General features: G+C 38.7%; 2 protein-coding genes across 2 annotated transcripts; one reads left to right on the forward strand and one right to left on the reverse strand.

Annotated features, from left to right (window-relative positions):
* Positions 1-14,688: 14,688 nt before the first annotated feature.
* RPAIN (RPA interacting protein) lies at positions 14,689-81,212 on the reverse strand. The gene is made up of 7 exons (XM_053707512.1): positions 80,949-81,212; positions 77,513-77,701; positions 74,103-74,175; positions 73,871-73,982; positions 73,717-73,780; positions 64,103-64,243; positions 14,689-14,841 (listed from the first exon to the last, which is right to left on the reverse strand). The coding sequence occupies exons 1-7, from the start codon at positions 81,018-81,020 to the stop codon at positions 14,812-14,814; spliced, it is 681 nt and encodes a 226-aa protein (XP_053563487.1). The 5' UTR covers positions 81,021-81,212; the 3' UTR covers positions 14,689-14,811.
* A 611-nt stretch (positions 81,213-81,823) lies between these two features.
* NUP88 (nucleoporin 88) lies at positions 81,824-116,634 on the forward strand. The gene is made up of 17 exons (XM_053707514.1): positions 81,824-82,134; positions 83,897-84,066; positions 84,452-84,577; positions 85,970-86,056; positions 90,424-90,594; positions 90,781-90,967; positions 91,318-91,462; positions 94,297-94,395; positions 94,940-95,030; positions 96,304-96,408; positions 96,877-97,020; positions 97,208-97,333; positions 97,481-97,546; positions 104,177-104,257; positions 104,792-104,918; positions 105,270-105,388; positions 116,215-116,634. The coding sequence occupies exons 1-17, from the start codon at positions 81,874-81,876 to the stop codon at positions 116,276-116,278; spliced, it is 2,169 nt and encodes a 722-aa protein (XP_053563489.1). The 5' UTR covers positions 81,824-81,873; the 3' UTR covers positions 116,279-116,634.
* The last annotated feature ends 27,545 nt before the right edge of the window (positions 116,635-144,179 follow it).

Here is a 144,179-nt window from a genome sequence, read left to right on the forward strand (position 1 = left end):
ACGTTACTGTCCTTTTAAAGTTTAAGCCATAACTCTTACTATATAGTCTGCAAAATGAGAAAATTTGCCAAACCAAGATAACAGAACACCTCTACACCTCAGCTTCTTTACTGAGGTGCCTACCTGACCTGCTACACCGGAGCTTTGCAATTCCCTCTAGACAAAACGATCCAGAACTCAGCAGGAGACAAAGCGAGCCGTTCGCCGGTCCTAGAAACGCATGCTTGCAGATAATCATGCGTTGCTAGACAGACCCAGAAAATTCTCTTCCTCTGCACACGGAAGTAAGGTAAAAAGTGGCGTGCAATACAGCTTGCTGCCTCACATAGCTCTGCCCATCGTGGGCATCCTTCAAATAATCTCCCGGTCTGCAAATTGTATTTAACCACCGGGAGTAGTGAAAGCACCAGAGAATAAAGATCTTCCTCTGCCCCAGTGCCTGCATAAAACGGCCGTCTTATAAGTCCCCTCCATTAGGGGAGTTTAAGTGTCCCTTTTATAATAAAGTGCCTTCATAATCACATTGTTCTGAAATAAAGTGCCCACTTTTTCTGAGTCTCTTTCCCAGAAATAAGTCAGCACTTACCTCACAAATCTGCCCGACAGCAAGGCAGCTCACCAGATTTGAGAGGTCCTCTCCTTCATAGACCTGTGGAGAAAAAGATAAAGACTGAGTAATCTTACTCAGGCTATCCTGATTAGGGCAGCATAAATTACATGGGAGGCACAATGAGAATTATCTCCCACAAGTTCCCAGTGCTCTAAAGCCACCACTGCCCTACTGAAGAGACTGATGTGGACTACGGCTACACCCTAGGACAAAGCAGCACAATCTTGCACTATTCAAAAAAAAAACTTGCTTAAAGAATCTTTTCTAACACCTAACTTTACCACTTCCTTGCTTTAACATAGGCAAAGAGAATGACTGGGGTGGGAGGGAAGGGAGGTGATATGCAACAGCTTTGCTGTGGTGCTCTTTGCCGCCTCCTGCTGGGCAGGAGTGATATTCCCAATAGTAATTAGATGATCCATGGACTCATCGTGTCATTAGAAAGAAACCAATTTAAAAACTTTAGTCAAACGTTATGAAGTAAAGCCGCTCATGTGACTTCAACTGCCGAGCTCAAATTACTGCTGCGACAGAAAGTCCCTAAAAATAGCTTCCTGGTACACTGAGTAACAGAAACAACCATTTTTTCAAACCGGACAGTTTCAAATGTTGCATCAGTTTATTTTAAAGCAAAAGGGAAATGAATAAGCTGCTGAAATGGAAAATTCAGACTTACTTTGTTTAAAACTTGTATTGTTTTATCAAGTAAAAAATGTGTCAGAAAATAAAGCCTAATAACATTTTACCTTCCTTTTAAAAGTTTAAATGTTAGTCACACATGCTACATTGCCTGCCTCACGCCCCAGTATAACCCATAGAACAGGATTATCTATGTCCCAATAAAAAAAAGCAGTGTCTTAATTTGTTAAGTGCATGGTCTCCCCAACTGGAAGAAAAAGCATTGCCTGCTCCGCTGTCTGGCATGCAGATAGTTACAAGGTATGAGAAGACAGTTCCTCACAGAGACCTTTGAAAAAGAAACAGCCAACACTGGCTTTCTAAACTAGGGCAGCAATTGTTAGGAACTTGTAAAGAGGTACTTACTGCGTTTTCCTAACTGCTTTAAAGCCCCCACTACCCGACTGCAAGGAATGAGGTGGAATACGGCTATACCCCAAAACTTGCTTGTAGATTAAAACAACATTTTTCTTCAGACACCTAAACTTCACCTCCATGCACTGAAGGTAAAAAAAAATAAAAAATAAATGACTGGGGGTTGTGGGTAAGGGAGTGATACTTGGCAGTTTAACTGTGGTGCTTTTTGCCGCCTCCTCCTGGTGGCCAGAAGTGATATTCCCAACAGTAATTACTCAAGCCGTGGACTCACTATATCACAAGAAATACACTTTTTACCTCTGATTATCTTGTATCCAAGCCTCTGTCAAAAAAACTGACATAAGGGGGCAGTTTGCAGACATGCATTTTAGTCTATCAGTGCTGGCTCTTAGGAACTCCATGTGCGTGAGCACAGTATTATCTATGACACATGAACCAACACCCTCTAGTGGTGAAAAATTGTCTAAATGCCCTGAGAGAAGAGGCAGCCTTCAAGGGCTTAGAAATTAGCATATGAACCTCCTAGGTTTAGCTTTCAACTAATACCAAGAGAACAAAGCAAAAATCCGTGATGAAAGTAAATTGGAAATTTTTTAAAAAATAAATGCTCTCTGAATAATGAACGTTTATTTTGGACTAGACAGTCCCTTTAAGAAAAATGAAATTTATGCTTACCTGATAAATTGATTTCTTCTACGATATGACGAGTCCACGGATTCATCCTTACTTGTGGGATATTATCCTCCAGCTAACAGGAAGTGGCAAAGAGCGCCACAGCAGAGCTGTCTATATAGCTCCTCCCTTGACTCCAACCCCCAGTCATTCAACCGAAGGTATAGAAAGAGAAAGGAAAAGCTAAAAGGTGCAGAGGTGACTGAAGTTTTAAAAAAAAAATAAATTCTGTCTTAAAATGACAGGGCGGGCCTTGGACTCATCGTATCGTAGAAGAAATCAATCAGGTAAGCATCAAATTTCCTTTTCTTCTACAAGATATGACGAGTCCACGGATTCATCCTTACTTGTGGGATACAATACCAAAGCAACAGGACACGGATGAACGGGAGGGACAAGACAGATACCTAAACGGAAGGCACCACTGCTTGAAGAACCTTTCTCCCAAAAACATAACTTATGCTTACCTGATAAATTTATTTCTCTTGTGGTGTATCCAGTCCACGGATCATCCATTACTTGTGGGATATTCTCCTTCCCAACAGGAAGCTGCAAGAGGATCACCCACAGCAGAGCTGTCTATATAGCTCCTCCCCTAACTGCCACTACCAGTCATTTGACCGAAGACAAGCAAGAGAAAGGAGAAACCATAGGGTGCAGTGGTGACTAGTTTAAAAATAAAAAAACCCTGCCTTAAAATGACAGGGCCGGGCCGTGGACTGGATACACCACAAGAGAAATACATTTATCAGGTAAGCATAAATTATGTTTTCTCTTGTAAGGTGTATCTAGTCCACGGATCATCCATTACTTGTGGGATACCAATACCAAAGCTATAGGACACGGATGAAGGGAGGGACAAGGCAGGCGCTTAAACGGAAGGCACCACTGCCTGCAAGACCTTTCTCCCAAAAATAGCCTCCGAAGAAGCAAAAGTATCAAATTTATAGAACTTTGAAAAAGTATGAAGCGAAGACCAAGTCGCCGCCTTACAAATCTGTTCAACAGAAGCCTCATTTTTAAAAGCCCATGTGGAAGCTACCGCTCTAGTAGAATGAGCTGTAATCCTTTCAGGAGGCTGCTGGCCAGCAGTCTCATAAGGTAAGCGTATTATACTCCTTAGCCAAAAAGAAAGAGAAGTTGCCGAAGCTTTTTGGCCTCTCCTCTGTCCAGAGTAGACAACAAACAATGCAGATGTTTGACGAAAATCTTTAGTAGCTTGTAAATAAAACTTTAAAGCACGAACCACGTCAAGATTGTGTAAAAGACGTTCCTTCTTTGAAGGAGGATTAGGACACAGTGACGGTACAAAAATCTCCTGATTGATATTTTTATTAGATACCACCTTAGGTAAAAAAAAAAACAGGTTTGATACGTAACACTACCTTATCTGCAAGAAAAATTAGATAAGGGGAATTACATTGTAAAGCAGATAACTCCGAAACTCTTCGAGCCGAGGAGATGGCTACTAAAAACAGAACTTTCCAGGATAAGAGCTTAATCCTATGGAATGCAAAGGTTCAAACGGAACCCCTTGAAGAACCTTAAGAACTAAATTTAAACTCCAAGGCAAAGCAACAGGTTTAAACATAGGCTTGATTCGGATTAAAGCTTGACAAAAAGACCAAACGTCTGGGACATCCGCCAGACGCTTATGTAGTAAAATTGACAAAGCAGAAATTTGTCCCTTTAAGGAACTAGCTGATAATCCCTTCTCCAATCCTTCTTGGAGAAAGGACAAAATCCTAGGAATCCTAACCCTACTCCATGAGTAGCCCTTGGATTTGCACCAATAAAGATATTTACGCCATATCTTATGGTAAACTTTTCTCGTGACAGGCTTGCGATCCTGAATCAAAGTATTAATGACCGACTCAGAGAATCCCCGCTAAGATAAAATCAAGCGTTCAACCTCCAGTCAGCTGCAGAGAATTTAGATTTGGATGTTGGAATGGACCTTGAATGAGAAGGTCCTGCCTCAATAGTAGCTTCCACGGAGGTAGAGACGACGACATGTCCACTAGATCCGCATACCAAGTCCTGCGTGGCCACGCAGGCGCTATTAGAATTACTGAAGCTCTCTCCTGTTTGATTCTTGCAATCACACGAGACAGGAGAGGAAATGGCGGAAACACATAAGCCAGGTTGAACGACCAAGGTACTGCTAGAGCATCTATCAGTACAGCCTGGGGATCCCATGACCTGGACCCGTAATGTGGAAGCTTGGCATTCTGTCGAGATGCCATTAGATACAATTCCGTAATGCCCCATTGTTGAATCAATGATGCAAACACCTCCAGATGGAGTTCCCACTCCCCCGGATGAAAAGTCTGACGACTTAGAAAATCTGCTTCCCATTTCTCTACTCCTGGGATATAGATTGCTGATAGATGGCAAGAGTGAGTCTCCGCCCATCGGATTATCCTTGATACCTCCATCATCGCTAGAGAACTCCTTGTTCCCTCCTGATGATCGATATATGCCACAGTCGAGATATTGTCCGACTGGAATCTTATGAATTTGGCCAGAGCCAACTGAGGCCATGCCTGAAGCGTGTTGAATATTGCTCTCAGTTCCAGAATATTGATTGGTAATTGAGACTCCATTGGAGTGCAAGTACCCTTAGCCTTCAGGGAATTCCAGACTGCACCCCAGCCCAAGAGGCTGGCGTCCGTTGTCACTATAACCCATGATGGCCTGTGGAAGCACATTCCCTGGGACAGATGATCCTGTGATAACCACCAAAGAAGAGAGTCTCTGGTCCCTTGATCCAGATTTATCTGAGGAGATAAATTCACATAATCCCCATTCCACTGCCTGAGCATGCACAGCTGCAGTGGCCTGAGATGAAAGCGAGCAAACTGGACGATGTCCATTGCTGCTACCATTAATCCAATGACTGATGGCCGAAGAATGGACTGAAGAGCTCGGCAAGTATTTAGAATCCTTGATTTTCTGACCTCTGTCAGAAATATTTTCATGTCTACCAAGTCTGAGTTCCCAAGAATGGAACTCTTGTTTGTGGAACAAGTGAACTCTTTTCTAAATTCACTTTCCAACCGTGAGTTCTAAGGAAAGACAACACAATGTCCGTGTGAGATTTGGTCAGATAAGTTGAGGCCTGGATCAAAATATCGTCCAGATAGGGTGCCACTGCTATACCCCGCGGCCTGAGAACCGCTAGAAGGGACCCTAGAACCTTTGTGAAGATTCTGGGAGCTGTGGCCAACCCGAAGGGAAGGGCCACGAACTGATAATGCTCGTCCAAAAAGGCAAACCTTAGAAACTGATGATGATCCTTGTGGGTAGGAATGTGAAGATACGCATCCTTTAGGTCCACGGTGGTCATGTATTGAAAAGGTTTGAATAAAACCCCTGTCCCTGCTTTGGAACTGGACAAATTACTCCCATGGTATAGAGGTCTTTTACAGTGTAAGAACGCCTCTCTTTTTGTCTGGTCTACAGACAAACGTGAAAGATAAAATCTCCCCCTTGGGAGAAATTCCTTGAATTCCAACTGATACCCCAGGGTCACAATTTCCAATGCCCAGGGATCCTGAACATCCCTTGCCCAAGCTTGAGCAAAGAGAAAGTCTGCCCCCTACTAGATCCTGTCCCGGATCGGGGGCTGCCCCTTCATGCTGTCTTGGTAGCAGCAGCGGGCTTCTTGGCTTGTTTACCCTTATTCCAGGCCTGGTTAGGTCTCCAGACAGACTTGGATTGAGCAAAATTCCCTTCCTGTTTAGTGGAGAAAGGGGAAGCCCTTTGAAATTTTGAAAGGAACGAAAATTATTTTGTTTACCCCTCATCTTAAGAGGTTTGTCTTAAAGTAGGGCGTGACCTTTACCTCCAGTAATGTCGGAAATGATTTCCTTCAATTCAGGGCCAAATAGGGTCTTACCCTTGAACAGAATAGCTAAAAGTTTAGATTTTGATACATCAGACCAAGATTTTAACCATAGCGCTCTGAGCGCCAAAATGGCAAATACCTGCATTTTTTGCCGCTAATTTAGCAATCTGAAAAGCAGCATCTGTGATAAAGGAATTAGCTAGCTATAGAGCTCTAATTCTGTCCAAAATCTCGCTAAGGGCGTCTCTACCTTCAGAGACTCCTCAAGGGCATCAAACCAGAAAGCCGCTGACGTAGTTACTGGAACAATGCAGGCAGTAGGCTGTAACAAGAAACCCTGGTGAATAAAAACTTTAGAAGACCCTCTAACTTTTTATCAATAGGGTCTTTGAAAGCACAACTGTCCTCAATAAGTATAGTTGTACGCTTAGCAAGAGTAAATATTGCTCCCGCCACCTTAGGGACCGTTTGCCAAGAGTCCCTGATGGTGTCTGATATAGGAAACATTTTCTTAAAATTAGGAGGGGGAGAGAACGGTATACCTGGTCTATCCCATTCCTTTTTAACAATTTCCGAAATTCTTTTGGTAACCGGAAAAACATCAGTGTAAGTAGGTACTTCTAGATATTTATCCATCTTACACAATTTTTCTGGAGGAATTGAAATAGGTTCACAATCATCCAGAGTCGCTATGACCTCCCTGAGCAACAGGCGGAGGCGTTCAAGCTTAAGTTTAAAGGATGTTAAGTCCGAATCTGTCTGAGGTAACAATCCCTGAATCTGAAAGTTCTCCCTCAGACAATAATTCCCTGACCCCCAATTCAGAGCACTGAGGGTACATTGGAAATGGCTAATAAAGCATCAGAGGGTTCAGTATTTACATTAATACCTGGCCTACTGCGTTTACCTTGCAAAACTGGCAGTTTAGATAATACCTCAGTGAGGGTAGTTGACATAATTGCAGCCATATCTTGCAGAGTAAAAGAATTAGACGCACTAGGTGTCGCTTGTGTGGGTGTTAAAGGTTGTGACACTTGGGGAGAATTGGATGGCATAACCTGATTCTCTTCAGACCGAGAATCATCCTTAGACACACTTTAATTTCCTAAAATATGTTCTTTACAGTGTAAGGCTCTATCAGTACAAGAGGTACACAATGTAAGTGGAGGTTCCACAATGGCTTCTAAACACATAGAGCAATGAGTTTCCTCAATGTCAGACATGTTAAACAAAGTAGTAATAACCACAGTAGTTGGTAAACAATTTATTTATTGAAAAAAACTATTTTGCAAAAAAACGAGTACTGTGCCTTTAAGAGATAAAAGCGCACAATTTTTCCCAAACACAACGTCTATAAAACGTTCAAAAAACATAATTTATGTAAGAACTTACCTGATAAATTCATTTCTTTCATATTAGCAAGAGTCCATGAGCTAGTGACGTATGGGATATACATTCCTACCAGGAGGGGCAAAGTTTCCCAACCCTCAAAATGCCTATAAATACACCCCTCACCACACCCACAAATCAGTTTAACGAATAGCCAAGAAGTGGGGAGATAAGAAAAAAGTGCGAAAGCATAAAAAATAAGGAATTGGAATAATTGTGCTTTATACAAAAAAATCATAACCACCACAAAAAGGGTGGGCCTCATGGACTCTTGCTAATATGAAAGAAATGAATTTATCAGGTAAGTTCTTACATAAATTATGTTTTCTTTCATGTAATTAGCAAGAGTCCATGAGCTAGTGACGTATGGGATAATGACTACCCAAGATGTGGATCTTCCACGCAAGAGTCACTAGAGAGGGAGGGATAAAATAAAGACAGCCAATTCCGCTGAAAATAATCCACACCCAAAACAAAGTTTAAATCTTATAATGAAAAAAAAACGAAATTATAAGCAGAAGAATCAAACTGAAACAGCTGCCTGAAGTACTTTTCTACCAAAAACTGCTTCAGAAGAAGAAAACATCAAAATGGTAGAATTTAGTAAAAGTATGCAAAGAAGACCAAGTTGCTGCTTTGCAAATCTGATCAACTGAAGCTTCATTCCTAAACGCCCAGGAAGTAGAAACTGACCTAGTAGAATGAGCTGTAATCCTTTGAGGCAGAGTTTTACCCGACTCGACATAAGCATGATGAATTAAAGATTTCAACCAAGATGCCAAAGAAATGGCAGAAGCCTTCTGACCTTTCCTAGAACCGGAAAAGATAACAAATAGACTAGAAGTCTTTCGGAAATTCTTAGTAGCTTCAACATAATATTTCAAAGCTCTAACTACATCCAAAGAATGCAATGATTTCTCCTTAGAATTCTTAGGATTAGGACATAATGAAGGAACCACAATTTCTCTACTAATGCTGTTAGAATTCACAACCTTAGGTAAAAATTTAAAAGTTCGCAACACCGCCTTATCCTGATGAAAAATCAGAAAAGGAGACTCACAAGAAAGAGCAGATAATTCAGAAACTCTTCTGGCAGAAGAGATGGCCAAAAGGAACAAAACTTTCCAAGAAAGTAATTTAATGTCCAAAGAATGCATAGGTTCAAACGGAGGAGCTTGAAGAGCCCCCAGAACCAAATTCAAACTCCAAGGAGGAGAAATTTACTTAATGACAGGCTTTATACGAACCAAAGCTTGTACAAAACAATGAATATCAGGAAGACCAGCAATCTTTCTGTGAAAAAGAACAGAAAGAGCAGAGATTTGTCCTTTCAAGGAACTTGCAGACAAACCATTATCCAAACCATCCTGAAGAAACTGTAAAATTCTCGGAATTCTAAAAGAATGCCAGGAAAAATGATGAGAAAGACACCAAGAAATATAAGTCTTCCAGACTCTATAATATATCTCTCTGGATACAGATTTACGAGCCTGTAACATAGTATTAATCACAGAGTCAGAGAAACCTCTTTGACTAAGAATCAAGCGTTCAATCTCCATACCTTTAAATTTAAGGATTTGAGATCCTGATGGAAAAAAGGACCTTGCGACAGAAGGTCTGGTCTTAACGGAAGAGTCCACGGTTGGCAAGAGGCCATCCGGACAAGATCCGCATACCAAAACCTGTGAGGCCATGCTGGAGCCACCAGCAGAACAAACGAGCATTCCTTAAGAATCTTGGAGATTACTCTTGGAAGAAGAACTAGAGGCGGAAAGATATAGGCAGGATGATACTTCCAAGGAAGTGATAATGCATCCACGGCTTCCGCTTGAGGATCCCTGGATCTGGACAGATACCTGGGAAGTTTCTTGTTTAGATGAGAAGCCATCAGATCTATTTCTGGAAGACCCCACATTTGAACAATCTGAAGAAATACCTCTGGGTGAAGAGACCATTTGCCCGGATGTAACGTTTGGCGACTGAGATAATCCGCTTCCCAATTGTCTATACCTGGGATATGAACCGCAGAAACTAGACAGGAGCTGGATTCCGCCCATACCAGAATTCGAGATACTTCTTTCATGGCCAGAGGACTGTGAGTCCCTCCTTGATGATTGATGTATGCCACAGTTGTGACATTGTCTGTCTGAAAACAAATGAACGATTCACTCTTTAGAAGAGGCCAAGACTGAAGAGCTCTGAAAATTGCACGGAGTTCCAAAATATTGATCGGTAATCTCACCTCCTGAGATTCCCAAACCCCTTGTGCTGTCAGAGACCCCCAAACAGCTCCCCAACCTGTCAGACTTGCATCTGTTGAAATTACAGTCCAGGTCGGAAGAACAAAAGAAGCCCCCTGAACTAAACGATGGTGATCTGTCCACCACGTCAGAGAGTGTCGTACAATCTGTTTTAAAGATATTAATTGAGATATCTTTGTGTAATCCCTGCACCACTAGTTCAGCATACAGAGCTGAAGAGTTCGCATGTGAAAATGAGCAAAGGGGATTGCATCCGATGCAGCAGTCATAAGACCTAGAATTTCCATGCATAAGGCTACCGAAGGGAATGATTGTGATTGAAGGATTCGACAAGCTGAGATCAATTTTAGACGTCTCTTGTCTGTCAGAGACAGAGTCATGGACACTGAATCTATCTGGAAACCTAAAAAGGTAACCCTTGTTTGAAGAATCTATGAACTTTTCAGTAAATTGATCCTCCAACCATGATCTTGAAGAAACACCACAAGTCGATTCGTATGAGATTCTGCTAAATGTGAAGACTGAGCAAGTACCAAGATATCGTCCAAATAAGGAAATACCACAATACCCTGTTCTCTGATTACAGACAGAAGGGCACCGAGAACCTTTGTAAAAATCCTTGGAGCTGTTGCTAGGCCAAACGGCAGAGCCACAAACTGGTAATGCTTGTCTAGGAAAGAGAATCTCAGAAACTGATAGTGATCTGGATGAATCGGAATATGCAGATATGCATCCTGTAAATCTATTGTGGACATATAATGCCCTTGCTGAACAAAAGGCAGAATAGTCCTTATAGTTACCATTTTGAATGTTGGTATCCTTACATAACGATTCAATATTTTTAGATCCAGAACGGGTCTGAAGGAATTCTCCTTCTTTGGTACAATGAAGAGATTTGAATAAAACCCCAGCCCCTGTTCCAGAACTGGAACTGGCATAATTACTCCAGCCAACTCTAGATCTGAAACACATTTCAGAAATGCTTGAGCCTTTGCTGGATTTACTGGGACACAGGAAAGAAAAAAAAAATCTCTTTGCAGGAGGCCTTATCTTGAAGCCAATTATGTACCCTTCTGAAACAATGTTTTGAATCCAAAGATTGTGAATTGAATTGATCCAAATTTGTTTGAATAAACGTAATCTGCCCCCTACCAGCTGAGCTGGAATGAGGGCCGCACCTTCATGTGGACTTGGGAGCTGGTTTTGGTTTTCTAAAAGGCTTGGACTTATTCCAGACTGGAGATGGTTTCCAAACTGATACCGCTCCTGAGGGCAAAGGATTAGGCTTTCGTTCCTTATTGTGACGAAAGGAACGAAAACGATTATTAGACCTAAATTTACCTTTAGATTTTTTATCCTGTGGTAAAAAAGTTCCTTTCCCTCCAGTAACAGTTGAGATAATAGAATCCAACTGAGAACCAAATAATTTATTACCCTGGAAAGAAAGGGAAAGCAAAGTTGACTTAGAAGACATATCAGCATTCCAAGTTTTAAGCCATAAAGCTCTTCTAGCTAAAATAGCTAGAGACATATACCTGACATCAACTCTAATGATATCAAAGATGGCATCACAAATAACGTTATTAGCATGTTGAAGAAGATTAACAATGCTATGAGAATTATGATCTGTTACCTGTTGCGCTAAAGCTTCTAACCAAAAAGTTGAAGCTGCAACAACATCCGCTAAAGATATAGCAGGTCTAAGAAGATTACCTGAACACAAGTAAGCTTTTCTTAGAAAGGATTCAATTTTCCTATCTAAAGGATCCTTAAAGGAAGTACCATCTGCCGTAGGAATAGTAGTACGCTTAGCAAGAGTAGAGACAGCCCCATCAACCTTAGGGATTGTGTCCCAAAATTCTAATCTGTCTGATGGCACAGGATATAATTGCTTAAAATGTTTAGAAGGAGTAAATGAATTACCCAAATTATTACATTCCCTGGAGATTACTTCAGAAATAGCATCAGGGACAGGAAAAACTTCTGGAATAACTACAGGAGATTTAAAAACCTTATTTAAACGTTTAGATTTAGTATCAAGAGGACCAGAATCCTCTATTTCTAAAGCAATTAAAACCTCTTTAAGTAAAGAACGAATAAATTCCATTTTTAATAAATATGAAGATTTATCAGCATCAACCTCTGAGACAGAATCCTCTGAACCAGAGGAACCACAATCAGAATGATGATCATTTAAAAATTCATCTGAAAAATGAGAAGTTTTAAAAAAGACCTTTCACGTTTACTAGAAGGGGGAATAACAGACATAGCCTTCTTAATAGATTTAGAAACAAAATCTCTTATGTTAACAGGAACACTCTGAGTATTAGATGTTGATGGAACCACAACAGGTAATGTAACATTACTAAAGGAAATATGTGCATTAACAAGTTTGTCATGACATTCATTACAAACAGCTGGAGGAACAGATACCATAAGTTTACAACAGATACACTTAACTTTGGTAGATCCAGCACCAGGCAGCGATTTTCCAGAAGTATCTTCTGACTCAGTGTCAATCTGGGACATCTTGCAATATGTAATAGAAAAAACATATAAAGCAAAATTGATCAAATTCCTTAAATGACAGTTTGAGGAATGGGAAAAAATGCCAGTGAACAAGCTTCTAGCAACCAGAAGCAATAAATAATGAGACTTAAATAATGTGGAGACAAAAGTGTCCCATATTGTTTAGCGCCAAAAAAAGACGCCCACATTATTTGGCGCAAAAAATGACGCCACATCGGGAACGCCGACACTTTTGGCGCAAAAAAACGTAAAAAATGACTCACCTTCCGGCGACACGTATGACGCCGGAAACAGAAAAAAAAAACTTTTTGCACCAAAAAAGTCCGCGCCAAGAATGACGCAATAAAATGAAGCATTTTCAGCCCCCGCGAGCCTAACAGCCCACAGGAAAAAAGTCAAATTTTAAGGTAAGAAAAAAATTGATTTATTCAAATGCATTATCCCAAATATGAAACAGACTGTCTGAAATAAGGAACGTTGAAGATCCTGAGTTAAGGCAAATAAATGTTTGAATACATATATTTAGAACTTTATACAAAAGTGCCCAACCATAGCTTAGAGTGTCACAGAAAATAAGACTTACTTACCTCAGAACACTCATCTACATGTAGTAGAAAGCCAAACCAGTACTGAAACGAGAATCAGTAGAGGTAATGGTATATAAGAGTATATCGTCGATCTGAAAAGGGAGGAAAGAGATGAATCTCTACGACCGATAACAGAGAACCTATGAAATAGACCCCGTAGAAGGAGATCATTGAATTCAAATAGGCAATACTCTCCTCACATCCCTCTGACATTCACTGCACGCTGAGAGGAAAACCTGGCTCCAACCTGCTGCGGCGCGCATATCAACGTAGAATCTAGCACAAACTTACTTCACCACCTCCATAGGAGGCAAAGTTTGTAAAACTGATTTGTGGGTGTGGTGAGGGGTGTATTTATAGGCATTTTGAGGTTTGGGAAACTTTGCCCCTCCTGGTAGGAATGTATATCCCATACGTCACTAGCTCATGGACTCTTGCTAATTACATGAAAGAAAACTAGGTATGGATATACAGAGATGCCAAAAATTATAGCATCCCACATGCAAGAGCAGAAATTTACCACCTACAGGAACATAAAGCAAAACAAAACTCAATTTGCTAAATAACGACCCCTGCACCTCGCCACAGCTCTGCTGTGGCGCCTACCTGCCCCCAGATAACTGCCAAATGACTCTACACCAATCCGGATAGTATAACACACAGATAGGGCCCAACCGGAGCTAATGTCTGCCTCCTTCAGAGTAAACTGCGCATCTGAGGCACGAAAATAGGCCCTGCCCATAATTGATGTCGCACTAGTTGATTAATCTACCGCATGGGAAGCTGTTACAAACAGCCATGTGGTCCCCAAACATATAAGCACAACATAAAGTCCTCTTTATCAATAAACTTATTTTATGCCATAATTTTGTAAAATACCCCAGTGTCAATATTAAATACTGCGTATCTAATTGATGCAATAATGTCAGTAAAACACCCAGTAGGACAGTAACACCCTTTTTTTTTTCATTTACAGGACTACTGCTTACCCTGTTCCCACTATAAGGAACCAAAACCAGCCAATTCTGATATACTAAGTTTCCTCAGAAGAAAAGGGCTGAAACATACCTCAAATGCTGCTTGCTGCATGAGACCGTCCTCCACACTGAAGAGTTTTCTCATATTACCTTCAGATCTGTGGGAACCATAGTTGACTGCTGCTAAGATCATCAATTTCAGGGGGAAATCTTCCATATCCTCCCTGAGACAAATAGTACTCACCGGTACCATTTAAAATAAAAAAACTTCTTGATTGAAGAAATTAAAATTATCATTTTATCACCACTATCACTTTACCCTTCCTATTACTAGCATAGGCAAAGAGAATGACTGGGGGTTGGAGTCAAGGGAGGAGCTATATAGACAGCTCTGCTGTGGTGCTTTTTGCCACTTCCTGTTAGCAGGAGGATAATATCCCACAAGGATGAATCCGTGGACTCGTATCTTGTAGAAGAAATTTACTTAATGATAAACCCAATTTGTTACCATTAATAGTGACAAAAAATTTAGTATAAATCTGGTGCAATACAATGCAATACATTCCCAGCTAAATTAGCACAGAAACGTTCCTTCATTGAAAATGATGAAAACTGGTACAGGTATACACAGTTTTGATGGCCTCATTTGTTTCATAATGTAGGTTGCTTGATTTAGGGCCAAACCAGAAAAAAAATGCATTGGGCATAAACCTTATTAATGCCTGCATATTCTAAATATTAAACGAGGTTCAGATAGTACAAGTTATAGGCTTTATTTAGACACTTCAAATATATAAAAAAAATATAAAATACATTTGTATATACAGAAAAAAAATCTTCAGAAACATTTGCGCAAATCTGCAGCCAATTTGATCCAGGTTCATATGACGACTGTCACAGTATCGCAGACCTAAAAAAAAAAAACATTTGTTAGTTTAGGGATCCAAAATTTGTCTATAAAAGGCTAACCAGCCACATTAGGGCCCTTCCATGTTCCCTACACCACTTCTACATCCAGTCTCATCTGGGGATACAATGTTTGCCCCAAGGAAAGCCTACGTCAGTTACATTCTATTAATAAAACTGTATAACCAGCAGTGTGTAAAGAAAACTTGTGTGTCCCTTTATTTGGAGATGTTGACACTTTACTAAAATGACTGAATTAAATACTTTGGTCTGTATTGCAGGCCATGCAAATAATACTTGTACAAAGAAGAAGCCACTTATAATCATTGTCTTGAAAAGGTTTTATATACCAGTGTTAACCATGTATTTGCTATTCTGGTTTAGATAAGGTAGGAGTGGTGATTTCTGCAACACATTTGCATTTTTAGTACACTTTTTAGTAACTGCGAGAACAGTATCTATGTCCCTCAACCTCCCCAGCCACTTTAGTTTTTAACCCTAAGACGCAGAGCTTGACAAAGAATGGGAGCGATCACTTAATTCTCTTGCCATCATTCAATATATTTGCTCTTATTCCTGAAATGTGGTTGGTGTCTATATTGCAGCAGACTCTACAGTATTAAAAATATGTTCTCCCCTGCCTAGAAAATATGTTTTCCCAAAGAACCACCTAACCTGTCCTAGGAACAATAAAACACATACTTCCGTATGGAAAACACTGTTCCCTAAATAACTTGCAACTCTCACATAGGATCAATGACCATTTCGTGTTCGCCTTTGGATGTGCATTATATGATTATGTTAGAGCAAAATAGATGCAGAAGGAAATAGTTAAAAATAATTTTAGCATAGTTTAAAAACACTCGACCACACTCCGATACAACCTATGTTATCTGAAGCATTTTGCACTTTATATCATGCTCTCTCAAAGATACTAAGTGACTTCTTACATCGTCGTATATAAAGCATTCAAAGAGGTGTCAAACTTAGCCAAGGGGTTGACACCTTTACACAGTTGCCGTTACAGAACCATGTCTGTGGGACTTCTAGACTGGAAATTATATATAACTTTTAATATCCAATTATTCCTTCTACCTGAACTTGTCATTTGTTACCATGTTTTCCAATGAATAGGAGATAACACGTTCCTATTTTTTGTTATACACCAAAAGTAATTTAACAGCTACTGAGTAGGTAGTTATTAAAAGGTATGTGCATTCGGATCCGTTGTGAGGATCTAATTGCGGAAGTAGGCAGCAACTCGTTCCCTTTGGATATTTTCCTAGCCGATTGTAAAAGATCCCCACTCTAAGATATGGATTTGCACAGATCTTAGAGTGGGGATCTTTTACAGGAATCAATTTGGCTATAAAAAAAATATCCAAAGGGAACAAGTGGCCATTTACCATTGCATATGCCTAGTAGTTATATGGGGTAATAATGAAGCTTGAATTTTTAGCTTAAAGGGATAATGAACCAAATTTTCTCTTTCATGGTTCAGATAGAGCATGCAATTTTAAGCACCTTTGTAATTCACACCTATTTTTTGTTCCTTTGGTATCTTTATTTGAAAAATAGGAATGTAAAGGTTAGGAGTCAGCCCATTGGATAGTGCTTGCTTATTGGTGTCTACATTTAGCCACCAATCAGCAAGCGCTACACTGGTGCTGAACCAAAAATGGGATGGCTCCTATAATTTATATTCCCATTTCAAATAAAGATAGCAAGAGAACAAAGAAATTAATAGGAGTAAGTTAGTTACTTAAAAGGGATAGGAAAGTCAAAATTAAACTTGCACGATTCAGATAGAGCATGTCATTTTAATACATTTAAATTCACTCAACTGTGCTTTGTTCTCTTCAAATCCCTTATTAAAAAAATGAATATGCACATATACACTAGCTGCTGCCAATTTGTGCCTGCACACATTTGTCTCTTGTGACTATTTGGCTAAATAGATATTTTCAGCTTCCTGTCAGTGCAATGCTGTCTCTTCAGCAATGGATAACAAGAGAATGAAGCAAATTTGATAATAGAAGAAAACTGGAAAGTTGTTTTAAAAAAAAAAAATAAAAAAAAAAAATGTATGCTCTATCTGAATCATTAAAAGGAGAAAAAGAAAATGTATGCTTACCTGATAAATTTGTTTTTTAGACACGATGAGTCCACGGATTTCATCCTTACTTGTGGGATTACGCCTCCTGGTCAGCAGGAGGAGGCAAAGAGCACCACAGCAGAGCTGTATATATAGCTCCTCCCTTCCCTCCCACTCCAGTCATTCGACCGAAGTTAGGAAGAGAAAGGAAAAGCCTAGGTGCAGAGGTGTCTGAAGTTTACAAAATAATAACCTGTCTCAGAACAGGGCTCATCGTGTCTAAAAAGAAACAAATTTATCAGGTAAGCATAAATTTTCTTTTCTTTTTAAAGACACAATGAGTCCACGGATTTCATCCTTACTTGTGGGATACAATACTAAAGCTAGAGTACACCAATGAAAAAGGGAGGGACAATACAGGGAACCGAAACAGAAGGCACCACTGCTTGAAGAACCTCCCAAAAACAGTCCCAGCCGAAGCAAAGGCATCAAATTAGTAAAATTTAGAAAAATTGTGAAGAGAACCAAGTTGCAGCCTTGCAAATCTGTTCAACAGAAGCATCATTTTCAAATGCCCATGAGAAAGCAACAGCGCTGGTGGAATGAACTTTAACCCTTTCAGGAGGAAGCTGGCCAGCAGTCTCACATGCAAAACGGATGACACTCTTCAGCCAAAAAGAAAGGGGTAGCCACAGCTTTCTGACCCTCACGTTGTCCAGAAAAAAATGACAGAGAAAACGATTGACGAAAGTCCTTAGTCACTTGCAAATAAAATTTTAAGGCACGGACTACATCCAAATCATGCAGAAGACGTTTCGTCTTAGGATTAGGACACAAGGAAGGAACAACAATCTCCTGATTAATGTTCTCGTCTGAAACATTAGGAAGAAAACCAAGTTTAGTACGAAAAAAACCACTTCATCCTAATGAAAAATAAAGTAAGGTGAATTATATTATAATGCCGAAAACTCAGACACTCTTTGAGCAGAAGCAATGGCAACAAGAAATAAAACTTTCGAAGATAACTTAATATCTATGGAATGCATAGGTTAAAATGGAACCCCTTGAAGATCTAATTCAAAATCCATGGAGGAGCAATTGGTTTAAACACAGGCCTGAAGCTAACCAGGGCCTGAAAAAGAGAAGAACATCATCTGGGATATCAGCCAGACGGCTTGTGTAACAAAACAGATAAGGCAGAGATCTGACCCTTCAGAGAACTTGCCGATAAACCCTCCTCCAATCCCTCTTGGAGAAAAGACAAAATTCCGGGAATTCTAACTCTACTCCGCAAGTAACCCTTGGACTCACACCAAGAAAGACATTTGCGCCATATCTTATGGTAAAGCTTTCTAGTTACAGGTACGTGCCTGAATGAAGGTCCCTAGGAATCAGAAAAACCTTGCTTGGATAGAATTAAGCGTTCAATCTCCAAGCAGTCAGCTTCAGAGAAGCTAGATTTGGGTGAAGGAAGGGCTCTTGAATGAGAGGGTCCTTCCTCAATGGAAGTTTCCAAGGTGGCAGGAAGGACATGTCCACTAGATCAGCATACTAAATCCTGCGAGGCCACGCAGGAGCAATGAGGATCACTGATGCCTTCACCTGTTTGATTCGAGCAACTACCCGAGGAAGAAGAACAGAGAAAATAGGTATGCAAGACTGAAAATCCAAGGGTCTGCCAGAACATGTATCAGTTCCGTCTGGGGGTCCCTAGACCTTGACCTGCATCTCAAGAGCTTGATAAGACGCCAAGAAATCCAATTCCAATTGGCTCCACTTGAAAACTATGTTTGAGAACACATACGGAGTTCCCACTCCCCCAGATGAAAAAAAAGTCTGCCTGCTCAGGAAAACCGCTTCCCAATGGACCACCCTGGGAAATGGATCGCCGAGAGATAAGAGTGGACTTCCGTCCCACTAGATTATTTTGACCACCTCCGTCATTGCTAAGAACTCCTCGTTCCTCCCTGATTGATGTAAGCCTGACGTTATGTTTTCCGACTGGAACCTGATAAACTGGACCGTGGCTAACTGAGGCCAGGCCAGGCCAGAAGAGCATTGTAGATCTCTCTCAGCTCTATAATTTTCAGACGGAGAACAGACTGACTGAGTGCAGACTCCGGATTCATCAGGGAGTCCCAGGCTGCTCCCCACCCCAAAAGGCTGGTGTCTGTTGTCACAATCACCCAAGATGGTCTGCGAAAACAGGTCTCCTGGGAAAGATGATCCCGAGACAACCACAATTGGAGAGCCTTGTCTCCTGATCCAGAAGTAATCAATGAGACAAAATCTACACAAACCCCATTCCATTGGCTGAGCAGGTTTAGCTGTAGAGGGCTGAGACCGAGCAAACAGGATGATGACCATTGCCGCCACCATCAGCCCGATTACCTCCATGCACTGAGCCACTGAAGGCAGAGAAGTGGACTGAAGGACTAGACAAGTTTCGATAATCTTTGATTTCCTAACTCAGTCAGAAAAATCTACATTGATACGGAATTTATTACGATTCCCAAGAAAGTTAACCTTGTGCTTGGGATTAAGGAACACTTTTCCAAATTCCCCTCCCACCTGTGAGATTGCGGAAAGGATAATACCATGTCCATGTGAAACTTGCTTACTGTAAGGATGATGCCCGGACTAGGATGTCGTCCAGATAGGGCGCCAATGCAATGCCCCGGAACCGAAGCACCGCCAACAGCGAACCCAGAACCTTTGTGAAAACTCAGAGCTGTGGCAAGACCGAAAGGAAGAGACCCGAACTGGAAGCGTTTTTCCAGAAAGGCAAACGCTAGAACTTAAAGATCCACGTGAATGGCACATGAAGGTACGTGTCCTTTAAAGTCACTGTTGCCTAATTGACCCTCTTGGATCAAGAGAAGAATGGAATGAATGGTTTCCATCTTGAAGGACAGTACACTAAGCATTTTGACTAGACTCTTGTGATCCAATAAGTGGTCTGAAGGTTTCCAACTTTTTTGGGAACCACAACCAGATTAGGATTAAAAAAAAAAACCTGCTTAGTGTAAGAACGCCTCTCCTTTGATCCACAGACAAACTTGAAAGCAGAAACCTGCCTCTGGTAGGAAAACTCTTGAGCTCGAACCAAACCATGAGCGAAGACGGAAAGTCAGCCCCCTACAAGACCCGATCCCGGATCTGGGGCATGTGTCATGCTGTGTTTTTTTTTTTGTTTGTTTTTTAATTCAGACAAGCCAGGGCCCAACAACATCTTCTGGTAAGGAATCACCAAAAACTTAGACTTAGAGCATATAACCATAGAACAAGGCTCTAACCATAAGGCACTATGAGCTGGAACAGAGCAACCTATGCTCCCAGTTTGATAACTTGAAGGGAAAAATTGAAATAAAGGCATTTAGCCATTTTGAAAGCTTTTATCCTGTCCTGGATTTTACTCAGGGAAAATTCTGACTTGGTAGCATCAGACAATGCATCAAACCAATATGCCGGCACACTAGTGACGGTCTCCAAGTACACAGCTGGTTGCCATAGTAAGCCCTGGTGTACATCCCACTTGTTATCTCTGTCCAACTATCCTGTAAGGGTATAGTAGTTAACTTAGTTAAGCTGAAACAACTCTGTCCCTCATTAGGGAATGTTTGTCCAGCCTTCTTAGCCGAGTCGGCTATGGGAAACAGTTTTGCAAATATAGGGAATGTCTTTACTGGACGTACTATGTTGGAATCGCCCAGGATAGCCAAAAGAACTCCCCAAAGTATCTTCCTCCTTCAGTAACATGTAGGAACCATTACGAATAGCAAATACTGAAAAAATTCCTCTAGCAAAGTTTTCTTCCCCAAAGTTTTTAAAAACAGACTGAGAAACCATGTCTTATTAGAAACCATCAACCTTAGTTGGATTTAAACTCTCAACCTTCTGGTTGCTAGGGCCTGTGCTAACCACACTAAAAATTCACACGCAAACTTACTGTCTCTTAACTGTTAAAACTGAAAAAGTTTACTTTCCTGAGCAGAAGAAATTTACATGCGTCTGCAATTATTACTTAATACATTTCCTTCAGAAAATGAACGCATAACAAATGTTCCTGTCTCTTAATTTTGAACAATAACTAGTTATTCTTTTGAATAGAAACAAACTTAGAATAACAAAAAGTTTATTGCAAGAACAGGAATATGTAAGAAATTTAGAGCATACAGAAACTGAAAACACCCTTTTGTTTGAAAACAACTGTGTTATTATGATTATAGAACCATCCTCAAACCTCAGAGAACCTAAGGAGACTTGACACCGTATTGCCCACAAAATAGAAAGCAAACATCTAGTATCCAGAAAAAAAAACTTCTAAAGACAGAGCAAGTCTCTCTGCTGCGTGTTTTTACAACAAATGCAGCAGAGAAAAAAGCCACTATAATTGTCCGATCCCAAGAGATATTAACAAAGACTCACCAAGATGCGTAGGATAGCTCCGCCCACCGTGGGCGTGAAGAAATAAATCTCCCGTGCGGCTATTAGTAATGCCGGGAGAATTATGGCTGCCATAATAAGCAAAACCTCCCATCCAGCTAGAAACACTGAATAAAGCCTTTATAGAGCACAGATGCCCCAACAATGGGGCGCAAAAATGCAGCGCGACAAAGCGCCGCCCATCGTGGGCCTAAGAAGCTAAACCTCCCGGGCAGTCAAATTATAACAAGTGGAGCCGCCGGGAGAACTAGCGCCCAACCTAATAAGGGATAAACAAGCCTTCAGTTATGTAATAAAACGTTCAGAGGAAAAATATCCATGATAACATCCTCCTTCTGCGACACCATACATGCAGTCGAACAAGGGAAGAAAAAAAAACTAACTCTCCAGACGGCTTGTTAGAATACACCAAAGCCGTTGACAGATGCTAGTATTAAATTAGAGCCACATCTCCTAGCCCTACAGTGCCTGCAATCACTGCCAAACATGACCTTTCACTTAGGGATAATGTTATACAAGTGTCCCCTAATAGAGAAGTGCCAATCATTCTGTGAGTGTCCCCAGAAAAAAAAAAAACAATCAGCACTTACCTTAAATTGCTGCCCGGCAGTAAGGCAGCCCACCCGGATTGCGAGGCTCTCAATTTCTCCTCCATTGGCCTGTGGAAAACAGAATTTATGTTTACCTGATAAATTTCTTTCTCCAACAGTGTGTCCAGTCCACGGCTTCATCCTTACTTGTGGGATATTCTCTTCCCCTACAGGAAATGGCAAAGAGAGCACCCAGCAAGAGCTGTCCATATAGCCCCCCCTCTGGCTCCGCCCCCCAGTCATTCGACCGACGGTTAGGAGAGAAATAGGAGAAATTATAGGGTGCCGTGGTGACTAGTGTATAAAGAAATTTTTCAAACCTGATTAAAAACCAGGGCGGGCCGTGGACCGGACACACCGTTGGAGAAAGAAATGTATCAGGTAAACATAAATTCGGTTTTCTCCAACATTGGTGTGTCCGGTCCACGGCTTCATCCTTACTTGTGGGAACCAATACCAAAGCTTTAGGACACTGATGAAGGGAGGGAGCAAACCAGGTTAAATAAACGGAAGGCACCACGGCTTGCAAAACCTTTCTCCCAAAAATAGCCTCCGAAGAAGCATAAGTATCGAATTTGTAAAATTTGGCAAAAGTATGCAGAGAAGACCAAGTCGCTGCCTTACAGATCTGATCAACAGAAGCCTCGTTCTTGAAGGCCCATGTGGAAGCCACAGCTCTAGTAGAATGAGCTGTAATTCGTTCAGGAGGCTGCCGTCCGGCAGTCTCATAAGCCAATCGGATGATGCTTTTCAGCCAAAAAGAAAGAGGTAGCAGTAGCTTTCTGCCCTCTCCTCTTACCAGAATACACAACAAACAAGGATGATGTCTGTCTGAAATCCTTTGTTGCTTCTAAATAGAACTTTAAAGCACGGACCACATCTAGATTGTGTAACAAACGTTCCTTCTTAGAAACTGGATTCGGACACAGAGAAGGAACAACAATTTCCTGGTTAATATACCTGTTAGAAACGACCTTTGGAAGAAAACAAGGCTTGGTACGTAAAACTACCTTATCTACATGAAAAATCAGATAGGGAGAAGAACACTGCAAAGCAGATAATTCAGAAACTCTTCTAGCAGAAGAAATAGCAACCAAAAACAGAACTTTCCAAGATAGTAACTTAATATCTATGGAATGCATGGGTTCAAAAGGAACCCCCTGAAGAACTGGAGTCATAGGTCTATAGACAGGCTTGATCCTGACTAACGCCTGTACAAACGCCTGTATATCTGGCACGGCTGCCAGACATTTGTGCAACAAAACCGACAGAGCAGATATCTGTCCTTTTAGAGAACTAGCTGACAAATCTTTATCCAAGCCCTCTTGTAGAAAGGAAAGTATCCTTGGAATTTTAATTTTACTCCAAGAGTATCCCTTGGATCTGCACCAACAGATATATTTTTGCCAAATCTTATGGTAAATTTTCCTAGTCACAGGCTTTCTGGCCTGAACCAGAGTATCTATAACCGAGTCAGAAAACCCACGCTTAGATAGAATCAAGCGTTCAATTTCCAAGCAGTCAGTTGAAGAGAGACTAGATTTGGATGTTCGAATGGACCTTGTACTAGAAGATCCTGCCTCAAAGGTATCTTCCATGGTGGAGCAGATGACATATTCACCAGGTCTGCATACCAAGTCCTGTGTGGCCACGCAGGGGCTATTAGAATCACCAAGGCCTGCTCCTGTTTGATCCTGGCTACAAGCCTGGGAAGGAGAAGGAACGGTGGAAACACATAAGCTAGGTTGAACGACCAAGGCGCCACTAATGCATCCACCAGTGTTGCCTTGGGATCCCTGGATCTGGACCCGTATCGAGGAACCTTGGCATTCTGGCGAGACGCCATCAGATCCATATCTGGAATGCCCCATAGATGAGTTAACTGGGCAAAAACCTCCGGATGGAGTTCCCACTCCCCCGGATGAAAAGTCTGACGACTCAAATAATCCGCCTCCCAGTTGTCCCACAGGACCCCTCACATGAAGCTGCATGCACTGCCATGGAAGTAAACTGCGCAATTGAGGCGCAAAAACGGGGCCTCCTTCCTCTGCATACCAGAGTGAAGGGGCCTTTCTGACTGAAATAGTAGTCTAACTAAATGCCAGGCGAATAAAAACGTTCCCAAAAGTGCTTTTAATTACACAAAACTCTAAAAGCCATCTAAATATGAAATAAATCAATCGATTTAGCCCACAATAGTGTCAACCAGTATAGAGCCCATTAATAAGCCTTAATCTGTTATGAGTCTAAGAAAATGGCTTACTTACCCCTTAATGCTAGAAGACTGTCAGTTTTCCCTTAACATGTCTTGTTAGAAATATGACTGATCATACCTGAAGCAGATAAGCCTGCAAACTGTTCCCCCCAACTGAAGTTCTCTGGTTTCAACAGCCCTGCGTGGGAACAGCAATAGATTTTAGTTACTACTGCTAAAATCATATTCCTCTTAAACAGAAATCTTCTTCATTTTCTGTTGTAGAGTAAATAGTACAAACCGGCACTATTTTAAAATAACAAACTCTTGATAGAAGAAATAAAAAACTACAACTAACACATACTCTTTACCATCCCCGTGGAGATGCTACTTGTTCAGAGCGGCAAAGAGAATGACTGGGGGGCGGAGCCAGAGGGGGGGCTATATGGACAGCTCTTGCTGGGTGCTCTCTTTGCCATTTCCTGTAGAGGAAGAGAATATCCCACAAGTAAGGATGAAGCCGTGGACCGGACACACCAATGTTGGAGAAACAAAGTACTGAGTATCTCTTCCCTCAGACTTTACCAGCAGAGCAGCATCAGTATGGGAGGCGCAGTGAGAATCATGCCCCACAAGTTCCCATTGCTTTAAAGCCACCAAATGCTCTACTGTAGAGACTGATCTGGTCTAGGCTACACCATAGAACAAAGTAGCCCTCACTGGCACTACTTTTAAAAATAATAAACTCTTGATTGAAGAATCTAACACCTCACTTTGCCAGTTCCTATCACTAATGTAGGCAAAGAGAATGACTGGAGTGGGAGGGAAGGGAGGAGCTATATATACAGCTCTGCTGTGGTGCTCTTTGCCTCCTCCTGCTGACCAGGAGGCGTAATCCCACAAGTAAGGATGAAATCCATGGACTCATCGTGCCTTAAAAAGAAAACAAAATGTATGCTTACCTGATACATTTTTCTCAGGATATGGAGTGTCCACGACATCATTGAATTACTAGTGGGAATATCACTTCTGGCCAGCAGGAGGAGGCAAAGAGCACCACAGCAAAGCTGTTAAGAGTCATTTCCCTACCCATAATCTCCAGTTATTCTCTTTGCCTCTGTCAATGGAGGAGGTAACGTTTGATGTCTGAAGAAATTAAATTATTTTTTCGGGTACTTTTCCCTGCAAGCAAGGATTTGGGTTTACCTGAACATAAAACAAAATCCAGTTCAGCCCTCCAAGTTGACAGCAGCCTGGGTGCAAGGATACAAATGCATACACAAACCAGAGATGCACTCACAGGTCTTTTTCACACCAAGTTTAATGGAACGTTTTCGGGGTTAACAACCCCTTCATCAGCATACAACAGTGCAATAAATGAACTCTTTTATAGTGTGTAATACAAACCAGTACACCAATCTAGTGCTCTCCAAAAAAGTGCCCCAATTATTACGAGTTTGGAACGCAAATTGCATTCCACAGTGAAAGCCGAAACCGGAAGTTCAACTACATCACTTCCGGTTTTCGCCAAAGGTGAAACTATGTAAATTGTATTAACATAAGCATGTTAAATATAAAGAAAAACATAACTTAAAGTGACACCATTCAATTAAATTATAACATATAAAGAATTGTCTGTGAGACCTAAGAAGTGTATCGCTGTCAACATAGTGTGTGTACAATTCTCACCATGGAAACAGTTACCATAGTGACCGTGATAAACATTGAGTAGGTGTGTATAAATACAAATTAAGTCAAATGCTTGTGCAGTTATGTTAAAGTGAATCACACAAGTTACAGACTTATGTACAAACATACGTGGATAGGATCAATAAAACAATGGTATGATTTCAAACATACTAATAATAGTTATGACTCTTCATAACTAATTGCAAAACTCAGATTGGGCTATATCAAAGTGCTGAAAAATGGCAACAAGGTAGCGCATAAAGAGAGAACAGAGAAGTGGATGTTACAGTCATATAACATCCACTTCTCTGTTCTCTCTTTATGCGCAACCTAGTTGCCATTTTTCAGCACTTTGATAAAGCCCAATCTGAGTTTTGCAATTAGTTATGAAGAGTCATAACTATTATTAGTATGTTTGAAATCATACCATTGTTTTATTGATCCTATCCACATATGTTTGTACTGAAGTCAGTAACTTGTGTGATTCACTTTAACATAACTGCACAAGCATTTGACTTCATTTGTTCAATGTCTAGCTACTATACAATCGTTTTAGAGACTTCTGGCAGCCAAATTGTAGCATTAAAAATTCTTAAAGTGAGTATTTCAAAAATGTCTACAATTGGGAATTTTTAATTTGGTATTATGGACATGAACCAATACTCTTTTTTTGACAAATGCTTGCTATGCCTAGATGCAAATATTTTTTTTTTTTTATGCAATTCTGTGCTACATGCTTAGCTAGAAAACAAATTAAATATAAATTGTTGCTCTCTGAGCCCAATGTCTGAGGATAAAGCTGTGGCATTGCCTGAACAGCATCATCCTGAAATGTCCCAAGCCTCTATGGCAGTGCTTTCCAAACCGTGTGTAGGTGTGTCCCTGCTTCAGCACAATTTTTTTTAATTTTATTTAAAATTTTAAATGTTTTTTTTGGTTTCCGACTTTCCATCTGCCTGCTATGCATATCACGTAGTTAACACGTGATTGATTACCTAGTTGTTCACAGATCTTAACCAATTGGCGCAGCTTACCAGGAACTGAAACTATTCGCATTGGCGGCACATTGGCTCCTGACTGCACGTGTAGTCTCCTCAATCGGTTTGTGACTGCACGCGTAGTCAGTGAGTGGGACAGCAGTGTGTTTGCAGCGCTGACAGTAGTCAGTCGGTCTCGCAGAGCTCTGAGGGCAGCTGCTTAAACACTGAGCAGAGGTCTGTTTTTTGCAGCTAGCTCCCAGTAGTGCATTTGTGTTCCTGCTCTTGATGTAGGGATAGGAAATGGAAGCTTAAAAATGCTTGATGATTAAATGTGAGTGTCTTTATCTAATATTCCACTAAATATTCAGAAACTGTTCATCCCATCAACCTCATAAATCCAATTAAAATAGTAAGTAGCTATTGGTGGTGTTAAACTTTAATTATTGCACATACATAATGTTACTTGTAAATAGATTTAGTTATTTATGCATGCGTCCGTATCTCTTAAAACAAGTTAGTTTAACCTCCTGTTTGCTAGTACAACTGAATTACTGTGTCGCAAAATGATCTAGGTCTAAAAAGTATGGAAAGCTCTGCTCTATGGTGTCACATACAGTGGCCTGTAGGAGTTTATTTGCCTGCAGATTTTGCTGCACAGGTATCTTCTGCGGCATTATCTGCTTTTCCTATGCTGGGAAAACGCAAGAGGAAAATTAGACAGATAGTAAGGTTTCTGTTCCACCTACTGCTACGCAGGTTGCCCTCCCTCATAAGTCTGATGACGAGGATACGCCGGTAGCTTCTGAGGGTGAAATATCAGATTCAGACAGTATTATTCCTTAATCGGATACTGAAGAAGTAAACTTCAGATTTAATCTTGAACACCTTCGTGTACTGTTAAAGGAGGTATTGGCTACTTTAGACGACTCCGATACTTCAGTTGTCAACCCTAAGAAGTCTAGTAAACTTAATAATATGATGTTCCTTCCTCTGTGGAAGTTTTTTCCTGTCCTAGACCATGTGACAGATTATTTCACTGGAATGGGAGAAGCTAGGTATTCCTTTCTCCCCGTCCCCCGTATTTAAAAAGATTAAGATTTTTCCTGTTGCTGACTCCATTAAAGATTTTTGGCCCATGGTGCCTAAAGTAGAAGGGGCTATTTCTACTCTGGCTAAGAACTAAGATCCCTATAGAGGATAACTGCTCCCTTAAGGATCCCTTGGACAAAAAGCTGGAAGCTTATTTGAAGATGTATGTTCAAAGTTTTCAATGGCAACCTGCAGTCTGTACTGCCATGGTAGCAAGTGCGGCATCTTATTGGTGAGACGCCTTGTCTGAATCCATTTTTAGTAGAGACTCAGTTGGAGGAGATCCAAGATAGGATTAAGGCTCTCAAACTAGTCAATTACGTTATTTCTGATGCCAACATGCAAGTTATTAGACTGGGAGCCAAGATGTCTGGCTTCACTGCCCTAGCCCACAGGACAATGTGGCTAAATTCATGGTCAGCTGATGTTACCTCTAAGTCCAAGCTTCTAGGGCTTCCTTACAAGGGGAAAACCTTATTCAGACATGGTCTGGCAGAAATAATTTCTTATATTATGGGTGGAAAAGGGTATTTTCTACCGCAAGACAAGAACAGACTCAAAGGACGTCAAAGTAATTTTAGTTCCTTTTTAAACTTCAAAAAGGTCAAGTATTCCTCTGCCAAGTAGGAGCAGTCAAAGTCTTCTTGGAAGCCCAATCAGTCTTGGAATAAGGGGAAGCAATCAAAGTAACCCTCAGCTGAGTCCAAGTCAGCATGAAGGGTCGGCCCCCGGTGCGGATCAAGGGGGGGCAGACTTTCCCTGTTTTGTCAAGCGTGGAGACGAGATGTCCCAGATCCTTGGGCTGTGGACATAGTATCTCAGGGTTACAAAATAGAATTAAAAAAAAAAAAAAAAAAAAACAACTTTCCCTCCCAGGGGCAGATTCCACCTCTCAAGATAATCTGCAGACCAGGTAAAGAGGCATTCTTGAACTGCATTCAGGACCTTTCCTCCCTGGGAGTGAGTTCCAGTAAGGGAACAGGGTCTAGGATTCTATTAAAATTTGTGGTTCCCAAAAAAAAAAAAAAAAAAGGAACTTTGACCATTTTAGACCTAAAGTGCCTCTACAAGTTTCTCTGGGCACCGTCCTTTAAAATGGAAACCTTTGTTCCATTCTTCCTTTGGTCCAAGAGGGTCAGTTCATGCGTACCATAGACCTGAAGGACATCTCTTTGGCTTTCAAAGATGAAGCTTCTGTGTAACAGCTTGCAAGGCTGCAACTTGGTCCTCTGCATACTTTTTCCAAATTTGATACTTCTGCCTCGGCTAAGGCCTCTTGTGAGAAAGGTTCTTCAAGCGTTGATGTCTTCTGTTTAGGTCTGTCTGTCTTGTTCTCCCTCCCTGTTCATTCTGTGTCCTCTAGCTTGGGTATTGGTTCCCACTAGTAATTGAATGACATGGTGGACTCTCCATATCATAGGAAAGAAAACAAAAAGTTACTTACCAGATTTCTTTTTTTCCAGATATGGAGAGTCCACGACCCTACCCTTTATTAAGAAAGTTATTTTTATACTGAACCTCAGGCACCTCTACACCTTTGTGTTATTCTTTTTCCATTTCCCTGTGGTGCTCTTTGCCTCCTCAGGAGTGATATTCCCACTAGTAATTGAATGATGTGGACTCTCCATATCCAGAGAGAAATTTATCAGGTAAGCATAAATTTTGTTTTTCCTCTTTAATGATTCAGATAGAGCATGCAATTTTAAAGGGATAGTAAACCCAAACAAATTTCTTTTACGATTCAAATAGAAAATACAAATTTTCAGTTTTCTTGTATTATCAATTTTTTATAGCCAAATTGATTCCTGTAAAAGATCCCCACTCTAAGATCTGTGCAAATCCATATCTTAGAGTGGGGATCTTTTACAATCGGCTAGGAAAATATCTAAAGGGAACGAGTTGCTGCCTACTTCCGCAATTACATCCTCACAACGGATCCGAATGCACATACCTTTTAATAACTACCTACTGGTGGCCAGGAGTGATATTCCCACTAGTAATTGGACGTTGTGAATTCTCCATATCTTAGAAAATAAGTGTTTAGTATCCCTTTAAGAGATACAACTTTATAGGAAAACTAAAAAGCCAACTGCAATCAAGCTATCCTAGACAATCTTAAAGGGACAGTCTACACCAGAATTTGTATTGTTTAAAAAGATACATAATCCCTTTATTACCCATTCCCCAGTTTTGCATAACCAACAGTTATATTTATATACTTTTTACTTCTCATTATCTTGTATCTAATCCTCTGCAAACTACCCCTTTATATCAGTTCTTTTGACAGACTTGCAGTTTAGCCAATCAATGCTGGCTCCCAGATAACACTGTGCTCATGCACGTGAAGTTATCTATATGAAACACATTCTGAAAAGAGGTGGCCTTCAAGGTCTAAGAAATTAGCATACGAACCTCCTAGGTTAAGGTTTCAACTAAGAATACCAAGAGAACAAAGCAAAATTGGTGATAAAAGTAAATTGGAAAATTGTTTAAAAACATCTGAATCATAAAAGTTTATTTTGAACTAGACTGTCCCTTTAATGTAAAATAATGGGGGGGGGGGGAGAATGTGTGTTGGGTGGGGACTTTCAATTACATCGCTTGTTAATTCCTAAAGATTATTTTGTATTAAAAAAAAAAAAAAAAAAAAAAAAAATTATTCAAAAGCAGTTTAACCTCCTGATTTCTTGGTACGAAAATAGATACCCAGAGGACAATATGCTCTCTTTAGATCTAGTGGAAAGATTGTTCCAAAGGGTATATGATGAAACCATGAAAATCGGCGCTCTAAACATTTGGATGAAATGAGTTGTCTGATAATCTTATTGCCTGTGTAATCTTTTCTATAGATTTTATTAGAGTGAAAAGAAATTGCCCAGAACTAGACATACGATAAACACTCTTCAGATCTAGTGGAAAGATTGTCCCAGACGGGATATGATGAGTCCATGAAAATCAGGAATCCTGAAACAAAGCTAGCCTAGGACACATGTAAAAATAAAAGGAAACTACATCAAGAGAAAAACATAATTTATGTAATAACTTACCTGATAAATTCATTTCTTTCATATTGGCAAGAGTCCATGAGCTAGTGACGTATGGGATATACAATCCTACCAGAAGGGGCAAAGTTTCCCAAACCTCAAAATGCCTATAAATACACCCCTCAACACACCCACAATTCAGTTTAACGAATAGCCAAGCAGTGGGGTGATAAAGAAAGGAGTAGAAAGCATCAAAGGAAATTTGGAAATAATTGTGCTTTATACAAAAAATTCTAACCACCATAAAAAAGGGTGGGCTCTTGCCAATATGAAAGAAATGAATTTACCAGGTAAGTTCTTACATAAATTAGGTTTTCTTTCATGTAATTGGCAAGAGTCCATGAGCTAGTGACGTATGGGATAGCAATACCCAAGATGTGGATCTCCACTCAAGAGTCACTAGAGAGAGGGAATAAAATAAAAACAGCCATTTTCCGCTGAAAAAATTAATCCACAACCCAAAAAAATAAGTTTATTTTCATAATTGAAAAAAAAAAAAAAATTAAATCAAAAGCAGAAGAATCAAACTGAAACAGCTGCCTTAACTTTTCTACCAAAAACTGCTTCCGATGAAGCAAATACATAAAAACGGTAGAATTTAGTAAATGTATGCAAAGAGGACCAAGTTGCTGCTTTGCAAATATGATCAACTGAAGCTTCATTCTTAAAAACCCACGAAGTGGAGAGTGATCAAGTAGAATGAGCTGTAATTCTGACCCGACTCCAAATAAGCTTGATGAATCAAAAGTTTCAGCCAAGAAGCCAAAGAAATAGCAGAAGCCTTCTGACCTTTCCTAGGACCAGAAAATAAAACAAATAGACTGGAAGTCTTCCTGAAATCTTTAGTAGCTTCCATATATTTCAAAGCTCTTACCACATCCAAAGAATGTAAGGATCTTTCCAAAGAATTCTTAGGATTAGGACATAAGGAAGGGACAACAATTTCTCTATTAATGTTGTTAGAATTCACAACCTTAGGTAAAAATTGAAAAGAATTCTGCAAAACTGCCTTATCCTGATGAAAAATCAGAAAAGGAGACTCACAAGAAAGAGCAGATAACTCAGAAACTCTTCTAGCAGAAGAGATGGCCAAAAGGAACAACACTTTCCAAGAAAGTAGTTAAATGTCCACATTATGCATAGGTTCAAATGGAGGAGCCTGTAAAGCCTTCAAAACCAAATTAAGACTCCAAGGAGGAGAAATTGATTTAATGACAGGCTTAATACGAACTCAAGCCTGTGCAAAACAGTGTATATCAGGAAGTATAGCGATCTTTCTGTGAAATAAAACAGAAAGAGCAGAGATTTGTCCTTTCAAGGAACTTACAGACAAACCCTTATCCAAACCATCCTGAAGAAACTAAAATTCTAGGAATTCTAAAAGAATGCCAGGAGAATTTATGAGAAGAACACCATGAAATGTAAGTCTTCCAAACTCTATAATAAATCTTTCTAGAGACAGATTTAGGAGCTTGTAACATAGTATTAATCACCGAGTCAGACAAACCTCTATGACTTAGTACTAAGCGTTCAATTTCCATACCTTCAAATTTAATGATTTGAGATCCTGATGGAAAAACGGACCTTGAGATAGGTCTGGCCATAACGGAAGTGGCCAAGGCGGGCAACTGGACATCCGAACCAGATCCGCATACAAAAACCTGTGTGGCCATGCTGGAGCCACCAGCAACACAAATGATTGTTCCATGATGATTTTGGAGATCACTCTTGGAAGAAGAACAACTAGAGGCGGGAAGATATAAGCAGGTTGATAAGACCAAGGAAGTGTCAGCGCATCCACTGCTTCCGCCTGAACATCCCTGGACCTGGACAGGTATCTGGGAAGTTTCTTGTTTAGATGAGAGGCCATGAGATCTCTCTCTGGAAGACCCCACATCTGAACAATCTGAGAAAATACATCTGGATGGAGAGACCACTCCCCTGGATGTAAAGTCTGGCGGCTGAGATAATCCGCCTCCCAATTGTCTACACCTGGGATATGCACCGCAGAGATTAGACAGGAGCTGGATTCCGCCCAAGCAAGTATCCAAGATACTTCTTTCATAGTTTGGGGACTGAGTCCCACCCTGATGATTGACATATGCCACTGTTGTGATATTGTCTGTCTGAAAACAAATTAATGGTTCTAGAGGCCAAAACTGAAGAGCTGAGAATTGCACAGAGTTCTAATATATTTATTGGTAATCTCGCCTCTTGAGATTTCCAAACCCCTTGTGCTGTCAGAGATTCCCAAACAGCTCCCCAACCTGAAAGACTCGCATCTGTTGTGATCAGTCCAGGTTGGCTGAACAAAAGAAGCCCCTTGAACTAAACGATGGTGATCTATCCACCACATCAGAGAGTGTCGAACATTGGATTTAAGGATATTAATTGTGATATCTTTGTATAATCCCTGCACCATTGGTTCAGCATACAAAGCTGTAGAGGTCTCATGTGAAAACGAGCAAAGGGGATCGCGTCTGATGCCGCAGTCATGAGACCTAAAACTTCCATGCACATAGCCACTGAAGGGAATGACTGAGACTGAAGGTGCCGGCAGGCTGCAACAAATTTTAAACGTCTCGTCTGTTAGACAGAGTCATGGACACTGAATCTATCTGGAAGCCTAAAAATGTGACCCTTGTCTGAGGAATCAAAAAATTTTGGTAAATTGATCCTCCAACCATGTTTCCGAAGAAACAACACTAGTTGATTCATGTGAGATTCTGCAGTATGTAAAGACTGAGCTAGTACCAAGGTATCGTCCAAATAAGGAAACACCGCAATACCATGTTCTCTGATTACAGAGAGTAGGGCACCCAGAACCTTTGAAAAGATTCTTGGAGCTGTTGCTAGGCCAAATGGAAGAGCAACAAATTGGTAATGCTTGTTTAGAAAAGAGAATCTCAGAAACTGATAATGTTCTTAATGAATCGGAATATGAAGGTATGCATCCTGCAAGTCTATTGTGGACATATAATGTCCTCACTGAACAAAAGGCAGAATAGTCCTTATAGTCACCATCTTGAAAGTTGGTACTCTTACATAATGAGTCAAAATTTTCAGATCCAGAACTGGTCTGAATAAATTTTCATTTTTTGGGACAACGAATAGATTTGAATAAAACCCCAAACCTTGTTCCTGAAGAGGAACTGGCATGATTACCCCTGAAGGCTCCAGGTCAAAACACACTTCAGGAAAACCTGAGCTTTTACTGGATTTACTGGGATACGCGAGAGAAAAAAAAAAAAAAATCATCTCACAGGAGGTCTTACTCTGAATCCTATTAGATACCCTTGAGACAATGCTCTGAATCCATTGATTTTGGACAGATTTTATCCAAATATCCTTGAAAAACCTTAATCTGCCCCCTACCAGCTGAGCTGGAATGAGGGCCGCATCTTCATGCGGACTTAGGGGCTGACTTTGGTTTCCTAAATGGCTTGGATTTATTCCAATTTGAGGAAGGCTTCCAATTGGAAGCAGATTCCTTGGAGGGAGGATTGAGGTTTTGTTCCTTATTCTGACGAAAGGAACGAAAACGGTTAGAAGCCTTAGATTTACCCTCTGAGTTTTCCTGCCTCAGGATAAAAAAACCTTTCCCCCAGTGACAGTTGAAATAGAATCCAACTGAGAACCAAATAAATTATTACCTTGAAAAGAAAGAGATAGTAATCTAGGTTTAGATGTCATATCAGCATTCCAAGATTTAAGCCACAAAGCTCTTCTAGCCAATATAGCTAAAGACATGGATCTAACATCAATTTTAATATCAAAAATGGCATCACAAATAAAATGATTAGCATATTGCAGTAAGTGAATAATGCTAGATAAGTCAGAATCAAATTCCTGTTGCGCTAAATTCTCCAACCAGAAAGTTGATGCAGCCGCAAAATCAGCCAAAGAAATTGCAGGTCTGAGAAGATGACCTGAATATAAATAGGCCTTCCTTAGATAAGATTCAAGCTTCCTATCTAAAGGATCCTTAAAGGAAGTACTATCTTCCATAGGAATAGTGGTACGTTTAGCAAGAGTAGAAATAGCCCCATCAACTTTGAGGATTTTTTTCCCAAAACTCTATAGATTTTGCTGGTAAAGAATATAATTTTTTAAACCTTGAAGGAGGAATAAAAGTACCTGGCTTATTCCATTCCTTAGAAATCATATCAGAAATAGCCTCAGGAAAAACCCCTGGAGAAACCACAGGTTTAAAAAACAGTATTTAAACGTTTATTAGACTGAACATCAAGAGGACTGGTTACCTCAATATCCAAGGTAAATTAACACTTCTTTTATTAAAGAATGCATATACTCTATTTGAAATAAATAAGTAGATTTGTCAGTGTCAATGTCTGAGGAAGGATCTTCCGTATCAGATAGATCCTCATCAGAAGAGGATAAATTATTATGTTGTTGGTCATTTGAAATTTCATCAACTAAAGGAGAAGCTTAAAAGACCTTTTACGTTTATTAGAAGGTGGAAATGCAAACAAAGCCTTCAGGATAGAATAAGAAACAAATTCTTTAAAATTTACAGGTATATCATACACATTAGAAGTTGAAGGAACTGCAACTGGCAATGTACTATTACTGATGGATACACTATCTGCATGTAAAAGTTTATCATGACAACTATTACAAATGACATTCGGCGAAATAATTTCTACAATTTTACAACAAATGCACTTAGCTTTGGTAGAACCGATGTCAGGCAGCAATGTTCCAGCAGAAATTTGAGAGGCAGGATCAGATTGAGACATCTTGCAAAACGTAAGAGAAAAAAAAAAACATATAAAGCAAAATTATCTATTTCCTTATAGGACAGTTTCAGGAATGGGAAAAAATGCAAATAGCATAGCCCTCTGATAGAGAAAAAAGCAAGAGGCAAACATCAATGGGGTATTGAAATAATGAAAAAGTTTGGCGCCAAGTATGACGCACAACGTAACAAACTTTTTTGGCTATTCACTATTGACGCAACCGTGTAAAAAATGACAAAGTTGCGTCAGACGTATTTTTTCGCGCCAAAAATATTTTCGCGCCAAGAATGACGCAATAAAGTTTAGCATTTGACGCACCCGCAGGCCTAATACCGCCCACAATTTGAAAGAAGTAGTCAATTGAAAAAAAGACTAAACCCCAGGTAAGAAATAAATTTTTTATATTCCCCAAATATGAAACTGACAGTCTGCAGAAGGAAATACATGAACCTGACTCATGGCAAATAGAAGTACAATACATATATTTAGAACTTTATATAATTTGCATAAAATGCCAAACCATAGCTGAGGTGTCTTAAGTAATAAAAAACATACTTGCCAAAAGACACCAATCCACATATAGCAGAGAGCCAAACCAGTAGTAAAACAGTTATCAGTAGAGGTAATGTTAAATAGAGAGTATATCGTCGATCTGAAAAAGGGAGGTAGGAGATTAATCTCTACGACCAATAACAGAGAACCTATGATATAGACCCCCGTTAGGGAAATCATCGTATTCAATAAGTGAAACTCCCTTCATGTCCATCTGACATTCGCTGTACTCTGAGAGGAATCGGGCTTCAACAATGCTGAGAAGCGCATCAACGTAGAAATCTTAGCACAAACTTACTTCACCAACTCCATAGGAGGCAAAGTTTGCAAAACTGAATTGTGGTTGTGGTGAGGGGTGTATTTCTAGGCATTTTGAGGTTTGGGAAACTTTGCCCCTCCTGGTAGGATTGTATATCCCATACGTCACTAGCTCATGGACTCTTGCCAATAACATGAAAGAAACTAGGATTTGTAATTTAGCACAAAATTTAGCAGAGAGATTAAAACCATAAAAACCCATAGAAGGTGATCTTGATACTGAAATTAGAGCCTACTTTGGAGAACATTTAGTCCCAATGGGGTAAATTTGTGGTTAAAAAAAAAAAAAAAAAAAAAAAAAAAAAAAAAAGAAAAAACCTCCTACAAAGTGGGGTAGGAATACATGTACAGTTTATAAATATATGCAACCTAACAGTTTCAGCTTAACAAAGGATGCATACAAAATTAGGTATAGAAGACTAGACTGCTTTTCCAGATATGTAGTATATCTAATTACCTGCAAAATTTGTGATAAACAGTACACATGATGTACCAGTAGGATGTTAAATATATTATAGAATATTTAAAGGGACAGTATACACCAATTCATATAACTGCATGTAATAGACACTACTATAAAGAAGAATATGCACAGATACTAAAATATCCAGTATAAAACCTTTAAAAAAATTACTATTTAGCTCCCAGTTTAGCACTGTTGAGTTTAGGCTGGACACCCACTGAAAGGGCTGGGAAAAACAAGCGCAGACCCGCTCCCCCCTCCCTACATATGAAAAGACAGCTAAACTGGAGCCAACAGGAGTCTGTAAACACGTGTATACATCTGACACTGTTGGGCTTGGTTAGGAGTCTGAAAATCATGGTTACAAAAACACTCCCAGATGGGCTATATAAGTGGATCTACAAAACATTTATGCAAAGAAAAACATAATTTATGCTTACCTGATAAATTCCTTTCTCCTGTAGTGTAGTCAGTCCACGGGTCATCCATTACTTATGGGATATTAACTCCTCCCCAACAGGAAGTGCAAGAGGATCACCCAAGCAGAGCTGCTATATAGCTCCTCCCCTCTACGTCACACCCAGTCATTCGACCGAAAACCAAACGAGAAAGGAGAAACTATAGGGTTTACTTATGGGATACCAATACCAAAGCTAAAGTACACGGATGACAGGAGGGACAGGCAGGATCTTTATACGGAAGGAACCACTGCCTGAAGAACCTTTCTCCCAAACACAGCCTCCGAAGAAGCAAAAACATAATTTATGCTTACCTGATAAATTTATTTCTCTTGTAGTGTATCCAGTCCACGGATCATCCATTACTTATGGGATATTAACTCCTCCCCAACAGGAAGTGCAAGAGGATTCACCCAGCAGAGCTGCTATATAGCTCCTCCCCTAACTGCCATTACCAGTCATTCGACCGAAAACATGCAGAGAAAGGAAAACCATAGGGTGCAGTGGTGACTGTAGTTTAATGGAAAAATTACCTGCCTTAAAGTGACAGGGCGGGCCGTGGACTGGATACACTACAAGAGAAATAAATTTATCAGGTAAGCATAAATTATGTTCTCTTGTTAAGTGTATCCAGTCCACGGATCATCCATATCTTATGGGATACCAATACCAAAGCTAAAGTACACGGATGACGGGAGGGACAGGCAGGCTCTTTATACGGAAGAAACAACTGCCTGAGAACCTTTCTCCCAAAAACAGCCTCCGAAGAAGCAAAAGTGTCAAATTTGTAAAATTTGGAAAAAGTATGAAGAGAAGACCAAGTTGCAGCCTTGCAAATCTGTTCAACAGAAGCCTCATTCTTAAAGGCCCAAGTGGAAGCCACAGCTCTAGTAGAATGTGCTGTAATTCTTTCAGGAGGCTGCTGTCCAGCAGTCTCATAGGCTAACCGTATTATGCTACGAAGCCAAAAGGAGAGAGAGGTAGCCGAAGCTTTTTGACCTCTCCTCTGACCAGAATAAACGACAAACAGGGAAGACGTTTGTCGAAAATCCTTAGTTGCCTGTAGATAAAATTTCAGGGCACGGACTACATCTAGATTGTGTAGCAGACGTTCCTTTTTCGAAGAAGGATTAGGACACAAAGATGGAACCACAATCTCTTGATTGATATTCCTGTTAGTGACCACCTTAGGTAGGAACCCAGGTTTAGTACGCAGAACTACCTTGTCTGAATGAAAAATCAGATAAGGAGAATCACAATGTAAGGCAGATAACTCAGACTCTTCGAGCCGAGGAAATCGCCATTAAAAACAGAACTTTCCAAGATAACAACTTGATATCAATGGAATGAAGGGGTTCAAACGGAACCCCCTGTAAAACATTAAGAACTAAGTTCAAACTCCATGGTGGAGCAACAGTTTTAAACACAGGCTTGATCCTAGCTAAAGCCTGACAAAAAGCTTGAACGTCCGGAACTTCTGACAGACGTTTGTGTAAAAGAATGGACAGAGCTGAAATCTGTCCCTTTAAGGAACTAGCGGATAAACCCTTTTCTAAACCTTCTTGTAGAAAAGACAATATCCTCGGAATCCTAACCTTACTCCATGAGTAACTCTTGGATTCGCACCAATATAAGTATTTGCGCCATATCTTATGGTAAATCTTTCTGGTAACAGGCTTCCTAGCCTGTATTAAGGTATCAATAACTGACTCAGAAAAACCACGTTTTGATAAAATCAAGCGTTCAATTTCCAAGCAGTCAGCTTCAGAGAAATTAGATTTTGATGTTTGAAGGGACCCTGGATCAGAAGGTCCTGTTTCAGAGGTAGCGACCAAGGTGGACAGGATGACATGTCCACTAGATCTGCATACCAAGTCCTGCGTGGCCATGCAGGTGCTATTAGAATCACTGATGCTCTCTCCTGTTTGATTCTGGCAATCAATCGAGGAAGCATCGGGAAGGGTGGAAACACATAAGCCATCCCGAAGGTCCAAGGTGCTGTCAAAGCATCTATCAGAACCGCTCCCGGATCCCTGGATCTGGACCCGTAACGAGGAAGCTTGGCGTTCTGTCGAGACGCCATGAGATCTATCTCTGGTTTGCCCGAACGTCGAAGTATTTGGGCAAAGACCTCCGGATGAAGTTCCCACTCCCCCCGGATGAAAAGTCTGACGACTTAAGAAATCCGCCTCCCAGTTCTCCACTCCCGGGATGTGGATTGCTGACAGGTGGCAAGAGTGAGACTCTGCCCAGCGAATTATCTTTGATACTTCCATCATTGCTAGGGAGCTTCTTGTCCCTCCCTGATGGTTGATGTAAGCTACAGTCGTGATGTTGTCCGACTGAAACCTGATGAACCCCCGAGTTGTTAACTGGGGCCAAGCCAGAAGGGCATTGAGAACTGCTCTCAATTCCAGAATGTTTATTGGTAGGAGACTCTCCTCCTGATTCCATTGTCCCTGAGCCTTCAGAGAATTCCAGACAGCGCCCCAACCTAGTAGGCTGGCGTCTTGTTACAATTGTCCAGTCCGGCCTGCTGAATGGCATCACCCTGGACAGATGTGGCCGAGAAAGCCACCATAGAAGAGAATTTCTGGTCTCTTGATCCAGATTCAGAGTAGGGGACAAGTCTGAGTAATACCCATTCCACTGACTTAGCATGCACAATTGCAGCGGTCTGAGATGTAGGCGTGCAAAGGGTACTATGTCCATTGCTGCTACCATTAAGCTGATCACCTCCATGCATTGAGCTACTGACGGGTGTTGAATGGAATGAAGGACACGGCATGCATTTTGAAGCTTTGTTAACCTGTCTTCTGTCAGGTAAATCTTCATTTCTACAGAATCTATCAGAGTCCCCAAGGGAACTCTTGTGAGTGGAAAGAGAGAACTCTTCTTTTCGTTCACCTTCCATCCATGCGACCTTAGAAATGCCAGTACTAACTCTGTATGAGACTTGGCAGTTTGAAAGCTTGAAGCTTGTATCAGAATGTCGTCTAGGTACGGAGCTACCGCAATTCCTCGCGGTCTTAGTACCGCCAGAAGAGCACCCAGAACCTTTGTGAAGATTCTCGGAGCCGTAGCCAATCCGAATGGAAGAGCTACAAACTGGTAATGCCTGTCTAGAAAGGCAAACCTTAGATACCGGTAATGATCTTTGTGAATCGGTATGTGAAGGTAAGCATCCTTTAAATCCACTGTGGTCATGTACTGACCCTTTTGGATCATGGGTAAAATTGTCCGAATAGTTTCCATTTTGAACGATGGAACTCTTAGGAATTTGTTTAGGATCTTTAAATCCAAGATTGGCCTGAAAGTTCCCTCTTTTTTGGGAACCACAAACAGATTTGAGTAAAACCCTTGTCCTTGTTCCGACCCCGGAACCGGATGGATCACTCCCATTAATAAAAGATCTTGTACGCAGCGTAGAAACGCCTCTTTCTTTATTTGGTTTGTTGACAACCTTGACAGATGAAATCTCCCTCTTGGGGGAGAGAATTTGAAGTCTAGAAGGTATCCCTGAAATATGATCTCTAACGCCCAGGGATCCTGGACATCTCTTGCCCAAGCCTGGGCGAAGAGAGAAAGTCTGCCCCCCACTAGATCCGTTCCCGGATCGGGGGCCCTCAATTCATGCTGTCTTAGGGGCAGCAGCAGGTTTCCTGGCCTGCTTGCCCTTGTTCCAGGACTGGTTAGGTCTCCAGCCTTGTCTGTAGCGAGCAACAGCTCCTTCCTGTTTTGGTGCAGAGGAAGTTGATGCTGCTCCTGCTTTGAAATTACGAAAGGAACGAAAATTAGACTGTCTAGCCTTAGGTTTGGCTCTGTCTTGAGGCAGGGCATGGCCTTTACCTCCTGTAATGTCAGCGATAATTTCTTTCAACCCGGGCCCGAATAAGGTCTGCCCTTTGAAAGGTATATTAAGCAATTTAGATTTAGAAGTAACGTCAGCTGACCAGGATTTTAGCCACAGTGCTCTGCGTGCCTGAATGGCGAATCCGGAATTCTTAGCCGTAAGTTTAGTTAAATGTACTACGGCATCTGAAATAAATGAGTTAGCTAACTTAAGGGCTTTAAGCTTGTGTGTAATCTCATCTAATGGAGCTGATTCAAGTGTCTCTTCCAGAGACTCAAACCAAAATGCTGCTGCAGCCGTGACAGGCGCAATGCATGCAAGAGGTTGCAATATAAAACCTTTTTGAACAAACATTTTCTTAAGGTAACCCTCTAACTTTTTATCCATTGGATCTGAAAAGGCACAGCTATCCTCCACCGGGATAGTGGTACGCTTAGCTAAAGTAGAAACTGCTCCCTCCACCTTAGGGACCGTTTGCCATAAGTCCCGTGTGGTGGCGTCTATTGGAAACATCTTTCTAAATATCGGAGGGGGTGAGAACGGCACACCGGGTCTATCCCACTCCTTAGTAACAATTTCAGTAAGTCTCTTAGGTATAGGAAAAACGTCAGTACTCGCCGGTACCGCAAAATATTTATCCAACCTACACATTTTCTCTGGTATTGCAACTGTGTTACAATCATTCAGAGCCGCTAACACCTCCCCTAGTAATACACGGAGGTTTTTCAGCTTAAATTTAAAATTTGAAATATCTGAATCCAGTTTGTTTGGATCAGAACCGTCACCCGCAGAATGAAGCTCTCCGTCCTCATGTTCTGCAAATTGTCACGCAGTGTCTGACATGGCCCTAATATTATCAGCGCACTCTGTTCTCACCCCAGAGTGATCACGCTTACCTCTTAGTTCTGGTAATTTAGCCAAAACTTCAGTCATAACAGTAGCCATATCCTGTAATGTGATTTGTAATGGCCGCCCAGATGTACTCGGCGCTACAATATCACGCACCTCCCGAGCGGGAGATGCAGGTACTGACACGTGAGGCGAGTTAGTCGGCATAACTCTCCCCTCGTTGTTTGGTGAAATATGTTCAATTTGTACAGATTGACTTTTATTTAAAGTAGCATCAATACAGTTAGTACATAAATTTCTATTGGGCTCCACTTTGGCTTTAGCACATATAGCACAGATATCTTCCTCTGAATCAGACATGTTTAACACACTAGCAAATAAACTAGCAACTTGGAAATACTTTTCAAGTAATTTACTATAATATGAAAACGTACTGTGCCTATAAGAAGCACAGAAAAAGTTATGACAGTTGAAAATTAATAAACTGAAAAGTTATAGCATCAAATCTTTGTAAAAAACACAATTTTAGCAAAGGATTGCTCCCATTAGCAAAGGATAACTAACCCTGATAGCAGAAAAAAAAAATACAGAAATAAACGTTTTTTTATCACAGTCAACTACAATCTCACAGCTCTGCTGTGAGTGATTACCTCACTCAAAACAAGTTTTGAAGACCCCTGAGTTCTGAACCGGATCATGCAGGGAAGACAAACTTCTGACTGAATTTTTTGATGCGTAGCAAAAGCACCTCTCCCCTTCACACATAACAGTGAGAGAGATCAGTAAACTGTCATAAATTAAATAAAACGACTGCCAAGTGGAAAAAAAATAGTGGCCAAAACATTTTTTCACCCAGTACCTCAGAAAATTAAACGATTTTACATGCCAGCAAAAAACGTTTAACATTAATAAATTGAGTGTTATTAAAAAGCCTGTTGCTAGTCCCTGCAAATTAGGCTAAAGTTTTATGCATACAGTATAATTCCAGTGAAGTGCCATTCCCCAGAATACTGAAGTGCAAAATATACATACATGACAGCCTGATACCAGTTGCTGCTACTGCATTTAAGGCTGAGTTTACATTATATCGGTATGGCAGAATTTTCTCATCAATTCCATTGTCAGAAAATAATACATACCTCTTTGCAGATTAATCTGCCCGCTGTCCCCTGATCTGAAGTTTACCTCTCCTCAGATGGCCGAGAAACAGCAATATGATCTTAACTACTCCGGCTAAAATCATAGAAAAACTCAGGTAGATTCTTCTTCAAATTCTACCAGAGAAGGAATAACACACTCCGGTGCTATTATAAAATAACAAACTTTTGATTGAAGGTATGTCCTTTAAATCCACTGTGGTCATGTATTGACCTCTTTGGATCATGGGTAAGATTGTCCGAATAGTTTCCATTTTGAACGATGGAACTCTTAGGAATTTGTTTAGGATCTTTAAATCCAATATTGGTCTGAAGGTTCCCTCTTTTTTGGGAACCACAAACAGATTTGAGTAAAACCCTTGTCCGTGTTCCGACCGCGGAACTGGGTGGATCACTCCCATTAGTAAAAGGTCTTGTACACAGCGTAGAAACGCCTCTTTCTTTATCTGGTTTGTTGACAACCTTGAAAGGTGAAATCTCCCTTGTGGAGGAGAAGCTTTGAAGTCCAGAAGATATCCCTGAGATATGATCTCCAACGCCCAGGGATCCTGGACATCTCTTGCCCAAGCCTGGGCGAAGAGAGAGTCTGCCCCCCACTAGATCCGTTTCCGGATCGGGGGCCCTCACTTCATGCTGTCTTAGGGGCAGCAGCAGGTTTTCTGGCCTGCTTGCCCTTGTTCCAGGTCTGGTTAGGTTTCCAGCCTTGTCTGTAGCGAGCAACAGCTCCTTCCTGTTTTGGAGCAGAGGAAGTTGATGCTGCTCCTGCCTTGAAGTTACAAAAGGCACGAAAATTAGACTGTCTAGCCCTAGGTTTGGCTCTGTCTTGAGGCAGGGCATGGCCTTTACCTCCCGTAATATCAGCGATAATTTCTTTCAAACCGGGCCCGAATAAAGTCTGCCCCTTGAAAGGTATGTTAAGTAATTTAGATTTAGAAGTTACATCAGCTGACCAGGATTTTAGCCACAGCGCTCTGCTTGCCTGAATGGCGAATCCGGAATTCTTAGCCGTAAGTTTAGTTAAATGTACTACGGCATCAGAAATAAATGAATTAGCTAGCTTAAGGGTTTTAAGCTTGTGTGTAATCTCATCTAATGGCGCTGAGTCAAGGGTCTCTTCCAGAGACTCAAACCAAAATGCTGCCGCAGCCGTGACAGGCGCAATGCATGCAAGGGGTTGCAATATAAAACCTTGTTGAACAAACATTTTCTTAAGGTAACCCTCTAACTTTTTATCCATTGGATCTGAAAAGGAACAACTATCCTCCACCAGGATAGTTGTACGCTTAGCTAAAGTAGAAACTGCTCCCTCCACCTTAGGGACCGTTTGCCATAAGTCCCGTGTGGTGGCGTCAATTGGAAACATTTTTCTGAATATAGGAGGGGGTGAGAAAGGCACACCGGGTCTATCCCACTCCTTAGTAACAATTTCAGTAAGTCTTAGGTATAGGAAAAACGTCAGTACTCGTCGGAACCGCAAAATATTTATCCAACCTACACATTTTCTCTGGGATTGCAACTGTGTTACAATCATTCAGAGCCGCTAACACCTCCCCTAGTAATACACAGAGGTTTTCCAGCTTAAACTTAAAATTTGAAATGTCTGAATCCAGTTTATTTGGATCAGATCCGTCACCCGCAGAATGAAGCTCTCCGTCCTCATGCTCTGCAAATTGTGACGCAGTATCAGACATGGCCCTAGCATTATCAGCGCACTCTGTTCTCACCCCAGAGTGATCTCGTTTACCCCTAAGTTCTGGCAATTTAGACAAAACTTCAGTCATAACATTAGCCATGTCTTGTAGAGTGATTTGTAATGGCCGCCCTGATGTACTTGGCGTTACAATATCACGCACCTCCTGAGCGGGAGATGCAGGTACTGACACGTGAGGCAAGTTAGTCGGCATAACTTCCCCCTCGTTGTCTGGTGAATGTTGCTTAACATGTACAGATTGACTTTTATTTAAAGTAGCATCAATGCAATTAGTACATAAATTTCTATTGGGCTCCACCTTGGCTTTTGAACATATTGCACAAAGAGATTCCTGTGTCAGACATGTTTAAACAAACTAGCAATTAGACTAGCAAGCTTGGAAATACTTTTCAACTAAATTTACAAGCAATATGCAAAACGTTACTGTGCCTTTAAGAAGCACACAAAAACTGTCACAGATGAATAACAATGAACCGGATTAGTTATAGAAACCAAATTTTCACAGTAAAAAGCATAAACTTAGCAAAGGATTGCACTCATTAGCAATGGATGATTAACCCTTAATATCAGAAAAAACGGATAACAATTGAAAATATAAGCGTTTTTATCACAGTCAAAGCACAGTCTCACAGGTCTGCTGTGAGTGATTACCTCCCTCAAAACTAGTTTTGAAGACCCCTGAGCTCTGTGGAGACGTCCTGGGTCATGCAGGGAGAAAAAGGCAGACTGACTGAATTTCTGATGCGTAGTAAAAGCGCCAAAATAGGCCCCTCCCACTCACAATACAACAGTGAGGGAAGCTCAGTAAACTGTTTTAATTTAAAACACACAGAGAGAAATGCACTCACAGGAACGAACAACCAGCTCAATACCATTGTTAGCCTGTTCTATGGCGATTTACCACCTGGGTGCAACTTCTTTTAGCCCAGCAATGCTTTTCACAGAGTAGAACTTTCCTGTAGTATATCAGTCTGATCCCGCCTATTACGGTCAGTCCAGCGCTGAAATACCAGGCAATTCCTCTCTGAACAAGGAACACAGCAACCCCAGACGATCGTTTCGGCCTTCATTGGGCCTCGTCAGTGAGGTGTAGCTATATTCCTCTAAGCACACTGAGCAAGTAGTCCACGTCTGGTTTCCCCTTTTTAATTTAAAACAAACGACAGCCATGTGGAAAATAACGCCCAAAACAATTTTTCACCAAGTACCTCAGATAATTAGTGAGAATAAATACCATGATATCACAAAAATGAAGCAAATGTGAAATAAATGTGATAAAATAATAAACAAAGGATGAAGACTAACAAAGTGTACTATAATATAAACTAAATACTCATAAAAAGTTCTTATAAGGATATGTGTGTGATTTTCGGAATCTTCAATCTTCTATTTTCTTTTGATCCTCATATAAAAAGAGAAAGAGATGCCACATAGCGTGATTCTGTGATTATTCAGAATGCAGAATGCGTGTTTACAAATGCTTACTCACATGAGATGGAGCTATAGCCTAGCTCAGGTTTATGCGCACACCCGATATTATACTGTTGGGTAAACAGTTGCTTGAACCGGATTTTAGTAAAAAAGATTTATTAAAATACAAGTGTAAAAAGAGTCACAAGAGCTGCAAGGAACACCAAATATACATAGGGTTGGCAATACAATTAAGTAATTGCTCGCATTGAGCTTATACACAGTACTAGAAACCTTGGTAAGGAGTGCAGAAACTTAACCACACAACCTTTCCATTCAGAGTCCAGCATATGTTGCTCTCCTTGCTGGTGTGCAGATTCTTGGAAAGACGCCAAGGGTAAGAAACAATGTATCCGACGTACGTTTCGCAAAGGAGCTTTTTCAAGGAATGGTGTGCGCATGTCTGAAAGTCTTATTTGAGTGTTTCTGATTTATTAAACCGGATATCCGGTATTGAGTCCTCCATTTTGAAAGTGGGCATATTTCTGGTTATTCCTTCTTATACTGCCGATAATTGTACACAGGAATCATAGGTACTATTTCTATATATATGAGTTAAGGGCAATAATGGTTTACATCAATTAACATTTATAAACGTCCTAATCATATTTTATTAAGACAATATTCGCTAGCAGGTCTAATACATAGCGTATAGTTATATGACATTTGAGGATTATTGTGTGGCACATCGGCTTAGATCACATTATTCATCACTTGTACTTTCATATTACTTATCCATAACAAGAATATACATGTTTAAACTAAACATCACAAGGAATTAACCTTTAAGAAATATCTACACAGTATATATATATATAGATTAAATTTCCCACAACTAGTACTATTTGGTAACCTACTCAGGCTGTATAAAACAGCATGTCCTCTTCAATCAGACACAGAGTTTTATCAGGATATCGATAATTTTTATATTATCTGATTTCACTATAAAGATATAAAATACTGAGGGAATTTTATAATAATGGGGGCTGAGTTATATTTTTATTTTTATAAGAAATGATGTAACTCAAAATCCTTGTTAAGGCCGTTCGGTATGAAACTATCCATAATATGGATCCATTTCATCTCAAGCCGACCCAATTGATTTTGTACATCACCTCCTCTCCAGCTATATTCTACCTTCCTAATACCAAGGAAGTCAAGGTCTTCTATTCTCCTATTGTGTATTCTATCGAAATGTGCTGATAATGAGTGTTTTTGGAGGCCTTTTTCTATGTTGTAAATATGCTCATTTAGTCTGATTTTCAGAAGCCTAGAGGTACGATCAATGTAAATTAAATTGCACGAGCATCTTAATAGATATATTACGTTCTTACTGTTACATGTGATGAACTGATTAATATCATAAGTCTTATTGCCATCAGCAGAGTGGAATATGTTACAAGCTCTTGGTCCCTTTTTCATTTTTTTGCAAGCATTACAAAACTGACACCTTCTGAAGCCTGCTTGTGGAGAGGATAACCAGTTAGTATTTGGGTTTATTCTTTCCACTTTTGTTATATTATGTGAAAGTTGTAATTTTAAATTAGGTACCTTTTTAAAGATTATATTTGGTTTATCCTCTATGATTTCCGACATACTTGGGTCTCTAAAGAGAATACCCCAATGTTTCTGTATAATGTCTCTGACTTCTTTACTCTGAGTACTATGTTGTAGAATAAGTCTACTTGCTGTTTTTGTGTTGTCTAATGCCGATATCCCTTTATCTCTTTGTTTGTAATGTAATAATTCTTTCCTATCTAGTTTTGCAACTTCCTCTATTTTTTCCTCTAGGAAGGCTTTAGGATAGTTTTTTTCTTTAAATCTATCTTTTAATACTTTCGCTTGAGTCTGAAAAACAGTTTCGTCTTTACAGTTGCGTCTCAGACGAACAAATTGCCCCTTTGGTATATTCTTTAACCAATGTTTCTGGTGACAGCTGTCAAGACTGATATAATTGTTCACATCGATACTTTTAAAAAATTTTTTTGTTTTCAGTGTATTGTCCTCTATGTAGATTTCCAAGTCGAGAAATTCTACCTTAGTATTACTATGGGTCCATGTTAATACTATGTTGAACTCATTGTTTGCCAGATATTTTTTAAAATCGTCCAACTGACATTCTGTTCCTGACCAGATCAGGAACAGGTCGTCTATGTAACGACGATAGGACACCAGATATTGCGCCCAGGGGGGAATTATAGATGTAGAAGTTTTCCCAATTAGCCATATATAAATTGGCGTAGCTGGGCGCAAATCTGGTGCCCATCGCCGTTCCACTAATCTGAAGATAATAGTCATTGTTAAACCAGAAAAAATTGGTCTCAAGAATAATCCTAATCCCCTCCAGAATGAAATGTAATTGTTTAGGGTCAAGGGTAGTGTCTTCTTCTAAGATGTTTTGTACTGATGTAATACCTAACTCTTTATCTATAATGGTGTAGAGAGATGTTACATCTCCAGTTACTAATAGCCAATCTTTATTCCATTTGATATATTCAAGATCATTTAATATACTAATCGTATCTTTTAAGTATGATTTTGTATTTTTGACATATGTTTGTAAAAACGTATCTATATAGGCTGATAAGTTGCTAGTATGTGAATTGACCCCAGACACGATCGGTCTCCCCGGGGGTTTTTTTTGATCTTTATGGATCTTGGGAAGTATATAGAAATTTGCAGTTTTAGGGAATTTATTATATATATATTGATATTCTTTCTTATTTAGAATGCTTTCTTTTAGCCCTTCATTTAAGTATTTTTCAATTCTTTTCTTGAAGGTGAATGTAGGATTAGAATCTAATTTTTTGTATGTGTTTGTATCGTTCAACTGTCTAAGACATTCCTCATTATATTTTTTTCTGTCCATAATGACTGTGCCCCCGCCCTTGTCGGCCGGCTTCACCACTATCTCATTGTTATTTTGTAATTCTTTTAATGCTACTTTTTCTTCCTTGGTTAAATTAGATGTATAGTTTGTTTTTAAATGTTTGATGTCCCTGTGTACTAATTCCAAGAAAGTTTCCATTGGGGCTGATTTGTATTGAGTGGGGTTAAACATAGATATGTTTTTAACTTCTGCATGTCTATATTTATTAGTTTCAGGGATTCTCTCTGTTATAAATGGACTGTTCAAAAAATACTTTTTAATACATAGGTTCCTTATAAATTTTTGTATTCCTATGTAAGTATCGAATTTATTAATCCTGTAGCTCGGGGCAAAGTTTAGTCCCCTATTCAGGACTGAAGTCTGCTTCTGTTAATGTTATTGTAGATAAATTAAAAATCCCTTTACCTGTTATCTCCTTATTTATACTTCCTGTAGTAGACTTTGGTTTACTGAATTTATTATTATTTGTCAGTGTTCTACCCTGTCCATATTTCTTCTCCTTTTGTTGAATAGGTCTGAATCTGTTAGATTGTACTTTCTTTTCCCTGCCTCTAAAAAAACCTCCTCATCTTCTTCTGAGTTATATCTATTAAGGGTGTCAAATCTGTTGTGTGTAGGGATGTCTTCCTGATAGTATACCCTCTGTTTTTTGAAGGGATTTCTGGGTTGTTGCCAGTCATAATCATCCTTCTTATATTGTTCTGTATGATAAAAATTCCCTTTATGTTGTATGTGGTTACCACCACCTGATTCATACTGGTAATCATTACCCTTATTACCCTGTCTTGGATCTCTCTCATTGTTGTATGAGTAGTAATTTTCTCTCTCCCTGTTTGCCAAAGTGTTCTGATAATATCTATTCCTATTACTATTATTGTACATCGCTCTATTGTTGTGTCTTGATCTGTTTTCATTATGTCGGCTGTCTATGTTAATTCTATTATTATCGTTAAAATTAATAGCTCGGGAGTTTCTGGTTTTAAAATTCCTTTCTTTCCTCTCTTTGTAATCATCATGAGATCTAAAGTATTTTTTTCTCTTGGTGTTTTTTATCTCTTTCTTCAGAGAGTCTAAGTTTTCAGCTATTTTCTGTGACAAATCTTCATAATTTTTATTGCTCATATGAGGAATAATTTTTTGTTCTAGCATATTAATTTCTTCATTTACTGCATCCAAAAGTTTCTTTCTTTCATTGATGATTAAGTTCATCAATTTCTTAGTACATTCTTCAAGAATGTGATTCCATTTAGTTATAAACATCAGATTGTCTTGTCCAAAGGTTGGATTTTTAAAAATCCTTAAGCCTCTAGGTGTAATTTGTTCTTTTAAATATTTTTCTAGAGTAACTATTTCTAGGTGGTATTTGATTTCTTTAGACATCTGTTTTTCTACTTCCAATAGATTTTCTAAGCTCTCATTAGTGGTGTCAGAGTTATCAAAGAAATCATCAGCACCTGATGTGGTTGTGCGTCTATTAAGAAATAGAGACATCTCTGGTCCTTATTTTATCTTAGATGCGAAATAAGTCTAGATCTAAAAAAATTAGCAAATATGATTATTTGCTAATATTCATAGAACTTTATCCTAATAAAATGCTTCTTAAATTTCAAACTTATCTAATCGTATTAGTATTTATTTCAGAGTTGGTGTATAAAAGACAACTTCAATTGTGTTAGTCTTCCTATCTATTCATATAGCTACGGGTGATAAATGTTATAAAAACAAATAATAAAATTTATAAATTAGTGGAAGGAATGATGATCTTGAATATATCAAATGGAATAAAGATTGGCTATTAGTAACTGGAGATGTAACATCTCTCTACACCATTATAGATAAAGAGTTAGGTATTACATCAGTACAAAACATCTTAGAAGAAGACACTACCCTTGACCCTAAACAATTACATTTCATTCTGGAGGGGATTAGGATTATTCTTGAGACCAATTTTTTCTGGTTTAACAATGACTATTATCTTCAGATTAGTGGAACGGCGATGGGCACCAGATTTGCGCCCAGCTACGCCAATTTATATATGGCTAATTGGGAAAACTTCTACATCTATAATTCCCCCCTGGGCGCAATATCTGGTGTCCTATCGTCGTTACATAGACGACCTGTTCCTGATCTGGTCAGGAACAGAATGTCAGTTGGACGATTTTAAAAAATATCTGGCAAACAATGAGTTCAACATAGTATTAACATGGACCCATAGTAATACTAAGGTAGAATTTCTCGACTTGGAAATCTACATAGAGGACAATACACTGAAAACAAAAAATTTTTTTAAAAGTATCGATGTGAACAATTATATCAGTCTTGACAGCTGTCACCAGAAACATTGGTTAAAGAATATACCAAAGGGGCAATTTGTTCGTCTGAGACGCAACTGTAAAGACGAAACTGTTTTTCAGACTCAAGCGAAAGTATTAAAAGATAGATTTAAAGAAAAAAACTATCCTAAAGCCTTCCTAGAGGAAAAAAATAGAGGAAGTTGCAAAACTAGATAGGAAAGAATTATTACATTACAAACAAAGAGATAAAGGGATATCGGCATTAGACAACACAAAAACAGCAAGTAGACTTATTCTACAACATAGTACTCAGAGTAAAGAAGTCAGAGACATTATACAGAAACATTGGGGTATTCTCTTTAGAGACCCAAGTATGTCGGAAATCATAGAGGATAAACCAAATATAATCTTTAAAAAGGTACCTAATTTAAAATTACAACTTTCACATAATATAACAAAAGTGGAAAGAATAAACCCAAATACTAACTGGTTATCCTCTCCACAAGCAGGCTTCAGAAGGTGTCAGTTTTGTAATGCTTGCAAAAAAATGAAAAAGGGACCAAGAGCTTGTAACATATTCCACTCTGCTGATGGCAATAAGACTTATGATATTAATCAGTTCATCACATGTAACAGTAAGAACGTAATATATCTATTAAGATGCTCGTGCAATTTAATTTACATTGGTCGTACCTCTAGGCTTCTGAAAATCAGACTAAATGAGCATATTTACAACATAGAAAAAGGCCTCCAAAAACACTCATTATCAGCACATTTCGATAGAATACACAATAGGAGAATAGAAGACCTTGACTTCCTTGGTATTAGGAAGGTAGAATATAGCTGGAGAGGAGGTGATGTACAAAATCAATTGGGTCGGCTTGAGATGAAATGGATCCATATTATGGATAGTTTCATACCGAACGGCCTTAACAAGGATTTTGAGTTACATCATTTCTTATAAAAATAAAAATATAACTCAGCCCCCATTATTATAAAATTCCCTCAGTATTTTATATCTTTATAGTGAAATCAGATAATATAAAAATTATCGATATCCTGATAAAACTCTGTGTCTGATTGAAGAGGACATGCTGTTTTATACAGCCTGAGTAGGTTACCAAATAGTACTAGTTGTGGGAAATTTAATCTATATATATACTGTGTAGATATTTCTTAAAGGTTAATTCCTTGTGATGTTTAGTTTAAACATGTATATTCTTGTTATGGATAAGTAATATGAAAGTACAAGTGATGAATAATGTGATCTAAGCCGATGTGCCACACAATAATCCTCAAATGTCATATAACTATACGCTATGTATTAGACCTGCTAGCGAATATTGTCTTAATAAAATATGATTAGGACGTTTATAAATGTTAATTGATGTAAACCATTATTGCCCTTAACTCATATATATAGAAATAGTACCTATGATTCCTGTGTACAATTATCGGCAGTATAAGAAGGAATAACCAGAAATATGCCCACTTTCAAAATGGAGGACTCAATACCGGATATCCGGTTTAATAAATCAGAAACACTCAAATAAGACTTTCAGACATGCGCACACCATTCCTTGAAAAAGCTCCTTTGCGAAACGTACGTCGGATACATTGTTTCTTACCCTTGGCGTCTTTCCAAGAATCTGCACACCAGCAAGGAGAGCAACATATGCTGGACTCTGAATGGAAAGGTTGTGTGGTTAAGTTTCTGCACTCCTTACCAAGGTTTCTAGTACTGTGTATAAGCTCAATGCGAGCAATTACTTAATTGTATTGCCAACCCTATGTATATTTGGTGTTCCTTGCAGCTCTTGTGACTCTTTTTACACTTGTATTTTAATAAATCTTTTTTACTAAAATCCGGTTCAAGCAACTGTTTACCCAACAGCATAATATCGGGTGTGCGCATAAACCTGAGCTAGGCTATAGCTCCATCTCATGTGAGTAAGCATTTGTAAACACGCATTCTGCATTCTGAATAATCACAGAATCACGCTATGTGGCATCTCTTTCTCTCTTTTTATATGAGGATCAAAAGAAAATAGAAGATTGAAGATTCCGAAAATCACACACATATCCTTATAAGAACTTTTTATGAGTATTTAGTTTATATTATAGTACACTTTGTTAGTCTTCATCCTTTGTTTATTATTTTATCACATTTATTTCACCTCAGATAATTAAACGATTTAACATGCCAGCAAACGTTTAAAATCTAATTTATGAAATGTCATTAAAAGCCTGCTGCTAGTCGCTCCCACTGCAAGTTAGGCTAAAAGTTATATGCATACAGTATTTTCCCAGTGAAGTGCCATACCCCAGAAATACTTAAGTGTAAACATACATACATATCAGCCTGATACCAGTTGCTACTACTGCATTTAAAGCTGTACTTACATTATATCGGTATTAGCAGTATTTTCTCAGTCAATTCCATTCCTTAGAAAATAATATACTGCAACATACCTCTTTGCAGGTGAACCTGCCCGCTGTCCCCTGATCTGAAGTTACCTTACTCCTCAGAATGGCAGAGAACAGCAAATGGATCTTAGTTACGTCCGCTAAGATCATACACAAAACTCAGGTAGATTCTTCTTCAAATTCTGCCTGAGAAGAAAACACACTCCGGTGCCGTTTAAAATAACAAACTTTTGATTGAAGATATAAAAACTAAGTTTAATCACCACAGTCCTCTCACACATCCTATCTATTAGTTGGGTGCAAGAGAATGACTGGGTGTGACGTAGAGGGGAGGAGCTATATAGCAGCTCTGCTTGGGTGATCCTCTTGCACTTCCTGTTGGGGAGGAGTTAATATCCCATAAGTAATGGATGACCCGTGGACTGACTACACTTAACACGTGAGATAAAGAGCTCTTTTCAAGCAATAGATTTCATACCTAAAAATATCAGAGGTGATTTTAATAGGTTTTTGAATAAGGAAGTTAAAAAAAAAAACAAACAAAAAAAAAAACAAATGTATGCTTACCTGATAAATTTCTTTCCAGATATTGAGAGTCCACAATGTCATCAATTACCAGTGATATCACTTCTGGCCATCAGGAGGAGGCAAAGCGCACCACAGCAAAACTTAAGTGTCGCTCCCCTACCTACAACCCCCAGTCATTCGACCGAAGGGTGCCTGAGGTTTAAGACAAAATAACTTAAATTTAAGGGAGGGGTCGCAGACTCCATCTCCAGAAAGAAAATTTAAGAAAGAATTTCAGGCAAGCATACATTTTGTTTTCTTTCCTAAGGATATGCAGAGGCCGCAACGTCATCAATTACTAGTGGGAACCAATACCCAAGCTAAAGGACACATGACTAGGGAGGGAGAACAAGACAGGCAGACCAAAACAAAAAGGCACCACCGCTTGAAGAACCTCTCAAAAGAAACCTCAGCCAAGGCAAAAGTATCAAATTTGAAAAAAAAAAGTATGCAGAGAGGTCTTGCAAATCTGTTCTACAGAAGCTTAATTTTTGAAAGCCCAAGAAGAGACAGCCCTTGTGGAACAAGCTAATTCTCTCAGGAGGCTGCTGGCAAGCAGTCTCATAAGCAAACCAAATAAAAACTTCTCAACCAAAGAGAGAAAGAAATAATCTCTTTCTGACCCTTAGGCTTTCCAGAGAAACAAACAGGGCAGAAGACTGGCGAATATCCTAAATTGCCTGAAGGTAGAATCTCAGATCAAGCACAACATCAAAGTTATGCAACAGATGTTCCTTAGGACAGAGAAGGAACCACAAATTCCTGATTACTATTTCTATCCGAAACAACTTTTGAAAGAAATCCCAACTTAGTACGAAGAACCTCCTTATCCGTATGAAAAATAAGGTAAGGCGAATCATACTGCAAAGCCAAGAGCTCTGAGACTCTCCTAGCAGAAGAGATAGCAACAAAAACAAAACCTTCCAAGATTATATTTATGGAATGCATTGGCTCAAAAGAGCCTGCTGCAAAACTTAAAAAGGTTAAAGGGACACTGAACCCAAATGTTCTCATCTGTGATTCAGAAAGAGCATTAGAGCATGCAATTTTAAGCAACTTTCTAATTTACTCCTATTATAAAAATATTTCTTCATTCTCTTGCTATCTTTACTTGAAAGGCATCTAAGCTAAGGAGCCAGACAATTTTTGTTTCAGACCCTGGACAGCAATTGTTTATTGGTGGGTGAATTTATCCACCAATCAGCAAGAACAACCCAGGTTCTTGCTGATTAGTGGATCGGTCCGGCATCTAAACTTACATTCTTGCTTTTCAAATAAAGATACCATGAGAATGAAGAAAATTTGATAATAGAAGTAAATTAGAAAGTGGTTTAAAATGGTATGTTATCCGAATCCCAAAAGAAAAAAAAAAAAAAAAAAATAGGTTCAGTGTCCCTTTAAGGCTCCAAGGAGGAGCAACAGGTTTAAACACAGGCCAGATTCTGACCAAAAGAATGAACATCTGGCACACCCCCAGATGCTAGAGTAACAAAATAGATAAAGCAGAAATCTGACCTTTGAGAGAACTGACTGAACCCTTTCTCTAGGCCTTCCTGGAGAAAAGACAAAATTCTAGGAATCCTGACCCTACTCCAAGAGAAGCCCTTATATTCACAGCAATAAAGGCATTAATGTCATACCTTATGGTAAATCTGAGATACAGACTTGCGAGCCTGGATCAGCTTCAGAGAAACGAAGTTAGGATGGATGAATGGACCCTAAAAACGAAGGTCCTTCCTCAGAGAAAGCCTCCAAGGTGACAAAGGACACCTTCACTAGGTCTGCATACCAGATCCTGCGAGGCCATGCAGGAGCCATTAGAAATACTGATGCTCTCTTCTATTTGATACGAGCAATGACTCGTGGAAGGAGTGCAGACTGAGGAAACCAGTATGCTAGACTGAAATTCCAAGGAACCACCAGATCATCTATCAGGGTGGCCTGCGGATCTTTTGACCTAGAACCGTACCTTGAAAGGTTAGCGATCTGCCAAGACGTGATCAGATCCAACTCTGGCACACCACATTTGAGGGTTAACCTGGAGAACACCTCTGGATGGAGAACCCACTCCCTGGGATAAAATGACCGTCTTGCTCAGGGAATCCTCTTCCCAGATGTCCAGTCCTGGAATGTGGAAGGCAGTAAGACAATAGAATGCCTCCACCCACTGAATAATCCAAACCACCTCCCTCATGGCTAAGGAACTCAGAGTTCCTACAGGGTAGTTGATATTGTCCGACAGGAACCTGATAAACTGCGCCAAGGACAATTGAGGCCAAGCCATCAGAGCATTGTAAAGCACTCTCCATTTAAGATGTTTATGGGGTAGAGCAGACTCCTCCCGAGTCCAAAGTCCCTGTGCCTTTAATGAGTCCTAGACTGCTCCCCAGCGGTGTAGGCTGGCATTCGTGATCACAATCACCCAGGAAGGTCTCCGGAAGCATGTGCCACAAGACAAGTGCCCACCACAGAAGAGAGTCTGTCGACTGATCTAGATCAATCCTGAGACAGATCCAAATGGTCCCAGTTCCATTGACTGAGCATGCATAATTACAGAGCTCTCAAATGAAATCGAGCAAAGTGAATGATGTCCAGGAAAGCGACCATCAGACCAATTACCTCCATACATTAAGCCACTGATGGCTGAACAGTAGACTGCAGAGAGGAAAGAATCTCGGATTTTCTGACCTGCCAGAAATATTTATAGATAGGGACTCTTATGGTCCCTAAAACAAAAAACATAATTTATGTAAGAACTTACCTGATAAGTACATTTCTTTCATATTGGCAAGAGTCCATGAGCTAGTGACATATGGGATATACAATCCTACCAGGAGGGGCAAAGTTTCCCAAACCTCAAAATGCTTATAAATACACCCCTCACCACACCCACAATTCAGTTTAACTAATAGCCAAGTAGTGGGGTGATAAAAGGAGTATAAAAAAAACCAAAAAACAAACCAAAAAACATACAGATAAAGGAACTAGAAATAATTGTGCTTTTATAAAAAAAAAAAAAAAAAAATTAACCCCTGAAAAAACGGTGGGTCTCATGGACTCTTGCCAATATTAAAGAAATTAATTTATCAGGTAAGTTTTTACATAAATTATGTTTTTTCATGTAATTGGCAAGAGTCCATGAGCTAGTGACGTATGGGATAGAAATTCCCAAGATGTGGAAGTCAACAGAAGTCACTAGAAAGGGAGGGATAAAATAAAAAGCCATTTTCAGCTGAAAAAAAATTAAATCCACAAAAAATAAGTTTCTCATAAATTGAACAAAAAAAAAAAAGTTAGAAGAATCAAACTGAAACAACTGCCTGAATAACTTTTCTACCAAAGACTGCTTCAGAAGAAGCAAATAAATCAAAATGGTCAAATTTTGTAAATGTATGCAAAGACCAAGTTGCTGCTTTGCAAATCTGATCATTAAAAAGCCCAAGAAGTGGAGACTGATCTAGTAGAATGAGCTGTGATCCTCTGATGTGGGGACTGTCCCGCCTCCAAATAAGCTTTATGAATTAAAAGCTTTAACCAAGATGCCAAAGAAAAGGCAGAAGCTTTCTGACCTTTCCTAGAACCAGAGAAGACAAATAGACTAGAAGTCTTCCCGAAATCTTTAGTAGCTTCAACATAATATTTCAAAGCTCTTACAACATTTAAAGATCTTTCAAGAGCATTCTTGGGATTACGACACAAGGAAGGAACATCAATTTCCCTACTAATGTTGCTAGAATTCACAATCTTAGGAAAAAATGTAAACTAAGTCCGCAAGACAGCCTTATCCTGATGGAAAATCAGAAAAGGAGACTCACTAGAGCAGGCAATTTGGGAACTCTTCTAGCTGAAGAGATAGCCAAAATAAACACTTTCCAAGAAAGTAGTTTAATATCCAAATAATGCATAGGCTCAAAAGGAGTAGCCTGGAAAGTCTTCAAAACCAAATTAAAACTCAGGAGAGATTTAATAAACAGGCTTGATACGAACCAAAGCCTGAACAAAAAAGTGAGTTTTAGGAAGCTTAGCAATCTTTCTACGAAATAAAACAGAAAGAGCAGAGATTTTTCCCTTCAAAGTACTTGCAGACAAACCTTTATTCAAACCATCCTGAAGAAACTAAAATTCTAGGAATTCTAAAAGAATGCCGGGAGAATTTGAGAACACCATGAAATATAGGTCTCCCAAACTCGATAAATCTTTCTTGAAACAGACTTATGAGCCTGTAGCATAGTATTAATCATTGAGTCAGAGAAACCTCTATGACTAAGCGTTCAATTTCCATAGCTTCAAATTTAACGATTTGAGATCCTGATGGAAAAACGGCCCTCGAGACAGAAGGTCTGGCCTTAGAGGAAGTGGCCAAGGCTGGCAACTGGACATCCGAACAAGATCCGCATACCAAAACCTGGTCTAGGGCTAACCTTTAGTGAGCTTTTTTTTTTTTTTTTGGGGGGGGGGGGTGTTTTTTAAATTGGGGTTCATTGGGCAATTTCAAAAAAAGCTGAATGCCCTTAGGCAATGGGTAGTTTAGGTTTATTAGTGTTATGTTTTTTTATTTTGGGGGGTTTGGTGGGTGGGGGGTCTTTGTTTATTTTTTAATGTAAAACCCGACTTATTTTGGGCAATGCGCTACAAAAAGCTATTTTAAGGGCTATTGGTAGTTTAGCATTAGATTCGGGGGGGGGGGGGTAATTTATAGGGGTATTAGTTTAGGTTTAATTTTATTGTTTTGGATAGGTTTTGTTTTTTTTAGCTTGGGGGTTGCATTTTTAATACATATATTGCCCTCTGGGCAGGCTTATCAACTAGTACCAATATAAATTGGATAAAGAAGCAATGCAATTGGTAGTCCAAACTAATTATAGATTAATTTTGTCTGTAGTTCCACAAGCTATAGGTAAGCTAGGGTGCATCCAATTGAAGTATTACAGATAAGGGGTTCACCAGCTGAATGTGAGTATTTAAGAGGTTTTTAAAAGTTTATATCTTTCTAAAATAAAAAAATGCATTTTGTATGTTTTGGAATATATCAGAATACTAACTGCATAGGACTATTCAATGCAACTAATAATGTTAGTTAACAAAAAAAGGTATCTTATCTCAAATATGGATTTATAGTTCAGTTCAAACCCACTGTCAATACTGAAGCTTGATTGATTAAAATATAATTGGGGGGCGGAGCCAGCTTGGGATCTGACTGGTCGCACTTTGCTTCAGCTCTGCTGATATTATCTATAAATCTATTCAAATTGACCGTCAGTCCATCAAAAATACGCTATAAAAGATAGTACTACACCTAAAGTGGAGGAGGAGGAGGAGGAGAACCTCTGGGACGGCAAATAGAAGCTGTAAAAGGAGTGAAAATACCTAAATATTGGATTACCCAACAAATCAGGCCCTCTGCAGACCAGCGTCTTCTCTCCCACGTGGAGAATTAGGAACATGGCCTCTAGTTGGGAACTTAACGTACAACATCTGCTGCATACACACATTCAGAGGCTGGAACATGAACTTACTCTGGCCTTCTCATCTGTCAGTGGCAACCTACCTTCCGGGGACAATCAACAACTATTGTCAGCACCCAAGCTCCCACAGCTCCGATCCATTGCACCTCAGGCTACCGCGGGCAGATCACTCCGCCAGACGCAGGCACTTGAAGCTTATGATCAGCCTAGTGTAGGTGCTCGCAGCTGCACTGCTAACTCAGATACCTCGGCCGATGCTTTGGACCTCCCTGGGAGGGAATTGAAAGAAGCGCAGAATACACAGCCATGGTCTAGCTGTATTGCGGTAGCCAAGATGCATTGTCGTTTACCAGATAGTGGCGCAGAATCGGAGGTATGTGCAAATCCACTTACACTGGAGCACGAAGGCACTTGTCAGTTTGTTTCTCCATATAGCCTGAGCGGGGATAATGTTGGAACTACTGCCGAGCCTTCCTACACAGCTACACTTCCTACAAAGTGGGTAAACGGTTTAGCGGACCTACAATATATACTAGCACAGCCTAAGAATTTCTGTGTTGGGCAAGGTGAGAATCCTCCTCCAAATAAAAAGATATCACCCTCTATTTTATGGCGCCTCAAACCACGCATTCTGGACAATCCGTTTTTACAGCAACACAGTTGGGGTGAGAGACTGTCAGAGACCCTAGTAATGAACTCAAATTAATATGAGAAGGGTTAGAACACTATTCCAATTTATTAAGATTTGGCATTTCTGATGCCCTTAAACTACCGTTGATGTGTAATGTTTTGACAACAGTTTTAATGTATGTTTATATAGTGGTTAAGCCTGCTATTCACTTCCAATCTCTTTCAGATTAACTTTGCCTTCAACTTGCATGAGGACTTTGCATAAAGCTTATTTACGTTTGTTCTTACTAGCACGTTATTTGCAAAAATATAAATGTTTACTCGTTTTTATTTAGCAGTGTTACATGAGACTAGGATACTAGACTCTTTATTTGTTCTTATCTTGGGATGTGTGTCTGCTGTAATGTGATTTGTTGAATGGCAGGCCTATTATACACAATATGCCACTTACATTGTTGGAACTTCCCTGTTAGATAACATGCTCACAGCTTTGATATCCATTTGAATTGCTTGATGATCCACTGTACATATATTTATGTAAATCTTAAGGGGCTTACAAAGTGTTGCTAGCTTGTCATTTTCTGTCACATTGCATAGCTCTTTTAGACCAGCAGCTAAGTATGCTGTCCTGCAGGCAGAGATAACCCAATATGGGAACATTTAAATAAATAAGCTAGGGACATGGAACAGTCTATTTTCTGGATCTATATAACACTTAATACAACTGATACGCCTGCCGATGGGCATAGGGCCCGTGCCCTGGGGCAGGATCTCATAATATAATAATGTCTTATACAAACTAACCCCGTAGGTCCAGCTATTTTCTATGTTGGCTGTCTTTTGTGTCCCTATATATATTCTTATTGAAGGCTGCTGCAAACGTTTAATTCCCTGTTTCTTCTAGCATTTGCACGGGGTTTCTTTCCTGGTAGCTTGTCTCCATTTATATGCATTACGGAATAATAGCTACCCATATGAGACACTCATTCTCACATCCCTACTAGCACCTAACAGGACCCAATTAGAGGCTTAATAATTTGAATATAGAGCTTCATCTCTCTAAAGTACAAGCGTGGCCAGCGGCCGAGGCTGCGCCCTTATATCTGTTAAGTCCCACCATATAGCTGTTATGTAATGCTTAACTGCTTTATCCTTTTTATAGTGCTACAGCTCCATTGTCATAATCTATATAGAGTGTGCCGTCTGTTCCCACACCAAACCCAACTAAAGGTCCCATATTATCCTAGGGACAGTCTCTCTCTACTATTGCAGTCCAATGCGCCACAGTGGATGTACCATCATGATATGAATGCAATATCGTGTGTTATGGCTTCAATTTAGCAATATTGTTCCATGTCTCAACCCTAGATTATGATACACTATGACACTCATCTCATAAATGCTTAGGCTGACGGAAAGCCATCTGCGGTCTTAAATTATTCATTTTCTATATATAATTATTGTGTATTACGCCTAGCAGGTTTATTAGAGCCGAGTAGTAATTTCGCTTATTGTATATTATATCCGTTTTCATCCTGTTCTATATGTATAGCCTAGTTTAAGATTGAGGCTCACAACCTTTACAGGTTAGGGTTATAGCAGGCTGGACCTGCATTCATTCTGCAAAATAAGGTTTTGCCTGGCATTACACTAGGAATTAGTCATCTCACACAGTCTGTCCACCCTAAGAGCATTCACCCTAGAATCCACAAGTGTCATGTCACACCGTAGTTAAATATATCCCTAGCTCACTCCAGCATACTCCAGCTATTACCCCTCCGAATATAATATACCTCCTTTGTCAGGAGGTTTACAGGTTAAATTTCACTGTTATTTCATGTTGAGTGGGTTGGCTCCATTGCGCCAGACAAACCACAGATCTTATATGTATAGATATAATCTGGAGATGTAAAACCATAGCTTTATAAACCACCTCCCCCCACACACACATTAATAATGTGTCACCTAGTTTAGGTGAACTGAAAACGCGGTTTCTCGTCTATACCGCACCCTAAATCCTTATAATTATTGCAACACACTATATTGGTAACCTTTTGTTCTTTTTTCAAGCTTCATAAGACTATTCAAAATTCCATATATTCAGAATTCAAGGTTTTAAGCATCCTATCCTAAACATTACATTAAAAGGTAAAAGAGGTTCTTCATGTAAGGCCCATGAGTGGCCCCCTCATATTAATGCTTACCTACCATGTACTAGGTTTAATGCACCTGTATGGCCCATGAGTGGCCATTCCAATTTTATTGTGTGTATACTGTTTGAACAGCATTTTATCACCGGTTTTGAGAATGTAATTGTCACTGACCCATATTGTGTTTCATCTGATGTGCTTGTTAACATACTCTGACAACGTATTTTATCTTATATTTGTAGTGACAATTACCTCATTGTTTGTTTTGAAAAGAACCTCAATAAAAAGAAAATTAAAAAATGATCTCTCTCTCTATATCTCTATATATATTATTGGGTCTGTGCTACTGAACGGATGTGCAATTTGAGCGCAGTTTTTTTAAAAAATATTCTTATACACAGTTATGCGTCTTAAGCTAAAATTGAAGCTGCGCTATTACCCTGTATAACTACCTACTCAGTAGCGGATTATCCAACAATGTAACTTTTAACAACAAATAGGAATATTTGTTATCTAGTATTCATAGGAAAACCTAGTACAGATGAGTACAGGTAAAAACCAGAGTGGTGATTGATCAGAAAAGTAATGTCATTTCTGGTCTAGAGGTCCCACACTTGGAATATTCATAATGGCAACTGTGTAAAGAAGGTGCATCAGCCACTTTGATTGGTTAATAGTTTGGCATCTGAATGCTTTATATACAATGATGTAAGACGTCACTATCAGATAAAATGCGATACAAGTCTGACGACATGTTGTATTTGAGTGTGGTCTGGTGTTTATAAACTATGCTACAATATTTCCTATTTTGCTCTGTAACTAAAAAATATAAAAATGCAAACCCACGGGCAACCAAGTGCTGATTGATCCTACGAGGGGTAGAACTTTCCAAGGAATACCTAACCCCTGCATTATGGCATTGCATATCTTTTAGTGAACACTAACCAATTGGCATATTTCATTGATACCATTTAAATGCTTGCTCTCAAATTTAAAATTACCCTCATGTATACACCTACACTAAGTTGTACATCATTGCAAACTAGTACAAAGTTTCTCTAACAATCTGACTCACTTGTGCAGTACTAGAATAGGACACATTGATCTCCAACATTGTTACTTACATGGCAACTCATGAAGAGACTGGCTACTCCCTCTGCTCCAATGGCAACAGAAAACACTGGATGTTGAGAGCAGTTAGCACCATGTGCTGTCAAGTTGATTTCCAATAAAGAATGCAGTTGCTCAGTGCTCATTCCTTGTGACTAAAATGAAAATCATCATTTAGTCACTTTAAAAAGTTGAGCAATTTACAGACAACGTATTCAAACCAGAGATAAGCCAGAGAACATGCAAACGTTTTGTTAGGCTTATAGTTCAAAAATTGAAAAAAATAAAAGTAAAGTTTTAGTTTCTATAAAGTAATAGGCACACACACACATATATATTCTCAATTTAAAGAGCCAGATTTTACTAGATGTAGATCTTTTGCCAACCTTAGAAGACAATATAAATTATCTAACTCTGACTTCTATGTGCATCTCCAAACGTTTCATTGGTTTCAGGGATTTTCTAAAAACCCCAATTGCACATGGATACATACAGGAATAAATTCTGGTTTAACTCTTTATAAGGCAGGTATTCACTCTTAAATATTGGTATAAAATGATAATTGCTCAGATTTATATTTACAAAAGTTAGTTACAAGATGGCAAGTGGAGTATAAAAAAGAAATGACTAGTAGTAGTAAAGTTGATAATGCTACATTAACAGCAAGCTGGAAAGAAAGCCACTGTAAGCGAATAGGGTTTATGTTACGCCGGCAACCTTAAATAAATGGTCCCATGCTATAGTTAAAGTGCCCTCGCTGCTCTAATCCCAATGCAGACCTAATCCATATGTTCTGGAGCTGTCCAAAAATTTTAGTCAAATTAATTTTCACTTCATATTTTGACTAAGTTAGAGAAACATTTTTTTGTTGTCTATTTTGACGCCATTAGATATGTTAATACACTATTCATCAATTCTATAATATTAGGTGGAAGGTATCAGATACCTTCCAATTGTAAGAAGAAAGAACCCACTATACATAACTTGATCAATTTAATGATAAAACCCAGCAGTAATGGAGCAGTTTAAAAGTATTAATGGGTCGGACCAGAGTATTAAAAATTATTGCAGTAAATGGCTCAGTTTCATTCAAACTTATGAGAATAGTACACCGGCCCAATTTCTGGCGCCCTTTATGACATGTAAATATGTAGAGGATATACTCCAGAGGGGGTCTATGTAAATGTATGCAAGTTGAGGGTGGGAGGGAAAGAAGAGAGCCCCTTTTTTTCTATCCATTTCTGGTTTCCAATAGTAGATGTAGACTTTCCTATAGGGATTTATTCAGCTTTTTGCTGCTTGTCACTATAAAGAGTGACACGCTTGGTAGCTTGTTTTCTGTTATTCTTTATTTTTAGGTTACAACAAATTAAGAGTAGGATTTAGTTATACTTTCTTTTTGTAATAGAAATAAAAAAAGACCATGATGTAGATAAGATAGGGGATACCAACTGGTTCTGATAACAAATATAATTCTCTTATCACTATAGAAAACTTAAATGATGGATAAAGTAGAATTTAAACCGGGGAAAGCGGCCAGATGACTTCCCTGGCAAGTATTACAAATTTAGAAACACTTATTCTCACCTGCTAGATTACGAGTTTTTGACGGTAAGGCTGTGCGGTGCTAACAAGCCTTTTTTTCTCACCGCTCCCTTAAGACAACGCTGGTATTACGAGTTTTCTGCAAGCCGGCGTTAGCCTCAGAAAAGTGAGCGTTGAGCAAAATTTAGCTCCACATCTCACTGTAATACCAGTGCTGCTTACTGTAGCGTTGATCTGGCTAAACGTGCTTGTGCACAAATTTCCCCATAGGAAACAATGGGGCTTAGCCGGCTGAAAAAAAAAAAAAAAAAAACAGCTGCAAAAAAGCAGCGTTCAGCTCCTAACGCAGCCTCATTGATTCCTATGGGGAAAGGAATTTTATGTCTACACCCAACACCCTAACATGAACCCAGAGTCTAAACACCCCTAATCTTACACTTAACCCCTAATCTGCCGCCCCTGACATAGTCGCCACCTACATTATATTATTAACCCCTAATCTGCGCTCCAGACGCCGCAGTCACCTACATGATCCCTATGAACCCCTATAATCTGCTGCCCCCAACATCGCCGACACCTACATTATATTTATTAACCGCTAATCTGCCCCGCAACCTAACTACACTTATTAACCCCTACTCTGCCGCCGGACACCGCCGCCACCTACATTATATGTATTAACCCCTAATCTGCCGCCCCCAACATCGCCAAACCCTACATTATATTTATTAACCCCCTAATCTACCCCCCAACGTGGCCGCAACTATATTAAATGTATTAACCCTTAAACTTAAGTCTAACCCCCCTAACTTAAATATAAATTTAAATACATCTAAATAAATTTACTATAATTAACTAAATTAATCCTATGTAAAACTAAAAACTTACCTCTAAAATAAACCATAAGCTAGCTACAATATAACTAAGTTACATTGTAGCTAGTTTAGGATTTATTTTTATTTTACAGGCAACTTTGTATTTATTTTAACTAGGTAGAATAGTTATTAAATAGTTATTAACTATTTACTAACTACCTAGTTAAAATAAATACAAATTTACCTGTAAAATAAACCCTAACCTAAGTTACAATTACACCTAACACTACCATTAAATAACTTACCTAAACTAACTACAATTAAATAAACTACGAGAAACCCCCCCCACTAAATTACAGAAAAAAAAAGAAATTACAATTTTTTAAAACTAATTACACCTAATATAATCCCCCCAATGAAATAAAAAAAGCCCCCAAAATAAAATTCCCTACCCTATACTAAATTATAAATAGCCCTTAAAAGGGCTTTTTGCGGGGCATTGCCCCAAAGTAATCAGCTCTTTTACCTGTAAAAAAATAAATAAATATACACCCCCCCCAAACATTAAAACCCACCCAATCCCCCTTAATAAAACCTAACACTACCCCTTGAAGATCACCCTACCTTGAGGCGTCTTCACCCAGCCAGGCACAAGTGGTCCTCCAGAGAGTCAGAAGTCTTCGTCCGATCCGGCCAGAAGAGGACATCCAGACGGCATCTTCTATCTTCTTCCATCCGGAGCAGGTCCATCTTGAAGACATCCGACGCAGAGCATCCTCTTCCATCCGACGGCAACTGAAGAATGAAGGTTCCTTTAAGTGACGTCATCCAAGGTGGCATCCCTTCAATTCCGATTGGCTGATGGGATTTTTCCTACCTTAGAATCCTATTGGCTGATGCAATCAGCCAATAGAATTGAAGTTCAATCCTATTGGCTGATCCAATCAGCCAATAGGATTGAGCTCGCATTCTATTGGCTATTCCAATCAGCCAATAGAATGCAAGCTCAATTCTATTGGCCGATTGCATCAGCCGATAGGATTTTTTCTACCTTAATTCCGATTGGCTGAGGGCTGATAGAAATCTTATCAGCCAATCGGAATTGAAGGGACGCCATCTTAGATGACGTCACTTAAAGGAACCTTCATTCTTCAGTCGCCGTCGGATGGAAGAGGATGCTCCACGTCGGATGTCTAAAATGGACCCGCTCCGGATGGAAGAAGATAGGAGTAGCCGTCTTGATGTCCTCTTCTGGCCAGATCGGATGAAGACTTCTGCCCCTCTGGAGGTCCACTTGTGCCCGGCTGGGTGAAGACGTCTCAAGGTAGGGTGATCTTCAAGGGGTTAAGTGTTAGGTTTTATTAAGGGGGGATTGGGTGGGTGGTATTGTATTTTATTTTTTATTATAGGTAAAAAAGCCGATTACTTTGGGGCAATGCCCTGCAAAAAGCCCTTTTGAGGGCTATTTGTAATTTAGTATAGGGAAAGGGAATTTTATTATTTTGGGGGGCTTTATTTTATTAGGGGGGATTAGATTAGGTGTAATTAGCTTTAAAAAAAAAAAAAATTGTAATTTTTTTTATTTTCTGTAATTTAGTGTTTGTTTTTTTCGTAATTTTATTTAATTTAATTGTAATGGTAGGTAGTTTAGGTAATTAATTTAATTATAGTGTAGTGTTAGGTGTAATTGTAACTTAGGTTAGGGTTTATTTTACAGGTAAATTTGTACTTATTTTAACTAGGTAGTTAGTTAACTATTTATTACTATTCTACCTAGTTAAAATACAAAGTTGCCTGTAAAATATAAACCCTAAGATAGCTACAATGTAACTATTAGTTATGGTTTATTTTACAGGTAAGTAGTTTAATAAGAATAATTTAGTTCGTTAATGATAGTAATTTTTTTTTTTTTTTTTTTTTAATTTAAGTTAGGGGGCTGTTAGGGTTAGACCTAGGTTTAGGGGCTAATAAATTTAATATAGTAGCGGCGACATTGGGGCGGCAGATTAGGGGTTAATAAATATAGGTAGGTGTCGGCGATGTTAGGGCAGGCAGATTAGGGGTTAATAAAATGTAACTAGTGTTTGCGAGGCGGGAGTGCGGCAGTTTAGGGGTTAAAGGGACACTAACCAAAATTTTTCTTTTGTGATTCAGATTAAGCATGAAATTTTAAGTAACTTTCTAATTTACTCCTATTATCAAATTTTCTTCATTCTCTTGGTATCTTTATTTGAAATGCAAGAATGTAAGTTTAGATGCCGGCCCATTTTTGGTGAACAACCTGGGTTGTCCTTGCTGATTGGTGGATAAATTCATCCACCAATAAAAAAGTGCTGTCCAGAGTACTGAAACCAAAAAAAAGCTTAGATGCCTTCTTTTTCAAATAATGATAGCAAGAGAACGAAGAAAAATTGAAAATAGGAGTAAATTAGAAAGTTGCTTAAAATTTCATGCTCAATCTGAATCACGAAAGAAAAATTTTGGTTACAGTGTCCCTTTAATATATTAAAGTGGCGGCGATGTCCGGTCAGCAGATTAGGGGTTAAACATTTGCAATGGGGGGGGGGGCGCGGCTTGGTTTAGGGGCTAAAAGGTAGTTTATGGGTGTTAGTGTAATTTGTACCACTTTTAGTTAAGAGTTTTATGGGCTTACGCCGGAACATAAAACTCTTAACTACTGACTTTTAAATGCGGTAGGAGTCTTGACAGGAGAGGGTCTACCGCTCACTTTTTCAAGCAATTGTAATACCGGCGTTAGGATACGGAATTGACGTAAAGGGATTTGCGGTATGCTAAAATCGCGAAAAAAAAAAAAAAAAAAAAAAAAGTAGTGAGCGGTACACCTGTACCTGCCAGACTCTTAATACCGGCGGGAGTTAAGAAGCAGCGTTTGGACCCCTCAACGCTGCTTTTTAAGGCTAATGCAAGACTCTTAATCTAGCCGTGTTTTTTTTTTTTTTTTACTATCATGGAGGGACACTCGATACCTCCTAGATTACTACAGGCCAAAATTGTGGTTATACCTAAACAAAACAAAGACCCTAAAAAATGTTCCAACTATCGCCCAATTTCGCTTATAAATCAAGATTTGAAAATGTTTACAAAAGGCTTGGCCAACAGACTTAAACATATGCTGCCTGGACTGATCCACATGGACCAGGTGGGTTTTATTAAAGATCGGGAGGCCCCTAATAATCTCAGACGCCTAGTAAACATAATTCACTTTCTGAATGAGAAGACGCCTTCTCTGCTCCTTTCGTTGGATGCAGAGAAGGCGTTTGGGGTTATATGACGTTGTTGAACCACATGAATTTTGGGGGCCCTTTTGTAGATGCTTTGAGAGCAATTTATTCATCTCCATCAGCCCAGGTATCTTCAAACGGTTACAGATCTCCTTTTGTTCCCAATATTAAATGGCATGAGGCAGGGGTTCCCACTGTCCGCTTTACTGTTCCCTCTTTGTATAGAACCCCTTACAGCACAAATTAGAGCACAAAGACATTCAGGGGGTTAGGATAAGAAACATTGAGTACAAATTGACTCTTTTGCGGACGATATCCTGCTCACTGTCACAAAACCGCTCTTGTCCCACCCCAATGTATACGATAGTCTAAATAAATTCTCAGCAATCTCAGGGTATCTGATTTAGACAAATATGAGATATTACCCATAGAGATCCCCCATAACCAAAAAGCTTATAGAAATAAACTTTGAACTACATCAAACCAAACAATCCCTCAAATACTTAGGAGTACATCTTACAACACAAACCCAATATCTATACATATTTAACTACACACCACTTTATAAAACAAAAATCCAGAAATGGAAGAGCTACAATTTTTCATGGTTAGGGAGAATGTCAGTCAAGATTAATATTTTTTCACCGTCTACTACATCTTTTAAGGGCTCTCCCGATCAAGCAGTCTTACAAAACAGAACTAATAGCATTTGTCAGGGGGAAAGGTGCAAGGAGAATATCCAAGAATATGATGACAGATATGGGAGGGCTGGGAATACCGAATTTGATTGTTTATTACAGGTCTGCAAGAATAGCTCAAGATATACTATTTGGCAAAACAGGGCAGAATGCTTTGTGGATAAAATCAGAGGCAGATTTGTAAGGCTGGGACACCCCTGATGCAATTATATGGGGAGACAAGCCTCCAACTAGAAAATCAAGGATGTATGAAACTCCTGTGACAGACTTCACCAGGCAACTCTGGTTAGAATTGGTAATAGCAAAGAAATTGTGGCCAACTAGGTCCACGCTGATGCCAATCAGATATTTACTGCAGGAGGATATCAGAAAAGATATAGGGAAATGGGAAAACAAAGGCCTGTATAGGGTAGCAGATATTCTCACACAAAATAAGATAAATGACATTCACCCAGATCCAAGAGAGTGTCACCTATTAAAGTACACTGGTATTTATACCTAATTACCTACAACTGTCCTCTTCCTTACACAAATTCCTCAAAACAAAATCAAAGGGATCTAGGTCCATCTTAGAGAACATCTGTGCTACACAAAATAGACCAAAACAAACCATTAGCAAACTACATGGCTAAACAAAAGCTAGGGGATACAACCAAAAGCTCTATAATGGTCAAATGGGAGGCAGAGTTGGAGTTCTCTATGGAAAAAGAAATATGGTATGATGTTTTTATGTCGGCCACTAAAGGTCTAATAAGTGCTAATTTAAGGGAAAACTTTTAAAACTATATTTATTTAGGTGGTACCTTATGCTTGTGAGAACGTCGCATATGACGCAAAATAAGTCTAAAAAGGTGTTAGAGGTTGCGGCCAAACAAGGACATACAGACACATGTGGTGGGACTGTAGGGAAGTTAAGATATGGGGGTCACTCTCTTCCATGACCAGTTATCTACTAGAACAAATACAACTTAACATTAGACAAGCCTTGCTTCATGACCGCCTTAAAGTGAATGTAAATTTTTCACTATTTAATTAAAACTACTTGCTCACAATATTGGATATAAGCAAACCGCAACAACATTTCTATATAAAGAATAATTATCTTTTAATTTTATTTTCTACTTAGCTCCGTTATAATCCTTTAACTCCTCCCAACCTTCTTCTTCCGGTATTTCATCCTATTTCTCCTGCATCATTACAATATTTGACACCCACTCGCTGACGTCTGTTACATTGCGCGTTCACGATCAGTGCTGACCTCTGCGCATGCGTTTAAATTTTTGCCGACAGAATGCGCATGCGTATATCAAAAACTAACGCTCTAAACCTCGGCACCTCGTTTCCCATTGCGCATGCGTTTACACTCCAAAACTATATTATAAACAAAGTATTCAATGAATCTTTCGATTCATTGAATACTTTGCGAGCGAGGAGCAGCTTTTATTTTGATATCAATAAGCATCAATCCGATATCGGCCTTATTTGTAAATATTGAATAAATGTTAGCATATCATTATTGCGCATGCGCGAATCGAGGACGAGCATTGAGTACGCTACGTCATGTAGTTCACGCATGCGCAGTTAGAGCGAACAACCAGCCTGACACCCCGGGGGTGAAAAAAATATTAACAGAGCGAAGTGTCAATCAATAGAGATATGTGGGACCAAAATGGCAGGCGGAGGAATCGGCGACAAGAATAAGAAGTAAAAATCTTTATATTCACTGTTAGAAAGTGATTTAAAAAAAGATGATGAATTAAACTAACCTTTATTTATGTAATTAAACACTTTGATGATTAGCTCTTCACTTGACTTTACATGCACTTTAAAGAGCTTAATAAACCCCTTAACACCTTTATTAAAATTGAACATGTTTAGCTAAATACTGGAAGGTGGGTGGTACCCCCTCATGGAATGAAATAAAGAACATCCAATTTACTAACACATCATGTATGAGGCTGCGGCCTGGTCAATGGCTACAAAAGAATCTAATTATTAGGTGTGGTATCATTGGAACCTTAGAAATGGAGTGAGTTACTCTAGTTAGACACATAGGTGGTGATTGAGGAACCTGAGAAACTAGCAGAGGGAGTAGATAGGTGGAGACTTCCAAAGTTCTCTGTATATTGATTCTATAACCTACTGAATCTTTGACAACCAAAGTTTGTTGGTTTATTTTGATTGCCTACAGTTACTATTATATAATCCTCTGGTTTCCCCCGTCCCTTGAGATGTGCCTTTATATAGTCATCCTTAATGATATGGACAATGTTGATTTGGACAGAATATTGTGCTTTGACATGAAGAAACAATGGTCAACGCTAAAAAGTATCTGGACATTATGCAACAAATATTCATTATGGACTCAAAAAGCGGAACTGGGGAGCCACGGAGCTATGGTGGACTTCTGTGTGGAGGTAGGGAACTCAGACTGTATAAAAGTGCTAAATAACCTGATACTTAGATCTAAATGTATGGAATTGCTAGATATGTTATATTGAAACCAAAATGTTTTAATAAAAATGATTTACACATACAATCAGGGTTTTAGATGCACAGCATTAGTTAAGGTACTGTAAACCCCCTTGCAATTGCAACATTTTTTGCAGTCTTCCAATAGATTAAACTAATCTGAGTCTGGACTTTAGAACAATTGTTTGCCAGTCAAACTCCAGCCATTAGTTTTGATATTAGGAAGAGCCAATCTGGACTCAAGTATGTAGCAACAGGGCATGCCAGTATAGTGTAAAATAGCCATTGTTTGGCTTCAGCAGAAAGGATAAGAAACCGCACACATTAAAAAAAGCTGCCATCCATAGAGGTTGTGTATTTCAAAGTGAAATACCCATGAATGCATTTAATTTTTTAAAAGCAGAATTTGTTCTTCCCCAATACATGTGTAATAGAAAAAATGCTTCTGGTAAAAGTTATCAAAATTGAAGTGATGTAGCATGAGGCATATGTACATAGGCTGTGTGCACAGTAAAATATATTATCTTCTCTGCTTAGCTAGCTGTGGCATGAATTCAGTGCTCATGCAAACTGGACCCCTGACAATATGCTCTGCGCAGGTGCAGTCTAAATGCCTGTGCACATTAAACTAAAAAACATATTTCAAAATGGAAATTAATATGAACGTATATCCGTTTGGAATAGTAAAATAACAGGGTTATTAACTTCAGCACCTCAAAACTGCAGGAAAAACCAATGGCAGAGTCCACTATAAATGCAAGATGAGTAGTGGAAAAGGCTTTGGGTAAAAAATAAAATCAGTACATATAAATTGATCCAGTTGCAAGCCATATTTTGACTATTAAAACGCACTAACCTTTGTATTAATGTAGACTCCACACTGGCATAGAATGAAGCAGCTTGTTACCGTTAGATAATTCCTGTAAGAGTTCAGACCATATATGACTTATGCTAAAAAGCCTGACATTCATAAGACAGTGGAAGTGTGAAGACGAGTGTGTAATACATACCTATTACATACAGGGCAAACAATCTGATTATCAGTACTGAGGCCCACTACAGAGTCTAAACATTCTTCCTCAAACTGGAGGACGTGTTCAATTTCCTCAATCATTGCTTGTTCTGCAAGAAACAATATGCCTAATTAGTTGTGCTTTGTGTGCAATATATTTTAATACTCTTCTTATGAGCTCTAGTAAAGAGGGCTTTTGGCATCACAATATGATTTAAAAGGTGATTTACCTTCTAATAGGAGTTCTTGCTTTATTTCTTCCATTACAGCCAGCTCATCAGGATCCTGAAATAGGCTTACAGCCTAAAAAAAAAAAAAAGTTTACACACCTGACATGTTCAGTTAAAGGGACAGTACACTGTAAAATTGTTTTCCCATTAATGTATTTTAAATGACTTGTTATACCAGCTGCAGAGTATAAAATATTTAAGAAATTCCATTTTCATGCTTATTTGTGTATATGAAGTAGCTGATTTTGTGCTTTGAAACCACAGCCTATTACAATGGGTTGAACTTAAAGGTGATATCAGATCTCATTATGTTATAACTTTGTGTACACAGACTTGCTTCCTTATCTTTTATTAGGCTGGAACACCAAAGCTCAATACATAGAGAGAACAATGGAAAATTATCATTACTTAACTATCCTGCATCCCACTGAGAGTAATCTCTTCTGCTGGCTGTGTATACTTAGGCTATTCAATAGCCTATACTCCAGTATTAATTTGTTCAGTATAAGTGGCGATACCACAGGCTAAATCAGCTATTTCAAATGCTGAAATAGGAGTAAAGGAGCTACTTGTAACCAATTTAATACACTCTAGCAGGTTAAAAGGATCATTGGGAATAATTTAAAGGGGAGAACATTTTTGGGTGAACTGTCCCTTTAAGAATGAGTAACATTTAATGCTTGAACATAAAAAGGGTTTTTAAATACAAACTACTCCCTATTTTTATTAATTTTTTTGTAAACAGTTGTGTATGTTAAGATACATTAAGGCTACATAGGAATGAGTTACATATTTTGTGGGTGTACCATATAGGCTGCAAAGAGGTTTTATCCACATTCACATATGAACTTTGACCAATATATAGTACCCATTCCTGCCTTTGGTTGATTAGGGAATTTTCAGTTAAACTGCCAGTGTCTGCCCACAATAAATGCCCCTGCCCCACTGAAGGTTTTCTTTAGCCTCTTTACCCTTAAGAGAAGATACTGTGTGAAGTGCAGATTATTAGCGCTAAGCAGCAGATAGGTACTGAGTACATCCCAGGGTTCCTAAATGATACACTAACAATCCTAAACACATTACAGCTTAGCCTAATAGTGATATATCTAGCAGGAAGGGACTGCTCATGGGAGATATTTATCTTCATTCCCTCACTTTTATCCCCAAGAGAAGCAGTGCATTCCTAATCAGCTAGTAGTGAGTATAAACCTAGTGCAAGCCTGTTATAAAATAAAAAAGTTTATTTCCAATATATAGATATTCCAAATAAGAAACCCAATTCCTTATCTTGTCTTAACTTCTATCATTTTTGGTCAATCCACATATTGCAATAACAGACAGACAATCTCACATTTAAGGAGAGAAGCATACAATAATCAGGCTTACAACAACATTTATTAGTTTTCTTTTTAAAGCTGAGATGTCTAGGTACTGCATTTTGTTTTACATTGAGTATTTCATGAAAATACAATAAATGCATAATATGTAATGTATATGGAAAAAAGCAACAAACATGTTTTGTTGCTATATGAGCCAAGCTTAAACAATAAAAAAAAAAACAAAAAAAAAACACACATCTTGTATGCTGCCAGACTCCACCCACTATTTGTCTTATTTGGTGGCACCAATCTGAGCTTGAGTCTCTAGACAAGGCTAGATAAAATCACGTTAGTTTAGTTTAAAGTACACTGTTTTGCAGCTATTGGTTAAAGTCAATTAGGGATAGATATGTAGCAAGATTAGCCTTGGGAAATCAGCAGGGTGCAATTCTAGTCTTTAGAATTACAAAGACCACAATTTTCCAAGCTCAATTACTCAAAATGGGACGATATAATTAAAGGGACATTAAACCCAAACAAAAAAAAAAAAAAGTTTCCAATTTACTTCTATTATCAAATTTGCTTTGTTCTCCTGTTCTTTGCTGAAGGGATACCTAGGTAGGTAGCATGCACATGCCTGAAGCACTACATGACAGGAAACCGTGCTGCCATCTAGTGATCCTGCTAATGTATAACATTGTTGCAAAACTGCTGCCATATAGTGCTGTAGACACTCATGAGCTTACATCCCAGCTTTTCAACAAAGTGTAACAAGAAAATGAAAATTTGATGAGAAGTAAATTGGAAAGTTGTTTAAAATTGTATGTTCTATCAGAATCACGAAGAAAAAAAATTGGGTTTATGTCCCTTTAAGTATATTGCAAAGTTTCATTACGCATAACTAAACATTTCATATAATCAACGTGTTTATCAATATTTAGTATTAAACTAGGCCTGGTAAATGCCACTAGTATTGATCAGTAGGAAATTGTGCTCTTTACTATATCCTAAGAGGTCTAGTAACCTTCTCCTGATTAGTTAACTATAGCAACATTGCTCCACCACTATAGAAAGTTAAAGGGATATTCCAGCCAAAATTGGAAACCACATGGGTACATTTCTGTATTGAACAGAAGCAATTTTGTAATATACATGCATTAGCAAAAATGCTTCTAATAAAAGCTATAGCTGTTTCAAAAGTGTGTTTAAGTATGCAACGTGCACCAGCATTTTAAACACAACACTTGTTCGGAGAGCCTAAGGTGCTTGTATCATATGGTAATGACTCAATTTGTTAATTGCTGACATGATACAAGCCTCACTGATGATCTGAGCAGCTGCATTAATTAAAATGTGGGTGCAGTGACAATATCTAGCAATGCTTAACATGCACATGCATAGCAAAATGCCAACATCAAAACAGTGATAACTCTTAATAGAAGCATTTTTGCCAATACATGTATATTGCAAATGTCCCTTTAAGTATTGAGTAATGCTTACATTAGATAGATTGTAAAGAATCAGTTTTAATGTACTATATATTTCCTATAGTTCAATGTCTTAAAGTGATGGTAAACTTAATCAATTGTAAATTACAAATATTGTGAATATAAACTAAATGATTAGCACTTTCTTCATGAAAAGCATTATAAACTCTAAATTTAAATAATTACTCCTGGGTTTTTTTTGTTTTTTTTATAGATTGTGCCATTTCTCCAACCATAAAGCATAGTCTGTCTGTTCAATAACAGTTTGGCCAGTAGCCAATCATATCTCTCCCATTGGCATCCAGCAAGTTAATAACACTGCTGGTTTTGATGCCAAAGGGGGCACAATACAATTAGCTACAGCCTGAACTGTCATTGAACACAGTCAAACTATGCCTTGCAGGCGGAGGAACAGCAATCTATAAAAACATTTAAGGGTAATTTAAATAATTTAGTGTTTACAATGCTTTTAATGAGTGAAAGTGCCCATCATTTACTTTGAGATTACAAATTAATATAAATCTACGAAGTTTCCCCATCACTTTAATCTAATCAATACATTCACAATATTATACAAATTAAAAAAAATAAAAAAATATGTTACCAGGGAAAACTTGTCCCTCTTCCAGAGAGATGGAAGACCTGTGTTCTCCGACTGCATTACTTTCCATTCTTCCTCCATGACTTCTTGTACCAGGAAAGAACCAGCAGCCCCAGAATGAAGCCTTTCCCCCACCTGCCGGAACTTGTCAAGGAGCTTAGAGCGGTTACCCTTCAGCCTTTCAACACATCTCTGTTCAGAGAAAATGTTAAAAAGTATTTTTATTTCTTACAAAGCATAAGAAAGAATCCCTTCTCTAGAGTGCTGCAAACTTTCCAAGCTCCATGAGCGGCCCCATATGTTATTGGAGGGAATTATACTTGCTATAAAAGAGGCTGTAACTTTACTTTATACTATAACATCTGTTCTAATTTTTTTTTATTGTTAAGATAACCTGACATTGTAAAAACTGGCAAAATGCAATTTGATGTACATGAGTATATTATTGTACGTGTTGAAAACCTCAAAAATGTATTTGGTATAAAAATAAAAAAATAAGTAAAAATAAATAAATCGGGGTGGCTCAATGTCCGGTTTATTTCACTATCCTATTACTAAAAACAGTTCCTTTAATAGCAGTATGGATTTTACTAATATTTGTACTCACGTTAGGGGGATTGCTTTACCATATACTGCCTTACTTTAGACAGCCATGCACCACCTCAATGTCAGACATCACAAGCAATGTCACTGGCCAGTGCGGTGTACACGCACTGAATGCTACAATATCAAGCACTGTTCTAATCCTACTTTATCTCATCTCTCTACAGGTATGATTCCAGTTTTCTTTCATCTCCCTGGCTGCTATACATGTCCCTTTAATCTGTGTTAACATACTCTGGTATGCATTTCTTCTGAGGTTTGTATTTTGGCTATTTGTAATTATCTTAGCAGATACTCTGTATAATCCTGTGCATCCTGCCATTTTCTCTCCCCCCCCTCTAGTGTGTGTGTGTGTGTGTGTGTGTGTGTGTGTGTGTGTGTGTGTGTGTGTGTGTGTGTGTGTGTCCCGGCTAGCTAACTAGGCTGCTCTGTAACCAGATTACAACTTAGATCTCACTGCTACAAACAGCAGACCACAGGCTCTCCTGAGCCCTGGGTCTCTGCTCAAAGTGACTGTTACAAATGGCAGAGTTACTAACTGGAATTAGAAACTGGAGGGGGAAACTGCAGTCACACTAACAGGTAAAACTTACTAACTACACACCTGCACAGTGATCTCCATCTCTTTTCTACTGTCTGCCCTTCTCCTAAAACTCACTGCATGTCCCTATAACAACCCCAACACTTTCCATACCTTACCCTCCCTTCTCTCATCCCCTATGGTGCCCTCTCATGAAGTACTGTCTCCTTAGAAACCCTTCCCCATTTAACTCTCCTGGGTCTAATCATACACTCTCCTACAAGTCTCACTCACCTGTCACTCACTGCTACTATGGCTTGCTGCTGGTGACGTCTCTCCTAAACCTGGCCCTGCATCAATCACCAGAATTTCACACTCTCGCTCAGTCTCCCACTGCAAAAACTCTAGGTCACACAATACCAACAATCTCCATTAACACAGCGCTTATCCCGTCTTTTCTTGTGCTCTCTGGAATGCACGCTCTGTCTAACAAACTTAGAACTGTTCACGACCCGTTTGTTTCCAACCTTTTTGCAGTTTCCAAATACACCTACTCTAATTCTGGGGGACTTCAACATCCCCATTGATAACCCATCTGCCTCTAAACTTCTCACTCACCAACTTCTTCGGCCTCTCATAAGCAACAATATTCCCTACCCACCACAATGGACACTATTGATCTGGTATTCTATCTGATGTTGCCCATTTCCCATCTCAGCCCACCATCTGCTCACCTTTAATCTTAATATACAGGCTAAACCTACTACTCCCCCTCGCACCTGTAGAAATCTGCACACTGTGGATGGATCCTCTCCAACCTTATTCAAAAACACTTCACCCACACTTCCACGATATCCTGCCCTGACCTTGCTACAACCCACTATAACAATACTCTCCTCTGCACTTGATACTCTCGCTCCTCCCCAACTTGCAAAGCCCCACGTCGTCAGCTCCAGCAAACATGCCACCTACAAAAATGCTCCCGCACTTCAGAACCAGATTTCATGCACTATAAGTTAATTCTTTAGTCTTACACCGCTGCCCTTCACTTAGCTAAGCAAGCCTACTTTTTATATCCACTTACTCCTCAAACCCTAAAAGATCTACCAAGGTGCTGAACTAAAAAAAATGAGCCGGCTCCTAACCTTTTATTACTGCTTTTTCAAATCAAGATAACATGAGAACAAAGAAAAAATGATAATAGGAGTAAATTAGAAAGTTGCTTAAAATTGCATGCTCTATCTGAATCATGAAAGAAAAAATGAGGGGTTAGTATCCCTTTAAAGTAACGTAAACTGGCTTAGTGTTTATATAATGCAAGAGAATCAGTAAGTCTGTTTTGCTCACTTAGAAGAGGGAGAATGCAGCATGGGACACACAGGTCAAATCAACTTTCCAATTTACCATTATTAACAAAATGTGCAGCCTTTATATTTAGTCACCAGTTCCTACTGAGCATGTGCAAGAGTTCACAATATACATATGCATTTGTGATTGGCTGGAAATATACATAACTTTGAAATTGCAAGGGCTACATAGAGAAATTCTAAGGGCTATTTTTTTATTGCAAACAATAAATTGCTGTTTTTAACAATACATTTCTTTTTAGGTTTATTTTAAAATAACATTTGTTTATACTAAATAAACACTACTATTCTAAAACTTTCTATAATTATCCTTTGTTCAAAATCATACCTAGGTAGTTTCAGGACTATGAGCTAGCTTGTGATTGGTGGCTACACACATGCTTATTGACACTGGCTCACCAGGTGCATGCATTCAGCTATGAGTCAGCAGAGAATTACTACTACTGCTCAAAAACCGGAACCCGAAACAGTTCTATGCAAGCACAAGTAAAAAGGATAAAATGCCCTAAGCTTACAGAATTTTCATTTTGCACTTCTTGGTCCCTTTAGTATAAGTGAATCCGCACAGCCCAAGCCCATAGCTAAAGATTCCAGTTTAGATTTAGCACACAGCCCCTGCATGAACGTTTGGGTTTTTACGTGCCCCTGCAAGCCTAACAGTAATTCTGGAAGTTTTAAGAATTCTACTTTATATCACTGGTAGCTCTGGATGGGAATATAAAAAATATACACACACAAAGCTGAATACACAGAAAAACGAGACTATACGAGTTCAGTTAGTTCTGTTAAACCAAGCAAAAGTGCATAACCCTATTAACTGCAGAGCAAGGATTTGGGTTTATCAACATGATTAATTTTACATGTTCTCTAGATGGGAAAAAAAAAGACAACAACAGTATTTGACGGATCCATGACAAACCAACTAATGTGATAATACTGATTATTGCACCTTTCTGTAAGTATCCTTCCAAGGAGGAGTAGTTCCCTTGTATAGAGCGCGATGTTTCATCGTCGCCTCCATTACTTGCTCTGTTCTGTTCGATCGCAGTGGAATATTTTTTTTTTTTTTTTTTTTACCAATCCACCCAACCAACTAGGGTATTTAAATATCACACCCACGTGATAGGGCGGCTTCTTGTGTCCCTGTGCTTGACGGTACATGTAGTTTTTTAATCTGTGCAACGAATATATTGCTAACTTGGACTGGCCAATAATGTGGATTTGCGTTTCCCTAGGCGTGCTTATTCTAAAGTAACAGCACACTCACAATAATGTTTTTACAGCAGAATACCCAAATAATCTCTGGATTTTTTTTTTAAAGCAAAACTCTGGTACTTTTTATTTTATGATCCACTATATCAAAAAAATAACATTCATGTTCTATGCAAATCATCGCTATTTAGCAGTAAAACTATCCACAAGAGTGAGAAACCTACGTTGCTACACGGACAAAGTCTGTGGCATTAACTACCTCCAATCTATGGGTACCTAGCTAAGCAGCAACAATCCCTATGGTTTTTATCATGATGTATATTACACACCATATTAGAACGTAATATGTAACATTGTAGCAGCTGGTTTACCCAAACGTTAGTAAAAAGATACTTTAGAGTGAATCAAATATCCACGTTTGAATGCCTGTTAACATTATTCTAATCTGTTGTTTAACCAATTGTCTGCTTTTCTGGTGACAAAGTTTATGATGGTTGCACAGCGACATTTGACAGGCAGTGGAGGATTCTGGGAAAAAACACTGAAACATGATGTCGTCACAAAGCCATGCCCATCACGATAGTGACACTGAAATGTGATTAGTCTATTGCGGCTAGTCCATTGACAATGACGTCAGTCAAGTTGGCCAGTCTGAGGGAAACATGGCGGGAATGGGCAGATTTGCTGACCGGTGGCAGAGTGGGCTTTCTGAGCATGCAGTGTTTGCTCGTCTCCGGAAGCGGTTGTGTGAAACTGAAGAGGGAAACGGGCGGGTTAGGAAACCCGAGTATGCGCGACAAGTGAGGAACTTATTGTGCTGTCTAGATGGAGACCTACTGCTGTGGGACTCAAAGGAATGCGGGTTCATCACACTAAGACTGCGGGACCTCGGTAACGAGACTCAGATCAGCGGGGGAGAGCAGGTGAGACTAAAATGACAGTACTTTGTATCACGAATATAAAGCAGGGCCATGTAACAATTATTTCTCTATAGGTCTAAAACAGACATCTACACTGAATTATGTACGAGTAAATATCAATAAGACAGTTGCAGATATGAGAAACTATTCTTCTTATCTTCAGATGTTACATGAATAATATAAGTCATACGGTGGTATTGTAACTATGTAGTGCACATCAGTGCATTGTGACGCTATGCAGTCCTAGTAAATATTCTACAAAAACCTGTAGGGAAATGCAGACTATGGCAGTCGTGTGAGTGAGTCTTGTTGAATAAAATGTGAAAACTGTTCACCTTTATTTTTACATGCAATTATTATAGAAAATGGTAAAAAAAATGTTGTTTATCTAATGATTGCCAACCTTTCGGACCTCAGGGACCACTAAACTCACAATTTTGAATCCTGTGGACCACTAACATGTTGCGTCTGTGTTTTTTTGTTTTTAAGGTACAAACCTCTAATGTATGTGTATGTGTGTATATATATATATATATATATATATATATATATATATATATATATATATATATATCATACCTAGTAAAACCATAGCTAAGCTTACATTATGTATATATATATTTACACATTTTTAAGAATTATTTTTTGGAATTAACTAACTGAATGACAGAACTGAGAGAATACTTACAAATGACAGATCAATGGTGAATGCCAACCTTTGAACTGGAAACAGAGAGGCAGAAAGTGGGGGGAAAATAATTATATTTAAAAGGACTACGAGACTTCCAAGTTACCTCCCCAGTTAGGAATTATTCAAAACTGCTTATGATCATGGACAGACATTGGAGTCCTAAATTAAGTTTATATCAGAAGCTCTCAAAATGGATGTGAGCTAACCACAACTGATGTTACTGGCAATTACTATAATACTGGTGGGATATGGCTGATCAATTACTGGAATTCTGGTTGAATGGCTTTGTGCGTGGAAAAATTATTAGAATGAAAAATAATTAATATTTAATAATAAAAAAAAAATGGAGGGGAGGAAGACAAACATTGATGTAAGTCCATCTGAAAGAATTAGGAAAACTACTACAAAGAGACGGGTAAAGGGAAGAAAATAAATGAAATATGAGGGGGGAAAAAAACTTTTTTTTATTTACTTTTAATTCAATTATTTCAAGCCAAGACTATACCAACCTCTGCTGGCTTTAGAATGGAAGCGTCTTCCTTTGAGCAGCGCACCAGGCGGGAGGAGGTAAAAATACAATCCGCAGTACTACGCAGCGTGCGTAGGGAGATTGTAATTTAATGCCTCAGTCGGTTTTCACTGATGTCCAGCCAGGCACTGTAGGGAGTTGCGGCGCGACGGGGGTGACACCATCAGAGGAGATTAATTCCTGCTTGATGGTGTCGTGGACCACCAGTGGTCCATGGACCACTGGTTGGCGACCGCTGTTCTGTCTAAATCACAAATAAAATTGTTGGCTTTCATATCCCTTTAAATATACACCCATTTTTATCTTTTTGATTTGATAATTATTAAACCAGCCTGTTTCCATACCTATTTTGTATTTTTAAATGATAGTGTCTTTGTTTGAGGACTGATGTAGTTTTTCTAAAATCTTTTTTACACTTTTGATGCGGTTCGTACAAATACTTTATCTCTTATTGGCACAAATTTGCTGCATGCTGTTATGTTTGTAAATAATTTAGCGTAAATGGCAGAAAACAAACATTTTAAAAATCCGTTTTATGATTTCAGAAACTTATGTGCATAAACCCTCCCCTCTTTGATGTCACTCAAGTCTTGCTGAGCCCCACAAAGCATCACATTGCACTGATTGGCAATAAAGGTCTGATGGTCTTGGAAGTTCCTAAGCGTTGGGGAAAGAACTCTGAATTTGAAGGTGGTGAAAAGACTGTGAACTGCAGGTGTGTTTTTAAGCTTATACGATGCAAATGAGTAAATTGCAGATCTGTTCATTATAAGCCAAATATTTCAGTGATCGGTTACATTCACAAACCTTTATTTAAGTAACAAATATGTTTTCTTTTTAATTATAGACAGGATTTTTACGAATCTGCATATTTGCTTGCCCTGGGTAAAATGCATCTGTTTATCTCCACCCCACACTCTTTTAAGGACATATGACGTCTCTAGCATTTAGATCATTGATTTAAATAGATTTAACATGGCAAAAAATAATGTTTGACTCATTTACTGAAGTGGAATAAACTTTTTTCAAATAGGTTTCATGATGCACACTCCAGGTTTCTGGATTAAGGGACTAATTTTGTACTTTTTATTTATGAACAGGACCATCTCAGTTGCTGAAAGGATTTTCACCAATTCTTCTTCCTTGATTCTGAAGCAGGCAATATGGCACCCAAGTGAGACACTTGAACCGCATCTGATTTTGCTAACATCTGATAATGCGTTAAGGTAAAACAGAAAAACATTGAGTTTCATTGTTTTTATTCTGTGTGTGTGTGTTTCATTTTTAAGTTGAGATTTTTTTTATTTCATTCTTTATCAGCTCTTTCAACTAATGAAATAAAGATAAAGGGGTTTGCAAACCATTAAGTACACTCCAGTAGTTAAATTAGACCATTGGGAACATATTAAATGGGAGTACAATGTCCACTGATAAGGGAGGATTGTTTGCCAGCTCAGATAATTTACAGAGCCCTCAGCTGACGTATTCCTTCCTCTTGCCTTGCTTGCTGTCCTTGTTTTCAGTGCCATGCTCAGCTTTAGAACACTGATCCATGCACAGGAATTTCTGTTCTATTGGTCACTGCTTTTTCAGTTGATGATGTAACTGATGGAAAGTCTGCAGTGCGCACTTTCTCAGCAGGTATAAGCTAAATTGGAGACAAACAGTTCAGTTTGGATGGCACTAAGCAGTATAAGAAAATACTCTAAGTGCAACCCTCTGGATGCAGACCCTGCCTGTTGTTTTTTTATATTTTAGTTTATTTTTTTTGTTACAAAGGACAGGTACAGCCAGTTGGAAGCTGTACCTCCCTCTCAATTGACCTAAGTTTAAGGCTTGCTCCTGCTGCAGTAATAATGTTGCTTGACCCATCAAACATTTTGCCTGGAATCTAATGCTGATCAGTGAGTATGTGTTTTGCAATGTAGTCTGTATGGTTTCTGATTGGCAGAAGCTGGAACAACAACATTGCAGGCAAGTGTGACTGTCATTTTATTCATCTGAACTGTGGCTTGAAAAAAAAAAAGTGTTTACTGTCCCTTAGGGTCATAGAAACCTTATTACAAGAGTTTCCTACAATCTTTCAATAAACTGTCTTTAATAGCAAAGTTAGCAGTGTTTTTGTGGTTCCTTAAAGGAATACTGAACCCAATTTTTTTTTTCTTTCATGATTCAGATAGTGCATGCAATTTTAAGCAACTTTCTAATGCACTCCTTTTATCCATTTTCTTGCTATCTTTATTTGAAAAAGCAGGAATGTAAGCTTACGAGTCGGACCATTTTTGGTTCAAAACCCTGGATAGCGCTTGCTAATTGGTGAATACCATTTAGCCACCAATCGGCAAGAACAACCTAGGTGCTGAACCAAAGATGGACCGGCTTGTAAGCTTACATTCCTGCTTTTTTAAATAAAGATAGCAAGAGAACGAAGAAAAATTGATAGTAGGAGTAAATTAAAAAGTTGCTTAAAATTGCATGCTCTCTTTCTCGGTGTCTCTCTTTCTCCATGTTGTAAGACCACTTGCAAAATTGAATGTTTGCGGGGATATGTGAAGTTGGATGTATTTTTAGAGTTCATTATAAATTGTTTTAATAACTTTCTATGTTTTGTATTTTAGAATATACAATCTCCAGGATCCTTTAACACCTGCAAAGTTTATCTTACTTTCTAACGGAGATGAAGAAACTACTATTCCTCATAATGGGTATGTAAAATGATATTCCATTGACATGAATTGAAATATGTACTCTTTGTATCTTCAGGTTATGTCTTTGCTTATATACAATAAGATTAAATTATATTCCATATCGGCTTGTGAAGCATGGCTAGGAAAATATTACAAAATACTTCTTGACTTTATCCCTGCTGTATTTATCACCTGGTGGTTCAGCTTTGCTTCTTTTAGATTAACAATGTCCCCACTGATTTTGCTTCCCTTTAAAGTACAGTGGATATAAAGTCTACACACCCCTATTAAAATGTCAGCTTTCTGTGATGTAAAAAAATGAGACAAAGATAAATAATTTCAGAACATTTTCCACCTTTAATGTGACCTATAAACCTATTCGGGTATGGGCTTTGGCTGGGCCATTCCAAAACGTTAATCTTCTTCTGGTGAAGCCATTCCTTTGCTGATTTGGATGTATGCTTTGGGTCGTTGTCATGCTGAAAGATGAAGTTCCTCTTCATGTTCAGCTTTCTAGCAGAAGCCTGAAGGTTTTGTGCCAATATTGACTGGTATTTGGAACTGTTCATTATTCCCTCTACCTTGAATAAGGCCCCAGTTCCAGCTGAAGAAAAACAGCCCCAAAGCATGATGCTGCCATTTCCATGTTTCACTGTGGGTATGGTGTTCTTTTGGTGATATGCAGTGTTGTTTTTGCGCCAAAAAGAAAAGGCTTCCGTCTTGCCGTCTACCCCAAAGCCCAAACATATGAAGAATACGGGAGCCTCCCAGACCAGTTTTCTTCTCGTCTTTTCATCAATTCTGGAGGGACATCCAGTTCTTGGTAATGTCATTGTTGTGCCATATGTTCTCCACTTGATGATGACTGTCTTCACTGTGTTCCATGGTATATCTAATGCCTTGGAAATTCTTTTGTACCCTTCTCCTGACTGATACCTTTTAACAATGAGATCCCTCTGATGCTTTAGAAGCTCTCTGCGGACCATGGCTTGTGTAGGACGCGACTAAGAAAATGTCAGGAAAGACCTACTAGAACAGCTGAACTTTATTCGGGGTTAATCAGAGGCACTTTAAATTATGGCAGGTGTGTGATGACTCTTATTTAACATGGTTTTGAATGTGATTGCTTAATTCTGAACACAACCACATTATTTTAGTTTTTTTGTTTACTTCCCTCCACCTTAAAGATTTCAGTTTGTTTTTCAATTGAGTTGTGTAGTTTATAGGTCACATTAAAGGTGGAAAAAGTTCTGAAATGATTTATCTTTGTCTAATTTTTTTACATCACAGAAACCTGACATTTTAACTTGGTTGCGTAGACTTTTTATATCTACTGTACATTCACAATAATAATAATTTTAAGGATAAGATTTGGTACTTTTATCTAATCTAATTCCACCCTTCTTCATGCTAAGATTTCTGGATGAGTTTTCTTGATCAGATCTTTCTAGGATATATATAAAAAAGTAATCTTACAAGCTAACTGATTAACCCCTTCACTGCCAGGAATTTTGCATAAGGTGCGTAGCTGCAATTTGCAGCATTTTAATTTCCAAAAAGCAATGGAAAAGCCATGCATGTCTATTTCTGAACAAAGGGGATCCCACAGAAGCTTTTAAAACCATTTGTCATATAACTGCAGAAGTTGTGTAAATAATTTCAGTGAGAAACTCAGTTTTCAAAAAAATTCACAATTTTTTTTATCTGATAGTAACTGGTGGTCAAATAGTGGCATCAAGTATAGCAAAATGGTCATATATCAATACCTTGGGATTTCTACTTTAAAAATATATTTTTTGTCAGTAAATCAAATATCTATTTAATCAGAGTGATAGCAAAAATTCACCAGTACTTTAGGCAAGTTTTTCTCTGACGTTTCTGGTAGGAATTAAAATTGCATGCCCTATCTGATGAAAGTTTAATTTTGAATAGACTGTCCCTTTTAAAGTGAGCCTGCAAGTGAGATTTTAGGACAGCATCAGGGCTTCTAGATTGATTCTCTGACACAATCCTGCTCTATACACGTAGGTCCTCCCTAAATGCAGGCACTAACCACACTGAGGTACCGGAATGCCTGCTTACAGGTATTGCTGTCCTGCCTTCTCACAAACCAATAAATAATGCACTTTGGTTTATAGTGTAGAATACAGAACAGGAGCTGCACATTTTTGCAGTAACTGTATTATTCTATTTTATTTATGAGTGTTTTTTATATTTGTTATGCAACTTCTTTTTTTTTTTTTAATTAAAATACTGCAAATATGTAAATTCTCAGCTTGCTGTTGTGCTAAACCAAAGTGTAAAGTACAGTTGTCAAAAGTCAGTAACATGACTGTTCTATGAAAGCTCACTGCTTCTGTCAAAGGATGCAACAATACACGCTCTTTAATATATGGGTATATTAATTTGCTACCAATATAATGTACAAAGTCAACAAATCAAACAAAAAGCTTGCATGCTAAAAAAGTAGGTATGGAAATACAAATAAAAAAAGATTCATAAGATGGTAATTTTTGATAAAACCATTAAAACAAACCAGACTGATATCCCTTTAGAAATAAAATAATAAAAACTCAATGTTGTGTATAATCCACAATATGGTTTCCAAAAAGTTAGGCCAACGCTGAGCTGTACAAAAGTGTATGATCCTATTTGGAAATGGTTAATGCACACTTAAAGGGACACTAAACCCCAAAATGTTCTTTTATGATTCAGATAGAGAATACAATTTTAAACAACATTCCAATTTACTTCTATTATCAAATTTGTGTCATTCTTTAGATATACTTTGTTAAAGAAATAGCAATGCACATGGGTGAGCCAATCACACAAGGTATCTATGTGCAGCAACCAATCAGCAACTACTGAGCCTATCTAGATATGCTTTTCAGGAAAGTATATCAAGAGAATGAAGCAAATTAGATAATAGAAGTAAATTAAAACGTTGTTTAAAATTGCATGCTCTTTCTAAATCATGAAAGAAAAATTTTGGGTTTCATGTCCCTTTAAATAAGTTTTTAAATGCCACAAGTGTCTCTGATTACACCCTTGTGACATTTAAAAACGAATTAAAGTGTGTATCAACCATTTGTAAAATAACTTAATATATTCCACATAGGATCCATACACTTTGATGTACAGCTCAGCGTACGCCTAATTTTTTGGAAAACATATTGTGGATTATACACATCATTGACTTTTTAATGTGAACCAGTGTCACTTTATTATTTGTCACTTTATTATTTGACTTTTAAAGGGATATCAGTCCTCCTAAAGTGACAGTCTACACCAGATTTTTTGTTTTAAAAGATAGATAATCCCTATTTTACCCATTCCCCAGTTTTGCATAACCAACACAGTTTTATATTAATACTTTTACCTCTGTGATTACCTTGTATCTAAGCCTCTGCAGACTGCCCCCTTATTTCAGTTCTTTAGACAGAATTGCATTTTAGCCAATCAGTGCTGACTCCTAGGTAACTCCACGGGAGTGAGCATAATGTTATCTATATGGCACACATGAAGTAAAGCCCTCTAGTTGTGAAAAACTGTCAAAATGTATTCAAATAAGAGGCGGCCTTCAAGATCTAAGAAATTAGCATATGAGCCTACCTAGGTTTAGGCTTTCTACTAAGAATACAAAAAAAACCACACAAAGCAAATTTGATGATAACAGTAAATTGGAAAGTTGTTTAAAATGACATGCCCTATCTGAATCATGAGGTGGGGGTTTTTTTTGGTGTTTTTTTTTTTTTTTTTTTTTTTTTTTTTTTTTAAAACTAGACTGTCCCTTTAAGTTTGTGTACCCATTATTACCACTATAGCCCTTTTTGTAGGAGATCTCCTTTAATGTATTCTTCACTTTGACCACAGAGGAGGTCAATTTTCCTCTTAGGAGAGAAGTTTTAGGAGCCACATAGTGTTTATTAGCGCAGGTGTTCTTCACGCCATTAGGATGTTCCATGTCGTCCTAATAGTGCTGGGCTTTAACACAGTTATGACGGCATGGAACGTCCTACCTAATACGGCGTCCTGCAGCCTTCTTTGACACAAGCAGTAATTGGACTGGGGGGCGTGCGTAGCAGCCTAGGCAGTTCCCTATGATCCGATCCCAGCCTTTAAATCACACAATCGCGTGATTTCATTTTTAAAGCAAATGTTTACACACTCTACAAGATGGCTGCACCCAGTGTAAAAATACAGACCTTTACTAACTGGTTTCTGTAATAGGTTAAAATTTAAAGCAAGCTGCATGCAAAGATATAAAAAAAACAATAGCATGATGAGTAGCAACCATGCTACTGTAGTTGTATTCACCAGTTTAATGTCTCTTTTAAAGGACATAGTTTAGGTTTACTTTTTTATAACCTTTCCCTTGTTCATAGGAGATCCTATAAAGCTTCTCTTGGTGAGACTGCAGTTGCCTGTGATTTTGGACCACTTGCTGTGATCTCAAAGGGCTTTGGACTAAATGGAAAAGAGACTCACGCCTACCCACTCTACATCCTGTATGAAAATGGAGAAACCTTTCTGATTTATATTGACCTTCATACGAGGTATACTTTGCCATGTTGTACCCAGGTGGTTGTTGTAATCTCTACCTTCCAACAGTTCTTTGTCCTAATTCTAATAAAGTAGTTTTATATTCTAAGTATCCATTTAACCTGGACATTGTTTGTCATAAAGTACTGTTAGATAATATGCCAGGTGATTTTATTATTTTTCTTCTTTATCTATTTCAGTGCCAGCAATGTTGGTAAACTCCTGGGCCCACTTCCCATGCACCCTGCTGCAGAGGATAACTATGGCTTTGATGCATGCTCAGTTCTCTGCTTGCCTTGCATTCCTAACATCCTAGTCATTGCTACCGAATCAGGTCTTTTATATCACTGTGTGGTGCTAGAAGGGGAGGAAGATGATGAACAAATGGTATGTTTCCACTTGATAATTTGTCGTCCATGCTTTTACATGTTATTGGTTAGCTATGATACTGGTAGATCTGTGCAGACTTGTAGAAGACTAGGCTCTTTATTCACAGCCAGTAGTAGTAATGTGGTATAAGCTTAAAAGAAAATATATAAATGTACATTTTGCACTTTTTTTTTTCTTTCTGCACCACAAGTAGAGAACTATTGTTATTGTCAGTATATTTTTATTTGGCTCACACTACAAACACAAAGAGATCAGCTTCAGAAACAAGTAGACCATGACTCCCTTTTAGTGCCTCTTCTACATAACACTTACATTTTTAATGTTATGCCCCATTTTATTTTTTACAGTCAAATACATCTTGGAATTCTGGTTCTGATTTACCATCGCTGTATGTATTTGAATGTGTGGAGTTGGAGCTGGCATTGAAGTTAACAACTGAGGAAGAATATACTCTTGAGTCAGAGTTCTCATGTGCAATTAAACTGCACAGAGGTAGGAGACTTCCTCCTATTTGAATTATGCTAGCTTTGTGTTTAGGGTTTGTCAATGTTTTGTAAGTCAACTACTTCAAGCTTTGTTTGAGTGCCATCTTGTTGCCCATAGCATCAAAAATATGCACTTGTTTTAACCTTAGTGGAGAGGATCACCCTCCCACATGCTCTACATTTGTTGCAATACACGCACAAATATGTGGTATCTGCTAGTTTGCTTTTGTTGGTTCTTTAGATTAGAAGTGATTCATTTTGTTTTTTTGTGTTCATAAATTGTTTAGCCTGACTCAAAATACAAACTCCATTTCAAAGGTCTTTGTATGCCCAGTTTTTGCTATTATTTTTTTTTGGGGGGGGGTATATTTGGGTCTTTTTTTACAACTGCGTAAATTCCTCAATCATCTGTGAGCTCATATTACAAGTTGAAAGTAAAGTTGTTGTTTTTTTCTCACTAAAGTGCAAGTTACCAGAGCTAAAGGTAAACTAATTCCATTTTGAATTTGCTAGAAACTTACCAGTTACGCATAACGAAATCACTAATACGATGGCTATTTAGTAAGTCTACATCGATACTGTTGTACAGTGTAAAATATCAACAGCAATTTGCATGTGTGAAATTTAATCTTTTCACTTCCAAAAGCATAGTAAAACTTGTAAATAATTTATTCATAGATTTGATGTGGGCCTTTATGTGTATACAGTGCATTTGTGTATGATGTGTAATTTATATGCATTATACATTTTTTCTAAGTTTAGATTTTAAAAACATGGTCACCCTTTTCCTGGTTACTTAAAGTGGGCTTTTAAAGGGACTGTAAACGCCATAAGATTTTTTTTATTTTTTTAATATAAAATGTGTAGTTTTTTATAATAGGGAAAAAAACTTTGCAATATATTTTCATTATTTGTTTTGCTCCCTTTTCATGTAACTTAGCTCTGAAAATTGAGCCAGAAATCACGTGAACCTGTCTGCATCTTATCGCAAATTGTGGGGTGAATTTGCTCCCCATATTTATTATAGCACAAAGGAACACTTGTGCAATACTGCCCCCTACCCTCACGCAAGGGTGTGGGCTTGTCAATCAACCCGGTCAAATGAATCCTGGGTGATTTTCATCTGCCAACTCCAGTTTTGCGGAAAGGGTTTATAAAGCAGTGGTTTAAACCGCTGCTTCATAAATATCAGTTGCAGGCTCAACTGAACGGGCCTACGACCAATTGGAGCATTATTCTATAGCAACACAGATATGTCTTGAAATTACATTTCTCGAAGTTGACTCAATTTTGATGGTAAAAGTTGCAAGTTTTTACAAAACCCCCAGGTAACTTTGCACTCTCCAATGGTTTCTGTGGGAGCATTTCGCAAACTCTCAGGGACAGACCCTTAATAGTATTCCTGAGGGCAGCCCTTGTGAGTGTCAGCATGGTTTTTAAAGCCTGATCTGGCAAAGTTTTTAGAATCAGGCCCTAAGTATTGGTATTACTGTGTATACAGTGAGAGAAAAGATAAGAAGGATAACAAAAATATCTACTGAATGCTAAAACGACTGAATTTACAGCAGTCTTGCAAAAGGAGGCATTATGTAAAAAAATGTATAGTTAAAACAAACTAATGAATACAAATTATCTATATAGGTCATGGTTCAAATAACACTGGCACCACTCTGTACTGTACTGTTGTGTGTGTGACGATTAAGCTTTTCCATCCATCCGTCACAATGGGGAGGGTGTGGGCATGAAGGGGTTAATAGCATGCAGCTTCTGATTTCCTGAAACCTTTATCTCTAGAAAGGACATAAAGGGACACCAAATTAACCCCCAAATCCTACCTACACCAACCCAGCTTAACACTTGCTGCCACCACCAATCATTTTTAATTAAAATGGTGTCTTGGAAACCCAATAACTCACACAATTAAAAATTAGGTAACGTGCCTTTTTAACCTTGACTCTTCAGAGTGTGAAATCAGATATTAGAGCCCAAAGACGGAATTTGATTTTCTATATGTTTAATAACAAAAATACCAATACAGGTTACACTGCCAAATAATAAAAACATTCAAAATAACATATATGCAAAGATGCAACGCTTTAAAATAAAATGGGACATAATAAATAAACAATTATCAAATTCCTTTATGTATATGGTGAGAACCTGCTTCAGTAGTTGTTGTTGTTCCTTCTGGTCCCTTGCAAGTTCTGCCTAAGTTTTGGGTAACATTCAGTTCTAACTTAGTGTTTCCTTTGTCTTGTCAAGGCGCCCATGCCCTTGTTATAATTTACGATCGTTCAACCATTCATAGCCAGCCTTAACTCGCACAGTATCAAGAAGTACCATGCACCAAGAGGAGGGGGGGGGGAGAAGGTTGTTTTTTTTTTGTTTGTTTTTTTTTAAGACCACAGCATTCCTGAACAAACCCAGATTTTACACACAGAACATTTCAGATTAACCTGGCAATGGTGAGACATACCACCTCTGTTGGGTAGCCAATCCAGGTATAAACTACTCCTCATGAGTGTATCATGACAATGTGTGTGTGTTTTTTTTTTTTGTTTGTTTTTTCTTAGTTGAGTGCCCCTTTTTTCACTTGTGTAGTGAATAGTATTTGCAGTGGTCACCATAAGGCTCTGCTCTAAGGTAAAATTTGACTCCTTGATGTATATATGCAGATCAGTTGTGTGGCAGCAAAGTGCGTTTGTTTGAACTACTGTGCTTTATTCCTTCTGTTCCTCTGCTATATCACATGCTCGTTACCTTGTAAATTAATGTTATAGTAAGAAGCATTTTCAGTTGTAATTTTGCTAATTTTTTTTTTTATTTTTTTTTAAATAACAGATCCTGTATGTCCATCCCGATACCACTGTACTCATGAGGCTGGTGTTCACAGTGTTGGGCTGACCTGGCTCAGGAAGCTGCAGAACTTTTTGAGCTCAGGTGTGTTATATTTTCTCCTAGGTGTTGTTGATTTGTTTAACCCAAAAGCTAAGTCTGGCACATAAGACTTAGCTAGTTACACATTTTCGAGGGAGCCCGTGTAGGGGATTTTGTATATAAATGTAACATTGTAAAGTGTTGGGAACCAGAAATGAAATATTAGAGGCCTAACTTCAAGAATTGGTGATATGATTAAAGGGACACTATAATGGAAAAAGTACACACTTATTTGTTACAGCATGCAATTTGTGCACAACAAACCCTCTCAGTAGCTGTAAGCATTGCAGCTCCCAAGCTGAACACAGCTTGGGATTGGTTGGTGGGGTTGTGCAACTATAGCTGTACATTGGCTCTTCTGCTATTTGCTTTATCAGTGTGTTTAACCCCCTTTTCAGAGGGTTAAACAGAGTTCCAGTGTGAGTATGGCAGAAATGCTCTAATGAATTAATATTATAGTATGTAATTTTTCCATTGCATTGTTCCTTTAAATTCATTGTCGCTAATGTTGTGATAAAAAGACTGACTTATTGCTGGTTTCTTGCAGGTGAAGAAGATAAGGACAGCTTACAGGAGTTGGCAGAAGAACAGAAATGCTTAGTAGAGCATATATTGTGTACAAAGCCTTTACCCTGCAGGTAAGCTAGTTTCTTACTATAACTTTCTTGTTATAAACAATCTATAGTTATAAGGACATTAAACACAAAATAAAGAATGACGCATTCAAAAAGATTAGTCTCAGAATAACATGTAGATTTATTTTTTAAAGTTTCATTAGCTGTTTAAATATGGACAAAAATAAGTTTTAGTATCTAAAAAAACCGGAGCTGCCGTGTTGTAACTTAGATTACTTTCTCTGCAGTGGCCAATTAGAGACGGTTATAAACAGGTCACTAGGGTGTGCAGCCAATGGCTGTGTGGAATATAACAGTGTTCTGCACTTCCATTTCTAACAGGACCTGAAAAGCTCACAATTTTTTATTTATTTTCATGTTTTTAAAACTTTTGATGTATTTAAGAGTTATACAGTGCAAGGTAAGGGTATATAACATAACATTGTAAATAAACATTTAAGTTACAAGAGTTCTGAACACGTTGATTGAGACAAAAACAAAGGTACCATTGCATAAGCTGGAGCATGAAAGGTTATACCAATATTGCATAACATTCCTCATGAGAGGGATTATTTGTTGGAGATTGTTTACTTTTAGTTTACACGTTGAGAGTAAGAGGTGTATAGCCCTAATGCAGTGTTGAGAAGTGTGTAATGTTGTTCAGATATTCTTCCCAGAGAAAGCAAACCGTGATAGTCCTCTATGTGTTTAGTTTGTGTAAATAATTTTTTTTTTTTTTTCATTTTATATTACCATCTCAATTTATTTAATGTCCCTTTTTTAAAGGGACACTAAACCCAAAATTTTTCTTTCATGATTCAGAGCATGCAATTTTAAGCAACTTTCTAATTTACTCCTATTAATTTTTCTTCTTTCTTTTGCTATCTTTATTTGAAAAAGGCATCTAAGCTAAGGAGACAGCAAATGTTTGGTTCAGAACCATGGACAGCACTTGTTTATTGGTGCTGTCCAATCAGCAAGGAGAACCTAGGTTGTTCACCCAAAATGGGCCGGCATCTAAACTTACATTCTTGCTTTTCAAATAAATATACCAAGAGAATGAATCAAATTTGATAATAGGAGTAAAATAGAAAGTTGCTTAAAATTGCATGCTCTATCTACAAATCACAAAAAATAGAAAAAAATAGAATATGATTGAAGAGAATACATTTGTTTACCTTTTTAAAGGCTGAACAGTAGGCCTTTTACTGAATGTCAAACACTCTGTGAGAGAAATTCATGTTGTTCCTTTCATCTTGTGCTTATTTTCATTATGATGGATGTTTTGTTGCTACAGATTACCAGCTCCGATTCAAGGTTTCTGGATCATCTCTGACATTTCCCTTGGCACCTCTATGATTTGCATTACTAGTGGCTATGAGTGCATCACCAGACCGTTGTTGTATGTACTTCCATTTTATTGTGAAAAATTACTGTGTTATTGTCAAACCAAACAAAATATATGATAGAAATCTCCACTTGCTGATAGTGAAAGGGAATTGGCTTTGGAAAGGAAGACCATTTTGTTTTTAACTTTAAAGGGACAGTAAACACCTTTTTAATTACAAGATATTGCTGTTGTGTTGCTATAGAATAACATCGGCCACATCTGGAGAATTTAGCACAGTGAATCGAAGGATCATTTGTACACAAAGTAAAATAGTTCTACATATGAAGATTTAAAATATAGAAAGGGTCCAAATCCCATGTAAAACAGGGCAAAATGTTAAGGACCTGTTGTGATGTAGAACATTGTATTGTGTTTGTGTAAAATGCACTTGCCTTCATTGAACAGAGATCTATGTTTTTATGGATTTTTATATATATATATATATATATATATATATATATTTTTTTTTTTATCTTATAGAACACAAGTCCTCCAACCCATTGCACCTCCACTTTGCTCTCAGATTGACAGTGTAGCAGAGCCCCTTGCAGATGTTAAAGGGAGCTTCGAAGATCACATACGAGGCATTCTTAGGCGCAACTCGGAAAATCCTCTATTGTTAAAGTAGGTATATGTGGTAAAGTATAATTTTTGCTTGTTTGATATAGAAGAAAAGTATAAATGTAACATTTGGTGTATACAGAGGGACAACTGAGACCTTTATTTCTTAATGTTAATACATTTCATTGCTGTTTGTTTGTATTTATCATGTTTTATTTTGCTCTACGTTTATTTCAAATGTGTGTTGCAGCTCATCTAACAAAGACGCAGCTCCTCCACCTGAGGAATGTCTTCAGCTATTAAGCAGAGCGACACAGGTTTTTCGTGAAGAATATATACTGAAACAAGATCTAGCTAGAGTGGAGATAGAGAAAAGGTATGTACATTTTTTTTTTATTTACTAGATATTTAGTTACCTTTCTAGAAATTCTTCCAAAAAAAAAAAAAGCGTGTAGCTCAGTCTCTTTATTTTAGTATTAACAAATCTAAAGAAACTTCATTTATTTGCTTTACTATTCTTCAGGGTGAAGTTGTTGTTCGCACAAAAAGAGAAGCAGCTAAAAGATTTACAGAAATGTAAAGAAGAAAGGTATGTTAAAATATTCTCAAAAACCCTGAAATACCTCAATCTGTTCAGTATTTTGTCAGTTAACCATGTGGTTAAAGGGACATGATACCCAAATGTTGAAGCACTTGAAAGTGATGCAGCATAGCTGTAAAATGCTGACTAGAAAATATCATCTGAACATCTCTATGTAAGAAAGGAAGATATTTTACCTCATAATTTTGTAAGTATTCACATCCCATTGTAAAGGGACTTTAAGCAGCCAGTCAGGATGCTTGTCTAAGGACTCGTAAGGGAGTGTGCATCTGTCTTGTGCAGGCACAGTCATGTTATTTTCCTATTTAGTTTAGGTAAGTTCTATGAAATTTTAATGAGATTTCAGTGAAATCTCATGAGATCAAGCAAAGGCAAAGCATTACCTCAGCGCACTGCTGATGCCGATTGGCTGTTTTTGATTTTTTGTTTTTTAAACTTGCAATTGGTCTTATAGAGATGTTAAGGTGATTTTTTTTTTTTTTTTTGTCAGCTTTTTATAGTTGCATCACTTTGTCACTTCATGAGGGAATAGGACAAGATGGCCAGCACTTCAGAATTCAATTTCCTGTTCTATAAAATGGCATCAATACCCATTGTAGGTAGCTTTTTTCCTGTCTTACAGACAGGAGAGGATACTCACTGCTGCAGAGATCAGTGGAGGTAACTTCATTGATATTTCCCAGCAGCCTCTGCAGAGTCTGCTTACCAGGTTCTCTTTGTTGTTGTTTTTTTATTACATAAAGAAATTACAAAATGTAACTGTCTGCTGCTTGTATTCGGTTTTATTTTGCATCCTATAAGGTTTTCTGTTATGTCTACCCAGGATGGCCCATAAGAGTATTATGTTATTTAATCAATGTTGAGATGCACTGTTTTCTAAATGTGGGCCTGCGTTATGGGCATGCATCCTTCTATATGTCTCAGAATAAAAAACCTAAATTATGCTTATCTGATCATTTTCTTTTCTTCCGATGGAAAGAGTCCACAAATGCATTCATTACTTTTGGGAAATAAGAACCTGGCCACCAGGAGGAGGCAAAGACACCCCAGCCAAAGGCTTAAATACTCCTCCCACTTCCCTCATCCCCCAGTCATTCTGCCAAGGAACAGTAGAATAAATATCTGGGTGTAAAGGTGCCAGAAGAATAAAAATCAGACGCCCCACATAGAAAAAGACGGGTGGGGAGCTGTGTACTTTTTCCATCGGAAGTAAAGAAAATTATCAGGTAAGCATAATTTGTTTTCTTCCTAAATGGAAAGAGTCCACCGCTGCATTCATTACTTTTGGGAAAACAATACCCAAGCTATAGAGGACACTGAATGCCAAAACGGGAGGGTACAATAGGCGGCCGATTCTGAGGGCACCAGGCCTGAAACCACTACCCAACAAAAAACCCCGCTTTTTCCGAAGCCAAGAAAACAAAAAGGGAAAAAGGCCCCAAGGACACTGACCAGCAGTTAGCCCGGAAACCTAGCAAGAGACCGCAACATCAGACACAACTGAGCCAACAATCCTCCGGGAGACACCGTTGCCCTACAGTCGGTCCCCCACTACACACTAGTGAAGGGAACCCCTGTGCTCAGGTAAATACCACATGGAGACCGTCGACAAGGCCGTAGACCTAGAGATCTAGCTAAAGGCCCAACATAGTCTCAAGGCGGAGCCAGCAACTTTCCAAATGGACAGAACAACCCAGAGAGCGTACCTCTCTCCGAAATAGGTTAACCCGTCTGTCCTAACATCCTGAAGCCAGGAGAAGCGCTAAAATAGGGACCACACTTCCAAAAGATGGATATAAGCCCCCCCCCCAAGAAGAAGGGGGCCGGAAGGACAGAGCACCTGCCCCCAGGACACAGCCATAGGCTGAACCGAGAGAACAATTCTCCAATGCCCTGACCTGGAAGGAATCCCCTGAAGAATTTAACTGGCTAGCACACAGATCAAGGAGCCATAGCTGCAGTGGTTCCACAGTGAACCCCTTTGCTTACAGAGCAGCGAAGCCATCACACCCTTTCAGCTAGCCGACCAAGGAAACCGACCAGGGAACCCGACCAAGGCGAAAGGCAACCCCAGGGGGGGTATCGGCACCCAGAAAACCATCGGCACCCAGAAAACCTGGTCAACTGAACCAGTTCAACTAGCCCAACCAAAGGACACCGCCCAAGTTTCCTGGAACTGGGGAATCCCGGACCAGCTCTAGATCCTAACAGTCCGGTACAACTCGCAACGGGATCCACAAAGGAAATGCTGAGAAAAACCTCAGCCACCTGAAGAACCAGAGTGAGGAGAGGTCCGAGGCCCCCCCCCCCCAAAAAAAAAAAAAACAAGAACCCGGAAACTGAAATCTCCCCCATCTGATATAAAACTAGACCCCCAGGAGATACCATACAATGTCCAAAGTAAAATGGACTGCAAGAAAAACTTGCAAGTTCTGACCAGAAGACGAGACCAACGCTCCAAGAGCTAAGGAAGCAAAGACAGAAAAAAAGGTTACTAGAGCCCTAGGCGCAATAGCCATACTACGACCAAGAAGAAGGGGATACCTCGAGGATAAAGTCACTCGAACAAAGGCTAGTCTCCACATCACCCCCACAAAATCAGAGGAGAAGATGAAAGGAGGATGCAGAGCATCCCCCAGCTCCAGGGGAAGAAACCCTAAACAGAGCTCAAGGAGACCACACTGCCCATATCCCTACAAAGGAATCAACTCCCAAAGGGAACCAGGTCCCCCGAAGGAACCTGAGGAACGGACGAAGTCCAAAAGGTCTTAAGGGAGAACCACAGCAGGAACAAGTACAATACCTGAGCCTCAGAAGACCAAACCGCTCAAAACAGCGGTAAGGAGGCGCTAAGCTCCCAATCCTCCCAAGAGAGGAGGAAACCTTAGGCCCCAAGAGAGTGACTCCGTGGAACTCCACTGACCCGGTCACCAGATTGAATGCTGAATAAGGACAGACACAATCCTCCCAGCCATACTGATCCTTTTAGAGTGCTTAACTGAACTTGTAAAGAAAAACAAGAAAACACAAATAATAATGTGAGCACTCGGCGCCCCACCGGACCAGCCAGGCAGAACAGGCGCCACGTGTCTGAATAAGGACAGTAGATCTGAATCCCAGCAAGACAAGCCGCAGCAGGGGTTATAACTGTCAAGTTGGCTAAATCCTCCCTCAAAGGGGAAGGTAAAACAGACAAACCTAGGACTAATGTGTCCCTTAACAAACTTCCGAAAAAGCAACCAGAGAGAATCGATCCCAGAAGTTCCTGAAGGAAATACATAATCAAAATTAAGACATCCTAACCGGATAAAAGAAAATATAAGGCAACCCGCAGGTTAACACCCAGGAAGAAAGCAGGCATACCCGCAGGACCAGCCAAACGGAACCCCGATCTTCCAACAAAAAACTGGGAAAGATCTCAGACAATTTGGAAATTACGTCATCCCCTCATGTCTAACGAGGTGAGCCACTTGAAGTAGAAGACTGCGGATTCCCAAATCCGTTAAGGATAGGATCCTCTAATAACTCAAAAACGTGTCTGAGTAAAACACGAAGACGCGCTATTCTGTAACGAAAAGACACAACATTCAGGGACAGCTACACCCGCAGGAAACTGTATAGGCCCACCCGAGGCCGGTAGACCCGGGACGATCGGGCACAAGCGCAAAGAAACGTCTGGACTTTGCAGACGCATAATTGCCAAAAATATGCAAAAAGCAAAAACGAGCTGCAACCTCCGGGGGGAACAAGCCAGCCTGTAGGGAGCGGTAGGGAACTCGCCTCATGGAGGACAGAACCCCCAGAGGCGGATGGCTCGGCAGACCTCTGATTCCCCGGGCCCGAGGAACAGGGCGCTCTAATACGGCATATCGAACATAACTGATTGACCTGTGTCAATGGGGCCAATTCGCATTCTCCACAAGTCGAAGAATCTGAAATTTGAACAGTCTCAGCATCAGAATCCTCCATAACTAGATAAAGAATATAATATGGACTAAGAAAAAAACTTAAACGGCACCTGACACCCACAATGGCTGTGGAACTCACCACCTCCTAGAACCAGACACAAGCAGACTCTTAATTTTTCCCGTCGCCACACGATCAGGAATGTGGAAATGGAAGACCAGAACGTAAACACATCCAGTTACAAGGTGAACCGTACAGTCCAAAAAAAGCGTGCCCAACCATAAGGTTGCGTCACTTCCAAAGGCCTTTATGTTCTAAGCCAAGAGCCCAGTTAACACTAAACATAAGCAGATTGAATCACATAACAAACATGATTAAAAAAAACCCTGTTCAATAATCCCCCTTGGGAGATATTAACCCTCGATTCCAAGATACCAAAGGAGCCTCACTGAGGCCCTATCATTAGACTTAATAAGTCCCGCAAGATAGTTCCTTACGGGAAAACATAATAAGTTACAGTACATTCTGATGAAGTAAAATTTAAACGATCTTACCGGAATCTACGCCGTAGAACTGGAACACGGCCCTTCAAGTGTGACGAATAGTAGCAGCGCCTTCGCCATGGACTTGAGAGAAGAAAGCAGGCAGCGAAGCGTAGTTAGACAACGCTGATTGCTTGTGGAGCTGTTAATGAGTCGGGATGGTTTCGCAGAGAGACCCTGCATCTCCGGACTCTTAACTTTTTCATCCAGGCCCTCACTGAGAGACTGATAGGATTACTTAAAACTCCCGTCCCATGTCAAAGAGTACTACCTTCCATAAGTGACAAAACAAACTTCTGACACTTCTTTGCCAGCCTCCTGGGACGAAAGGCAAAGAATGACTGGGGGATGAGGGAAGTGAGAGGAGTATTTAAGCCTTTGGCTGGGGTGTCTTTGCCTACTCCTGGTGGCCAGGTTCTTATTTCCCAAATGTAATGAATGCAGCTGTGGACTCCTTTCCATTTAGGAAGAAAAAGTGAATTGTTTGAAAGTTTTTTTAGCTATATAAATGGCTTTTTTTATGGGGGGAAACAAAGAGAGTAACTTAGCATTGTGTTTATTTCTCATCTCAGCCATTGTGCAAGTCTATATAGTGATAGGAATCGAATGCAAAGTGAGGAAATTGGATTTAGAGAAATAAAACATCCATGGATTGCATTGGACTGATATTTGGGTTTAACCTAAATGCCAAAAGTTATACTCCAGAGAATCAAGTATATGAATCGTTTGGTGTCGGTATGACATGCCAGAACTAGATGAGGAGCTTGCCTTTTCTAATATTGTTGAACAAATAACTTTTAACATGAATATATTTTCAATAATTCCAAATGTTAAAGCTGGTTGAAATTAAATTGATTGGGTTGCCACTTTAATACTAAGGTTAAAGGGAGATAAAAGTTCAAAAATGAATATGCTATAAGGTATTGGTGTTTTATTATTGCACTGTTACTTGCATTAAAGGGACAATAAACCTGTTGAGATTGTAATATAAAATGATAAATCATATATAAATAAAAACCTCTGCAATATACTTTCTTTATTAATTTTGTCCCTTTTTCCTGAAATTCCATTCTGAAATTAAGATGTTCGTTTCCTTTTAGAAATGAAAGTGCAGAACACTCTGACCTATTTATAACTGCCTCTAATTGGCCACAGCAGAGAGGGAAACCTAAAGTTACAACATGGCAGCTCCCATTGTTTTATAGACGCTAAAAAATATTTTTCATTAATGTTGTCACTATTTAAACAGCTAATGAAGCTTTAATAAAATGCATCTCTGTTATTCTCAGACTAATCTTTTTCATTGAATGCATCATTCTATCTAGCATTTATTTAGTGTCCATTTTATACTTTGTTTAACCTCCTGAAAGGGGGTTACAAACATAGTAAGGCATTTCTGCTCTGGAGCTGACTAAAGCTAAGACCTAGCTGAACACATGGTGAGCCAGTAACTATAGGCAATTGTGTGTAGCCACCAGCTAGAACCAAGTAGTATCTTGTTGATGGTATCATTATTAGATAGGAGAACTGGTAGAGTTATGATAGCTCATTGCAGTAAAAAATTTTTTTGTGTGTGTGGATGTTTTGGATCCCATAATTAATTCTTAATATTGGCAATTGCCAAATTTTAATTCCATTTCCCCTTCCCTTGTATTTTTAAATTTGCATGCTCTATCTGAATCATGAAAGTTTCATTTAGAATTTTGTGTCCTGTTAAGAGGTAAGGAATTGATTGTTTGTACAAAGATTTGCAGAGGATCAATGGATTGAGGTATTTTTCTCACCTCTGAATGTTTTTATTTTATAATATTTTTGTTGTGAAGAGGCATGTTCTCTGCAGACACCAATTCAAAGTAATGAGAACTACAAAACCAAGCATCTGTGATATCTTCTAGATAGAAACATTGTCCAAAATAACCTTACAGAAATCTCTGGGAAACAAGGAAACTAAGACTTAGAAGTGTTTATTTAACCATTCTTTAATTGGTGGGATATTTCATAACATTGTGAAGGAATCTATTCTACTGTGAAGTAAAACCTTTTGCATGTTCCACAAAAATGCTATAAAATGTATATTTTGTTAATTTTTACAGTGTGCTTGTTTGACCTTTTTACCAAAATGTATCAATGGACATATTGCTTTTATTGATTACTGCTTTTGGGCCCTCAGGAAAAGTTTAACAGAAATGGCTGAACGGCTTGCTGACAAGTATGAAGAGGCCAAAGAGAAACAAGAAGATATCAATAAAAGGTCTGAGAACAAATACCCTGTGCTCAGCTAAACACAATGCTGTCCTATTTAGTTTGCATGTTGTCAGTTCTCACTTAGAAATTAATATAATCTTACAGAACACACTGGTAGGATTTCATAGCACAGTTTTGTTACTGTTAAAATGTTTGTTTTATAAATTCAGTTTAAGGGATATGAAACCCAATTTTTTTTTCATGATTCAGAAAGAGCATGCAATTTTAAATAACTTTCTAATTTACTTCTGTTATCAATTTTTCTTCGCTCCCTTGATATGTCCTGTTGAAAAACAGCAACGTATGTGTTGGGAGCCTGCCCATTTCTGGAGCACTATACGGCAACACTATTTCCTGCCATGTAGTGCTCCAGATCTCTTCAACAAAGCAAATTTAATAAAAGAAGTGTATTGGAAATTTTTTTTTTTTTTTTTTATTATATGTTCTGTCTGAATCTCAAAATATTTTTTGGGGGTTTTAAATACCTTTTTAAAATTGGGTGCATTTTGTTGGACACTCACTATTTGATATTGTGTTCTAGGTTGAAACAAGTTTTGCGTTGTTTGCACACTCGTCTCCCTGTTTTATCAGATAGTGAAAGAGATATGAAGAAAGAGCTGCAGACCTCTAATGAGCAGCTGAAGCATTTAGAAAACGCTATTAAACAGGTAAACCTTTGTGCTAACCATATATAGACCAAGTGCAAACTTTACACTACACATAAATAAACCAATAAAATACAACTCTCTCTATACATGTGGCCATAGTTCTCATGCAGAGTTCCAACTCATCTGGACCTGGCACACATGCCCTTTTCCAGTTAGCCCATTTCAGCAAAACCCTTCAATCACTTCCTCTCAGCGTTTCTTTTAATTTAAAATTTTACAGAAGATAGTATAATGTTTCTGTTTAGCAGAAGATAACACGAAGGTGAATCTGCTTCCATATTCAGATATCTTCATTTACATTACCACAAAATCTTGATGCTTTTAACATTGCATTTATTTTTTTTCCCGCAGGTTAAAATTAAAATGGCTTACCAAGAGAAACAGATGGAAAAAGGGAAAAGTCCTCAAAAATCAACGCTTGCCCTTAGTGATAATCAAAAAAAGACAATTCAATCTGTGTTAAAAGAAGAGTAAGTGCTATCAGCCTAGGTCTTATAAAATGTGACCTGCTTATTTTACTGTAGGGAATTGGACAAACTTCACTAGTTAACTTACCATAGTTAGTTAAGCTGAGCTTTTATAATGTGAAAGTAGATATGTACATAGAAACATATAGAAACATAGAATTTGACGGTAGATAAGAACCAAAAAGGCCCATCAAGTCTACCCATATTACATGTTACTTTTTCCTTAGGATAGCCTTATGCATGTCCCAGGCATTTTTAAATTCCTTTACAGTCTTTGTGTTTACCACCTCAAATGGAAGTTCATTCCATGAATCCACCACCCTTTCTGTAAAAAAATGCTTCCTTAAATTTCTCCTGAATCTGCTACCCTCTAACTTTAGATTGCGACCCCTTGCTTTGGCATTTATTTTTTTGTAAAAAATGCTTTCAGCTTCTATTTTATTAAGTCCCTTCATGTATTTGAAGGTTTCTATCATGTCACCTCTTTCCCTTCTATCCTCTAAACTATACATATTTAGATCATAGTCTTTCTTTGTACGTTTTATATTTTAGACCATGTACCATTTTAGTAGCCCTCCTTTGGACAGCTTCTAGTTTATTAAAAAGATATGGTCTCCAGAACTGTACACAGTATTCCAGATTTGGTCTAACTAATGATCTGTAAAGTGGCATAAGAACCTTGCTATTTCTGCTACTAAAACCTCTTCCAATGCAACCAAGCATTTTACTGGCCTTGCTGGCTGCACTGCGGCATTGTGTACCAAATTTTAAATCATCTGAAATAATAATTCCCAAATCCCTTTCTTCTTTAATTACAGTCAGTAATGTACCATTGAGACTATAATTGGCCTTTGGGTTTTTGGATCCTATATGCATAATTTTGCTCTTGGTAATATTAAATTTCAGATCCCATTTATGTGACCAGTCCTCTAGTTTATTAATATCACAGTTAATTTGATCAACTCCTCCTGGAACATCTTCCCTGTTACAAATGTTTGTATCATCAGCAAACAAGCAAACCTTCCCCTTAAGCCCACTTCCAATATCACTTATGAACATGTTAAACAAAACAGGCCCTAGAACTGACCCTTGGGGAACACCACTAGTAACTGATGCCTCATTTGAATGAACTACATTAATTTAAACCCTTTGTCGTCTATCTTTAAGCCAGCATTCTACCCACTTAACAATTTTAGCATCTATTCCAAGGCAATACATTTTGTGAATAAGTTTGTTGTGTGGGACGGTGTCAAATGCTTTGCTAAAGTCTAGATATGCAACATCTACGGCTCCTCCCTGGTCTATTATTTTAGTTACATGGTCAAAGAAATCAATTAGATTAGTCAGGCATGATCTTCCAGCAGTGAAACTATACTGTCCTTTGTCTTCTAAGTTGTTTGTCTGAATGAAAGATACAAGTCTTTCCTTTAAAAGAGTTTCCATTAATTTCCCTGCAATTGAGTCAAACTGACTGGCCTATAGTTAGCAGAATCTTCCCTACTACCCTTTTTATGAAGAGGGACTACATTGGCAATTTTCCAGTCTTTAGGAACAACTCCTGTTAGAAGTGACTGATTAAATACATCGGCTAATGGAGTAGCTATTTACTTACTAGTTCCAAGAACCTGCAACTTTATGGGCAATACAATTTAAATAAAGGGACGTTTCTACGGTGTGAAGAATATATGTTTGCTTTCACTATTAGCAGTCATAAACAAGTTGTTTCCCTTAAAGGGCAACAGACAGAAACCCAGATATTGTTACAGATATCTAGTCGTATTCACAAAGAAGAATTGGCCCCTTAAAAGGACATTAAACTGCTGAATACACCTATAATAGAATAATTACTATTTACCATGCTATTGTTTTTTTTTTTCTCATCTGCCTGCAGCTGTCTTCAAAGTCAATCTCTTATTTTAACCCCTTACAAGTATCAGTTAGTGAAGCTCTGCATCTTCACACTGGGCACCACCATCTTGGAGCTTATATTTGTTATGTAACTTTTGAACTATGCAAAAAAAAAACTGCAGAAATGTAACTCTTCCACTCTCTTTTATGTGAGCTAAACTTAAAGGGACACTCAAGTCAAAATAAACTTTTATGATTCAGATAGAGCGTGCAGTTTTAAGTCTCTTTCCAATATACGTCCATTATCACATTTTGCACAGTGTTTTTATATTCACACTTTCTGGGGAACAAGATCCTACTGATCATGTGCACAAGCTCACAGGGAATATGAATACTAGTCTGTGACTGATGTCTGTCATATGATACAGGGGGCCATAAAATTGGAGAAAAAAATAAATTTGAAAAAAAATTGACAGCTTATATGAAATTCAGAGGTGAATTATTGTCCTTTTATTTTGTACATGCTAAAGGGATAGTCAAGACAAAATTGAACTTTCATGATCAGAGCATGCAATTTTAAGCAACTTTCTAATTTACTCTTATTATCCATTGTTCTTTGTTCTCTTGGTATCTTTATTTGAAAAAGCAAGAATGTAATCTTAGGAGCCAGGCCATTTTTGGTTCAGAACCTGGGTAGCGCTTGCTGATTGTCTAAATGTAGCTACCAATCAGCAAGCGCTACCCAGGTGCTGAACCAAAAAATGATCTGGCCATTAAAGTGATGGTAAACCTTAACTAATCAAATACCATATATTTAATATTTGCCATTAGAAAAGTATATGTGTACCTTTTTTTTTTTTTTATCATCTGGGAAAGGGTTAAATTAGTGCATGTAGTAATGCTTCTATTGCAATGTTATGCCGGCCCACTTGGTTGATTTTTTTTTTTTTTGACAATTCCAGTGAACATCCAATCAACATGTGTGTCATATGACAGTCTTGAAGTCCAGCCCCTTTAAAGCCCATAAAAAGCCTATGTAGAAAGTGGGTAGGACTGCTCTATACAACACAGCCCAGCCAAAAGAGGAAATGAAGGGGGCTAAGGGACAGACAATACCAATTAGGATTATAAATCTTTTATTATGAAATTATATATACACTTCTTAAAACAAAAAGTGGTTTTACTTGCAAACGTATATATTTTTAATTGCAACATTCTTATAGTGTAAAATTTACTATCACTTTAAGCTTACATTCTTGCTTTTTCAAATAAAGATACCAAAAAGAACAAACATTGATAATAAGAGTAAATTAGAAAGTTGCTTGAAATTGCATGCTCTAACTGAATCATGCAAGTTTACTTTTAATTATGCAATTCTACTGCATTGAGTGGTCCTTTAAGTGCAAGGTACAACTGTCAAAAAGCCTGTAACGTCACAGATCAGTGCACTGCTTCTGTCACAGGAGCTATGAGATGGTGGTGCCCAGTATAAAATGCAGAGCTTTACTAACTTGATTCTCTAATAATTTAAAATAAGAGAACGGCTTTAATGAGAGCTGCAGGTACAGGAGGGAAAACTATAACATGGTGAGTAGTAACCATGATACTGCAGTTGCACCCAGCAGTGTATTGTCCCTTTTAAAAGGCATTAAACAGAAGATAAGGTATAAGAACCCATTTTTCCAACCAGACACCATTCTTTTTGCTTTGCCTCTGGACAGGATAGACCATTACCGATTGCTGTGTGACCGCAGTGGTTACCATGTAATAGCTAGCCTGCCCCACTAGGTACCGGTAGATTTTAGATAAAATATAAAACACACAGAGTGGCATGATGCCCCTTCTAGTGGCAGTCACTTGTCTACTAGGTGCATTTTTAAAATGCTCTGGGCTCTAGAGATAACCTAGCACACCATCTAAGATTTAAAAGGGGATGTGACACCTCTTTTCAAAGAGCAGAGAACCATCTTTTCAAACGTGGTGTCATATACCACCTGTCACCTGAGAAATACACAAATATAAAGTAAACAGTTAGGGGTGGGGCTAATTTACTCTAGATAGTATGCACATATTTCTCCTGTTAAGTGTGGTCAGTCCACGGGTCATCATTACTTCTGGGATATTATCTCCTCCCCTACAGGAAGTGCAAGAGGATTCACCCAGCAGAGCTGCTATATAGCTCCTCCCCTCTACGTCACCTCCAGTCATTCTCTTGCACCCAACAAATAGATAGGATGTGTGAGAGGACTGTGGTGATTTAATTAGTTTATTACCTTCAATCAAAAGTTTGTTATTTTATAATAGCACCGGAGTGTGTTATTCATTCTCTGGTAGAATTTGAAGAAGAATCTACCTGAGTTTTTTCTATGATTTTAGCCGGAGTAGTTAAGATCATATTGCTGTTTCTCGGCCATCTGAGGAGAGGTAAACTTCAGATCAGGGGACAGCGGGCAGATTAATCTGCAAAGAGGTATGTAGCAGTTTGTTATTTTCTGACATGGAATTGATGAGAAAATCCTGCCATACCGTTATAATGTAAACTCAGCCTTAAATGCAGTAGATGTAGCTGGTATCAGGCTGTCATGTATGTATATTTTACACTTCAGTATTCTGGGGAATGGTACTTCACTGGATTTATACTGTATGCATAGACTTAACCTAATTTGCAGGGACTTGCAATAGGTTTTAAATAACAATTAATTTATTGAGGTTAAACGTTTTTTTGCTGGCATGTAAAAACGTTTATTTCTCTGAGGTACTGGGTGAAAAAATGTTTTGGGCACTATTTTTTCCACTTGGCAATAGTTTTTGTTTAAATTAAAGCAGTTCACTGATCTCTCTCACTGTTATGTGTGAGGGGGAGGGGCCATTTTTGGCGCTTTTACTACGCATCAAAAAGCTCAGTCAGAGGTTCATTTTCTTCCTGCATGATCCGGTTCATCTCTACAGAACTCAGGGATCTCCAAAGCCTTTTTTTGAGGGAGGTAATCATCACAGCAGAGCTGTGAAGATTGTAGTTGACTGTGATAAAAAACGTTTATTTGTGTATTTTTTTCTGCTGCCTGGGTTAGTTATCCTTTGCTAATGGGAACAATCCTTTGCTAAAATTGTATATTTCTGACAAAGATTGATGCTATAACTTAATTATTTTCAACTGTCATAATTTTTTCTGTGCTTCTTATAGGCACAGTTCGTTTTCATATTATTGTAAATTACTTGAAAAAGCATTTCCAAGTTGCTAGTTAATTGCTAGTGTGTTAAACATGTCTGATTCAGAGGAAGATACATGTGCTATATGTGCTAATGCCAAAGTGGAGCCCAATAGAAGTTTATGTACTAACTGTATTGATGCTACTTTAAATAAAAGTCAATCTGTACAAATTGAACATATTTCACCAGACAACGAGGGGAGAGTTATGCCGACTAACTCGCCTCACGTGTCAGTACCTGCATCTCCCGCTCGGGAGGTGCGTGATATTGTAGCGCCGAGTACATCTGGGCGGCCATTTCAAATCACATTACAGGATATGGCTACTGTTATGACTGAAGTTTTGGCTAAATTACCAGAACTTAGAGGCAAGCGTGATCACTCTGGGGTGAGAACAGAGTGCGCTGATAATATTAGGGCCATGTCAGACACTGCGTCACAGGCGGCAGAACATGAGGACGGAGAACTTCATTCTGTGGGTGACGGTTCTGATCCAAATAGATTGGATTCAGATATTTCAAATTTTAAATTTAAGCTGGAAAACCTCCGTGTATTACTAGGGGAGGTGTTAGCGGCTCTGAATGATTGTAACACAGTTGCAATACCAGAGAAAATGTGTAGGTTGGATAAATATTTTGCGGTACCCGGCGAGTACTGATGTTTTTCCTATACCTAAGAGACTTACTGAAATTGTTACTAAGGAGTGGGATAGGCCCGGTGTGCCGTTCTCACCCCCTCCGATATTTAGAAAAATGTTTCCAATAGACGCCACCACACGGGACTTATGGCAAACGGTCCCTAAGGTGGAGGGAGCAGTTTCTACTTTAGCTAAGCGTACCACTATCCCGGTGGAGGATAGCTGTGCCTTTTCAGATCCAATGGATAAAAAATTAGAGGGTTACCTTAAGAAAATGTTTGTTCAACAAGGTTTTATATTGCAACCTCTTGCATGTATTGCGCCTGTCACGGCTGCAGCAGCATTTTGGTTTGAGTCTCTGGAAGAGACACTTCAATCATCTACACTAGATGAGATTACAGACAAACTTAAAGCCCTTAAGTTAGCTAACTCATTTATTTCAGATGCCGTAGTACATTTAACTAAACTTACGGCTAAGAATTCCGGATTTGCCATTCAGGCACGCAGAGCACTGTGGCTAAAATCCTGGTCAGCTGATGTTACTTCTAAATCTAAATTGCTTAATATACCTTTCAAAGGGCAAACCTTATTCGGGCCCGGGTTGAAGGAGATTATCGCTGACATTACAGGAGGTAAAGGCCATGCCCTGCCTCAGGACAAAGCCAAACCTAGGGCTAGACAGTCTAATTTTCGTTCCTTTCGTAATTTCAAAGCAGGAACAGCATCAACCTCCTCTGCACCAAAACAGGAAGGAGCTGTTGCTCGCTACAGACAAGGCTGGAAACCTAACCAGTCCTGGAACAAGGGCAAGCAGGCCAGGAAACCTGCTGCTGCCCCTAAGACAGCATGAATCGAGGGCCCCCGATCCGGGACCGGATCTAGTAGGGGGCAGACTTTCTCTCTTCGCCCAGGCTTGGGCAAGAGATGTTCAGGATCCCTGGGCGTTAGAGATCATATCTCAGGGATACCTTCTGGACTTCAAATCCTCTCCCCCAAGAGGGAGATTTCATCTGTCAAGGTTATCAACAAACCAAATAAAGAAAGAAGCGTTCCTACGCTGCGTACAAGATCTTTTATTAATGGGAGTGATCCATCCAGTTCCGCGGTCGGAACAAGGACAAGGGTTTTACTCAAATCTGTTTGTAGTTCCCAAAAAAGAGGGAACTTTCAGGCCAATCTTGGATTTAAAGATCCTAAACAAATTCCTAAGAGTTCCATCGTTCAAGATGGAAACGATTCGAACAATTTTGCCCATGATCCAAGAGGGTCAGTACATGACCACAGTGGATTTAAAGGATGCTTACCTTCACATACCGATTCACAGAAATCATTACCGGTATCTAAGGTTTGCCTTTCTAGACAGGCATTACCAGTTTGTAGCTCTTCCATTCGGACTGGCTACGGCTCCAAGAATCTTCACAAAGGTTCTGGGTACTCTTCTGGCGGTACTAAGACCGCGAGGAATTTCGGTAGCTCCGTACCTAGACGACATTCTGATACAAGCTTCAAGCTTTCAAACTGCCAAGTCTCATACAGAGTTAGTACTGGCATTTCTAAGGTCGCATGGATGGAAGGTGAACGAAAAGAAGAGTTCTCTCTTTCCACTCACAAGAGTTCCCTTCTTGGGGACTCTGATAGATTCTGTAGAAATGAAGATTTACCTGACAGAAGACAGGTTAACAAAGCTTCAAAATGCATGCCGTGTCCTTCATTCCATTCAACACCCGTCAGTAGCTCAATGCATGGAGGTGATCGGCTTAATGGTAGCGGCAATGGACGTAGTAATTGTGCATGCTAAGTCAGTGGAATGGGGATTACTCAGATTTGTCCCCCACTCTGAATCTGAATCAAGAGACCAGAAATTCTCTTCTATGGTGGCTTTATCGGCCACACCTGTCCAGGGGGATGCCATTCAGCAGGCCAGACTGGACAATTGTAACAACAGACGCCAGCCTACTAGGTTGGGGCGCTGTCTGGAATTCTCTGAAGGCTCAGGGACTATGGAATCAGGAGGAGAGTCTCCTTCCAATAAACATTCTGGAATTGAGAGCAGTTCTCAATGCCCTTCTGGCTTGGCCCCAGTTAACAACTCGGGGGTTCATCAGGTTTCAGTCGGACAACATCACGACTGTAGCTTACATCAACCATCAGGGAGGGACAAGAAGCTCCCTAGCAATGATGGAAGTATCAAAGATAATTCGCTGGGCAGAGTCTCACTCTTGCCACCTGTCTGCAATCCACATCCCGGGAGTGGAGAACTGGGAGGCGGATTTCTTAAGTCGTCAGACTTTTCATCCGGGGGAGTGGGAACTTCATCCGGAGGTCTTTGCCCAGATACTTCGACGTTGGGGCAAACCAGAGATAGATCTCATGGCGTCTCGTCAGAACGCCAAGCTTCCTCGCTACGGGTCCAGATCCAGGGATCCGGGAGCGGTTCTGATAGATGCTTTGACAGCACCTTGGACCTTCGGGATGGCTTATGTGTTTCCACCCTTCCCGATGCTTCCTCGATTGATTGCCAGAATCAAACAGGAGAGAGCATCAGTGATTCTAATAGCACCTGCATGGCCACGCAGGACTTGGTATGCAGATCTAGTGGACATGTCATCCTGTCCGCCTTGGTCTCTACCTCTGAAACAGGACCTTCTGATCCAGGGTCCATTCAAACATCAAAATCTAACTTCTCTGAAGCTGACTGCTTGGAAATTGAACACTTGATTTTATCAAAACGTGGGTTTTCTGAGCCAGTTATTGATACCTTAATACAGGCTAGGAAGCCTGTTACCAGAAGGATTTACCATAAAATATGGCGTAAATACTTATATTGGTGCGAATCCAAGAGTTACTCATGGAGTAAGGTTAGGATTCCAAGGATATTGTCTTTTCTACAAGAAGGTTTAGAAAAGGGGTTATCCGCTAGTTCTTTAAAGGGACAGATTTCAGCTCTGTCCATTCTTTTACACAAACGTCTGTCAGAAGTTCCGGACGTTCAAGCTTTTTGTCAGGCTTTAGCTAGGATCAAGCCTGTGTTTAAAACTGTTGCTCCGCCATGGAGTTTGAACTTAGTTCTTAATGTTTTACAGGGTGTTCCGTTTGAACCCCTTCATTCCATTGATATCAAGTTGTTATCTTGGAATGTTCTGTTTTTAATGGCTATTTCCTCGGCTCGAAGAGTCTCTGAGTTATCTGCCTTACATTGTGATTCTCCTTATCTGATTTTTCATTCAGACAAGGTAGTTCTGCGTACTAAACCTGGGTTCCTACCTAAGGTGGTCACTAACAGGAATATCAATCAAGAGATTGTTGTTCCATCTTTGTGTCCTAATCCTTCCTCGAAGAAGGAACGTCTGCTACACAATCTAGATGTAGTCCGTGCCCTGAAATTTTATCTACAGGCAACTAAGGAGTTTCGTCAAACGTCTTCCCTGTTTGTCGTTTATTCTGGCCAGAGGAGAGGTCAAAAAGCTTCGGCTACCTCTCTCTCTTTTTGGCTTCGTAGCATAATACGATTAGCCTATGAGACTGCTGGACAGCAGCCTCCTGAAAGAATTACAGCTCATTCTACTAGAGCTGTGGCTTCCACTTGGGCCTTTAAGAATGAGGCTTCTGTTGAACAGATTTGCAAGGCTGCAACTTGGTCTTCTCTTCATACTTTTTCCAAATTTTACAAATTTGACACTTTTGCTTCTTCGGAGGCTGTTTTTGGGAGAAAGGTTCTTCAGGCAGTGGTTCCCTCCGTATAAAGAGCCTGCCTGTCCCTCCCGTCATCCGTGTACTTTTGCTTTGGTATTGGTATCCCAGAAGTAATGATGACCTGTGGACTGACCACACTTAACAGGAGAAAACAAAATTTATGCTTACCTGATAAATTCATTTCTCCTGTAGTGTGGTCAGTCCACGGCCCGCCCTGTTTTTTATGGCAGGCTAAAAAAAATTTTGGATTATACTCCAGTCACCACTACACCCTTGGGCTTCTCCTTTCTCGTTGGTCCTTTGGTCGAATGACTGGAGGTGACGTAGAGGGGAGGAGCTATATAGCAGCTCTGCTGGGTGAATCCTCTTGCACTTCCTGTAGGGGAGGAGATAATATCCCAGAAGTAATGATGACCCGTGGACTGACCACACTACAGGAGAAATGAATTTATCAGGTAAGCATAAATTTTGTTTTTAAGGTTGTTGTAAATACCATGATTACATCGTCAACATAAATCTAGTAAGAATACCTTCTTCTTTTATGGCACTTACCTTGGGGAAAGAAAGGTGTGATTCTTACTTAGGAAGCTTCCCCATAATGTAAGCTGCATGAGAATAAAATAGGAAATAGTAATAATATCGTTAGAAATCTGACTGTGTGATAATGTGAACTGAAATATAATTTAAAACTATATCTAACCTTAGGACCATTTCAAAAAGAGCAACTATGCTTAAACTTTTAGCTACCAGGAATTAAAAACAAAAAAAAATTGCCTACGGGTCATATTATAACCCTCCCTCCTGATGCCTCACAAACGGCTCTCTCCCTCCTCACCACCATCTTAGGTACCGGCAGACATTATGAAGTTTTAGCTGCTTTTTTTATTTTATTCATTTTATTTTCTGTAGTGTAGGATCCTTACCCTCCTACCTTCCTGATCCCTCCCAAATAGCTCTCTAACCCTCTCCCCCTCTCAATGATCTCCACCATCTTAGGTACTGGGAGTTTTCTGCCAGTTCCCAATTCAGATACATTATAAAAACAAAGTATGTATTTATTAATAATAATAAAAAAAAGTTTTCTGTGGTGTAGCACTCCCCACCTCCCCTTCCAAGTCATTATATTGTAGTGCCCCCCCTTTGCCTCAGTGTAGTGGATTCATCCCTCCCTCTCTTCTAGTAAAATATCTATTTAATGTAGCGTAGGAACCCTACTTCCTCTCCCATACCACTCACTGCATCACCGCAGGGTATACAGACAGTGACGGCATGCACCTCTGTGTTGGACGTAGGTACTATGTCAACACAGTGCGCTGGGCAAAGTACAGTGTGACGTAGTACCTATATCCATTGTCACAAGGGGTTAATGTGTTGAGGATTTTATATAATCGGCTAATATTTTCCTTTTTTTTTTTTTTTTTTTTTTTTTTTTTGCCTTCTTAGGGGTGAGCATATTCAAGAAGTGGTGAAGCAGATAAATGATATTAGAAACTACGTAAACTTCTAACATGACCAAAATGTAAGAGGAGCTTTACAGATTGTAATGGACGAAAAAAGTCTGCAGAAATATACAAATATCTCGGCACTGGAGGCTGTGGAAATAAATAAGTTGTAAAACAAAATTAAATGCAGGGTTCAAAAGCAGAAGACCGTTTGAAGATAATCATGGCACAAAAGCTTAACAGAATTATTTTTGTATAATGTTTCCATTGTAAGAGTAACTTTGTATCCGCTTACTGTTATATGCTTTATAATTACATGAGTTTCTAAAACGGAAACGCGTTACACTTTTTTTTTCATTTTTGAATTTGGTAGTTTTGTATATCATTTAAATACATATTTATTAAACATTTTTGAAATGTATTAATGAGTAAATAATCTTTCATCACTTTCCAATGATAAGCAATGGCATAGGATTGACGTGTGTTGCTTTAGAATATTTGTCTGTATGAAATACTGGAAATTTTGTCTGTGTAAATTTTGCTTGGTAACCTACTACTTCAACATTAGTGTAATTATCTTTGCAAGATCAACTAATAACTTTATGGCCTTTATGATGAAGGTCTGACAGAATGAACATGGTCACCATAATAAAGCTGTCTTTCTGATGGCAGAATTTATATAATTAAAGGGATACTGAACCCAAATTGTTTCTTTTGTGATTCAGAGCATGCAATGTTAAGCAACTTTCCTATTTATTCCTATTATACATTTTTGGTTTAGATGCAGGACAGCACTTGTTTATTGGTGGGTGAATTTATCCACCAATCGGCAAAAACAACCCAGGCTGTTCACCAAAATGGGTCGACTTCTAAACTTACATTCTTGCTTTTCAAATAAAGATACCAAGAGAATGAAGAAAATTTGATAAGAGTAAATCAGTAAGTTGCTTAAAATTGCATGCTCTATCTGAACCACAGAAGAAAACATTTGGATTCAGTGTTTCTTTAAGGGGACAGTAATCGCCTTGTAATTAGAAGACATTTCTGTTGTCTTGCTACAGAAAAACTTATCAGCCAAGGGCTAACCATTTTAAAAACAAATGAACATCTGGTTTGTTGCATTTTTTTTTTCTATAGCCACCACTTGCATTCAGAGGAGCCAATCCAAGTTTGAGTCAGCAGACAACAAGACTAGTCAGTCATAATGTCAGTATAAAGATAATTGTTTTGCCTTTCTCATCTGTTAAAGCCAATCAGGAAAAGATACATGTAGCAGGGATAGCCTTGGGAAGTCTGCAGGTTGCTTCTCCAGGTCTGAAAATGTTAAAAGCCACAATTTTCAGAGCTAAATAACGTGAAGAGGGCAAATAAAGTATATTGCAAAGTTGTTTTACTATGCATAATTTAAACATTTTATATTAAAATCCTCAAGGTGTTTACTGTCCATTTAAAGCAACTGTCTACTCCTTTAGAATAAGCTGCAACTATCCTCCTGCACCCTATCTATATCATGCAGCAGTAACGGTAAAAAAGTTATTTTAAAATGAATATTGTTTCTGGCTACTTTGAAATGGCTGCCAAGCTCTGCCCACTGATGACATCTATGCACTCTGCTGAATAGCATTGACAGTCTGTTAAATCCAATTAGTGAGTCTTTTGTAACTAGTGAAGCCTTTACTGCAACCCAGATTGTGATGTCATCAGTGGGCTGAGCTTGGCAGCCATTTCAAAGTGACCAGAAACAATAGTCATTTTAAACTTTTTTTTTACCGTTACTGCTGCATGATATAGAAATGGTGCAGGAGCATATTTGCAGCTGATTCTAAAGTATGACTTTAAAGGGATACAGAACCCACATTTTTTTTCTTTAATGATTCAGATAGAGTATGCAATTTTTTTTTTTTAATGGTTTATTTTAGAACCAGCAGTATAAAAAATTAACATATAGTTTGCGCCATGCAAGGCCAATAATCAATGCGGTCATATCAAGCAAACAAAATATAACATTAACATTGTTTAAAATCACAACTTAATTGAGTCAAACACTTAACAGAAATTACCTTGTGATTCTACTTTATGCTTCTGGGATCGTTTTATTTTCTATTATACCCACTTCCCAAAAAACAAAACGGGAAGGAAAAAAAAAGGGAGGGGGAAAAGATTAGAAAAGCGATAGAGAAAGGAAAGGGGAACAAAGGGGGTGGAGAGTAGGCAGAGTACATATGTTCTTTTCTCACTATTCAACCAAGTTGGTATTTACCAGATACCCAAGAGTACCAGCTCTGAGTTCCTAAACGGGGAATATCATATCAATCTCATTGGTCGTGAGCGATTTAATAAATGCTGCCCATTTATTAAAAAATTGTCTAGTATCTGATTCATTATCTATTTTGGTATCCCTCTGTTCCAGTATACATTGCTTCTTCAAGTAATTTTTAATCTCTGGGATACTTGGGGTCTCTCTCGTTTTCCATTATTTGAAAATTAAGTGCCTAGCTGCCAAGACAGATGAAATAAATTTTTCACTAGGTTGGTGTCCCTCATGATTTTTTCTTTTTTTAACAAAATAGGACCTGGGTCAGTGATAGTGCCAGCGAGGAGATCTTTAGATATTTTTGGTGGAAATTAGAATTTTGGTTGAATAATTCACTAATCTTTGGACAGTTCCATAACATGTGCAGTAGATCTGCTGCTAGAAAGGAGAATTTAGGACATTTATTAAAATTTATATTTCGGAGCTTGAAGCCTTTTTCAGGAGTATAATATGACTTCTGTAGAAGTTTGACGTGTGCTTCTCTCCAAGTGGCTGAAAGAGTGGCCTGTGATACTTTATGAATAGATGCCTGTATAAATTTGGAATCAATATTAATCTGAGGTATCCACAGGTTTCATTCAGAGGCGATTTTCTCTAGAATGGAGGCTCCCTTACTTGGATCCAAGGAGGTGGTAAAACAGAGTAATAGACATACTACCTTTCTTGACCAGTGTGAGCCAACTTCCCAAGGCCCAACACCAGTTTGCCTCCTTCATTAATTCTACAACAAAATGTCTTATTTGCAAATATGCAAATAACTCCTTATTAGTAATATTAAATTCATTCTTTAATTCCTCAAACGTTTTAACACATTTTTTTTCTTGGTCAATTAAATGCACTATCCTGTCTAGACCTGCAGTATGCCATTTTTTGAATACTACTGAGTTTAGGCCCGCTTGGAATTTTGGATTACCCATCCAAGGTAAGTATTGAGAGACCCTGCAGTTTATTGAAAGAAGATTCCCTATTCTCCACCAAGCCTTTAGTGGATAAATGAAAGTTTTGAGTCTCTTAATGCCCACTGGGAGCTCTTTTGGCTCACAGTAGATTAGTGCTAGCGGGAGAAATGGGTAGCAGATGCATTCCTCGAGTGCATTGTTCACTACGTAATTATTGGAGAAGATCCAGTTTGCCACTGTACGTACCAAAAAAATATAGTTGTACAGTCAGATGTCGGGCAGTGCAAAGCCTCCATACTCCTTTGAGTGGGATAATTTAATTAAAGATATCCTGGGTCTTTTCTCCTGCCAAATAAATCTTCTCAGTATGCTATTAAGTGATCGAATACCCCTCTCTAGCAGTGTTATTGAAGTGTTCTGTAAAACATATAGCAGCTTCCGGAGAAGGACCATCTTAGGGCGATTCGTCTGGAGATGGATAGTGGTAGATTTTGCCAGCTTCTAAGTTTCTCCCTGAAGCTTGCTAAAACTTGGGAGGATGTTAAGATTATAAATGTCACCTGGTTTAGATGGAATTAGAATCCCTAAATATTTAAGTGAGTGTTTAACCATTCGAAAGGGGATATTGGGAAGATAGTTACTACTTTTTCTAAGCCAAAGGAGTTCTGATTTTGCTGTGTTGACCTTGTAACCTGAAAAAGACCCGAACTGATCGATAATCCAAAGGAGTTTAGGTATACTGGTTTTAGTATTTGACAAGTAAATAAGTATATTGTCAGCATACAGAGCTACTTTCATCTCTTGTTTATTTTAATACCCTCTAATCGGTGTCTGATCATAATTGCTAGTGGTTCAATGGAGATATCAAAAAGGAAAGGGGAGAGAGGACATCCCTGACGAGTTCCCCTTCCCAGCGTGATCTGTGGAGACAGAGTATTATTAACTATCATTCTTGTGTGGGGTTCATTAAACAAACTTTCAATAAAATTGAGGAAGCCACCTCTGAAACCAAACTTAGCTAAGGAGGAGAAGAGATGATCAAAATGAACCGAATCCAATGCTTTCTCTGCATCAAATGAAACAATAGGTAGATCAAGGACGCCCTCTTCCCCCCCCCTCCGCAGTTCCCTAAGTACTCTGTGATTACCAGAGCTTCTGTTATTTTCGCTGAGGAATTTCGCATATGTAGAAAGCCGGCTTGGTCTTTGTGAATGATATTAGAAAGTGTTACCTGGAGCCTCTGGGCTATGATTGAAGTAAATATCTTGTAATCTGAGTTTAAGTGGGCTATGGGTCTATATGACTCTTTCTGAGTGGGATCTTTCCCACCCTTGAGGATTAAAGTTGTGTGTGAAGCGGAGAAAGATGTAGCTACTGATTCTCCATTAACATACATATCGTAGAGTTTACAGAGATGTAAAGTGATCTCTGGGGATAAGATTTTATAGAATTCATTGGGTAACTCTTCGGGCCCAGGTGTTTTATTCAAAGCAAGATCAGAGATGGCTTTCCCTATTTCCTTTTCGGTGATCGGGGCGTTAAGAATATCTACAGATTCAGCTGTTATTGTGGGGTAAGAAATTTTGCTCCAGAAATCATTAGACTGAAGTATGTCCGAGTTCCTGGAAGAGTAGAGTTCTTGATAATATTTTACAAATGCATCTGATATTTCTTCAGATTTTAGAAGAGTCTTCCCCTCCAGTTGAAGTTTTTTAATTAAGGGTGGCTTCTTATCTCTTTTGACCAAGTTGGCCAAGTTTCCCAGATTTATTTCCGAATCTGTAGAGTTTAGATTGAAAATTTAAGTCTTTTTGGGTTTCTTGGTAAACTGCAAAAGTATCTCTTTCACTCTTAGCTCTGATGTATTTTGCCCAGTTAACTGGTGTTTTTTCCATCAGGAAGCGATTGTAAGAATTAGTTACTGATTTGATTATTTCTTTCTCTCTTCATTTAAGTTTCCTGACTATCCTGGAATTGTATACAATGATTTCACCCCTTAGCACTGCTTTTGCAGCTTCCCAAAATAATAGGGGACGGTCCATGTATTCCCGATTGAAGTAGGTATAATCTTTAAATTTGTTTTTAAGACAATTTTTAAATTTCAAGTCAGATGCGAGAAAAGAGGGAAAATAAAATTGCGAAGGTTTAGCTTTGGGATGATTAAGCTGGAACTCTAAGGAGATAGGTCCATGATCTGATAGAAAAATGGGCATTATTCCTGCCTTCACCTTCATTGTACATAGCCTATCGTCAATCAAAAAGAGATCGATTCTAGATGGTGTTTTATGGGCCTTGGATAAACAAGTCCCTTAAATCGGGATTCTGGATTCTCCAAACATCCCTGATATCTAAATTTTGCATAACTTTTGTAATCAACTTGGTTTCTAGATTATCCCTTTTATGTTTTAGCTATTTAGTAGTCTGTCCAAGGGACAGTACGGGGCCATATTGAAATCTCCTCTGAGGACCAGGTAGCCCTCGGAGTAAGAGAGGATTTTAGACTGTAGCATATCCCAGAACTCTGGGTCAAGAACGTTGGGTGCATAGATATTGCAGAAGGTAAAAACCAATTTGGCAATTTTGACTTTTAACATCACAAATCTCCCCTCTGGATCTTCCCTGGTATGAATGATCTCCTATATTAATCTTTTTTCCTACTAGTATAACCACCCCTCTCTTCCTCCCAGAGCTTGGTAAAGCAAAAACTTATTTCACCCAAGATGTCTTAAGCTTCGTAACTTCTTCTAGGTTTAAATGCGTTTCCTGAAGAAATGCTATGTCAGTGTTTAACCTTTCTCAGATGGGTGAGGATTGATTTCCTTTTAATGGGGGTAGTGATACCTCCCACATTCCAAGAAACTATTTTAAAGTTAGCCATCATATTTGTCACTCATGTGGGGGGAAGGGGGAGAAGAGAGAGAAGCACGGAGAGAAAAAAGGGGGGGGGGAGAGAAAATACCCACAAAGATTTTTTTTCCCTAAACACATCTGCATTCCAATATTATGGATTGTTATACAGCAATGTACTGATCTAATCAGCTATTACTCTGGGGGGTTTAATTCCCTCAAGAGGTTTTCTGCCTCTTGTGCATTGTCAAAAAAAATTTGACTTCCTCTCTAGCATGAACTTTCAGTTTTGAAGGATAGATAATAGTGGCCTGGTAACCTAGTTGTATGAATTTAGTGCAGGTTGGGGCTAAAGCACTTCTCTTTGACGCTGTGTCAGCTGAATAATCCTGGAATAAAAGGATTTTAGCATCCCTAATAGTAATAGGCTGATTCTTGTGAAAGTACTGAAGTAGGGTGACCTTATCTTGAAAATTTAGCAGTCTTGATATTACAGGTCTGAGCCTACCATTTCCTTTGTTATCTATTGGGGGTTTCCCTAACCTATGTGCTCTTTCAACTATTATCTGGTGGTAGGTGTGAGGGATTTTAACAAGCTGAACTAATGATGCTGAGATGAAAGTGCTTAGATCTTCGTATTGTTTCCCCTCAGGGATCCCAATAATTCGAATATTATTTCTTCTAGAGCGGTTTTCAAGATCCTCAATTTTTGATTGCATTTTAGAGATGTTTGCATTGGCGACTTCTAGGCTGGAGCTCTGTAATGTGGTGAGATCTTCAAGATCTGACACCCTTTGCTCTACATTTATTCTACTGGCAAAATGTCTAATTTCCTGAGTTAATAAAGTGATATCCTGTTTGATCTCTGATTTGAGTGCATCAAATTTGGGAGTCAGGGCCTCAGAGCTATTAGCTACTAGGGTTTGTATATTGGTTACTTCATTTGTGGGTGATATGTTTACAGGAGCCAAGTGTACGTCTGCCAAATTATCAAGGGTGTTTGCGGCTCTCCTGTCCCTGTGCTTGGCTGCCATAAGCTGGTGAGGGAGTCCTAGTGTGAGTGTGAAGAAATGTATCCATGTGCCGTGAAAACAATACGTGAGAAGAAATAAGAAGAATAAAAAATTAGTAGGGGGAGAATCCTCCCAGTGCCGAGGGTAAAGGACCGTGAGGGAAGGGGGGTGAGGAGTGGTTGGAATAAAAAAATGTGAGGAAGTACACGGGAAATCTGTGAAGGAAAAATAGGAATAAGATGGATGGGACTCACTTAACCAGCCACGGACAGTGGCACTAGGTATGGAGGATCAGATGATTTCTTTCATGTAATTGGCAAGAGTCCATGAGCTAGTGACGTATGGGATATACATTCCTACCAGGAGGGGCAAAGTTTCCCAAACCTCAAAATGCCTATAAATACACCCCTCACCACACCCACAATTCAGTTTTACAAACTTTGCCTCCCATGGAGGTGGTGAAGTAAGTTTGTGCTAGATTTCTACATTGATATGCGCTTCGCAGCAGGCTGAAGCCCGGTTTTCCTCTCAGAGTGCAGTGAATCTCAGAGGGATGTGAAGAGAGTATTGCCTATTTGAATACCATGGTCTTCCTCTAGGGGATCTATTTCATAGGTTCTCTGTTATCGGTCGTAGAGATTTCTTCTCCTACCTCCCTTTTCAGATCGACGATATACTCTTATATACCATTACCTCTACTGATTCTCGTTTCAGTACTGGTTTGGCTATCTACTTTATGTAGATGAGTGTCTTTGGGTAAGTAAGTCTTATTTTATTTATGACACTCTCAGCTATGGTTTGGCACTTTATATGTAAAGTTCTAAATATATGTTTTATACTTATATTTGCCATGATTCAGGTCAATCAGTTTATTTTCTTTCTTTCAGACTGTCAGTTTCATTTTCTGGGAAAATGCATATGAATTAAATATTTTTCTTACCTAAAATTTTCAATTGACTTTTTTCCTTTAAATTGCGGGCTGTTAGGCTCGTGGGTGCAAAAAATGCTAGAATTTTGTCTGACGTCAATTACGTCATTTCCAGCGTCGTAGTTGACGCCAGAAGTTTTCACGTAGTTGCGTCATTTTTGACTCTCGTGTTCATTACAGACGTTTTTGGCGCCAAAAAATATGTGGGCGTCATACTTGGCACCAGTTTTTTTACATTATTTAAGTCTCACTTTTTAGTTGCTTCTGGTTTCTAGAGGCTTGTTCTGTTTGCATTTTTTCCCATTCCTGAAACTGTCATTTAAGGAATTTGATAATTTTGCTTTATATGTTGTTTTTCTATTACATATTGCAAGATATTCCAAAAACTGTTCCTGTATCAAAAAATACTGTTGGATTCCTGATGACTGATATCAGTCCTACCAAAGCTAAGTTCATTTATTTTAATGTTATGAATTTTATCTTTAGCTATGGTTTGTAATAAGTTATCATGATAAACTTTTACATGCAGAGTCCATTAGTATTTATGCATTATCTATTGCTATTCTTTTTACATCTAATGTACAAGATATACCTAGGAATCTATGAGAATGTTTTTCTGATTCTATTCTAAAGGCTTTGTCTGACATCCCGCCTTCTAATAAAATTTATAGGTCTTTTTTAAACTTCTCATTTAGTTGATGAATTTTTAAATGACCGACAACATACTGAATTATCCTTCTCTGATGATGTTTTTTCTCATTTAGAATATACTTCATCAGATATTTGACACTAACAAATCTACTTTTTTATTTTTAAATAGAGTACATTCGTTGTTGAAAAGGTGTTGATTATATTGGATATTGAGGAGTCTAGTTATTTTGATTTAAGACTAGCTAACATTTAAATTCTGCTCATTAACCTCCTGTGGTTTCTTCAGAGGTTTTTTTTCCCAGTTCATGATACTAGGGAATGGAATAGGCCTGGGACTTCTTTTATTCCTTCTTTAAGGTTTTTAAATTGTATCCTTTGCCGGCAGTTAGTTTTAAGTTTTGAGGAAGATCCCCAAAGTTAATGGGGCTATCTCTACTCTTGCTAAACATACTACTATTCCTATAGAAAATAGTATTTATTTTTTTCCTTCAGATGGGAAACTTGTATCTTATTTAAGGAAAATTATTTTATTTCAGGTCCTTTTCTTAGGCCTGCAATTTATTTGGCTGATGTTGCAAATGCTTCAACTTTCTGGTTGGATACTTTAGTGCAACAAGTATCGGATTATGATTTGTTTTATCATTGTTAAGTTGATCAACATGCTAATAATTTCATTTGTGTCGTCATTTTTTTGATATTTTCACAATTGAGGTTTAATCTATGTCTTTAGCTATTTTTAGCTAGAAGTACTTTGTGACTTAATCTTGGAATGCTAATTTGATTTCTAAAATTCATATTTCTTTTTTTCCAAGGTAATCAATTATTTGGTTCACAATTGGATTCAATTTTTTCCAACTGATACTCTGGGGAAGGGAGTTTTTTGTTGCTTCAAGATTGAGTTCTAAGAGTAAATCTTAAGCTTATATTAGTTTGTTCTTAATAAGGAACAGAATCCTATTTCTTCCCCAAGTAACATGTTTATAATTGGAAGCTTTCTTCAACAATGAATGAATTTAAGCTATTTAAAAGATCAAAGTCAGCCCCCCAAATTTGCATGTAGGTGCGTTTTTTTCTGGTAAGGGGCAGGTTTTGACTTTTTTTTTTTTAAATTTGTTTGGTTCAATTCGGTCCAAACTTCTTAGATTGGGGTACTGTATAGGATTCAGAGTAAAAACCGCCTGTGAGAAGTTTTTTTTCTCTCTAGCATATTCCAGCTATTTCAGTAAAGGCTCACACTTTTCTGAAGTATGTTTCAGACCTGTATGTGTTGGGTACTTGTGAGGCGCGGCTGGTTACCCGTTGGGGTCTCAAGGCGCTGCTCAGACCTGGAGTTATCTGGGGCATTCATACCAGTTCCATTTCAGGAACAGGGTTTGGGGTTTTGTTCAAAACTATTCATTGTCCCAAAGATAGAAAATCTTTTTGATTTATCATATAAGAGTTCCTTCTTTCAGAATGGTGTTTATATGGTCTATTCTGCCTTTTTGGTCAGTAAGGGCATTATTTGTTTACAATAGATACAATAGATGCATATCTTCTTCTGTTTTCATTCAGATTATTTTCATTTTCTGAGATTCTCTTTTTTTGACAAGCATTACCAATTTGTTGCTTTTCCTTCTGGTCTAGCAACAGCTCTGAGAATCTTTTCAAGGTTCTCAGTGTTTCCTTATTTGGACGATCTCGTGGTACTGGCTCAGTCTTTTCGTTCTGCAGAATTTCATACGATTCAACTTTTGTTGTTTCTTCTAAGACATGGTTGGAGGATCTTTTTATCAAAAGATCCTTGGTTGCTCAGACAAGGGTCACCTTTTATCACCATCATATAGTTCTACGGGTCTCTTCGATTCATCCAACCTGGACCTTGATCACTACATATGCGAGTCTTTTAGGTTAGGAGGCTGTCTGGGGATCTCTTGCAGCACAAGGGGTTTGAAAATCTCAGGAGGCGAGATTACCATTCAATATTTTGGAACTCCGTGCATTCTCAGAGTTAGTCAGTTTTGGCTTCTTTTTGAAGAGAGAGATGTTATTGTTTTTCAGACGGACAATGTCACAACTGTGGCGTATGTCAATCATCAGGGTGGGACTCTCAGTCCTTAGGCTGTGAAAGAAGTATCTCGGATACTTGCTTGGGCTAAATCCAGCTCCTGTCTAATTTCTGCGGTCCATATCCCAGGTTTAGACAATTGGGAAGCGGATTATCTCTGTCAATCAAGCTTTACATCCGAGAGAATGGTCTCTTTACCCAGATGTGTTTTTTCAAATTGTTCTGATGTGAGGGTTTCCAGTAATAGTTCTGATGGCATCTCATCTAAACAAGAAAACTTCCCAGGTACCTATTCAGGTCTGGGGATCCTCAGGCAGAAACAGTGTATGCATTGACACTTCCTTGGAGTTATCAATCTGTCTATATTTTTGCTCCTTCTAGTTCTTCTTTTTAAGAGTGATTTTTCAAAATCATCATGGAGCAATCGTTTGTGCTGCTGGTGGCTCCAGCATGGCCGCTCAGGTTTTGGTATATGGTTCTTGTTCGGATGTCCAGTTGCCAACCTTGGTCACTTCCATTTAGGCCAGACCTTATATCTTAAGATTCATTTTTTCCGTCAGGAAATCAAATTATTAAATTTGATGGTATGGAAATTAAAACGCTTAGTGCTTAGTCATAGAGGTTTATCTGACTCAGTGATTAATACTATGTTGCAGGTTCGTAAATCTGTGTCTAGAAAGATTTATTATCGAGTTTGGAAGACTTACATCTTATGATGCTCTTCTCATAATTTCTCTTGGCATTCTTTTAGAATTCCTAGGATTTTATAGTTTCTTCATAAGGTTTTGTCTGCAAGTTCCTTGAAAGGACAAATCTCTGCTCTTTCTGTGCTGTTTCACAGAAAAAATTGCTAATCTTTCTGATATTCATTGTTTTGTTCAGGCTTTGGTTCGTATCAAGCCTGTCATTAAGCCAATTTCTCCTCCTTGGAGTCTTAATTTGGTTCTGAGGGCTTAACAGGCTCTTCCGTTTGAGCATATGCATTCTTTGGACATTGAATTACTTTCATGGAAAGTATTGTTCTTTTTGGCCATCTCTTCTGCTAGAAGAGTTTTTGAATTATCTGCTCTTTCTTGTGAGTCTACTTTTCTGATTTTTCATCAGGTGGTTTTGCTGTCTTTATTTAAATTTTACCTCAAGTTGTGAATTCTAACAACAATAATAGAGGAATTATTGTTCCTTCCTTGTGTCCTAAATCCTAAGAATTCTTTGGAAAGATCCTTACATTCTTTGGATGTGGTCAGAATTTTGAAATATTATGTTGAAGCTACTAAGATTTCAGAAAGACTTCTAGTCTATTTGTTATCTTTTCTGGTTTCAGGAAAGGTCAGAAGGCTTCTGCCATTTCTTTGGCGTCTTGGTTAAAGCTTTTGATTCATCATGCTTATGTGGAGTCGGGTAAATCCCCGCCTCAAAGGATTACGGCTCATTCTACTAGGTCAGTTTCTACTTCCTGGGCTTTTAAGAATGAAGCTTGCAAAGCAGCAACTTGGTCTTCTTTGCATACTTTTACTAAATTCTACCATTTAGATGTTTTTTCTTCTTCAGAAGCAGTTTTTGGTAGAAAAGTACTTCAGGTAGCTGTTTCAGTTTGATTCTTCTGCTTATAATTTCAGTTTTTTTCATTATAAAGATTAAAACTTTTGATTTGGGTTGTGGATTGTTTTTTCAGTGGAATTGGCTGTCTTTATTTTATCCCTCCCTCTCTAGTGACTCTTGCGTGGAGTTCCAAATCTTGGGTATTTGCTATCCCATATGTCACTAGCTCATGGACTCTTGCCAATTACATGAAAGAAAACATAATTTATGTAAGAACTTACCTGATAAATTCATTTCTTTCATATTGGCAAGAGTCCATGAGACCCACCCTTTTTTGTGGTGGTTATGATTTTTTTGTATAAAGCACAATTATTCCAATTCCTTGTTGATGCTTTCACTCCTTTCTTATCACCCCACTTCTTGGCTATTCATTAAACTGAATTGTGGGTGTGGTGAGGGGTGTATTTATAGGCATTTTGAGGTTTGGGAAACTTTGCGCCTCCTGGTAGGAATGTATATCCCATACGTCACTAGCTCATGGACTCTTGCCAATATGAAAGAAATGAATTTATCAGGTAAGTTCTTACATAAATTATGTTTTTGTGGCAGACAGTACCTTATATTGTGCGCACTACCTTTATAGAAACTGAATAAGTTAGTTAGAACCCCTCTTGTAATGTGGTATTTATATCAAAAGAGATCAGGTTATGATTTATATGTTGACTGCCCTGTAGGTGCTAGCTATGGCCTGTAAAAAAGTATCAATAAAGACCACTTAGACCCCAGCAATTCAGAAAACGGATTACTCTGTTGCTGAGGAGGAATGGTAACGTAGAGAGAAATTCCTCAATATACAGCAGTAAGGGATTAAACCAGACAAGAAAAAATCTATATATAATACGGGACTTCACAGTTATTGATTAAGTAAAACATTGTAAAACAACAAATCTTCTATTCCAAAGTTTTATTCTGTGAGGCTAGTAGACCTGGCCCTTGGGCCATGTTACAGTTTTGAACCCCTTCTTTTACTATAGCATTAATAATTAAATACAAACAGAATAAAAAAAACTTATATATTGAGCTTCACTATAGTTACTGGGGAAAGCCTGTTGACGAGCCTATTGCCTGTAGTGCAGTATTTATACTAATCCTGACACCAGGATCAGGCCAGCTCAGAAAAAGACCCCTCTTGCCTTTATCTAAAACAAAAGATTAAACAAACTTTTTGCCAAGAGGTTCATTGACAAAGCAGGCCACTAATGTTATTTGAATGTTTCAAAAGTGGAGGCTTCCGGCCTTACAAAACCATTTTCTTGTGTATTATCTCTGCCTGGGATTAGTTTAAGATTTTCACCAAAATTATTAAGTGTTTCCAGACCCAGTATTTTATATTTTAACCTTTTATAATCGATCAGTTGAACTTGACTCTTCAGTCAGGTAGAAGACGTTCCCCTGCACTTCCCTTTTTCTTTTCTTCCCTATTCTTTAAAACAAAATTGTCATTATTAGCTTAGAGTGTGAACAGAAGAGTTAAGATTAAAATATACGTGAATATAAAACAAATAGGAAAATTTTTAGCCAAGCAAAATGGAGTTGTTAGCCAGAAGTTGCTTCTTGCTATCAGTCTATTATATGCTGTATCATCTAGGGTCTGGCTCATTCCCAATCATTGTTGTTGGTTATGTGTTTCTAGAACCAGCTTATATTAAATCACCTAATTATTGGGCCAGCATGCCCAGTTAGTGATCTCTCCCCCCTTTTGTTTTAACAAATGAATACAAGCAAATCATACAGGCTATAAAGTCATATAACCCAAGAGTTATAAGAGTAAGAGAGAGTTTCACAATTAGGCAGCGGATAATGGCTTGCAGTTCACTACCTTAACCTTAACAATGGTTGCTGGGGGAGCTGGTATGCTAAACAAGAGTGAGGAGGTGCCAGGGAGTGAAAGTCTCTCTCCAAATTTAGTAAGTAAGACAGTACAGTTTCTTCGGGAGCATAGATTAGGGAGGTTAACTGTGGAGGGGTACGGCTAAAGTTCTTACTCCCAGAGTGATAAGATGGTTGACCTGAAGGGAGAGACTTAAAACAGTTTTATACCAAATTCCATATTCTTCTTATTTTTGCTTCTCCCTTCTAGTGAATAAAAGCCCCCACAATCGCTTTTACCTTGCCCCAGTCTGTAATAGCTACTATGTGCGTTGCTCCTTGGTGTTTCTTTAAATGAACCGTGCATATCACTTCACTGTGAGCCCAGCAGCTTGAGGGTTACAAAAATGAAAACAGTAGCTTGTGCAGTACAACTGTACTTAGGAGTAGCCCTCTATTGCAGCAGGGACCGCGGAGCCTCTGGCCAGACCGGGTATATTGAAGAAAGCCCAGCTCTTCTTTTCCCCAATCGTGTAGAGATGTTACACAGGGAGCCCTCTCTGTCCTCCACTCACAGCACCGGTGGAAGGAGGAGCCGAGATGCGGGCTTCCTGTTCCCTGAGGGTCTCCTTCTCCTGGGTTCCAGGCGGTAGTCGTAGCCTGTAGTGAAGTTCCCTTTGGCCAGTGAGCTAAAACACTGATCCTCAACTCCCTCTCACGCAGCACCAGTGGGAGAGGGGGAGTACAAGGGCACTCGTTATGGTTGTAGAGATCAGATGCAGGAAGGTAAAAATCCTTTGGTCACAGATAAGAGAAAAGTTAATACGGTGCAGTGACTTGGCACCACGAGAGTTCTGGTGACAATATAGCGGTCTACCAAACGGCTTCCCTAGGTCTCAGAGCTTCGGCGCAGTGATCTCTGCCAACAGCTTAGATGGGGGCACAGAGAGCGAGCGCTACATGACCTGCACTCAGACTCCACCCCCAGAACTCGATCCCCTAGAGTATGCAATTTTAATCAACTTTCTAATTTACTCCTATTATCAATTTTTCTTCGTTCTCCTGCTATCTTTATTTAAAAAGCAGGAATGTAAAGCTTAGGAGCCGGCCCATTTTTGGTTCAGAACATGGGTTTATGCTTGCTTATTGGTGGCTAAATGTAGCCACCAATAAGCAAGCACTATTCAGGGTGCTGGATTTGACAAATGTGCTGTAATAGCGCCAAAACATAATGCTCTTTTAACTATGCGTAACAAATGCTACGTTTTATATAAAAGACCAGTGAGTGCCTTTTCCTTGGGACTGTGTGTGTGTATTATATATATATATATATATATATATATATATATATATATATAATGTGTGTGTGTACTTCTGTATAATGAGCCTTGAAAAGTAAGATTATGAATTTTTAGCCTTGTAACCGCCACATTCAAATGTATGACTAATAAACCCAAATCATAACATTAATCACTATCCTGCATGAAATATTCGTATATTAAAAAATAGGGAGAATAATGGACAAAGTGTGGACAAATTTTTTCACTGACTTCAAAATGAAAAGCAGAGTGACTGAAGGTGGCCATCAGACCATCCATTTTGCTGTGCAGATTTTATTGCATTTGTTGCTTGCCAAAAAGGTGTATTTACGCATATATGTGACCCAAATACACATATATATATATATATACTGCTCTTATTGAACAAAACCAAAACTTCACAAGGAATTCTCTGAAGTGGTTTTAAAAAAATGCTTTCATTCCAATATATACAGTAGGTACTAGACTTAGGAACTGATGATCTAATGGTCTCTGGACTTGTGAGATTCTCTTAAAGGGACAGGAAAGCCAACTTTTTTTGTTGCATGATTAAGATGGAGAATACAATTTAAAAAAAGTTTCCAATATACTTCTATTATCAGATTTGCTTCGTTCTCATGTTGTGCTTTGTATGAAGAGATCTCTAGCTAGCTAGTGTGCACATTGCTGGAGCTCTACATGACAGGAATTAGTGCTGCCATCTAGTGTTCTTGCTAATGTATAACATTGTTGCTGACTGCTGCCATATGGTGATGCAGACACGTGCACACTCCTGAAATTGGCTTCCTGCTTTTCAACAAAGGATAATAAGAAATTTAAAAAAATTCTAATAGTACATTGGAAAGTTGTTTAAAATTGTATGTTCTATCTGAATCATAAAATAAATATTTTGGGTTTTAAGTCCCTTTAAGCAATCTCACCAGTATTATTAAAGGGATAATAAAGTTAAAATTGAACTTTTTGATTCAGAGCATGTAATTGCTCATTATTTTGGTATCCTGTGTTGAAGAGCAGACTAAGGAGCTGGAATGCACTACTGGGCCCTGCCTCGCTGAACACATCTTGTCAGCCAATGACCAGGCATATACTGTATGTGCAGCCACCAATCAGCATTTATCTCTCAGTAGTGCATTGCTGATCCTGAGTCTACCTAGGTATGTTCTTAAACAAAGGATACCAGAACAACAAAGCACATTTTATAATAGAAGTCCATTGGAAAGTTTAAAATTGTAAGCTCTGTCTGAATCATGAGTTTAATTTCGCCTTTACTGTTCATCTAAACCTCTGTTCTCTAAAGGCGGTGTTTTACCTTGAGAACTGTATCTTACAAAGGGGCATTCCCTGTATTTGAGTATAAGAAGGAGATGCATAAAATGCAATACGGCTCACAGAAATCGTATTTTATAAACCATATGAAACATTCTAATAAGCCGCCGTAAAAAACTGTATTGTGTAATTGCATTAAAAATTGTACACTAATTGTTTTGCAAAAATCGTATTTTATTGAAGTTCATGAATTTTGAATTTACGCAAGCTAATTACACTGCACAAGCTAAACATGCTGTGAATTTTTTTACTTATAAGTTCAAATTTCAGAGTATTGTCCTTTATAGTAAAAGTATTATCCCCACCTCTGCTTGTGGGCTGAGCAGGGAGTTCCATGATTGTATATTCTCTAAACGTTTTCCCCATACAGATCTAGCAAACTGAAAGGTGATAACATTGTGTCACATTATGCAAAACACACACACACGAAAATCTAGCCAATTGTAAGATTCTAGAGGAACACAGCGTAATCTATTGACTTCAGTATTTAGTTTTTAAAATCCATGCTAACTTCTCTAACCCCAGCAACAATTCAATTTCTCTCTATGGGAAGGATCTTGCAATTTCACAAGGACAGAAAGAGAATTCACTAATCGCAGCCCCTGAGAGTGTCAGAGAGATTTTTCACATTCCGTTCTGCAAAGTTTGTCATTGTGCTGATTGTGAACAAATGTAAACAATTCTCTGAGATGATCAGCAGGGCCTTGTGCAGTGTATTTTACTTTATAAAGGGTTGATGTCAGTCAATATATAACTGCATAACAGATTATATCACTTTTAAAAACTTCCCTTCTTTCACTGTGATATGTGCGTACTGCACTGCAGGGCCTCTTGTAATTAAACATTTAATTAATTTCAGTCAATATTAGGCTGACCATATTGCCGCTTTAAGAAGGAACACAAATGAAAAATACATATGTGAGGGGTTCTTACGCAAAACCATTTCTTTAAACAGCCCTGAAAACAGCCCTGACATATGTATTTTTCATATGTGTCCCTTTTTAAAGCGGCAATATGGTCAGCCTAGTCAATATACAACGCTGACACATCCGATTATAGCACTATCACAACTGGAACTTCAAATGAAAAAAAAAAATAGTGAGAGCACATAAGAGAAATAATGGTGAGGGAAAGATGCCTCAGCTCTCTAAATGTCCTGCTGATATTAATTGTGCAAAATGACAATGCTGCTCCTAGAATAGCCTCAATTTTTTCACTGGCAGCAAACACCTCTCCTTAAGAATGTGGAGGATCGAGGAGGAGTTGGCTGTGCCAGTGCTTATGCAACCCATGGTCTCGGTGGCCTAGTTGGAAATCTCACCCTGAGCGTGTCAACAAGAAATTAGGTCTTGGGCCTCACAAGGCTTAAGAGCCACAATTTGTCCTTCACTGATTTAAGCATAGTCACGGAACAGTGATTGCCCGATTTCCTAGAGAACTATAAGCCAAAATTTAAGAAAAGCGATTTGTACATTCTAAATTGTAACATTAACCCCTTCACTACCGGGACTTTGACAAAAAAACTTGCCCAAAACTCCATTTAAACAGAATTAGATCCTTTATTTTTTTGTTTTTTTATTTACTTGTCAAAACTATATACTGTATATATATAAAAATTTTATAAATAGACAGTCTACACCAGAATTTGCTCTGACTGTTGTACCATTTCTATCTTTTAATGTGACTTAATAAAGAAGTGATGTTACTGATTTGGAGGTTGCCGGTATCTTCTTTTTTGAACTATATATATATATTATTTTTTTTTAAGAGAAAGTCTACACCAGAATTTTATTGTTTAAAAAGATAGATAATCCCTTTATTACCCATTCCCCAGTTTTGCATAACCAACACTGTTATATTAATACTAGGCGATAAGCTTGCCCAGAGGGCAGTCTATTTAAAAAAAAACCCCAAAAAAGTACAAAATAAAAAATGTAAAATTACAGAAAAAAATAAACAAAACTATCCAAAATAAAAAATATTAAACCTAAACTAATCCCCCTATAAAAAATCCCTCAAAAAATAAAAACACCCCCTAATCTAATACTAAACTACCAATAGCCCTTAAAAGGGCATTTTTTTAGGGCATTGCCCTAAGTTAAACAGCTCTTTACCTAAACTAATTGCCAATTACCCCCTAGCAGTAAACCCCACCAAACACCCCAAAATAAAAAAAACTAACACTAAAAAAAAACTAAACTACCCATTGCCCCTAAAGGAGCATTTGTATGGGCATTGAGCTCTTTAACTACCCTTAAAAGTGCAATCAGCTATTTCCAGCCCAAAAAACCCTAATCTAAAAAAAAAAAAGCCTAAGACTAAGCCCCAAATAGGGTACTCACCGTTCCTGAAGTCCGGCGGAGAAGGTCTTCTTCCAGACGGCTCCATCATCTTCTATCTTCATCCAGAATGAAGGCGGTGCAGAGCTGTCTTCCCCGATGCGTGGATCCTCAGCGATGGCGGTGTTCCTCCGCGGCATGGATGCTCCTCTTCATCCGATTTTTGTTGTACACTGAAGATTGAATGCACGGTACCGCAATCAATTTTGGGGTACCTTGCATTCCTACTAGCTGAAATTTTTAAATCAGCCAATAGGATTAGAGCTACTGAAATTTTAGTAGCTTTCATCCTATTGGCTGATTTCAAAATTTCAGCCAATAGGAATGCAAGGTACCCCAATAAATATGGGATACCTTGCATTAAATCTTCAGTGTGCGACAGACGATCGCATGAAGAGGAGCCTCCACGCCGCCAAGGACCACCACCGCCTAGGACCACCACTGAGGATCCATGCATCGGGGAAGCCAGCTCCGCTCCTCGCCGCCTTCGCTCCGGATGAAGATTGAAGATGATGGAGCCGCATGGAAGAAGACCTTCTCCGCCGGACTTTAAGAACAGTGAGTGCCTGGTACTTAGTGTTCGGATTTTTTTTTTTTTTATTATTTTTAAGATTAGGGACTTAATGGGCTGGAAAAGAGCTGAATGCCCTTTTAAGGGCAATGCCCATACAAATGCCTATTTAGGGGCAATGGGTAGTTTAAGTTTTTTTAGTGTTAGTTTTTTTATTTTGGGGGGTTTGGTGGGTGGGGGGGTTTTAGTAATTTTTAAATGTAAAAAAGCAATGCCCTACAAAAGGCCCTTTTAAGCGCTTTTGGTAGTTTAGTTTATGGGGTGTTTTTATTTTGGGGGGGCTCTTTTATTTTCATAGGGATTAGGGTTAATTTTTTATTTTTTGATAATTTTGTTTATTTTTTTCTGTAATTTTAGAGTTTTTTATTTTTTGTAATTTTAGATTTTTTTTGTGGTAATTTTAATGTTAGGTTTTATTTAAGTGTAACTTAGTATTGGGGTTAATTTAGGGGGTGATAGGTTAGGGGGCTTAGTAATTAAAGGGACAGTCAAGTCCAAAAAAAACTTTCATGGTTTAAATAAGGCATGCAATTTCCCAATTTACTTTTATCACCAATTTTGCTTTGTTCTCTTGGTATTCTTAGTTGAAAGCTAAACCTAGGAGGTTCATATGCTAATTTCTTAGACCTTGAAGACTGCCTCTAATCTGAATGCATTTTGACCACTAGAGGGCATTAGTTCATGTGTTTCATATAGATAACATTGAGCTTATGCATGTGAAGTGACCTAGTTGTGAGTGCTGATTGGCTAAAATGCAAGTCTGTCAAAAGAAATAAAATAAGTGGTCAGTCAGCAGAAGCTTAGATACAAGGTAATTACAGAGGTAAAACATGTATTATTATAACTGTGTTGGTTATGCAAAACTGAGGAATGGGTAATAAAGGGATTATCTTTCTTTTTAAACAACAAAAATTCTGGTGTTGACTGTTCCTTTGAATTAGTTATTTAGGTTGTGGGGGATTGGCAGTTTAGGGGTTAATTAGGTTTATTGCGATGTGGGGGTTTGTCAGTTTAGGAGTTAAAAGGTTATTAATAAGGGGTTAATTACTATATTTTTTTACGATGTGGGAGTTTGCGGTTTCAGTGTTTGTTAATACATTGTGCGGGAGGTTAATTTTTTTTTGTTATACTTCGTGCAGCTGGTTACGCGTTTTTTATTTATTTCTTGCTGGCGGTTGTGTGTTTTTTTTAGGCTTTGGGCTTGTCTACGCTGCATCAAGGTGGATTACGAAAAAAAAAAATTTAGGCTTCGGGCTTGTGCTACGCTGCATCTGCGGTGGATTATTTCACCACCCTGCCATTTTCGTAATCCACCGGGATGCAGCTAAGCTGCATCCAGGTGGATTCTTTTGGCTGCATGCGCAGCCAACATTCCTTTGAGGATGCATGCACATCTGGCGACACAGACGGACGCGATTATAGTATAGATACTTTTTTTTTCTTTTCAAAAAGCTTTATTTGGTTATCTTGTAAACAATACATACAAAGTGTACAAAAAATACAAAGTCAGCAAGTGCTACAAGTTGAGTACTCTCAGACACCGCATATACTTTTAAAACGTGGGGAGTTATAGCCTAGAGGCTTATCGTCCAGTCTCATAAGGGTATGATATAAACAGTATAGTTATCAAGTGTCTCATAGTGCATCTCCACCTGTAGAGTTGGTAATCATGCATATTTCAGGTACCTGTCTACTTGGTTTTCCCATTCTGAGATCTGTGGGGTTCTGACAGTTTTCCAGTTCTTGGGGATAAGGGATTTGGCACTGTTGAGCATTATGTATAGAAGGTGTTTTTTGGATTTGTCTTCTAATTTAGGGAGACCATGAAAAAGTAGGAGATCAGGTCTCCTATTTAGCGTGACTTTTAATTTGGAATCTGTTATATCTAGGATTGACTGCCAGTTTTATTAGCTCACAAGTCCACCAGATGTGGAGGATCATACCAGGCTCTCCGCAGCCCTTCCAGCACTTTCCATCCGAATTCTTATATATTTTTTTGATCTTATCAGGTGTAAGATACCAGCGAGATAAATACTTATAGTTAGATTTGAGTGTCCTGGCGGAAACCGATGCCTTAGTGTGATTATGAAATATTTTTTGCCACTCCTTATCTGTAGGGACAGGAGCTAGATCCCGATTCCACTGTCTTATGTATGTGGGTATGGGTGTATCTATGTGTGATGTCATAAGGCGATACAGTATAGAGATTAGGTGTTTTGGGGAGCGGGGTAGTAAGCAAAGTGTTTCTAACAGAGTCGGCTGTCTAGTTATACTTTCTGGTCTTTCATGCGAGGATAAATAGTGTTGTAATTGCATATGGAAGTACCAGGAGATGTTGAGGCCAGAGCGTTCTAATTCCTCTGGTTTTCTAATTTTCCCGTCCATCAGTAATCTAAAAAACATTGTCTGGTCCATTTGTGCTTTATTCAAGGGCACCTGTTGTGTATTTGTAAACGGGATGTCTGGGTTCTGAACAAATGGCGTCAAGGGTGAGGGGTTGGAGGATTTATATGGGTGTTCTACAAGCGTTTTATCCCATTGTGAGAAAATTCCCGTAAAAGTGGGTAGGAGCTGATTATGTAGGCCTATTTTTGATATCCACCCCACGTTCTATGTTCCCAGAAGTGTGCCGCCCATTTGGACCCATGTTTTGTCCCTCGAATTAACACTCCATTCAACCTGATGTTGAAGGTTTATAGCTTTCTTGTAGAGTAAGAGGTTAGGGACGCCCAATCTGCCCCCTTCTTTTGGAAGATATAGAGTGTGTCTAGCGATTCGTGGTTTTGTCGCTCCCCAGATGAATTCTTCCATTTTTCCCTGCAGCCTTAATAGGTATTGGGCTGGGAAGGGGATCGGGAGAGTCTGCAGATAGTATAGAATGCGGGGGAGGATATTCATTTTTATTATGCCAATCCTGCCCAACCAAGAGACCTTTTAATTCTTCCATGATGAAAGATCACCAATTATTGACGATAATAATTGGGCATAATTGAGTTTGAAAAGGGTGTTTATATTTGGTGTAAGGTTAACCCCTAAGTATTTAAGTGTGCAAGTTTTTATTCGTAGACTACAGATGTCTGAGAGTTGACACAGTTCTATCTGAGGGAGGTTAATGTTTAGAAGTTCCGATTTTGTTTGGTTTAGATGGAAGTTAGACACTTTGCCATATTACTCAATTTTCCTAAGAAATCTCGGGAGCGAGAACAGGGGGTTTGTGACAGTGACAATGGGCATCCCTGTCGTGTGCCGTTAGTTATTCTAAAGGGCTCTGATAAAATATTGTTAATTTTAACCTGTGCTGTGGGTTCCGAATAGAGGGAGAAGACCTTATGTATGAAGTGTTGTCCGAAGTTCATTTTCAACAGGGCAGCCTTGAGAAATGGCCAGCTGACCCTGTCGAAAGCCTTCTCGGCGTCAGTTGATACAAGTATAGACGGAATGTTATTGTACTGCGCATAATTCACCAGAAGAGAAGCTTTTATTACCCTCCAACCTCCCTGATCCCTCTCAAACAGCTCTCTAACCCTCCCCCTCTAACTAGTGCCTGCCATCTTAGGTTCTGGCAGCTGTCTGTCAGTACCTATAAACCACTTTTTTGGTGTATTTTTTAGGGAACACACCCCACCTTTTCCCCTCCCTTTCTCTTTATTTTCTGCAGTGTAAGTCCCTCCCCCCTCCACTGCTGGACTGCCCACCCGCCTCCCTTATTCCCTCCTGCACCAGCAGATGATCGTTACAGACAGTGAGACACACAGTGTCACCATATGTAACGATCTGGCATCTGCCCTCATATGGAACCGGAGCACTAATCACGCTCCGGTTCTATATGCAGCAGATGCCTGGAGCTCAGGAACTCCAGCTCTTGGCTGCAACTTCACAACCAAGACTGCTGGAGCTTCCTGAAGCTCAGACGTATTTATATGTTGTACGGTCCAATAAGCAAAGTACCGCACAACGTATATACTGTATATATACATCACTTTGGGTGAAGGGGTTAAACAATAAAAATTCTGGAGTAGTCTCTCTTTAACCATAAAATACTTATCTATACAGGCACATACACCTTTGATCCTTTTCCAGTCCCCCCCCCCCTTGTCATATATCATAATTCTGTCACAAAAACATTTTTTTTTTTTATTATTTGTTTCATAAGCATTAAGTGTAAGTATAACAAGCTCTTTATTTCTATAGCATTTTCATGCATTTTGTTATGCAAACTAGCAAAGAATAATCAAAGGTTTCAAAAAGTGCTACATTTTACACCACTATTTTGAATTGTACTCTAGCACTTGTAATATGAATGCAATGAACACGCTCTCTGCGTTATTCAATAAAAGTATAGGGCACGCCAAAGAAGTTTCGGCAGCGTTAAGATGCTTTAGTTGACATTTATAACTACTCGCTTGCAGTAACAGATTGGCCGTTATTCTTTGTGCCCCAATCTAGCCCTAAATCAGTAAAGTAGCAGAAGTATAAATTCATACACTTAGAGGTTGGTGCTATACTTTTCCTATGTTTCCCCCTTAAAATAAGATAGTTTGAAATTAAATGATTATGCCTTTAAAGGATATTTCAAGATTTAAATAAGTGGTATAGATCACTGGTTTTTAAACTCCGTGAATTCTCACAGTTTTGTGAGAATTCAGTTAACAGCTTAAAAGGTGCGTTTGTTATAGCCACTGTGTATAAAATATGTGAGAGCTATTTCTTTACATATCACTAGAGAAGGATTTTATACAAGAATAAAAAAGTGAGTAAGTGACCTAGGTCCCAATTCTCAAAAACTTGCTAGCATATTATTATTTTTTTCATATAGGTGGCAAGAGTCAACAACCAGTTATGGGATATACATTTCTACCAGGAGGCAGCAAAGTTTCCCAAACCCCAAAAGCCTATAAAACCCCTCCCACCTCACTCATACCTTATATTTTACTTTGCCTCCGTTGGAGGTGGTTGAAGTAAGATGATATGCTTGATTTCTTCAGTGAAAGGTATGGTGTTTGTTGTGATATTATAATATATAATGCTTTCTTCCTAGTTTGTGCTCTGACTTGTAAATGTATATAATTGTTGCAAAGAAGCAGGGGCGGGGACAGTGTTGTTGGAGTGAGGAACCAGGAAATAAAGTGTGTAGTTAGTTGCTGTATAAATGGACTCTGTGTCAGATATATTTCTAAACCACCTGGATTTACAAACACTACATTTTGGCGACGAGGATTATGTTTGAACCCTATTGCTTTGTCTCAGCAAACAGTGAGTAACCTGCTGCAATACCCACAATAATGGCTGCATGTAATGAATACAACTTCCCTGTGTTTGATTCTGATGCAGAACTTAGCTCAGTAGGCCCAAGATGGCTAAAATGGATTCAGAGATTTGAAAATTATCTTATTGCTTTGGATGTTACTGATGCAAACAGAAAAAAGGCTTTACTGCTTCATTTAGCTGGAGAAAAAGTGTATGACATTTATGATACCTTGTCTGCAACCACTGACTCATACAATGATGTTAAGGATAAACTGACAACATATTTTCTCCCTAAAAAGAACACTCAGTATGAAATATACACATTCAGACAGGCAACACAACAGGGTGATGAACCTTTAGATGCATTTCAAACCAGGTTACATTTACTAGCAAATAATTGTGAGTTTTCTAATGTTGAAAATGAGATTAAAGCACAGATAATACAAAGCTGGACTTCTTCAAAACTTAGGAAATATGCACTGAGACAATCTTTACTATCTTTAAAAAATTTGCTTGATTATGGCAGAACATTAGAAATTGCTGACAGGCAAGCTGCAAGCATAGAAAATAGATCTACTGAAGATCAGTTTATTACAAATAGAGTTCAAAAAGACAGTTCAACAGTACAGCCCACAAGAAAGAACCAGACCTCATGTGTGTTATGCAGGAACTGTGGGGGTTTCTATCCACATAATGGGACTTGTCCTGCAAGGAATAAGCAATGCAGGGCATGTGGGAAATTTAATCACTTTGCAAAGCAATGTAGAACAAAACTGTATCAAATACCTCAATCACATACTGAGCCACATACATCAGAACAGTGGAAAGTAAATCTAGTCAGATCTCCTGATCAAAAAGGACAATATTCAAACAATGCTGACAAATATGTATTTGTAGTAAACAACATGTGTAACCTAACTCAGCCCCAAGTTGATGTACTCATTAATGACACTAAAATCACTGCATTGATTGATTCAGGATCTGCTGTCAATTTAGTGGGTGAACAAACATTTCACATGTTAAAACCACAACCACAGTTATTACAGAGTAAAATAAATATATATGCATATGGATCAACTAAACCCCTTAATGTCATTGGTAAATTTACAGCCACATGTGCAATTAAACACAACAAAACAGCAACTATGTTTTATGTTGTAAAGGGTCAAAATTCACTTCTGAGTTTTGAAACTTCATCCAGTTTGGGACTTATAAAGCTTATGAATGCAATTTCACCTAGAAAGGACACAGGATCTGTAGCAGATCGGTTAGTACAGCAGTATTCCCATTTGTTTAATGGCATTGGTAAATTGAAAGATTTTCAAGTACAGCTGCATATTAATCCACATATAAAACCTGTAATACAACCACATAGAAGAATTCCATTTCATTTAAGGCACAAGGTTGATGCTGAACTCAGGAACCTTGAAACACAAGGAATCATCGAAAGAGTGCAGGGGCCAACTCCATGGGTCTCCCCAATAGTATCAATGCCAAAACCCAAAGACCCAAATAGTGTAAGAATTTGCATAGACATGAGGCAAGCCAACACTGCCATTATCAGGGAGCGCCACGTTACTCCAACATTAGATGATATAATTCATGATCTCAACCAGGCAAAAGTTTTCTCCAAACTTGATTTAAAATCAGGCTATCATCAACTGGAATTGGATCCAACAAGTAGATATATAACTACATTCTCAACACACACAGGATTGTGGAGATACAAGCGACTAAGTTTTGGTGTTTCTTCTGCTGCTGAAGTATTTCAAAATGCAATATAGCAAACATTATCTGGAATTCCAGGAGTTAAAAACTTCAGCGATGATATCATTGTGTTTGGAGCTACTCAAGAGGACCATGATAAAAATCTCACAGCAGTTTTTGAGCGACTTCATGAGAAAGGACTTACCTTAAATTGTAGTAAGTGTGAATTTAACAAAACTAAACTAGAATTTTATGGATTTGTTTTTTCAGCTGAAGGCATATCAGCAGACCCAAAGAAAGTGGAAGCAATTCAGAATGCAAATCCTCCAATAGACGCCAGTGAAGTCAGAAGTTTCCTAGGGATGGTAAACTACTGTTCTCGATTTATCCCTAATTTCTCTTCTATTGCCACACCTTTAAGAGAGTTAACAAAGAAAAGTGTGCCATGGCGTTGGACTGAAACTGAACAACAAGCTTTTCAACAACTGAAACAGAGTTTGACCAGTGACAAGACAATGTCCTATTTTAACCCTCAACGGCAAACTATTCTTTTAGTAGATGCTAGCCCTGTTGGTTTAGGTGCTATTCTGGCGCAGAGAGACAAAGGCAAGCATTATATAATTGCTTATGGTAGCCGTTCTTTAAATGATGTGGAAAAACGTTATTCTCAAACAGAACGTGAAGCTCTGGCAATAGTTTGGAGTTGTGAATACATTCATTTATATTTATATGGTTGTCCATTCACACTGATCACAGATCATAAGCCTTTACAGTTGATCTGGAATAATCCAAAATCCAAACTGCCCGCTAGAATAGAAAGATGGGGTTTAAGACTACAACCATATAATTTTACTGTGGTTTACAAATCTGGAAAAGAGAACCCAGCAGACTATATGTCTCGACATCCTATATCAACAGATTCACTCACAAGTTCACCAAGTTCCATGGATGCAGAGGAATATATCAATTTTGTTACTAATCATGCTATACCTAAAGCATTGAGTTTAGAAGAAATACAACAAGCAACATTAGCTGATCCTATACTGCAAAAACTTGCTGTATTAGTTCGGAATGGAAAATGGTACACAGCTGATTCTGACAAAATACATGGAAAAGAGTTGAAGTCATTTGCAAGATTTAGCAAAGAACTCTCAGTGAATAATGACAACAGTATTATCTTGCGAGGTAATCGACTAGTCATTCCAACATGTTTACAACAGCAAGTATTATCCTTAGCACATGAAGGTCACCAAGGAATAGTTAAAATGAAAAGTTTATTGCGAGAAAAAGTGTGGTTTCCATCAATAGATCAACAAGCAGAAAAGTTGGTGAGAAATTGTATTGTGTGTC

This window comes from Bombina bombina, chromosome 3 (genome assembly GCF_027579735.1).
Source record: "Bombina bombina isolate aBomBom1 chromosome 3, aBomBom1.pri, whole genome shotgun sequence".
Lineage (NCBI taxonomy): Eukaryota > Metazoa > Chordata > Amphibia > Anura > Bombinatoridae > Bombina > Bombina bombina.

Bases quoted from the DNA above. Each gene is read 5' to 3' on its own strand.
- RPAIN (XM_053707512.1), bottom strand. From the start codon at position 81,020: ATGGAGGCGACGATGAAACATCGCGCTCTATACAAGGGAACTACTCCT. The intron at 73,781-73,870 runs GTATGTATTACA...GAACTCTTACAG, and splicing joins GTTTGCCCTGTATGTAATAG to GAATTATCTAACGGTAACAA. The intron at 64,244-73,716 runs GTTAGTGCGTTT...TTTTCATTTTAG, and splicing joins GAGTCTACATTAATACAAAG to TCACAAGGAATGAGCACTGA.
- NUP88 (XM_053707514.1), top strand. From the start codon at position 81,874: ATGGCGGGAATGGGCAGATTTGCTGACCGGTGGCAGAGTGGGCTTTCT. The intron at 97,547-104,176 runs GTATGTTAAAAT...TTGGGCCCTCAG, and splicing joins CAGAAATGTAAAGAAGAAAG to GAAAAGTTTAACAGAAATGG. The intron at 105,389-116,214 runs GTAAGTGCTATC...TTGCCTTCTTAG, and splicing joins CAATCTGTGTTAAAAGAAGA to GGGTGAGCATATTCAAGAAG.